The following is a 121497-nucleotide window of genomic DNA, read 5'->3' on the forward strand; positions in this document are numbered from 1 at the left end:
GAGCTGCGTCAGCGCCCTCTGCCCAGCCCCTGCCCAGCCTGACAGGCCACCCCCGTTTCCAGGCCCCCTCAGGGCCAGGAAGGTTTGGTTCTGATAGCTCCAGTCCAAGAGTGACAGCCACCCACAGCACAGGACACTGGACCCTCCTCTCCTGCCCTTCCAGCTTCCCTCCGGGCCAGGCTGGACTGGAGCCCAAGCTGGGCAGGGCTCCAGCAGACCTAGACCCCTGCTAGCGGTTCTCAGGGCTGAGGCCTCCTAGCAGCAATGGGCGAAGCAGGAGCTCCTGGGACAGGATGAGGGACAGAAGCGTGACTGAAGGCCACCCCACAGCAGGTGAGGGCTCTGAGGTCGGGCTCCAGTCGCTGGAGCAGACTTATGCTTTCTAACCACCAAGGCCCTCTGGATCAAGCACAACTTACAGAGAAAGCTCCGTCAAGAGCTGAATGAAGATCAGGGCTCAGCCTGTGTCTGGGGTGAGGGCCCAGGGTTGCCCAGGATTGCGGCTCAGTCTGGGGCAGGGTTGGTACTGGAATTGGCATCTGAGCTGGGCTACACCTGGGCTCTCTCACTGCTCTTCCCCTGCACGGGCCTCCCATTGGAGGCCCTCGCAACACTTGAAATAGCCCATCCTAATACCTGAAATAAATCGAGTGGGAATTCTAGCCTCAGATCAACAAGGTTTCAATAAAAGAACATTTCGAAGCTCCATAACCTCCAGGACAGGATGGGGATCCAGCACGGAGGGTTGGGTAATACTCCTCTTGTCATGGACCCACCCCAACCCCTCAGCCAGGGCCATCCCTGGCATGCCAGCCCGGGCGGTGCCTCCCTCCTCCCCTGACAGGACCACCATCTAGCTCTTCTATGTTGAGTTCTGCCCCCCTCCGTGACCCCTCCGTAACACCGCTGAGTGCAGATAGGAGCCCTCGCTCACTCTGTGATAACTGAGGGCTTTCCACAGGGCTTCATTCTGCTTGACTCTTGAGGACAGGAAGCGGGGGCTGCACTGGGGGTCATCCTGTGTCCCTAGTCCAGCACCAGAAGAGAGGGTGTGTGGAGACCCAAAGGGTCCTGGAGAGCTGGACAGCAGTGGGCAAGGTGGAACCCCAAGGGGAGGACCGGACAGACCAGTCATCTCAGGACTGACCAGGCAGAGCTTTGCCTAGACACACCGGTAGTGGGGCCAGTGGGAGCTCAGCTTTGCCTGTGTACCCAGCAGAGGTAAGGCCTCTCCAGCCGCAGAGATGGGTACAAATCTGGGCCTGCCCTTCCTGGCACTCTCCTTGGCTCCCAAATCCCCTGTGGAGAAGGGGTGGGACCATTGTCCCTTGACAAATGCCTGCCAGATCCAACCTTTAATCCCTGTTACCTTCCTTCTCAGAAAGGGGTTGCTGTGATGGTCTCAGGGCTCCAACCCCTTGGCCAGGACAGAACAGGGGCTTGCAGGAGAGACAGGAGAAGAGCGTGGGAGCCGAGGACTCTCCCATCCTCTGCCAAGTTCTGAGTCTCCACGGCTCCAGCCTGCCCTACTGACCTCGTCCTGGCCCCTCCCCACACTAACTCCTGCAGGAGCCCCTCGGTTCTCCCGCGCCTGCCACTCTAGCCCAGGTGGCCACATGCTGACTCTGAGGGACAGCAGAGGCAGTATGAGAAAGGAAACAGCGTCTTCCAGACTCACTGCGCTTCCAGGGAGGGTGTTGCCGGCAGACAGAACAGCATTAGCAAAAATGTCCAGGTGAGTCAGCTGAGAGGAGGAGGGAGGGCACATTCCCCCCTCCAGCCACATTCCAGAGCCTCCAGCTTCCAGTATCAGGGACTCAGCCAAGGCTCCCTCAGGGTCTGGGAAGGGTTCCTGCCTACTTCCTCATCACCCAGGTATCCAGGATGTCACCTCACATCTTGCAAGCAGGTTGACAGGGTCAGAATCATTCTGTGAGCCCTTGCCTGGGCCAAGGACAGGTAGATAGATGCCCCTGCTGAACGAGACTTTCTGTCTCCCTTCTGAACCTTAGCACTGCCTCCCCTCTGCCCACCTTCGCCCCATCTGTGGCCTATCTCTCTCTCTCCTGGAAATAATGGTGCCCCAAGAAGGAAACCTGGCCCCAGACTCCCCGGTCAGAGGCCCGACATCCAATGCCACTCCTTCCTGAGCCTTCCGCCCAGGCTGGTACCTCTCCTGCTGGAACCTCTGGCTGGATTCCCCCCTTACCAAGTCAGCTGGTGTGTGGAGTTGAAAAATAATTTTAAAAAAGGAAATGATGTCTCTCATAGAAAGACGAGCACATGTTACAGGTTGTGCTTAGTTCACTATTAGTCAGGGAACCGAGCAGATATTACAACCAGTTCAAAGGAGAAGTCAAAGAAGCATAAATTAAATGGAGTAAAGGAATGTTAAAAAAATTATAAATGTAAAACTGGGTTTTCCATTGGTAGGTAGTCAACTGAATCTCCAGAGGGCAATTTGTTTGCATGATTATCGACAAGAATTATTTTGCATTGCCATCTGTCATCTACAATGTCTAGAGTGGTTAAAAAGTGGTAAATTCTGTTCCACTTCATAGTGATAAAGTTAATTTATATATCAGGACCCACAAAATGGAGGCCATCGCCGTGGCCCAGCCCATGTCACAAATCTAAATCTGCCTAAGTCGCCTACACTTATGGAAAACACCTCTGTCAAGGAATCCTAACAGACACCGATCACAATCCTCCAATTCAGCTTTAGGTAACTTACTTTATCCTAGAAAATAGCACCTGCTAGCCTTATAAGGAGACCCCCACTCTCCCAGCCAATCGTGACTTATTTCCAGGTTGCCTCTTCTAATGAGGTATAAAACTCAGCCCTGCCCAAAATCTCTGGGAAAGAGCTCTCCACTACTTGTGTGGTCTTGTACTCCCCCAATCCATAGATTGTTTTTCCTTAAATAAAAGACATCAAAAAAAAAAAAAAAAAGGTTACAATGGTAAATGTTATGTTATGTGTATTTTTGCACAATAACAAAGAATTTTCCTTCATCGTAACCCTAAAGTATAGTTTGTATCAGAACTGCAGAAAAAAGTACTCAATTCTTTCCCTTTACTAACCAGCTTTTAAAATACAAGTTGGTTCTCTAGCATCTTCCAAAGGTGATTAACTTATTTTCTTCTAAATAAATAGAATGACAGACAGGCTTGACTCAGCCAACTATCAACTCAGAGCACTCCTGGATTGTTAACATATTTGGTGTGTTTCATTTCTTTGCAATTCTTTTTGATGCTTGAAATATCCTGTTTGGTCAGCAACAACAGGCTCTTCAAAGCCAAAGACAGGACTTAAAGAAACTCTCTTCTCCTGTTCCTAAAATCAGACACAGAATCAAATCATAAGGTTGGCAGAATTGCAAAGGAGACTGAATGTAATGGGCCTCTTACCCTCAATGCAGAGCTCCTGATAGAAAAGCAACAGGATCTCCGTACCCATATGGGAAATGTGAGTGGGTCCACCTGAGAACCTTGGACCTCCAGTTCCCCTGGATGCTGTGGCGTAGGACCCGTGAACCACCCACCCTCTGCCTCCTCACTGGGGGCCTACCTCTGCCTGGAGACGAGGCACAGAACTTCTCAGAGGCAGACACCTTACGGAGGGATTACGTGTGTCCTCCTTATTGCCACCAGACCAATAACTAGGGTCAGTCCCGCTCTGGGTGAAATGATTTAGTCACCAAAAGTTTGCAAGAGCTTTCTGATGTGTACTGGAAGACTCTGTGAGAGGGGGTGTAGGAGAAAATGAGGGTGGTGGACCAAGGGTAGAATACAAGTTTGTATACATGAGAACGTATGGACCTGGGAGCCCTCAGCTGTGGCTAAGGATTTAATGTCCTGGCAAGGACATCTGGAGCTCTAACACACCACTGGCATGGTTCCTTGAAGCATAGGCATGGTGGCTGCTTAGGTGGAAATTGTGTAACTGCTTTCCCAAAGCATCCCAAGGTTCAGGGAGGTAAGAGTGTTAGAATGATTTCATTACGTGCAAGCAGAGAGTCCACCATTCGGCTCAGAGAAATGCGCCTAAGTTAACAAGGAGGGCTCCAGTGAAGGGGCACCTGACTCTCTGTAGGCCAGGCTTGCCAGCAGGTTATGCTGCCATGAAACCACCTTCTCAGTGTCAGTGGGGATGATGGGATGCCAGCACGGCACAGGGAAGGCGGCTGCCATAATTGAGTCTCCACTATTCTTTTGTCACATCCTGGCAATTGGAGACCTAGCCCCACCCAACTTTTGGGCACACCCAGGCTGCTTCCGTGCAGACCACCTGCCTTGGCTCAACTGCAGACTTTCCTAGGGTTGCTGAAAGGTTCACGGAACCCAGTAAAGCAGCATCCGGCTTGAGCGTGTCCTGTACCTCTGGCTGAGCAGCGCTAAGTGCAGCACTAGTGGCAGCTGGCCTGGGTTTGCAGCTTGGCTTCTCAAGGTGATTCCAAGCACAGCACAGTTAGCAGCCATCTGTGGATTTCTTTGTGGCTCCCGCTGGGTGGGGCACAGGCTGTGGCTGAAGTAGACCTACAGCGGATCCTCCAAGGTGGTCCTGGGGCTGGCGCCCCCATTGGCCAGCTTCAAAACGAGCTAGAGTATTACCCAGCTGCCTCAAAGTACAACACACCCAAGGGGCAGATTGGGCAGGCACCAGAGTCCTGCTGAGGCAGATCCTGCTCTGTAGGATCAGCCCCTGCACAAAAACTCTTCCACTGTAGTCAAGGCCAGTCCTCACAACAAGTGAGGACACAACAAGTCCCTCCCACTGATGTGCAATTATCAACCAAGGCTCAACTACAAGAGGAGGGCACACACATCCCACACAAGGAGCACACCTGGAGCGCGTGGCTCAGGTGACCAGGGAGACTGTGCCACTGAGCCCCACAGCACACCTACTACATTAGGCCATTCTACTAAGACCAGAAGACATAGTAGCTCTACCGTGTCGTGTCCCATGCTACGAGAGTTGTGGGGAGCGAGGAGGGTGGCACAGGGTTAAGAAAAGACAGTCGTCAATAATAGATTATAAACAGGACCAAGGGACCCCCAGTCTCAAGGACTGGACTCCCTGAATTGGGCCTATGCATTAGTTTTTATTAGTTAGGTGGGGAAGTAAAGGAGATAAAGCTTGTCAATCGCAAGATCTGTGAATCCCATACATCATAATAGGAAACTGATTCAAGCCAGTCACCCTTGCCTGCAGACAGCTGAACCATGAGTCTCACGATGTACGTACTTCCCCAAGGGACAAAACCTTTATGCATATGAATAGATGGAGAGCACATCATTGAATCTCTTCCCTTGCAGGTTGTGGGAAGGAATGCAGCCACAGAAGCAGAGGCTTTCCTTAGCTGGGGGAAGGTGGGGGACTGTGCCCACCTCTATGAACCCCGTGGGTTCCCCTGTTGGTCCCCACTCAACTGCACCTGGCTTGAGTTGTCCCCCCCTTGGGGAATCTTACTCATCATTGGCTGACCAACCATCGTTTTGGAGCCAAACAGGGAGACATAAGGTGCAAGCACAAAGGTGAAGCAATGTCCCTGAAAGGATCCTTCTCACAGGCTCTCCTTTCTTTAGGGGCAGGTACAAGAAGACAGATGGGTAGGCTGCTGTGTGGCCACACTACCTCATACATAGAAACAAACAGGGAGGCAGCCAAAATGGGGAGACAAAGAAACATGTCCCAAATAAAAAAACAGAACAAAGCTCCAGAAAAAGAACTAAGTGAAATGGAGATAAGCAATCTCTGAGACGCAGAGTTCCCAACACTGGTTATAAGGATGTTCATTGATCTCAGGGAGAACTTCAACAGAGAGACAGGAAGCATCAAAATGGAGATGGAAACCATGAAAAAGTCAGAAATAAAGGATACAATAATGGAAATGGAGAATATATTACAGGGAATCAACAGCAGATTAGATGAAGCAGAGGATCCAACCAGCGATGTAGAAGACAAGGTAGTAGAAAACACCCAACCAGAACAGCAAAAAGAAAAAAGAATCCAAAAAATTGAGGAGAGTTTTAGGGGCCTCAGGACAATATCAAGCGTACCAACATTCACATCATAGGGGAACCAGAAAGAGAAGAGAGAGAGAGCAAGGAATTGAAAACCTATTTGAAGAAATAATGACAGAAAACTTCCCTAACCTGGTAAAGGAAATAGACATACAAGCCCAGGAAGGGCAGAGAGTCCCAAACAAGATGAACCCAGAGAGGCCCACACCAGACACATCATAATTAAAATGTCAAAGGTTAAATACAAAGAGAGAATCTTAAAAGCAGCAAGAGAAAAGCAGTTAGTTACCTACAAGGGAGCCCCCATAAGACTGTCAGCTGATTTCTCAACAGAAACTTTGCAGGCCAGAAGGGAGTGGCAGGAAATATTCCAAGTGATGAAAAGCAATAACATACAACCAAGATTACTCTACCCGGCAAAGCTACCATTTAGAATTGAAGGACAGATAAAGAGCTTCCCAGACAAGAAAAAGCTGAAGGAATTCATCACCACCAAACCAGTATTACAAGACACATAATCTTAGAGGGACTTCTTTTAGATGGGAGGGGGGTTAAGGATGGGTGAAAGGGGAAGGGATTAAGAAGTACAAACTGGGGGGTGGCCAGATGGCTCAGTTGGTTAGAGCATGAGCTCTGAACAACAGGGTTGCCGGTTTGATTCCCTCATGGGCCAGTGAGCTGCACCTTCCACAACTAGATTAAAGACAACGAGCTGCTGCTGAGCTACCGGAGGGGCGCCTGACTCCCGCATGGGATGGTGCTCTGTGCCTCCTGCAATTAAAAATTGAAAACAACAACTGGACTTGGAGCTGAGCTATGCCCTCCACAACTAGATTGAAGGACAATGACTTGGAGCTGATGGGCCCTGGAGAAACACACTGTTCCCCAATATTTTCGCAATAAAATAAAATAAAAATAGTACAGATTGGCTATTATACAGTAGTCATGGTGATGTAGCGTATAGCATAAGGAATATCGTCAATAATATTGTAATAACTAGGTATGGTGCCAGATAGGTACTAGATCTATCAGGGTGATAGATGGGAATGGAATTGGGGGCAGGGTGAAAAAGGTGAAGGTATTAAGAAATACAAATTGACAGTTAATACAGCATGGGGAATATAATCAACAATGCTGTAAAGATCATGTAAGGTGCCCGATGGGCACTGGACTTATCAGGGGGATCACGTCATAGACTGTGTCCAATGCACTGTACACCTGAAGCTGAAGTAGAATAATATTGAATGTCAACTATAACTAAATATAGAGGTATATATAATCACAGGATGTGAAATATAACATAGGGAAGATAGTCGATGGTATTGCAATAGCTATATAAGATGTCAGAGGGGTAGTAGCTTGGGGGGTGGGTTATCACTTTATGAGGGGTTCAAACGTCTAACTATTATGTTGCTTTGTACACCTGAAACTAATAAAAATAAATTTTAAAAATGCAACCAATTTCTGAATATTAATTTTGTATCCTGCTACTTTACTTAATTCACTTATCAGTTCTAATAAATTTTTGGTGGACTTTTTGGGGTTCTCTATATATAGTATCATGTTATCTGCAAATAATGACAATTTTACTTCCTACTTTCCAATTTAGATGCCTTTTATTTCTTTATCTTGTCTGATTGCTATGGCTAGGACTTCCAATACTATGTGGTGAAAGCAGACATCCTTGTCTTGTTCTTGATCTTAAGGGGAATGCTTTCAGCTTTTCCCCCATTGAACATGATGTTAGCTATGAGTTTGTCATGTAAGACCTTTATTATGTTGAGATATGTTTTCTCTATTCCCATTTTGTTGAGAGTTTTTTTTATCATAAATGGATGCTGAATTTTTTCAGTTGCTTTTTCTGCATCCATTGATATAACCATATGATTTTTATTTTTTATTTTATTGATGTATCACAATCATTGATTTGTGGCTATTGAGCCAACTTTGCATACCAGGAATGAATCCCACTTGATCATGGTGTATTATCTTTTTAGTATATTGCTGAATTCAATTTGCTAATATATTTTTTTTTGGGGAGGGGGGTGGAACAGTGTGTACTTCCAGGATTTTTTCCAAGTCAAGTTGTTGTCCTTTCAATCTTAGTTGTGGAGGGTGCCGTTCAGCTTCAAGTTGTTGTCCTTTCAGTCTTAGTTGTGGAAGGCGCAGCTCAGCTCCAGGTCCAGTTGCCGTTGCCAGTTGCAGGGGGCGCTGCCCACCATCCCTTGCGGGACTCAAGGAGTTGAACCGGCAACCTTATGGTTGAGAGCCCACTGGCCCATGTGGGAATCTAACCAGCAGCCTTCAGAATTAGGAGCACAGAGCTCCAACCGTCTGAGCCACCGGGCCGACCCCTCAATTTGCTAATATTTTGTTGAGGATTTTTGCATCTATGTTCATTAGGGATATCAGCCTATAATTTTCTTTTTTTTGTTATGTCTTTGTCTGGTTTGGGGATCAGGGTAATTGTGGCCTCGCAAAATCAGCGTGGGAGACTTCCCTCCTGGATTTTTTGGAATAGTTTGAGGAGAATAGGTGTTATGTGTCAAAAAGTCTTTATTTTGCCTTCATTTATAAAAGTTTTTGTCTGAATATAGAATTCTAGAAGGATAACTTTTTTTTTCTTTCAGCACATAACAATCAGCAGATAACAATCAATTATTTTTTAGTTGCATTTTTCAATGTATTGTTGCTAAGGAGAGTGGCCATCTTTATTCCTCTATGAATAATGGGCCTTTATTCTCTACCTTCTTTGAAGAGATAGTTTTCTTTATCACCTTTTTTCCTACAAATGTTATTGGCGAATATTGGGGAACAGTGTGTTTCTCCAGGGCCCATCAGCTCCAAGTCGTTGTCCTTCAATTTAGTTGTGGAGGGTGCAGTTCAGCTCCAAGTCCAGTTGCCGTTTTCAATCTTTAGTTGCAGGGGGCCCAGCCCACCATCCCACGTGGGAATTGAACCAGCAACCTTGTTGTTAAGAGCTCGCACTCTAACCAACTGAGCCATCCGGCCGCCCCTCTGGCAGCTCAGCAGCAGCTCGTTGTCTTCAATCTAGTTGGGGAGGGCGCAGCTCACTGGCCCATGTGGGAATCGAACCAGCAACCCTGTTGTTCAGAGCTTGCGCTCTAACCAACTGAGCCATCCGGCCGCCCTTCTTTATCACTTTTTTAAATGCAATTTTTTATGATACGTCTTGGTGTGGTTTTCTTCTCCTTGGAGTTAATTGAGGATCTTGGTTCTCTGGGATTACAGTTTTCATCAAATTTGGAAATTTTTTGGCCATGGTTTCTTCAAATATTTTTGTCTCCTCTCTCTTCTCTCTTTCTGGGATTTCAATTACATGTATGTTACACAACTTGATATTGTCTCACAAATCACTGATGTTCTCTTCATTTTTTTTCAGTCTTTTTTTCTGTTTATCTTTCATTTTTGATGGCTTCTATTCAAGTCCATTGCCTTCAAGGTCACTTTGGTTTTTTCCTGTGGTGACTAATCTGTTGTTAATCTCATGCACTGCTGACATTTTTATCTCTAGAGATTCCATATTGTATTATATCTTCCATTTATCTTTTCTCCTCATGTTCAGGTTTTTCCCTACCTTCTTGAACTTCTGGAGCATATTTATAACAATTGTTTTTAAATATCCCTATATGCTAATTACATCATGGGGGATACGTTCTAAGATCCCCGCCCGCCGCAGTGGATGCCTGAAACCCGGATAATACTCAATCCTATATATATGATATAATAGGAAACTATTACATATCAATAATAAAGTTTAATTTATAAATCAGGCACAGTAAGAGATTACAACAATAACTAATAATAAAATAACATACTAAGAATATACTGTAATAAGATATGTCAATGTGGTCTTTCTGTCTTTCTAAATCTTATTATACTATACTCACCTTTTCACTTAAAGGCAGCACTTTATGCCTTCTCTCTGGCATCTCTGAATTGCCAGCATCACTACTCTTGCACTTTGGAGCTCTTATTAAGTAAATAAGGGTGACTTGAACACAAACACTGGGGTACTAGGGCAATCAATCTGATAGGCAAGGCCAGCTATAAGTGATTAATGGGCGGGAGCGTACACAATGTGGATACACTGGACAAAGGGATGATGCACGACCACGCATAACTGAAACCACCAAAAGTGAAACTATAGTGAAGGGGGACTATATATCATCTGTCATTCAGGGTCTATTTCCATTGATTGATTTTTCTCCTGGTTATAGATCCTATTTTCTTCCTTCTTTATATTCCTGAGTGAATGTAAAGAATGCTGGAGAGACATTGGAGTTCTGAGCCAGCCAGAGTGGAGAGCCCTTGGTGAACATCTCAGACATTCACATGAGAGCCTAGAAGGCTATGCTTTGGGAGTAAGGAGGATTCCCTAGGAAAAAGGGCAAAATGGAAAAGACATGCACTAACAAAACCTAAAATCAATCCTTGATGTATATGACCAAGTTAATCCATCAGTAATTTAATTGTCTGCCAAAATAAAACTCAACACAATTTAGAGTAAAATAACATAATCCAAATCTCTACAATGTGTGTTCACAATGTTCAACCTATCAAAAAATATTTACTTGGTGGCCGGTTTTCTCAGTGGTTAGAGCGCAGTGCTCATAACATTCAGGTCGCCGGTTCAATTCCTACATGGGCCAGTGGGCTGCGCCCTCCACAACTAGATTGAAAACAACAACAACAATGACTTGACTTGGAGCTGATGGATCCTGGAAAAACACACTGTTCCTTAATATTCCCCAATTATATTGTGTGTGTGTATATATATATATATATATATATATATATATATATATATATATATATATTAGATATTCTAAAATTAAGAAAAAAACCAGTTGATACAAGCAGAGCCATAAATGGCTCAGATATTAGAATTAGCAGACAAGAACTTAAAAAATGACTACATTAAATACATTAAAAGATTTAGAGACCTAATTTTTTTTTTTTTTTTTAGTATACGCATTCCCAAATAATGCATGGGACATACTTATACTAAAAAAAATTATTCCTGTTTATCAGAAACCTCCATTTTACTGGGCATCTTGTATTTTATCTGGAAACCCTGCCCCAATGCCAAGGAGGAAAAAGAGTACAAAGCCCCAGCCTCCTGCAGGTGGCCTGGCCTAGAGCAGGGCCTGGCGGGGGCGACTGCGCATTGAACACATTACAGACGTTCAGTTATTTACTATGTCAAAATTTTTGCCAGATTTGCATACTATTAAGTATTATTTTTCACTTAATACTTTTATTTAAATCAATTATTTTTCATTTTTTATTTAACTTTTAATTTGAAATCATTATAGATTCCGAGATTTCAAAGATAATGCAGAGAGGTTCAATGTGCCCTTCACTCCATATCCTCGAATGGTTGACATCTGACATAAGTACAGTACAATATCAAAACAATGACAAATGTATAGTTCTGCATCATTATATTACATATGCAGATTCGTATAACCACCTATAATCAAAATACAGAACTAGGGCCAGCCCGGTGGCTCAGGAGGTTAGAGCTCCATGCTCCTAACTCCAAAGGCTACCGGTTCGATTCCCACATGGGCTACTAAGATTGAACACGGCACCTTGAGCTGAGCTGCCTCCTGGATGGCTCAGTTGGTTGGAGTGCATCTCCTCAACCACAAGGTTGCCGGTTTCACTCCCGCAAGGGATGGTGGGTTGTGGCCCCTGCAACTAGCAACGGCAACTGGACCTGGAGCTGAGCTGCACCCTCCACAACTAAGACTGAAAGGACAACAACTTGACTTGGAAAAAAGGCCTGGAAGTACACACTGTTCCCCATTAAAGTCCTGTTCCCCTTAAAAAAAAGAAAAGAAAAAGGAAAAGGACAGCTTTAAGAAAGTAAAAAAATAAAAGATTAAAAAAAAAATAGAACTATTCCATCAACACAAAGAGTTCCTTCTGCTACTCCTTTGTAGTCACACCTACCTCCTCCCTTCCACCGTCCCTGTCCCCTGGCAACCACTGATCTGCTTTGCATTTCTATAATTTTGTCATTTCATGACTGTTATATATAATGGAGTCATATACTATGATCTTTTGAGATTGGCTTTTTGTTTTCCACTCAGGATAAAACCCTTGAGACCTATCCAAGTTGTTGCATGTATCAATAGCTTGTTCCTCTTTATTGCTAAGTAGTATTTTATAGCATGGTTATAAAAAAACTTTGCTTAACCATTTGAAGAACATTTGATTGTTTCCAGATTGAGGCTATGACAAATAAGTATGCCATGAATAATCACGTACAGGTTTTTGTGCAAACATAAGTTTTCATTTTTCTTGGACAAATGCCCAGGAGTGCAACTAGGTCATATAGAAGACATATGTTTAGTTTTTAAAGAAACTTCCAAACTATTTTCCAGAATGTCTGTATCATTTTATATTCCTATCAGCAATGTATGACAGATCCAGTTTACCTACGTCTTTGCCAGGAATTGATATTGTCACTTCTTTTGGGTTCAGCTGTCCTAGTAAGTCTGTACTGATTGATCTCTTACCATGGTCTTTATTTGCATTTCCCTAGTGGTTAGTGATGTTGAATATCTATTCACATGTTTTAAATCAACTCATGTTAAAACCTAAACAAATATATTTTAAAAGGCTACTTGATTAGTGGATCTCAAATTGTGGTCCCTAAACCAGAAGCATTAGCACCACCTGGGAACTTGTTAGGAATGCAAATTCTCAGCCTCCACTCCAGACCTACTGAATCAGACACTGGGGAGTGGGGCTCAGCAATCTGTGGTTTAACAAGTGCTTCAGGGGATTCTGATATACCAAAGGTGGAAAATCAGGATCATGTAGTATAAATAGAAAGGACAGTAACCATAAAAATAAATGTGTCTGCATACCACCTAACACCACCTTGTGTACCGCCAGGCTCACACACCACCTTCTGGGCAGGGCCCATTTGCTGCCCAGCTTTGTTCTCACAGATTATGACAAGAGAACCCCTCCGCTTGGGGTTGTGCAGTGCACAAGCTACACAGCTTTAGGTGGTGTTTCTGACTTTGGAAAACTTTGATCTAGTCCTAGCTACACCCCTGCCTGACCTTAATTTGACTAAGAACACGGAGGCTCTGAGGAGGGTAGAGACTTGCCCAAGGTCACCCAGCATCATGGGTAGACTCCTCTTCCAGTGCTCTCATCCCTGCTGGGACCCAGGGCAGGCTGCACACAATTTTTAGTCTGTTCAAAGCCTGCCCCTAGTCACTGTTGAGTGAAAAACTAGGTTCTGATACAGAATATAGACTAGGGTAGCATTTTATGAAATTCGTATTTATGCTGGCCAAAGGAAAAACTCTACTCCTCTACACAATGAATACTCTGACATCAAATGTGTGGGATTTCCCCCCACACCAACCAGCTCTCTGACACCAGCTGACCACACAGGTGAAGGGCTCAGTCTCACATGATAGCCCCCATTTCAACGACAGTTGCAAGTAGTGGGCCCACTGGTTACTCACACGTCTGCCTGACATGGCTTGAAATCAGGGCCTCACAATCCCTCCTCACATTTGAAAATTTGCAAGAACGGCTCACAGAACTCAGGGAAACACTTACACTCACTGGTTTACTATACGGGTATGATAAAGGACATGATAAAGGATACAGATGAGCAGCCCGATGAAGAGACACATAGGGTGAGATGTGGGAGGGTCCTGAGAGCAGAAGCTTCTGTCTCTGTACAGGTGGAGTGCATCACCCTCCCAACATGGGGGTGTGTTCAACAACCTGGAATCTTTGTGGCTCAGGGATTCTATAGAGGCTTCATCACATAGGCATGACCGACTGCTAACTCATGTCCAGCCCCTCTGCGAGCTTCTCATCAAGGCTTGGTATTCCTGGTACCAGCTGCGTCCTGAAGCTATCCAAGAGCCCACCAAGAGTTGCCTCATCAGGCCACAAAATACTCAATCACTCAGGAAATTCTGAGGGATTTAGGAGCTCTCTGTCAGGAACCAAGGGCAGAGACCAAATATATATTTCTTAGTATACCATGGTTGTATACACATGGGAAAAAAAGTACTGTTAGAGCAGTTATTGGAAAGAGAGAGGGTTACCGATTTGGAGACAGGGTTTGTTAACTTTTTCTGATTTTTATACAACAATCTTTTTTGTTTTATATAATTAAATGTATTAAATATCATTTTAAAAATTAACATGAAGCCTTTATCTATGACCCAGACCGGGCCTACCACTGGTGGGGTCTGAAAGCCTTCCAGATAGAATGCGCCCTGCCTCTACCCCAGTTTCGCAGGCGGGGCCCTCTGCCTGGACACCCCCTCCTCCCTCCACATTCACACTCACCATCACCCCTCCCTCCAGGCCTGGGCACACACCTGACCAGAGGACATCATGGTCTGAGGGTCTGTCTGTCTGTCTCTAAAAAGAAAGGGGGGCTCCTTGGATTGGGCACTCAATTTCACCTATCACCCCGGGGCCTGGCATAGAGAAGCGGACAATGGGTATTTGGTGAGTAAGTGAATGAATGAATGAATGAATGAATGAAGAACTAATCCTGAAAAGACGATTTCCTAAGACCTTTTTCCAGCAGGTAGGACCAGCTCCCCTTTAACAACCCCCTGAGCAGGGAACCAAGTGTGAAGAGAGGGGTGGGTATGGAGCCCAGTGTTCTGCAGCCTGAGGAGGCAGAGGGGATGGACATGGGGCTTGCGGCGAGTCTGGAGGTGTGAGTGATGCCGTGGGGGCTGCAAGGACGTGGCCAGTCTCAGGGAGGGCTCATCCCTGGATTCCCCCTCCGTACCCCTTAGCGCCCCACAGCTCCCTTGCCCCATGCCACGGCTGCACAGTGCAGGAAGGCCCAGCTGATGGTGAAGTTGTACAGGGCCCCCTGCTCCAGCCTGAGGCCTGTGCCCCCAGCCCTTCAAACCCCTTCAGGGAGACACTCATCTTTAATGTGGGACTGCACGAATGTGGCAGCAAGCTGCAGGTGAGAGGAAGTAAGGCCCTTGGCGTTAGAAGCCAAAAACTCACATGCTGACCAGAGGCTGGACTGAACTCCCACTTGGATCTGTAGAACGAAAGGATGGGTCTTCAGGCCCCAGGGTTTCTGAATTGTGGTTAGGGCCCTTCCGTTATGGGCTCAGTGACCTGGGCTGACCCTACCTCTCCCTGGGTCTCACCTCCATAGGTGCACGTAGGGCTGGGCCAGGGCTTTCAAGACTCCCAGCTCTGAACGCTGGCTTTCTCTCAGGCTGGCAGGAGGTAAGACAGATGTGGCCGGGGCTCCCCTGCTTGCCTCCAAGTCCTTGTGAAGCTCTTCTCTTCACCTGTGAGGCGGCTGAGGCTGGAGCGAACGGGGTCTCTGAGTCCTTCCCCAGGTGCGCCTGGGGAGCCTGCTTTACACACCATGCTCCACTACACCCCACAGGCCACCTGGCATTCTGTGACTTCTAATTGTTCTTAGTTTTCTTAGATAGACTTTCATCTGCAAATACTAGTGTGATGGACGGAAAAGGGGCCACAGGTTAAACCTGATAAGCTCAGGAAACTGAAAAATAGTCCCATAGGATGGTGTGAATGTTAAAAATTCCTAACTAAGATGGGCCATGGCAGGAAGTCACATCCTTAACCTGTGGTTTCCTTGACAAAGATCAATCTTTACCTTAAGTGAGCCTGTCTATTGTCTTTTTACATCTAGGATAACATACCCTTTGAAAGCCAGTAATCCCCTTTTCTGGACCAGAACAGGAAACTATAGAATCCCTCATTATTACTCTTGTCACCTGACTACCATCTCTATGTGCTGTAAAAAGTAAACTATTAACTATCCTGTACTCACTGATAAAAGTGAACTGGCATCTTAAAATGCTTAACCATAGAGCTGGGAGGACTATGGGTGGAGTTGGGCCCCTTATTGGCTCTCTGGTGCTGTCTTCCTGTTGGACTTTGTGGTAACTATCTGGGGAGGGATGCGGATAGATAGAATAACCATCTTGGAACTGGGGTTATTCTTCTTCACGTGGGCAGCTGGTTGGAGTCCCTAGTCGGAGGTGTGTGTTCCCGCACTGCAGTGGTGGTTTTTGTTTCTTTTTTATTTTCCCGAATAAACTGCTCTTTTGGTGGATTTTCTGGACAGTTACTTTTGGCAGTCGACACCACCAATGTAAAATAAGTACCTGTCTCTCCAATTTAGTTTTATCCAATCCCAGAGATTTCCCCTCTTGGCTCTCCCACCCCCTTAATCTACCAGCACTGGATTTCATGTAACCCTCCTCCTTTGATTCTACATATAAAACAAGCTGCTGAGGATGGAAAACGGGCTACAGGTAAAACCTAACAAGCTCAGGAAACTGAAAATGACCACATAAGATGGCGTGAACATAAAAAATAAAAATTCATAACTAAGGTGGGCCATGGCGGGAAATCACATCTATAGCCTGATGCTTCCTTTATAAAGTCAATCTTCACCCTAAGTGAGCCTGTCTATTGTCTCCTTGCACCTAAGACGACATCCGTGGAATGTCAGTAATCGTTTTTTTCCGGGCCAGAGCAGGAAAGTCCAGAATCCCTCATTATTATTCATGTCCCTTGATTAACATCTCTGTGAACTATTAACTATCCTGTACCCACCTTGTGAAAGAAGTACCTGTCTCTCCAATTTACTTTTATCCAATCCCAGAGACATCCCTGCTTTGCTTTCTGCCACGCTCTTAAACCCAATGGGTTTCCTGTAACCCTCCTCTGATTCTATGTATAAAATAAGCTGCAAAACCACCATTTTACGGAGCATTTTCTCAATCCGTTGAGATTTTGCTTCCCAGCAATTGTCAGTTTGGCTCAAATAAACTCTTCCAAGCTTTCTCTTAGACTGGATATTTTTTCGTAACACTTTTGCAACATTTATGCTAACGATGCTTATCTGTTTAGAATAGAGTTCTGTTTAGAACTGAGTTTCTCAATAGTAGCACTATTGACATTTTTGGCTGGATAATTCGTTGTTATGGAAACCGTCCTGTGCACTTTCGGAGGTTTAGCAGCATCCCTGGCCTCTGCCCTCGATTCCAGCAGTACTCCCAAGTTGTGACAACCAAAGATACTGCCCAATATCCCCTGGGAGGCAGTATCACCCCCAGTTGAGAATTCCTGGCCTAAGAACAGCGCTGGATCATAGCAATGGCAGTACATTACTGCTGTTGACCTTAATGGGAATAGCCCTAGTGATAAAACATACTAGTGTCTGTACACTGCTGTCCAGGGCTACTACACTCGTGTAAAAAACAATAAACGGAGCCACTTTAAAATGGAACCAGAGCTGTCATCTCAGAGGAACTGCCTTGCACGTCTTATACCTCAAAACTTTGGAAAGTTAAAACAAGGTGAAGGGAACCAAAAATTTTCCACCCTGAAGCTGCATTTTTGGGATATTGATTTTAAGCTGTTTATTAAGAAACAAGGCTCAGAAAGAACCTTTGATCCTCCCCCCTTTCCTGCCCAAGAGATTCAGACAGAAAAGCCTGCTGTAAGAAAGGAACCTTGGCTTAATCACTTTAAGAATCTTTACCCTAGCACTCGTCAGGAAGACTCCAAGCCTGTTAGCTAGATACCTCTGGGTCCCACTCTTTCTGAGGTGCAGCAAGAATTTTCCTGCAGTGTGTGTTCCCCTTTTCCTCAACTACCTGTAAATCGCCCATTCTCACTTCTGAAATCTAATTCCCATCCCCTTCCTTCTCCTTTATCCAAAAATGTCGTGTTTGCCCAGTGTTGCCTCACTGTCTTTGGAATTTTCATGCTTATGTGAATTCCCTGTGCACATGTATTAACACTTTGATTTTCTCCTGTTAATTTGCCTCTGTTAATTTGATCGTTAGCCCAGGTAAAAGAACTTAGAAAGTGGGAGGACAAGTAATAATTTTTTTTAGCCCCCACAAGGGCAAAGTAGTAACCTTTGGAATGGGCCTAAAGCAACATGATATCTCAAAGAACTGTTTACAGGGATTACAAGGGAGCAAATGTGACTACCAGACTGATGATTATGGGAATGAAAATTAAAAACATTGTTTAGATTATCATCCCTATGTCAGCTTCTCTGCACCAATAGAAATGCCTTCCTTCTATTCATGTCACTGTTCCCCTTCTCTTTCTCATAAATACCCCTTGCCTTTGTCTCCTAATCGCAACACTACATGGAATTCTGCCTGAATCAGTGATTCCGGAATAGCTATCATTTTTTTTTTAATCTCATATAAATGTTGCCTCTCACTTTGGCTTCTTGTTTTTAGGTTAACATAGTACACCATGTCAAAGTTTAATTTGCAAAAAGGGAAAAACATGACTTTCACACAAAATATGAAGGAATGTGTGTCAAATAATTAATGAGGGAACAATAAGGTGGTAAAGCTGGTTCAAGGAACTTTTTGAGAAAAAGTATTTGTATTATACTTGGCAAGGCATTTGAAATGTGTGCTGAGTTACAGACAAAACTCGTTCAAGTCCTATAGGGCAACAGAACATGATTTTTGGAGTTATCTTTTCTACTGAACAGAAATCTGTAAGTTAACATTTCCTTACATTACTGGTTTTCAAAGTATCGTCCCCAAACTGGAAGCATCAGCATCAGCATCACTGGGGAACATGGTGGAAATGCAAATTTTCAGGTCCTCCCCCCTCTTCCGCCGCACCGACCTATTTAAGAGAAACTGTGGGGGTGGGGCCCAGTGCTCTGTTTTAACAAGCCTACCAGTGACTCTGATGCACTATAATGTTTGAGAACCACTGCTCTAAATAGTCAAGTAATCTTTATTTGCAAAACAAATATAAGACAACACTCCAATATGACACTAAAAGAATAAGCCATCCATCTTTTTGTCTTATTTCCAAATTTAAATCATTGGACTATCAGATGTTAAAGTTTTCTGTTTTGTTTTTCAAATATTCTATCAACTTAAGGAAGTTTTCATTTATTCCTAATTTTTCTTTTTGCTCTTTTTCAATAAAAAATGGTTTTCCAATTATATCACCTGTTTTCTTCTTTAACCTACTGATATGATAAAATAGAAGTTGAACCGTTCTTTTTTTTTTTAACTTTTATTTATTTAAGTATGTTTTTCCAGGACCCATCATCTCCAAGTCAAGTAGTTGTTTCAGTCTAGTTGTGGAGGGCGCAGCTCACTGACCCAGGTAGGGATCCAAACGGCAACCTTGTTGTTAAGAGCACTGCGCTCTAACCAACTGAGCTAACGGCAGTGCCTGAACTATTCTTATATTCTTAAAATAAAATTTTCTTTGACGGTGTAGTATTTTAACACATTGTTGACTTCAGCATGATAATGTTTATGAGTTTTAAAAAGCTCTTTATAAATGAGATCAATTTTAGCATGAATTGGGAATGTCATGGGCTTTATCTGTCTTTTGTAACTTTGTAAGGCTCCAACAATAAAACCAGCTGGGCCTGGTGTACGGAGGGGTGGGACATGGCATTAAAGAGAGATCTCAAACTGTTGGATTTCTTGTTTGATTATTAATCCATTCTCTCCGTGTACTTGTGTTGTTGCTTTGTTGTTGTTTTTTCCTCTTCAAGTGAGTATTGGAAATAGTTTTCCTAAACCACCTATTTCCTCAAGGTCACCAGTAAGCAAACTAAAAAATTTATAACGTATGTTTCTCCCATTAGATTGGGAAAAATTAAGATAAAACATCTAATGTTGGTGAGGCAGTAGTGAAAGAATGCTCCTGAGCAGGAGCATCCTGAGAATGCTCCTTAACGTCCTGTTTGCTAGGCAACCAAGCGGGGTCATCAAAACGAAAAAAAAATACCCGGGCACTTTGAAGATGTTTCCTTTCATGGGTGCCGGTGACATGGGGTGTACAGTTCATGAAAATTCACTAAAGTTTGTACTTACAATATGTACAATTTTCTGTACGTGCATCGTATTTCAATAACGTTTTAAAAATATGGCTTTTATCAGAGCCCTATACGTGGGTTTCGCTTAGCGGTGGAGACCGTGGAAATGACCCGAGTGACCCTCCTAAGGGCATTACTCTTAAGCGCCAGGCCCGGCTCGGGGCTCCTGCTCCCTTAACTAGAACAGATTAAATGGCTGCCGCTCCCCGTTTCCTACTGCTTTGGGTCCCTCAGTTAAATGGGTTGTCGTCGGCCATTTCCGGGGAGGGTTTCTGGGGAGACCGAGAAGGGCCTCTGGCGCGGTGCCCCGTGGCAGCTCCGGGAACCACGAGCAGAGCCCGCCCGCCGAGGAGGCCACGCCTCGGCGTCACGTGCCCGCCGTCTCAGCTGACCCCGAGCGACAGGAAGGAGAAAGTCCCGGGCCGGGCTTTCTGGCGCGATGGTGAGGGCTGAGGAAGGGGGTGCGAGGCCGGGGGTGCTGGGCGGGCAGGCCAGGAGCCCCCAGAGCTCGTCGCTGCCCCTGCGGCAGGTGGGGCGCGGGTGCGAGCAGAGGGGGGGCCTCCCTGGCCGCTCGGCAAACAGCGCTGGTGCAGTCGCGCGGGCCCAGGGGCTGGGACAGAAAAGGCCCCGCCACCCACCTCGCAGCCGGGTAGGCAGGGCAGGCGGCGGCCTGGGAGTCCGGGAGCTTCCTTGGCAGGAAGGAGGGGTCCCCTGCCCCGCCGGAGCGGCAGTCCTTTCAGGTCTTGCCTGGCCCCAAGAGGACCCCGCAAAGGTGCCCACTTCCCAGCCCTCCTGTGGGACTTGGACAAGAACTTGCTTAGAACTAGGCGTAGTCTAACTTTTCACTGTTAAGAAGCCCCTTCTGTCTGTCTCCCAGAACCAGAGGAGTAGGTTTTGGGTGGGAACCTCCCGACTCATCCAGCCATTCATTCCCTCAGCAGATTTTGAGTCCCCACTGTACACCGTGCACTGTTCCAGCACTGGGACTTCAGCTGCAGGAGGGAAGGGCAAAGTGGGAGGCTTGGTTTGGCATTCCTAGTTAAGACTTGAGGGGAAGGGATCTAAGTGCCTCTGCGCTAGTGTTTAGGAAGGCTTCCTGAGGGCCAGGGCAGGGAAGACAGCTGGCGCTGCAGTGCGCTTTGTGTGGCAGGGCTTAGGAGGGATGGAGGGTGGGGGCTATAGCTTCAGACGGAATAGCTTGTTCAAAGATTTCAGGGGAGAGAGAGCATGGCCCCTAGAAATGGATGCATTTCCCCTAGCTGGAAGAATATAGCTGGAGGTTAGTGAAATACGAGGCTGGACAGGTAAGCAAAGACCAAAGCTTGCTGGGTCTTGAGAGCCACGTAAGGGAGTTTGGACTGTAAGAAGAGGGCACTGGGAAGCTGATCCTTTTGGCCGACTTGTGGCGGGAACAAGAGGGGAGCAGAGAGCCCAGGCTGGGGCAGCAGACTCCCAGAAGATGGTGGTGACCTGAGTTAGGGTGGAGAGAGTGCAGGAGGAATTGGGGAGAGTCAGCAGGGTTCAGGAACTAAATGCATGAAGGAGAAGGAGGTGTCTGGGTTTGGTTCCCAGATGGTGGTGGTCGGTGGGGTGGGAAACCCAGCAGGAGGAGCAGGTTTCAGTGGGAAGGGCATCAGTCACTTTGATGCACGTGGAGTGAGGTGTCTGTGGGCCACCAGATGCACCTGGCTAGGTCTAGATTCAAGGCTCTGGAGCTCAGGAGAGAATCTACAATGTCAATTATAAGTTTGGGAGTCGTCAGCACAAAGATGATCGTCAGATCCTAAAAATGTGTAACCTGTCTCAACGAAAATGTGAATTGGGAAGAGAGGCCCTAGGACAGAGCCCAGAGAAATGCCAGCATTTTAGGAAATTACACAAGGAACACATTCTTGTGATAAAGAATGTAAATAATGCAGAGGTAGCAGAAGTCAGGGGACCATGAACTTAGGAAAAATTATATATTTTAATTTTCATTAAATTTCAAACTGAAGTGTAGTGTTTCTTTTAATTATGAATGCCAGCAACAAACCCCAGGATTATTAGCAGCACCTCTGGCTTTGCCACGAATAGACATCAGATACTGTCACCTCATATCACAGCTGTTGGCATTGTTACGTAGTGCGTGGGTTCGTCATTTCTAAATTTCTATGGCTATTAGACTTCAAACATAGCATATCACCAATTGGTTTAGAAGATTTTGATAACTTAATTTCCTTTGCAATCCTATCTATTTTGTGCATGTAAAATCATTGAGAAAGGCCTATAGACTCCACCAGATGCATCCATGGCACAAAAAGGTTAAAAACCCTTGAAATAGAGAAAGAAGTACAAGGCCGTCCTGAACACTCTGTCACCTTCCCAGCAGTCCCAGTCCACTGTCCCAAAGTAGTGACAGCAGGCTGTCTGCAGAGGTCATCCCTGGGGCCTGGGAAAGGCAGGTGAGCCAGCCAATGAGACCAAGGCCAGGCCAGGGGGAGCAGTCCGGAAGAGTATGCTACTTCAGGAAGGATGGGTGTGTGTCAGATGCCACCGAGTTAAGGAAGGGGACCCTGGATTTAGTGATGAGTCATTTGTGACCGTGGCTAGAGGACTTCACGGGAGGCCCATGTAGAAGCCCCAGCAGTGGGATCAGGTGTGGTCGGGGGGTAGAAAGGAGCAGGAGGGTTGGAGGTGGAAGGGTCGTGGGGCAGGTCTAGTGGCGGATAAGGTGAATGGTGAGGCCAGGTAGAGAACATGGAGTTGCCAGGCTCCACTGAAGGCCCAGCTGATTCAGGAGGACATGGATTTGCCATACCCTCTGTTTGCAGCGTTTGTGCCCAGCAACTGGAAGCAGCCCAGGTGGAGGTGTAGAAAGCTGGACATGTGCATTACTGTGGGTTCGTCTTGCCAGGCGAACAGGACAAGGACAGTTGATCAGGGCAATGCAGGATATTGGCAAGAAGTGGTTGACAAGGTGGGTCTGCGTTCTGATAGAGAAGACAGAACTCACATAAATAACAAACTGACATATGTGGTGATAACTGCTGTGGAGATCAAGAAGGGACTAGAGCATGATGGTAAAGAGTGATTTCATTTTTTTAACCGCTTTATTGAGAACCACACATATGTAAAGTGCAATAATTTTGACATGTATGTGCTCATGAAAACATTACCAGGATCAAGACAAGGAACATATGCACAGGCCCCGAAAGTTCCGTGTGCAAGGGGCAGAGAAGGCCCCTCGGAAGAGGTGTTTGAGCAGAGATCTGAGTGAGCTGAGAGAGAGCAAGCAAGCCACAGGGATGTGGTGGAGTGTGCCTGGTGTCACTGAGGAAAAGCAGGGAGGCCATGGTGGCTGGAGCCGGCCGGGAAAGGAGGAGGGGCGAGAGGTCCCTGACGGCAAGGCCGCGGCCTTTGTTTTGTTCTGTGCTGTACCCCAGCACTTCCAGTGGGGTCTGTCATAGAGAGGCAGACAGTCGATGTTTGCTGAGCAGATGATTGCCTGGGGCAGGTGTCAGACAGAACAAGGCTGGGTGAGGGAGAGAGGGTTCTCTACACAGCTTGGTGGTCAGGGAGAACAAGTGGCTAGAGGGCATCCATCCTGTACAGAGCAGGGTCCTTGAGGAGCGGTAATGTGGGGGACCCCTGGCGCACCTCAGCCCCTCTCGCCTGACTGCCTGCCTCACTCCTGCAGAGGTTCCGGTTCTGTGGAGATCTGGACTGTCCCGACTGGGTCCTGGCGGAGATCAGCACACTTGCCAAGATTGTTGAGTGCACAGGGTCCTCTTGGGGGCAGGGGGTGGAGGCTCTGGGAATGGAGGGTGGAGAGGTCACTGGAGGGTGAGAGGTCAGCCTCTCAGCCCATCCTCGCATGCTGTGTGATGCTCCGTGGCTGGCCCTCTCTGAGCGAGCCCCCCAGCATGGAGGGGTGTGGTGGGCCAGTCGGGCTGATGTAAGGCCTTCCCCTCCAGTCCTCTGTGAAGCTGAGGCTGCTGTGCAGCCAGGTGCTGAAGGAGCTTCTGGGACAGGGGATTGATGTGAGTGCCTGGCCCAGCACCCCACTGTCCCCCGACTCTACGAACCTCCCCCCCTGCCCTGAAAGTGCACCAGCCCCAGGGAGGTGGGTGATGAGCCTCCAGCCCTGCCTGGGTGTCTTCCATCCCAACCACGGGGTCCAGGCTGAGGGGGTGGGGGCAGCTGGCGAGTGGGGTCTAGTACCCCCTGAGGGCCGCCTTTCCCCACAGTACGAGAAGATCCTGAAGCTCACAGCTGACGCCAGGTTTGGTGAGTACCCCACCGAGTCTGCCGACCTTTGGAGAACTCTGGGTCCTCGGCCTGGGGCTGGCACAGAGGCGCCTCCTCCCAGCAGCCCGCCCTGATCCACCTGCCTCGGCAGAGAAACCTGAGGAGGAGAAAGGTGTTGGCAGCCCTGTCCCCAGGGTCCTGCCGGCAGTAGCAGCGCTCGCGGCTCAGGGAGGCCTGGGGACTGTGAACTGAGGATAGTAGGGCAACAAGGACACAGCTCGGGCCACTGACACCCCCTGCTCCGCCATGGGTCCCCCCAGAGTCAGGCGACGTGAAGGCCACGGTGGCAGTGCTGAGCTTCATCCTGTCCAGTGCGGCCAAGCACAGCGTGGACGGCGAGTCCTTGTCCAGTGAACTACAGCAGCTGGGGCTGCCTAAAGGTAGGGACGCGGGCAGGCCGGTGGGTGAGCTCGCCCGGGGCCAGGAGCCTGAGGCCTGCCCTCTGAGCGGCCCAGGCCCCACCTTCACTCTGCCCCAGAGCACGCGGCCAGCCTGTGTCGCTGTTACGAAGAGAAGCAAAGCCCTCTGCAGGAGCATCTGCGAGCCGGCAGCCTGCGCGGTGAGGGTGGCGCGCGCCTGCGCGGTGAGGGTGGCATGCGCCAGGGGGAATCTGGGCTCCGTTCTTCAAGGGCATGTAGATGGGAGGCACTTGTCCTCACTTGTCCTCAGAAGTTACCCATGATCACACATCACAGAGCCGGGCCTGCGGACTCCAGCTAGGCTTCTCTCCTCTGGGGTCCGCTGTGGATCATTTGAGCTCCCAGTTAATGAGCACCTGCCCTGGGTCAGAGGTGAAAGGGAGAAGAGCTTCCAAAGGTCGCACAGCCTGGAAGGCTTGTGGGCTGTCTGGCCTGCCTCCTTGGTCCTGAGAGCCCCACCCCATGTCGCAGTGAACAGGCTGGCCAGCGTGGGCTGGCGGGTAGACTACACCCTGAGCTCCAGCCTGCTGCGCTCCGTGGAAGAGCCCTTAGTACACCTGCGGCTGGAGGTGGCAGCTGCCCCGGGTGCCCCAGCCCAGCCGGTTGCCATGTCCCTCTCAGCAGACAAGTTCCAGGTCCTCCTGACAGGTAAGGCTCATATACCTGGAGGGGTCCAGGGCCTTCCCAGGTCCCACCTGACTGCTGCCCACCTGCCTACCTCTTCCCCTGCAGAACTCAAGCAGGCCCAGACCCTGATGAGCTCCCTGGGCTGAAGAGAAGAATGTCTGGGGCCGCGTGGAGCTGCCCTACCCATGTAGAGTTGCTGCCCTTTGAATCTCTCTTCAGGACCCTGGCGGCCTGGCTCCTGTAGCTCCAGGTTCCCACCTGAGAATTCAGCATAGGGGCCTTCAGGACTTTCCCAGTATTGCCTTCCCTCCCCCATGAAAGACACTTGTCAGTGGTTTTCTCGCGCAAGAAGAATAAACAGAAGTGTAAAGGAGTGTGTGCTAGGTTTCTTTTAGGTTCAGATCAAAGGGTTTTGTGAGAGACATCAAGTAACATACGGACCTTCCTGGCCATCACTCGTTTTCTCTTTTCAGCTGCTGACTGAGGCAGGTCAGGGGTGAGGCAGGTGGAGGACCACAATGGAACAGCCTGTCTGTAAGTGGGAAAGTCAGGGTTCTCGCTCCCAGTCCTGTGATGCTCTTGGCTCTGCCCTGAGTGGCCTTGTCCTTACAGCAAGCGGTGGCCCCAAAGCCAGATGCCCCAAGTGGAGAAAGAAGAGAGCCCTTGTCTTCCTGCCATCTTTAGGAAGAGAGAAGGGCCCATGCCAGAACCACTCGTTGGCAAGAGAAATGGGGCTATGGAAGGAATATGCCCCCCCCACTCCAAATTTCATATGTTGAAGCCCTAACTCCCAATGAGATGGTTTTAGGAGGTGGGGCCTTTGGGAGGTGATTGGGGGACCCTCGTGATGGGATTGGTACCCGTAAAAGAAGAGGAAGAGAGACTTTCTACAAGCGTGTACACATGAGAACACAGCAAGAAAACAGCTGTCTACAGGGCAGGAGAGGACTAGATTTGCCAGCTGCTTGATCTTGGACTTCCAGGAATCATGGAACCATGACAAACAGATGTCTGTTGCTGAAGCCCCCAGTCTAGGGTATTTTGTTGCAGCAGCCTGAGCTGACAAAGGCAGATGGCCTCCTACTACTGGCTTAGACCAACCAGGGCTCCTTGTCGAGGAGATGGAGCCCAGGGCCGGGGTGGGAAGAGTACAAGGTGAGCTAGGACACCTTGGGGGTGCAGAGAAGCAATCAGAGAATAGTGAGTTATGTCAGAGGGAGACATCTTGTTCCCCTGGCCAAAGACTGGACAATTTAAACAGCAAAAAACATAACTACTGACTCTATTTGTGACTTCTGCTTCTGGAAAAATGGAGCAGATGTGCTTTTCCATATTCCTCCACTAAGCACAGCTAAAATCCTTGGACATTGCATTGAAGAAGGAGAAGACTGAAAGGAAGAAGAGAAGAAGACAGACCAGGATCCTCAGGACGTGAAGAACAACACAGCAAAGTATTCCTTAGATTTTCTGCTTGCTGTATGTGTCCTGGGCTGGAGAAGCCAGCCCCTTGGAAACACTGACACAGACAAAGCCCCAAGGCCCAGGAAAGGGGCAGTCCGGCAAGACAGAGCATATGTACACCGTGACGGCTGTGCTTTAGCCACGCACATCGAGTGCAGCCCCTCTTCCAGCTGCCCCAGAGGCCTGGCTCTCATTGGGCAGTAAGGAGGTGGTACCCCCCCCCACTGGCACTGTGCCAGAGGAGACCTACCAAAAGAGACGGTTAAGACCCAAAGCCTCATAATACCCAAAATGTCCAGGATTCAACAACAAAAAAATTAGACCAAGAACCAAGAAAAACTCAACTTGAATGAGAGATAACCGACACCAACACCAAAATGACTCAGATGTTAGAATTCAATGCCAAGGATTTTAAAGCAGCCATCATAAAAATCCTTCAAGTCTCAGCAAAGAAATAGAAGATATAAAGAACCAGATAGAAATTTTAGAACTAAAGCTACAATAACCAAAGTGAAAATCTCAGTGGATGGATTTAACAGCAGAAGAAATTACCCAATCTGATCAACAGAGAAAATAGCTTGGAAAACAAACAAACAAGACAAATACACAATGAAACAGAACCTTGGGGACCTGTAGGACTATAACAAAAGATTAATATTTGTGTAACCACAGAGTCCAAAAGATAAAGAAAAGAAGGTGGGACAGAAAAAGTATTGAAAGAAATAATGGCTAAAAAACTCCCAAATATGGCAAAAGGCATAAACTTATAGAGTCAAGAAGCAGAATGGACCCCACACAGGTTAAACCCAAAGAAATCCATGCCAAGATATAATCAAACTTTTGAAAACTAAAGAAAAAGTCTTGAGAACAGCAGGCTAGAAACGACACCTTGCTGAGAGGGGGAAACAATTCAAATAACAGTGGCTTTCTCATCAGAAACTGCAGAGGCCAGAAGAAAGAGGCATGGCATTTTTCAGGACCTGAAAGAAAAGTGTCAACCCAGAATTCTGTGGCTAGGGAAAATGACCCCAGGAATAAATGGGGACATTAAGACATTCTCAGATGAAAGAGAGAAAGTACTTTGTACATAACTAATATGTACAAAAAATATGTATTAGTGCATAACTAGTATACTTTGTTACCAGCGGACCTAACCCCAAAATACAAAGGCTAAAGGAGGATCTCTGAACAGAAAGGAAATGATAAAAGAAGGACTCTTGTAAAGAGTAAAAATATGGATACAGTGGACTTTGCTTCTCTCCTATATTTTAAAGTATGTTCAACAGTTGAAGCAAAACTTATAACACTGTTGAATGTGGTTCTCAAGATATATAGAGAAAATATTTAAGGTTATTATAAACAGGAGAGGGTTAAAGGGGGGTAAGGTTTATACACTTCTCTCAAGTTGACAAAGTGTCGACACCAGTGAACTGTGCATACATGTATAATGTAATATAGTAAGTCCTCAGTGTTGATAGGTTGTGTGACTTGAACTGAAATGACATATAATTAATCCAATTTTACTATAGGCTAATTGATACAAACAAGAATTAAGTTCCTATAGCATCTCATCAGTGTTATAACGACATTGTACAAAATGTTTATTTGAGGACCCTGCTGTAGGTAGAGTGACCACTTCAAAGGCTATATACAATGTAACACACTCAAAATAATTTAGATAGTCAAACTGGAATGCTGGAAAGTGTTCAGGTAGCCCAAAGGAGGGCAAGAAAAAGAAAACAAAAGTGACAAACAAAATAAAACAAGTGGCAGATAAGAGTCACGAGGAAAGCTCTAGGTCTCATCAAACGTGTAAGGTGAGCGTTGCCTCCTGTGGCATTGGCAGGGCGCATTGAGTGCCTCTTCTGAGTTAGCACAGAATCCCCTGGACACTTCTCTCATTGCTATTGTAAGATTGCATTGTAACTTTGTGTTTACTCATTTGCCTTTTTTATCAGCCTGAGTTTAAGGATGAAGATTGTGTTTCCATGTGTGTATTAATATATCCTCAATGCCCAGTAAATGAAGCGGGTGGGGTGGAGAGATAAGAGCTGCAACAGATTTAAAGATGTGGAATGTAAAGAAATCCATGAATCCATGAAAAAGTCTCTGCCCCCCCCATAACCCCAAGTCAATCCTAATTTGTCACCATTGGATGTTGTTATTGAACCAAATTCTTAGTCTGAAAATTGATCATTAAAAGGAAGGAATTTAGAATTTATCCTGTCCTTTTAGTATTTCAGGATAATCAAATAGCCCTAGTCAATGAGGTAAAATTATTCTTCACAGAAAAATTCCAACTAATGTATTAATAGAAGGAATGACAGAATTAGAAAATAACCATTTTGTGACTCCCAGTGAAACTGGGTATTTATGTGATGCTAAATAATCACTTCACATACAGAACCAAGGCCCCTCAGCCCGTAAGAGGGTAAGCACACTTGTGCGTCTACATAGTGGAACACTACTCATCGGTAAGAAGGAACGAACTGATAAGCGTAACAGCCTGGACGGATCTCAAATGCATTATGCTAAGAGAAAAAAACCAGACTCAAAAGGCTACATACTAAGGATTCCATTTATATATTATGGAAAAGGCAAAACTGGAGGGACAGAAACCTAGTAACCAGTGGTTAACCAGAGGTAGGGTGGAAGTGTTGATTACGAAGGTGCATGGGTAAATTTGGGGGGGGGGTTATGGAAATGTTATCATTTGATTGTGGTGATGTATATGTGTAAAAACTCATACTCCAGGGCCTGCCTGGTGGCTCAGGTGGTTGGAGTGCCGTGCTCCTAACGCTGAGGTCTCTGGTTTGATTCCCACATGGGCCAGCGAGCTGCACCCTCTACAGCTAAGATTGTGAACAATGGCTCTCCCTGGAGCTGGGCTGCCGTGAACCGACGACCGACTGCCTCAGCCCAGGGGAGCGCAAGGCTCATAATACCGCATGGGCCAGGGAGCTGTGCCCTACACAACTAGACTGAGACACAAGGGCTGGAACCAGAGTGTGTGTGGTGGGGGGAAGGCAGAAGAAGGGGGAAAAACAAAACAAACAAAAAACCTCATACTCTAAAAAGGGTGAATTTACTGTATGTAAATTTTACCTTAATTTAAACAAAAACGAGTAACAAAACAAATCACCCCACAGAGTAGTTAAGGGTCAGCAGGTGTGAAACATTCCTTTACACACAGAAGTCTCGCTGGTCGCAACCTCACCTGTGAGGTTCAGCGGCACTGATGTGGGACAACCAGATGTTGGGGGCCTCCTATTGTGATGCAATTTGCAGTGCAGGGCAGCATCTCGGAGGTATCTTGAATCTATGTAGCCAGTCCTTTAGATCTGACTCCCAGTGTGCATGAAAAATTAGACAGGAACAAGCTAACGACATATGAGAAAACATTCAGCCAAATTCAGAATGTGACGGGGCATCTCAGAGCACAGCTGGCCTGGACTCTTCAGAAAGGTCAGTATGGTGGAAACCAAAAACGGAGATGAGGTGGGTGGGCGGTGGGGAGGGTGATTCCATCTACGTTAAAAAGGATTATAAAGACACATACGATCCTTGATTGGACTCTGCCTTGAAAAAACAGCTATAAATGACATTTTGGGGACAATTAGGGAAATTTGAATGTGGACTATGTGTTAGACGATATTAAGAAGTTACTGTTGGGGTGGCAGGTTGGCTCAGTTGGTTAGAGCGCGGTGCTCATAACACCAAGGTCACTGGTTCGATCCCCAGATGGGCCCCTGTGAGCTGCGCCCTCCACAACTAGATTGAAACAACTACTTGACTTGGAGCTGATGGGTCCTGGAAAAACAGTGTTTTTTAAAAAAGTTACTGTTTACACCTGAAACTAATATAAAATAATTTGAATGTCAGCTGTAATTAAATAGTCACAGGGATATAAAGTACAGGAATGTAGTCAATAATATTGTAATAACTGCAGTGTCAGATGGGTGACAGACTCACTGGAGTCATGACTGAGAGATACATAAATGTCTAATCACTATGTTGTTTTGTACACCTGAAACTAATAAAAAAAGTTATTGTTTACTAGGTATGATAAAGGTATTGTGGCTTTGTAGGAAGTTGCTTTTTAGAGATGCATGCCGAAGTATTAGGAATGAAATCGTCGTTTGTCTACCTGAAATACATCAAACCAAAGGAATTAATAGATGAGGGGGGAGGAAGCACAAGTGCTAGTATGAAGGGGGCAAATGACGGCTACGCGTCAGACTCAGGTAGGATAAGACGCAAACTCCTCCCAGAGGCCCCGTGAGACGAGACCTGCCTGCCTGCCTGTCATCGCCTCCCAGCACTCTCCCAGCTACAGGCCTTTTACTGGCCAATTGCTTTCCTTCCTCCTTTGCACTGGTCATCCCTCCCACCGGGCACGTTATCTTATCCCCTCTGCCGGCTCCTTCTCAGGTCTCAGCCTACGTACAACCGCAGACGGACCCTCCCCCACAAAACCATCTGATGGGTTCTACCTCTGGGCCCGTTTTTTGTTGCTTGGCTGCGCTTCCCACCCGCAGGTGGTGATGATGTTTCTGTTTATATGCCATGTCTGACTGTGCGTTGATACTTAGGGCCACCACCAGGTCCCCAGGGCCTGCATCTGTCGCCCACCTGCCGCTCCCTGCGCACATCTGCAGGCGCCTCTGCAGTGACAGTTGCTTCTGTTTCTGCTGGGAGTGCCGACCGTATCACTAGCCTGGTGACTTCCGCAGCCATAGAGATCCGCGACGCGGGACCTCGGACCTGACCCCAGATCCGGCCGGCGCCACCTCCTAGCCAAAGGCTTTCTCACACCCGAAACCCCCAGCTCGGGGCCTCTGCCACCCCGAAGGCCTCTGCCCCACTGCCGGAGGAACTACACTTCCCAGCAGACGCTGGAGCAGCGACCGCAGCTCCCGGCGTGCTCTTTGGCGCGGCTCCGCCGGCGACATTAACCCTTTAGTGGCTGCAGGTTGGCGGGGAGCGGCGTGGGGAGTAGGTGCCCCGGGGGCGGGGGACGTACCGGGGGTGTGTGCGGCAGTGCTGAGGAGGATGGGATCTGGGCGCCTTGGGGAAGAAGGGAGCCAGGGTGCGCCGAGGACAGGCAGCAGGGCGCGTTACGAGGGCTGGGGGAGCCGGCCACAGAGCGCTCGCCCCTCGCGGACTTAGGAATCTGGACCGCCCTTTTCCCTCCGAGCGAATCCTTTCGGGTGCCTGGTCCCGGGCGGCGCGGAAGTGGGATACAGGAAAAGAGTCTGTATCGGCCAAACTCCCCCTCTGCCCGACCGTCGATTCCGCCGCGTCGGGGAGGAGGGGAAAGGGAAGCGGGTGGGCAGGGGCAGGGAGAGGAGGTGGAGTCGGTTTTTTTCCGACCCTTGCGCCGACCGGGGCGTTCCGGTTCCACCCTGGACCTCGGCCTGGGGCTCCTAAAGACCTTCCCGGCTCCCCTGCCCTCCTCGCAGCCGCGGGTACCTTGCTCCCGCGCAGATGCACCTGGAGACACCTGCATCCCCTCCTCCTGACCTCGCTTGGGTTTTAACTCGGCCTCACTGCCAACTGAGACTCTGAGCGCTAGTTTTCCCGGCTCCCACCTCCCAGGCGGGGCCCGGCTCTTTCCCTCAGTGGTGTGGCAACAGCTGAGGTCGGTTCGGAGCCGTGGGGTGATGAGCAAGCTGAGCTTCCACTGGGATGGGAGTCGAGGTGGAGGCAGACGACAATAAGACAATTTGGGATTTGGGAGTGAAAGATTTGGGCCAGGAGGGAAAGAACGTGTGTCTGGGGGAGTGCGGATGCCACCTCAGAAGGGGGTTCAGGGAGGGCAGCTCAAGTGTTCCTAGACTGAGGGGATAGCAGGGGCACAGGCGTGAGGACAGCAGGGGCAGTGTGCTAGGAGCAAGTGAGGGGGAGCCTGGGACGAAGTGAGACTACAGCGTGGGCCCGGGAAGGATCTGGACTTGATTCTAAAGGCAGCAACGTTCCTGGAAGGCTGAGGAAGGTGTTAACGAGCAAGGCAGTCACCTTTCCCAGCCTGCTCTCCCGCAGTGGCCTGGGCTGTCCCAGCATTTTCAGGTGGGGGCCGAGAGCTGTGGCCAGGCCAGCAAACTTTCCTGCCTGCCCCAGCTGTCCTGATCCCCTCTGATCCTCAGGCTGCTTCTCTGTAAATTCCTACCTCACAAGGTGCACACCTGGCCCAATTTGCTGTCCTCCTCCCGCACAGAATGCCCGAGGGCCCCGAGCTGCACCTGGCCAGCCGCTTTGTGAACGAGGCATGCAGAGGGCTGGTGTTCGGCGGGTGTGTGGAGAAGTCACCCATCAGCCGCAACCCTGAGGTGCCCTTTGAGAGCAGTGCCTACCACATCTCAGCGTCAGCCCGAGGCAAGGAGCTGCGCCTGACACTGAGCCCCCTGCCGGGGGCCCAGCCCTCACGGGAGCCACTGGCCCTCGTCTTCCGCTTCGGCATGTCGGGCTCCTTCCAGCTGGCGCCGGGCGACGCGCTGCCCGCCCACGCTCACCTGCGCTTTTACACAGCCCCACCCCGGCCCCGGCTGGCCCTCTGCTTCGTGGACATCCGCCGCTTCGGCCGCTGGGACGTCGGGGGCGAGTGGCAGCCAGGCCGCGGGCCCTGTGTCTTGCTGGAGTACGAGCAGTTCAGGTGGGACCAGCAGTTGGTGTGATGCCCAGCGCTGGGCTCTGGGCCTGGCTCTGTCAGTGCCTCGTAGGCCCACGAGGGGCAAGTCCCAGCCCCTTCTGAGCCTCAGTCCCCTCCTCTGAGAGCAAGGCAGTGTCCTTTCCTGGGGACAGCTCCCTGAGCTAATGGGTGTGAAACCCCAAAACTGACGTGGTAGGAGGTGGGGGCAAGAGGTGGGTCGGTAGGCATGCCAAGGCCCCTCACACTGCTTCCTGGGCCCTCAGGGGCTGCGAAGAAAGGTGGAGGGCTCTCACCTGGCCGAGGGACGCTGAGCAGGGAGGAAGGGTTTCAAGGTGGTGGGGAGGGGACTGCCTAATGACATGGTTTCTGAGTCAGCTTTTGTGGTCTCCCACATTCTGCCTGCCCACTGATCTGTCTCTCACCGTCTCTGTGACCGTCTCCTGCCTGCGGGAGGGGTTAACGGCCCTACCTGGGATGTGATACAGTCACATAAGATGGCAGTGTCAGCCACTTCCCTTCCTCTGAAGAGGAAACGTGTGTGAGTCTCTGCTTCATGCCAGGCACTGTTCTAGGTGATGGGGCACAGCAGTGATGAACACAGATGTGTTCCTTGCTCTCCCAGAGCCCACGTTCACGCAGGGCAGGGGAAACAAGGAAACAAACTGGATAAATTCAAATAGACACATGCCTGAAGGAAAAATCGAAGAGGGAAAGAATGACTTTTGGCCCAGGAGGTGGGGGCATTAGGAAAGGCCACTCTAGGAGGTGATATTTGAGCTGAGGCCTGGCTGAGAGCCAGCCCTGCAATGCTCTAGAGGAAAAGTATTCAAACTGGAGGTCTGGCAGGTCCTCCTTTCCTCGGAGCAGCTCACTTTCATGGGCCCCGAGGAGTGGCTCAGGGTGTCTCTGGTGCCACAGAAGCCACCTGGCCTTCCCAGGCATGACCCCAAGTGCAACCCCAGGGAGACATCTGTGGTCCTGGATTCTCCTCCTGTCAGGCCACAACGTAACTCTTGGCCAGCTGGCTCTGAAGTTGCTAGTGCATGGTGAGCATTTCAGTTGTTCCCTTGGTCCTATAGCTGGGAGCCTGTAGCGATCTACTCCCCTCAGGGAGCTGGCCACCCAGGCTAACCTTCCACTCTTCCTTTCCCCCCCAATCCTCTGTCTTTGGGCCCCCTATTTCAGATGCTCTTCAGGTCCATCACTGAGTCAATCTTGCCATGACACAGTGAAGAGAGACCCATGACCCTTGGAGGTGGGGTGGGGACTGCTGGGGCCCTCGCTAGCCAGGATTGCCCCCCCACACACACACAACCTGCTGCACAGAGCTAGTACCAGCCTCCTTGGAATCTGCAGGTCTTGAGAAGAATTGACTCCACCAATGTTCATTCCCCATCTCTAACTAACCAGAAGTTCTAGAAAGGGACCTCCAGACCACAGGCATGCCTGAGGTCCTGTGATTACCTTGCTCTCAAAAATATCTGGAGCCTGAGGCACTCTGGTGATATACACACAACAGATACAGACTCAAGTGTGTTCTCTTGAACTTGTAGCTTTTGATTGGTATGTTTTACCTTTCATAATGAATTAAAAATCCCATGTTGTTCCCATTTAACAGATAGGAAAACTGAGGTTCCCACTGTCAAAACAGCACAGAGTCTGGGGGAAGGGGAACTGGGACTCCCAATTTCCTTCCTGTGGCACTTAGGAACAGGTTCCCCCAGCTCCTCTTACCATCCCCTGGCGAGGTGGGGGATGGGAGCAGAATGAGTCTTACGTGCCCAGGCTATGTCCCACCAGGGAGAATGTGTTACGAAACCTAGCGGACAAGGCCTTTGACCGGCCCATCTGCGAGGCTCTCTTGGACCAGAGGTTCTTCAATGGCATTGGCAACTACCTGCGGGCAGAGATTCTGTACCGGTCAGCAGGCAGGCCACTGGCACGAGGGAGGTCTGGGGTGGGCTGGTGTGCCCTGCATTCCCCAATGCTTAGCATGGCCCCCCTCCACCCACTGCAGGCTGAGGATACCCCCCTTCGAGAAGGCCCGCACGGTTCTGGTGGCCCTGCAGCAGCACAAGCTGGTGAGCACGTAGCGAGGCCGGCACACACCTGTCAGTGAGGGCTGCAGGTGGGCTGGGCCAGGTGTCTCCAGTGTGGCTCATGCAGGTCCTTTCTGGGCTTCAAGCCTCAGTTTCCCCTTCTCTACAATGTGTGTGTTGGGGTTGGGGCTGAGGATAAGTCCTACCAAGCTCAGAGACGGTCTGCTCCCTGGGGGTGGCCAGCTGCCTCACGCTGACAGCCAGGCCCCGCCCCTGCCGCTTCTCCAGAGCCCCGAGCTGACCCTGAGCCAGAAGATCAGGGCCAAGCTGCAGAACCCGGACCTGCTGGAGCTGTGTCACTCAGTGCCCAAGGAAGTGGTCCAGCTGGGTGAGTCCCGGGAGGCAGAGACGCCCAACTACCTCTGCTTTGGAATACTGTAACCCCGGGACAGCTGCTACGCCCCTCTGGGCCCGGTTTCCTGCCTGGGAAATGGAAGTTTGTAGACCCAGTCGTTGCTAAGTGGACTAGGCCTCCTCCTCCTCAGGTGTCTATGCCCTCCAAGCTGCTCAGGAGGCAAGTGGGGCAGGATTCTTAACCCTCCTCTAGGATGGGTAAGCCATGGCCCAGAGTGGGGAAGACACCAGCCTGAGGCCACACAGCTGGGGAAGGGAGAGCCTTGGCCCCTGATTCAGTCTGTCAGGCTCCCCCTCCTGCGTCTGCCTGAGTCTGACCTCTGACCTCTGCCTGGCTCCTCTGTCCACAGGGGGCAAGGGCTATGGTCAGGAGAGTGGGGAGGAGGACTTCGCAGCCTTTCGAGCCTGGCTGCAGTGCTATGGCATGGCGGGCATGAGCTCCCTTCGGGACCGGCACGGCCGTACCATCTGGTTCCAGGTTTGGGCCCTAATGCTCACATAGGTAGACAGAGACCCCCAAGGAGGCGGGTATGGTGGAGAGACCTGGAGTCACAGCAGGGCAGGAGCTCGGGTCTCTGTCTAGGTCCCCACGGGTCACTGTCCCTGGGAGGCTAAGCCTTCCCTGTGGTATCCCCCTCCCATCCTCTGAGTCCCAGGGTCCCAGCTAGTGGAGCAGCCGAAGGCAGGGTGGCTTTGATGCTGGTTCAAACCCTGCAGGGAGTAGGGGGGAATCAGAGGCTTCCAAGGGGAGGAGCTACACGGATATGGAAGGATCAGTGAGTCCTGCCTCTCCAAGGAACAACAGCCCCCACGACAATCAGGCTGATCCCTGAATTCTCCCCGTCCCACTTTAGGGGGATCCTGGACCTCTGGCACCCAAAGGTGAGATACTCCTACTCTAGGGAGCTAAGAGAGCAGAAAGGACGAGTTGCCTGCAAGGGCTGCAGCAGTCCCTGGTCTCCACGCCACCCCTGGGAGTTACCCTGGAGTGGGAGGGTGGGAATCTGGAGAAAGGGCCCAAGGCGACAGGACGTGCAACCCCAGCGTCAGTATTGTGCAGGGGGCAAGTCCCGCAAGAAGAAATCCAAGGGAGCACCGCGGAGTCCTGAGGACAGAATGGAGGTAGCTCCCACTCCCAATGCCTCCCTGCACTCTCCCCTGCTCTGGCCAACCTCCCACACCAGCCTTTTGGGCAGCTGGCTTCTGTTGACAATGGGGGTCAGTGGGGGGGGTCCTAACCCACCTCTGAACTGCTCTTTCTGAGCCCCTCAGGAATCTGTGTCTCTCCCACCCAGGACCCTCCACCTCCAAGCAAGACCCCTTCCAGCAGACGAAGCGCACAGCGAGGCCATCCTGAGCAAACTACAGCCCAGCAGCCCGAGGGGACTAGCCTCCAGCAGGACCCAGAAGCCCCCCCAGTTGCTGAGAAAGGGAAGAGGAGGGGGCGACGGGCAACCTCAGGTGGGCCTTCCTCAGCACCCTCCTTTGGGGACGGAGAGGCACCATCAACAGGGGTTCTCCAGGGAATTCGGTGTGGACAAAGGAGGGAGGGGGGCTGTCAAGGCCTGGGGGCTGAGCTGCCACCTCACCTGTCCTCCCCCCAGCCTGCCACAAACCCCAAAGCATCAAGGCTGACACCGTGTCTCTGGAGCCCGAGGGCACCGTGGCGCCTTAGCAGGAGGCTCTCCCAGCTTGCGCCCTCCTTCCCGCTGCCTGGCCTTGGGTCTCCGCCTGTGCCTCCCTAGGAGCAGGCGGGGGCTGAAGGGGGCTGGGTGCCCATGGCCCTGTGGCTGTTCCCTACACAACTGCGATGTTTTCAACTGTATCCCACCTCCTCCATTTTTAAGCCCATGTGAAAAGTGCTGTATTTTTAAAAAAATAAGTTAATAAACTTGGGAACTTCTTGGGTTGGCTACAGAAGTCTGGGATGGCAAGTTAGGAGGGCCTATTGCCTGGCCCTGAGGACGGGGGCCACCTCCTCAGCAAGACAAACTAAGCCCCCTCCTGGTCCATAAGGCCCTGGCTCTCAGAGGACAGTCTGTCTCTGCAGGGACAACCCCTCAGGGTGCAGAGACCCTGGCCCCAGGCAGCCCGGGGCTCCTGGGCCTGCAGCTGCCCCGGACTCGGCAGAGCTCCCCTGCTGGTAGGGGTCACGGGCCCTCTGCCTGCTCAAGGGCTTCTTACCTCATGCTTAGTCAATTTGGGGTCACTGATATCCCCACTCTCTCATGGGGCTGCAACCCAGCCCCTGCACACAGATCACCTCAGACTTTGCCCCTGTCCCCCAACGCCTGGGGAAAAGCCTGAGGATGGGCCCTAAGAGGAGACAGCAAGGGCCACCAGCAGGGTTCCTAAGGCAAGGATTTATTGTTCTAGAGGCAACTCGTCCTTGCTTCAGACTGGGGAGGCAAAAAGGAGAGCCTTCCACAAACAAACCCCACCCTCAGGGACTCAGTTCAGTGGGGGCTGCAGTGTGAGCAATAGGGATCGCACTTGGAAGGGAGAAAAGGTGAGCTTCAGGCTGGCCTCCCTAAGGGGCAAGTGGCCAGCAGGGTCGCGCTGTTCCAGGAGGTCGCAGCTGGAGAACAAGAGGGACCATGAGGGCCCTGCGAGGGCAGGACACCCACTCCCACCCTGCACCCCACTCACAGGACGGCCTCCTGAACCGGCAGCGATGTGTGCAGCCAGCAGTCCACGTGGCTACCATGGGCCTCGTACAGCCTGAGGACCAGCGTGCGACCCTGGGGACTAGTCTCAGCCTGCGGAGGGAGGTGGGCGGAGGGAGGTGGGAGGTGGGAGGTGGGAGGTGGGCGGTAGGTGGGGCCAGGGCGCACCCAGCTCAGGCCCGGCCCCTCCCCACCCCGCCCCTTGCCTGCTTGACGGTCTCCAGCACGACCGCTGGCGAGGACACCGAGAAGGCACTCCAGGCCGTGGCGGGCGCCGGGCCCGGGGCGGGCAGCGCCAACAGTGGGAAATTGAGGCTGTAGGCCGCGCGGATAACGCCAGCGTCCTGGAAGGAGCCTAGGCGCGGGCCGGAGAGGGATACATGGTGGAAATGGGGGTCAGGGCGAGGGGCCGTTTTCCCCACCGACAACTGGACAAAGCGAGGCTCAGAGAAGGGGCGCGGTGGCACTCACCCTCGTGCGGCATCAGCGCGTAGGTGAACTCGTGGCGCCCCATGTCGGCAGTGGCGTCGGGGGCCTTGGACGCCCGCAAGCTGGGGGGAGGGGGACGGGCTGGGCTGCAATTCTGGCCCGGGGAAGACCCGCGGTCCCACCCGGCCCCCAGGCCTGGCGGGGGCGCCGCACTCACAGCGACAGGCTGAGGACGCTGCCGCGCACCGAGGCGCCGTACTTGCAGTCGTTGAGCAGGGCCAGCCCGAAGCCGTGCTCTGACAGATCCATCCAGCGGTGCGCCCACACCTGCAGGGCAGACGCCAGGCGCACTCAGGGGCCCCGCCTCCTCCCGTCATTCGTCATTCGACTGAGCGCAAGGTCTGGGAGCCGAGGACTGATTCCAGCTCTCAGCCACCGGAGGCCTAGTGTCCAACTACACAGCAGGCACGAGCAGCCAGCTACACAGGAGGTACTCGGCACACGTCAGGCAGCGGCGCGTGCATCCTCCTCACCCACACAGCGAGGCTCTCCCCAGCCCGTCACACCTCGTATCGTGCCCAGTCCCAAGACGTGTTGTAGTGGGTGGGCCGCTGCAGGTGTCCGAACTGGACCTCATAGGTGGCCTGGGGGCTCCGCACACGAGCAGGGAACTCCACCTTCAGGAACTTGTGGGCCTCGTGCCAGTGCACCTGGAGTGGGGGGGAAGGGGTGAGGGAGGGGCAGACACAGCTGGGGAGGACAGCCACCACCCGCGCCTGCTACCTCCGTGCGGAAGCGGACATAGGGGCAGCCCACGTCCAGGACGACCTCCTGGCTGAGCCGACTGTTGGGGCTGATCTGCAGCAGGAAGCAGGCGCTGCCCCGCACACCGCCCTCAGTGCCCACTGCCAGGGTCCCTGCCTGGCCCAGCACTGGCTTCCTGTGGGGTAGGGGTAGGAGGCACTGAGCCCGGGCCTGCTGATGGGTAGGCAGGCGGAGCCATAGGCCTGTACACCCCTCCCCGACCCCTCCCCCCTGCCAGCAGCACCGTGTCTCCAGGTGGTAGTCCATGACGTCCCACGCGTCCCAGTAGAGGGGGACATCATCAAACAGCACAAACTGGTTCCCCAAGGCACCCTCAGCAATGGCCTCCCTGGAAGGAGATGATGTTTGGTTCTTTACATCTGTATGCTTGTGGTCTCTCCAGCTGCTTGACGTAGAGAGGGGACAGGGTGACTAGGCCCAGGGATACGGGTCTCCCAGCCCCGTCTGCCCTGCTCCATGAGTGGGTCCCAGCCCAGAGCCACTGGTGAGCTGCTGTGGGCAGTGCTGGGGCAAGGAACGGAACAGGGTCTAGGATCCACCTGCCAGACACGGAGAGAGGGCAGTGAGGGGTTGGTACCTGCCAGAGGCCACCAGCAGCAGGGATGTCAGGCGGCCGGTGGGCTCCAACCTCACTCGGATGATGCCATTGTCCAGAGTCACAGAACCATCAGTCTTGGCAGGAGGGAGCCTTGAAGTTGAGTCGGCAGGGGCTTCCCACAAACAATAGCCCCCCACCCCAGCCCCAGCCCTGCCTCACCACGTGCTCCAGACTAGGGGGCTCAGAAGCCCATGTTGAGGAGGGCCCAGGACAGCCCCCGCCCCACCCAGATGTGCCAGCACTCACCTCTTGCAGGACAAACACAGGCTGCTGGGGCAGGAGGGGCTGCAGTGAGTTGGGGGCAGGCGCAGGAGCATAGCCCATGCTGGGCACTGTCACCAGGGCTGGGGACGAAGCCTGGGCATCAGCACAGCCTCGTGCGGGGGTGAAGGGCTGGGGGGAGATGCCCCTCCCATCGTGCTACTCTCCAGCCTGGGGCACCCAGGCAGGGAGCCCTAGGAGAATGTGGCCAGCCTCCATCCCTCCTGCTGCGTAGCAGCTTCTCCCCAGCTCATACCTAGGCTGTGGGCCCCGCCAGGCCTGGGCAGGGCCAGCACTTCAGTGCGTTTCCAGGGCAGTGTGTTGACAATGAGGAGACCCTCAGGACCTGGCTCCCCAGCACATAGGGCTGCGGCTGCCGTGCTGAGCAGTGTGTTGCCATGAGAACGGATGTCTGAGGAAAGACTGGTTGGTCACGGGTAGGCAGTGGGTCTGGGGTGACGCGAGTGTCCCACAGGGGACACTGGGCTCAGTCCTGGGTGTGGAGAGGGCAGCCTAACCTTGGTAGTGTGACATGGCCTCCTCTGCTACCAGCTGAATGCAACTTCCCGTCACCACGTCATGGAACTGGTTCAGCAGCAGGAGCCTGGAGGAGCCAAGGGCAGAGGTGGGGAAGACTGGGGGGGGGGGCGGCAGAAGGAAGGAGGGCTGGGAGGGGCAGCCACACAGGTGTCTGGGGTGAGGGCAGGCGGGGGGCAGGGGGCAGAGCAGGGCTGACCTCCAGAGGTCCTGCAGCTGGGCTGCCGGGTACAGGAAGTGGACACTGCGGGCTAGGGCTAGGCTGCTGAGCAGTTCCACGTCGTGCAGGACGCGCTCACACTCCCGGTTCCCTTTCTTGATCTGAGCCAGGACAGCGGGGGTGGGGGGATGAGTGGCAGTGTTGTCGGCTCAAGCATCCCAGGAACCTGCCCAAGCCCTCCCTGGCTCAGACCGCGATGGCTCTGCAAGGCCTGCTGGATAAAGACCCCTGTGGGTGGTGCAGCCTCCCTCCCTCAGCTCAAGCCTCCTCCAGGCTCCTGACCCAGCAGGCTTTCCACTTCTCTCCTCAGCTCCCCCTTGGAACACAAGCCTCCTCCCCAGGTCTGGGCCAGCTCTGTCTCCCGCTTCCTCACTGACCCTCTACAGATCAAGAGTACACTCTCCCTGCTCAGCCGAGCTGCCAGCTTCTGACCTGAGCGTGGGTGGTGTAGGTGCCGTTATGCAGCTCCAGGAAGAGCTCCCCGACCCACGTGCACAGCTGCCCCGAGTCACTCTCCAGCGCCGAGAAGAGTCGCCCAGGAGAAGACAGCTGCACCCTGAGGGAGACCACAAGCCTGGCTCACCGTTCTTCCACACCACAACGGACAAGAGGTGCAGCCCCCAAAGAAAGGAGCCGCCCCCAGAACGCTCCCAGTCCACACAGAGCCGGCTCTAGACACTCCACGAGAGTTCTCTCTCTGGTGAGTTTAAGCCCCTTCCTACTCTCAGCTTTCCCCCCATTGCCACCCCCAAGGTGGAAGGTGGGAGGAGCCCAAGGTCCAGGACTGGGACAGGACAGGCCCAGTGGAGGGTAGAGCCACATGTTTGAGCAGAAAGAAGGGCTCAAGCCAAGGGCTCTGGACAGGGCTGTGAGCAGCTCAGTGAGGGCTGCAGGTGGGCCAGGCCTGACCTGGGCAGCCCATCTGTATTGCACAGTCGTTTCAAGCGGTCCACCATGGTCTGGGTGGGTCCACCGCCCCCATCCCCAAAGCCAAAGAGGAAGGCACTGTGGTTGGTCCGCCCTTTGTCCCGGTTTTTGGCCACTGTCTTCAGCACCTGAACAGGCAGGGGCAGGTCAGGTCAGCATGGGTCAGCCTAGGACAAGACACCCAGCCCTCTTCAGTCTTCCCCACCCCCCCAGCCCCCTACCTCAGCCACTAGGTACCCTCTCACCTCCTCCACACTGCCCTCCATTCCGTATGAGTCACCGGGTGGGAAGTGGGTCAGCACACGGGAGCCATCCAGCCCCTCCCAGAAAAAGGTATGGTGCTTCAGGTAGGGAGACAGAGGCAGAGGAGAGCGGCCAGCGTCAGGGCCGAGGCGGGCTTGGGCCTTCCGGACCTGCCCTGCCCGTGTGACTATGCAGGAGGCATGCCCTCTCTGCGTGGGGGTGGGTGGTCTGTCCAGGACCCCTGAATAAGCCTGGGAAGAGATGAATGGGCCAGGTGGGGCTCAGGTCCACTCTAACGTGACCTCCTGGGGTCTGCTCACCGGGAAGGAGTTCACCAAGTTCCAGCTCAGTTTCTGGGTCAGGAAGTGCCTGATGCCACAGCCGCGCATGATCTGGGGGAGCTGAGCTGAGTAGCCAAATGTGTCCGGCAGCCAGAACTGTGCGGGAGAAGGGGCTCTGGGGCGTGGGAACCATGGCTGTTGGTGCAGCAGCCCCCGCCTCAGCCCTCACTCAAGGCCCAGGTCCAGCCCCCTGCGCCTGTAGGCACAGCAGCTCCAGCCTACCTCGGAACATATCTTCCCAAACTCCTGCAGGAAGAATCTCTGGCCCTGGAGGAACTGCCTCACCATGGCCTCTCCACTGGGCAGGTTCCCATCCTAGCAGAGGGAAGAGTGAGGCAGCTGGGGTCACGCCAGATGGGGACAGGCAGGAGCGCAGGCCACACACCCTGTCAGGTCGAGCCAGGGCTCTGACCCAGGGCTAGAGCCAGCACCCAGCTGTCCACCTGTCTGTGTGCCGGGAGAGCTTCCGGGCTGGGTCGTGCAGGCAATGCTTGAGGCCCTCCTCCGCCTTGGAATAGTCCCTCTGCCAGGGACTAATAAGCGCTGCACAGAAGCGTGTGAAGGGCCTGCAGGAAGCCACAAAGCCGAGGCAGGAAGCCCATGACCGTGGCCCGAGGCTGAGGGTGTGCAGACCACTTACCATCTCCACCCAGGTGCCCCCCACAGGCACGAACTGCCCGCGGCAGGCGAACTCCTGGAGCCGGGCGTGTAGGCCAGGGTAGTGCGTCTTCACCCACTCCAGCTGCTGCGCCTGTGAGGCAGATGGGGAGGGAGCTGCACAGGGAGTGACAAGGACCCCACCCAGGGCCCAGTATCTGGGGCCCAGTGCGCAGCTGAGGGTGGGAAGAGCCCTGCCCCTCAGGCCAGAGAAGCCCCGGAAGCTCTGTTTTGGACCTACTGGGCTCCTGGTGCCCCACATGGCTGTCCCTCTGACCTGAGAGCAGGCAAAGATGAACTCAGGGTTCCGCTCCATGAGCCGCACGGCTGTCACCCAACTCCGGGCACATTTCCGCACAGTCTCCTTGAAGGGCCACAGCCAGGCTAGATGGGAAGGGGGCGGAGGGTGGAGGGGAGCAGCAAGGCCCAGCTGCACACAGGCCTGCAGCCTCACGCGTCCGCCCTACCCTGACCAGGCCCAGCCTGGACCTCGAGGGCTGTCCTTGCTTTCCTCCCACCCAGGTCCTTCCTTTTGCAGCCTGTGGCACCCCTCCTGAGCTGTCACTTCAATCACCTCTGCAAGGTGGGAGGAGGGGTTGGGGAAGGGAGGCCACCAGGGCTATCAGGTCAATTTTACAGGTCAGGAAATGGAGGCCCTGCACCCTGGAATAGCCTCTCTGAGGTTTAGACACCCCCAGAAAGGATCCTGTGAGAAGCGGGTTAACCCTCGGCCAATTCTTTCTCTAACACACACTGATGGGTATCTCAGAACACAGGGCACAGATCCCCAAGACGGACTGTACCAGGCAGCCACCCTGCGTGAAGCTCTCCAGCCTCTCTTGAGCACTAGGCCTCAGTTCCTTACAAGCCAGAGCCCCACCCCCCGCCCCCCACCTTGGCATATCAGAGAAAGCCCTTGTTCTGGTCCTGAAACTTGAGTTGTGTCAGATCCAATACTTTGGGGAGCTTGTTAAAAATGTGGACTTCCCATAAAGCCTCACAAATACTGCCAACTCATCAGGTTAGAAACTGAACCCCTGATCCTCCCTAGGAAACCTCCCCGGGCACTTGAACCCCCACCTCAGTTACTTCCACATCACTCCTCTCTGATGACATGGGCACCTTGTCAAATTCTTATTCATTCTCACTCAGTTCAGTCACTTCCTCCTGAAAGTCTCTCTTGAATCCCCCCAACCCAGCTGGGTGAACTGCCTCTTCTGGGCTCCCCAGCCCCCCCATACTTTCCTCCATCATGGCACCAACTGTGTCTGCCCATTTTGTGATCAGTCTATAATTCTACCCAGCACCTAGCCTGGGGTCACATGGGGCATCAGATTTTGTTGAAATGAATAAATGAAGTCATACCCAGCAAAGCCCACAGTCCAAACCCCTTGCTCCATTTTACAGATGGAGAAAATCGAGGCCCAAGAGAGGCAAGAACTAGCTAAGAATCACATAGAGCTCCCAGGGCATTCCTGTCCCCCCCAGCCAACCCAGCCAGCTGCCACCTACCTGTATCAATGTGGCAGTGCCCTGTGGCATGGATGGTATGTTGGCTTTCACCTCCACGCTGGCCAAAGAACCTGGAGGCCAGGTCCTGGGCCATCGGGAAGGTCTGGGGCTGGGTAGGATCGCACACGTTCACGATCTGGTTGGCTGTGTACAGCGCCTGGAAGCTGCGCTGGCTGTCCTCCCCGAGGCCCTGCAGCAGGGTTCTCTCCTTAATCCCATCTCCAAGGGTTCTCAGCAGAGCTCTGCCCTACCTCCAGCCCTCTGCCCTGCTCGTCTCCCTCCTCCCCCCTTTAGAGAAATCCTTAGCACCGGGTTAGGCAGAAATACTCTCCCTGTTTGGGATTCCCGGAGTCCCAACTATCCAACCCAAGAAACTGCCTGCCTCGAGTTCTCTAGAGTGGCCAAGTGGGTGGGGCGTCAAGTACCTTGGCTATGCCCAGCAGCAGCTCCAGGTCCACCAGGAGCTTATGGACATCCCGGTGGAAGACGGCCAGCTCGGCCCGGCTCACCTGGAACATCTTCCCTGGGTCAGGGGCTGCGATCATGGTGCCCTTGCCAGCCCCCAGGAGCCCATTGCAGGCTACTTCCACATAGAGGGTCAGGCTACAAACGTGGGGAGGCAGCCTCAGGCCAAGGGTCTGGCAGAGGCCTCTGGGGGCTTGGGGAGGGAGGTCTGAGGAGGCATCCAGACGACTCCTCCCCACTCACCTCCAGGACCCACCACCCAGAGGACCCCCCAGTACGTCAGGTGCGTGTGCGCGAGGGCCAGAGTACAAGCACCAACCTGCACGCACACTGTGATGGTGAGAGCCTGGCCACGGTCGGCAAGAGCAAGCAGCCCAGCCTGGAACTGTGTGACTCATGCTGCTGCTCTTTAGACTTTTGTTCCCCAAGCTGTCTTTACAGAGTACTGCCTTGGTCTCAGAACCCTCTCTGCGTATTAAAAACATGTTTGGATCTCCAAGAGCAAACACCCATCAGCCAACACAGGGCGGGCTGTTCTTTGGAGCAGCACAGTGAGCTGCGGTGCTGTTCTGCTCGGTCTTCAGAGAGCAAACACGACTTCCTTAGGGCAGCCCTCCCCGACCTTCCTCCCACCCCTCTCCTAAGTCTGGAACCGAGTTCTCACACTGAGCTCCCAGCATTGTCTCTTGAGTCCTCAGAGGTCTGTAATTGCGTAAGTGTGTGAGGCCCCTGGCTGTGGAGGACCACACCACTCACCATCAGTCCCAGCATCCAGAAGCACCAGACACACCGTGTTCAACAAATATTATAACATACAATCGTAATGTCTAAGAAAGAGTTTTTAATGGTCTCATAAAATGCTTGTGTTGTAAAACGGGATGAAAAAAATCAGGATGCAAAATATCAAAGAAATACAACCTCAACTAGTACAAACTATGCGTGGGAGGATTCTGAGATGAATGCCTAGATATGAGGAACGGTCATCTCCAGGTGGTGGGACAATGGGACGTATTTACTTCTTTGTGTTTTTCTGTGTTTACGGTAACAAAGCAAGCATTACTTTTATAGCCAGAAAAAAACAACCTGCTTTTAAAAAACACAATGAGATTTGAGGATGGTTGTGTTGGAGGCAGGTGTGTTTCCAAGATCATTCTGGGCCTCAGCTCCTCCTCCCCCACTGTTGTCCCCAACCCCATAGCCCTGGTCAACCAGGGCACAGGGACTCACTCACCTCCGGGGGTCTCCTGCCCCCAGCCTGTCAGTCAGGACATAGCTGGTCTTCTCTCCCTCTTTGGTCAAACCCTGGTGGAAGTGGAGTGACAGAGACCGGCCTGAAGTTTTTGGACAGTTCAGGTGAAGTATAAGCTGAGGGAGGCCAGGCCTAGAGAGGGCATTCAGGAGACACCTGGTCCCCAGCTCTGCCTTCTCTCTCCCAGCAAGGCCAAGATTGATAAATCAGGGACCCCTGGTAGCAGGTGCCCCAATTCCCATGACAGCCAGTGTCATGACCACCAAATGGCACCAGCAGAAAAGACCCTGGTCTTATGGGAAGGGTCTTGGGCAGGCACCAGGAGACCTGGGTGTGGCTTCTGGTGGCCTCTGTATTCCTGAGGAAGTATCTGAAAGGAAACTCTTGAAATCAGGGCCAGGTCTGCCTCATTCCCTGCTTTATCCCCAGTGCTTAGCCTAGGGCCCTGCCTAGAGAGGGCATTCAGGAGACACCTGCTGAGCCAATGGAGGGAGAGGGCAGGTCTTTGCCATCCTTCCATACAGGAAGGACAACAGTCCTACCCTGAGACTGAGAGTCCAGCTGGAATGGAAACTCTGTATGTAGAGTACCTCTATAGAAACTCTATGTGTAAGAGTGAACTAACCTCCATCTACCTCAGTTTGTTAATCTGGGAATGGGCATAAAGACCCACCACATAGGATTATAACGATTAGATGTGATGTGGTTGGATGCATAAACAAGACACTTCATCAGTCGTTATATCTGGGGAACTGGGACGGGATGGTAGGGAGAGATCCATTACGTCAGAGGAAGAGGAGTTAATTTTTACTTTATACTGTCCAGAACTGTTTGACAGTTTCCCCCCATATGTATACATTACAGATAATAAAAACAAGTTCATTAAAAACTAAACAGTGATGTGGTCTGCAAAACCACTGGTCTGGTGCCTGGCATCTAGTAGAGGGTTAATAAGTGATTCTGCTGTACTTATTATTGTATTATACTTGATTAGGAACTACTTTCAGCCCAGAATGAGAAGGGGGCCAGGGAGTGGTAGTGTTGGTTTAGCACTAATTATGTTGCAACCCATAAGCCATCCATTTAACTTCCCAGTATAAGAGGGGCCAATAAAACAGGGGCGCAAGCAGCAACCTCCCCAGTCCTGAAATCCTGGTATCACCCTGTAGGGACAACCACTCAGCTGTGGCTTCTCCAGAGGCCAGAACTGAAATGTGGCCACGCTTGTCCTTAGGGCAAGGCTCCTTACCTGTACAGGTTCCCCATCATGCCACACCAGGCTTTCTCCATCACTTTCCCAGCAAAGGTGAACTTCCTGACCCACCCATGCCTCCGGGATGGTCAGCTCCACCCGGAACCAACAGGTCCACCATCTGCAAGAGAGCCACTGAGATGGACCTCAGGGTTGATTGCGTCCTTTTGAAATGGTACTTCCTTGAATTAAGGGTCAGTAGGGGCTTGAGACTTTCCCTAAGTATCTGTAGCATCACAAGATGCATAATTTTGATCGACAAGAAAGAAGCCACGGGGTGTGCAGCATGGTGAAGAATAGAGGCAGAAGAGACAGAGGTCTGTGATCCATCCTTGAGTGTCTTTCTTAAGGGATGTCCAGCAACTGGGTAAAAGGGGGAAATGAGCTCTTTCACCGTCTGAGGGACCAGGGAGCTGTTCCCAGCAGAGGGTGCTGCTCTGTCCCAAGTAGCTGTCTAGGACAGAGGGTCGGCAATGTAGGTGTGGGTGGCCCCTCCAGATGGTGAGCTAGCCAGGAAGGGGGGACTTCCCTTTGGCCCGCTGGCCCCACGCTCCCTCTGGGAGTTACCCACGTGGGTCCGAAGCTGTCGCCGACCTGCGCGGGGCGGAAGTCCTGCTGGACTGCCTCCTGGTAGGGAAGCCTCTCCGGGGTCAGGAAGCTGGAGAGCGCGGACACCGGGCAGCTGTTCCCGAAGAGCCTAGCCGGGAGGGACCAGTGGGCGCGCGCTCGAGACCCGCTTTCCGCCCGTGGGCCGACCAGCCGGCGGGAGGGACGCGTTCCCTCGATCCGCCGCCGAGAAGGCTGCCCAACGGCACTGCGTCCCCGTCCCCTCCTCCTGGCTCCTGCCTGTCTGCGGCGGGCGGGCACTGTCCCTCAGCTCGGGTGGCCGCAGTTTGGATATCCCGGGAAGGGAAGGCTGAGGCGCACGGACGCGCCGGCCAGCGCCCTGGACGAAGGGGCCACACCTGCCGCGGAGATTACAGTCGGTAAAATAGAGCGGCGACACGAACTTCTCCACCCGCTCCAGCGTAGTGCGCCAGTGCTTCAGAGCCGGGGACACCACCGCCGCCATCGCCACGCGCCCAGTCCTCTCGGGAAAGCCCCGGGCGCTGCCAGCGCGGGCTGGAACCAAAGGTTCCGGCGTCCCGAGGCGCCTTCCAGCGCGGGCCGTTGTTCTTGCAACACCGCAGCTCTGAACTTTGAGCCGGGCGCTAAAAACTGAAAGCAGTGCTTCCGGGTTCTCTTCCATCCCGCCCGGGCTAGTGGGCAAATCCCTAAATGGGAAGTTTGACGCTTCGCTTCTCCGAAAGTTCCCGGACAGAGATTGCGGACCGTCTCTGTCCGGGAACCTAATGAGGCCCGACAGACGCAGATCACGCAGCCTCAGCAGTAGCGAGTAGCAACCCTCTGGCCCTCCAGTCCCAGCCCAACCTCTGGCTCTGGCTGTCCCGAAAACCCTCGTCTGCTTAACGTGGAAAGAACTGGGGCTCCAGGGATGGACAGGGTGTTAAATAGGGAGGGATTTGCACCCCAGTAACCGGTGCTTCCTCTACTGTTTTATATAAATGACTGTCAGTCATCACCAGAAACTCTAGCAAGATTGTAACTTGCGAGGCATACTAGTCATAGCACTGAAGACCCTAATAGAATACTGTATTTCACCACAGGACTGACGAATTCAGAGAAACCGTAATGCCAGAAACACCTCAATTTTCACGTTACTCTAGTAGTCCACTGGCAGCTTTTTCCCCCCTCCTAGGATTACCAGGGAGTTATCTATAAAAACCATTAGTAAGAAAAATATATACACAGCATTAGCCCTGATATTTTAATGAAAATACTGACCAAGTCAAATTTACATCATTTCAAATGCAAATTACACGGAAAGGTGACTGAGTACAGAATATCAAACATGATTTAAAATAAAGATAACTTGCTATAATACAGGCTGGGTTCAGAGCTTGGAGCTCAGACATCAGAAGGCAGGAGGGTTAAAAATGCTGCTTGTGAAAACCCTGGTTGTAGGTTAAGCCCCCCTTCTTTTAGTTGCACTGGTAGACTGGGATTTTCTCCTGAACTGGCCCTGAAACCCCATCCTGACCTGCAAGCAGGTGCTCTGGATGTAACTGTGCAGAGACAGCAACAGCTGGGGCCCCATCGGTTTCCCCTGTAATTCCAAGTCAAGATGATCTTTTTGTTTTTAAAGGAGGGCGCAGCTCACAGTAGCCCATGCAGGGATCACACCGGCAACCTTGGTGTTCTGTATTAGCACCATGCGCTAAACCAACTGAGCTAATCAGCCACCCCACATGATCTTTTTCTTGAGTGAGCAGAAGGGAATAGGTGAGTTATTGCTGAGAAAACCTGAAGATCTCCCCCTTCCCAATCAGTCTGTATCACTCTATCCCAAAGTTAAGACATTGCCCCAGCTTCACCCTAGAATCTCCTCCCACAAGGCTCTTGTGCCACTCTACATTTCTGGGTTCAGTGTCTCTTGTGTCATCTTCCCCCCACCCCACCTCCCAATACAAACAAACAAACAAAACATCTAAAATCATTAGTTTACCATGTATTTTGAAAGTCCAGAAGCCAAAACTTTGTGGGGTTTTAGTGGTGGTGGTGGTGATTTTTAATTAAAAAGCAAAAACCACACAACACTTGGTTACTTACAACTATGACTAGGGTCATGGTTGCTAAAGGAAAATCCAGAAGTCCAGGCTGACCACACGTAAAAATCCTAATCACTCATGTCTGCCAGTTTAAATTTATGTAATTAAAAAAATATATATTCCATTTTCCCTTGCTAATGAAATGTACCAAATCGGCTCCCTCCCAACCCCATTTATACCACACGCCTTATACACACTTCTTTGAAATACTGATTTGGTATTTAAGTTGTTCACCCCCATTTCCAGTAAGGGTAAGAAAAAATATAGAGAAATACAAACTATATAGCTGGACAACTTACACAAATATAAAGTATTTCCAAACAGTTGAAATAAGGGTGGGGGGCGGGGAACCATGTACTAAAAGAATGAAAATTTGGGATAGTTTGACTTGAGACAAATACAAGTGACTGCTAACTATTTAAAGCAAAATCCTATTGGTACCGTGGATAGGGAACTAAGAACAAATCCCTGCTTCACAATAGTTCTCCTCTGAGGACAAGGGACTTGGGTTGCAAGTTTATTCCTTAAGTAAGAACCAAGCTTTATTTATTTACAAAAAAAAAGAAAAAAAAAGTTGGGGCAAGGGGGAAGACAAGTTTTACACAAAAGTACTACAACGGTAACTCCCTTTGGTAAAAAGTGTAATAAATGTCTTGTACATCTGTTCATAGGTACTAAATCTGAAGCCACATAGAACTATGGTACACAAGAAGCTAGAGCAGTTATGCTAGCACATCAAAGCATATTTCTTTTAATAAAAAATTGACAGTATGTACATTATTTACAAAAAAAAAAGAAAAAAAACAAGTTAAAATTGTGTGTGTGTGTGTGTGTGTGAGAGAGAGAGAGAGAGAGAGAGAAGCTGGTGGATGGCACTAAGGTAGACTAGTAAAGAAGCAGGTACAAAACAGTTCCACGGGAGCTAAAAAGGATGACTGATTTGAACTTGTTGAGGTTGAGAACCAGAGGAGAGAGTAAAGGGAAGGTGGCAAGGGATTTGCCAGGAATCAGATCCACGAGATGATCAATTCTAAAGCCAAACCGCAGGTCCTGTATCAAATCTAGATGTGCTCGAGTGAGTGACCAGGAAATGAATCAAATCCAGTTTTTCCCCCCTTTTGGGGGGAGAGGAGTAGTGACCATCAGATATCACCCATCTAGGTGTTGAGTCCTCCCCCAGTCTGTTTGTCGATGCACGCCCATCAGTCAAGGTGTGAACAGCACCTGGTTCCCTCAGCAAAGGTCAGGCCCCAGGAAACTCCAGTCTTAGCTCTGCTGGTGTGTGCACGCAAGCTGAGTGTCTCTGTGCTTGCATGGATTTCCTTCCCCTTCAGGCAGGATACTACCCAAAACCCCGTGAGGAAAGTTCCAGCTCCAGCCGTGTAAGGTACCCATGTTTCTTACACATAGCCCACTTGGTGCCAGGATGCACCAGCCACATACAGGTCAGGTGGCCATGTCCCAGAGAGGCCCAGTGAGGCTTGAAAGGCATCTTCCTCATTTCTTCAGTGCATGTGAGGGCCCGTGAACCCACCCCCACCCCACACACACCTCCCTCCAGTTCTGTGCTCTGGCTCTGCAGTTACGGGGCTTTGAACACGGTGCCGTACTTGACACGGTACTTGTTAATGCTGACAAAATGCAGGGTCTCTGTGTCACAGGTGGTGGTACAGGGCACCAGGCCCTCCAGCCCCTCACCCATGAGCCACTTGCTGGTCTCTGCTGCCATTTCACGGGGCACATGCTCCTTGGTCCATTTATCTACCCAGGCCTGGAACCTCTGATGGAGCCTCTTGCTTACACGCTCATGAGACTGCAAAATAGAACAAGGGAAAAACAATGAACTAGGGCCGAAAACTCCCTTCAAATACAAAGCCCAATTTTCTCCTGAAGTAGCAAATATGTGGGCTCAAGTCTCTGATACCACTGGTTAAAAACGAACGAACATACGATTGAATGAAAGAAAGAGAGACAGGAAGAAAGCAAGCAAGCAGGCAGGCAATAGGGTCTGTTCAAGAAGAGAACTGAACAGGTTAAGAACGGAGCATGTAAGCAGTTGGAACCCATTAAGCCCCAAAGAAATGCCAACTCAGGGTCCGGGCAGAAGTAGCTCAGCACTTCTCAGTTTTAGCATTCATTAGCATCACCTGGGCAACCTGATAAACTACAGACTGCCTTCCATCTACCTACATTTTAAAATCAGCAGCCCAGCTGATTCTAATGTACCCCAAGTCCGACCTAAGTTGCGGTACATTAGGTCGCACGTGGAGTACTGTTGGTCATTTCTATCAGCATGGCATGCACGCTAAGGAAGGCAGCACACCACAGAAGACTTCACACCCACTCTCCCTTCAGAGCACCCCGACCCCACCTGGCACAGCACATCTCCAATGCAGGTTCACGTTCCTACCTATGCAACCATAAGTATGTACTGGTGCCCACATGCAAGGCAGAGTAGGGGATAAGGATGGATGAGGGGCTGCTCAGTTCCCCAATTTGAATGAGAAACATACAAACAACGCACCACCAGGAGAGAAGTACCTTCAAGCGCCCACCCAACACCTCCCAATGTTCTGTCGTCCTGGCACACAAATCCAATTCAAAGCAGTGCTTGATCGGCCCCTCAAACCTGGCAACCCCTTTCTATTCACAGCTGTGCCCCCAAACTTCCCATTGACTCAAGCAAAACAAACAAAACCAAACAGTGAAGCCCGCCAGGCATCATCCTCGACTCTCCCCTTCCTCTTCCCTCGGGTGCTGACCTAATCATTACCACATCCTGACAACTGCACCTCCGAATTACATCTCCAGTCTGTCTGATTCTCACAACTCTACTGCCACCCTTCTGCTAGCCCGTCAGCAGCACGTCTCATTTGGACAAAAGCAGTCCAACTCTGTGCTCACACTCAGTCCCATTCTCCTCAGAGTCCAAACCATGCCCCCCATGTACCTCAAACAAAATCCAAACCATGGCCTGTGAGACTAAGTATGTGGCCTCTGCCCACCCTTCCAACGTCACGCCTCCCACATTCCTATGGCTCCAGCCACACTGATGGTTTCAGTTCCTCACACGTGCCAAGTCCTTTCCTCCCTCCCTTGCCTTGCACTTGCTTGTTTTCTCTGCCTAGAAAATACCAATCACCAACTCTTTACCAGGCTGGATTCTTGTCACTGTTCAGGCCTTAAATGTCACCTCCTTAAAGAGGTCTTCCCCAATAAACGCTGGGCCTGCGTACCGGTTCCCCTTGGTCACTTCACCTAGTTTCTCTGTTGGTAGTGAGGATCACACTACCTTACCCGCTCTATTTCATTACTGTCGTCCAGGGCCTGGAAGACTATCTGGTACCTAAGTGCGTCAGGAAGCCCTCACAACTGAGATAACGTGTGAGAGCAGGGAGGCCTCATGCAAGCAATGCCACCTTCAAGTAAATGCTGGATGGTGCCACCAGCTGTTACGGGTTCAACTGTGCTCCCCGCCCTCCAATTCACATAGTGACATCCTAACCCCCAGCACCTCAGAATGGGACCTTATTTGGAAGTAAGGCTGTTGAAGATATAATTAGTTTTGAGGAGGTCATAGGTTGTAAGGTGAACCCATAATGCAGTATGACTGGCATCCTTTAAAAGGGGGAAACTGTGGACAGACATGCACACAGGGAGAGCACTATGTGAGAGGAAGGCAGATATTCACAAGCTGCAGAATTCCAAAGGCCAGCACAGCGCCCGAGCCCAGGAGAGGAGGAAGATTCTCCCGGACAGCTCTTGGCAGGTCTGAACCCCTCTGCAACACCCCGATCTTGGACTTCTGGTTTCCAGAACTCTGAGACAATACACTTCTGATTGTGTAGGTCATGCACCTGTGGTACTCTGTTGCGGCATCAACAGACTAATACTCCTGCTTACTCTACAGTTCTCAAATGAAGAGGAGGTTTTCATAAAGGAAGAGCAAAGCCCCGAAGCCTTGGGGCTGGCTGAGCCTCACCTGATGGGCCCGGAGCAGGGCGGTCCTCCGATACATGTAGTCCTCAGACTTGATCACATACACCATCTTGTAGGAGTTCAGCTTGAACCTACACTCCAGCTTATCCAGGCTATCCACATTCTCCATGCTCTTCTTGCTGTTGCCTTCCTTCCCTTCCTTTTCCTGCTGTTCTCGACCACGCTGGCACTTCCGGATCCTCCGAAGGTTCCTGAAAAGCAGAAAGCCCCGCAGGATGACAGCTCATCCAGACAGACTCGCACGACTCCTCCAGAAGAGTTTTCCTTATTGTGCGTTCACAGCACTCATCACAAATTTATTTACATACATATAAAAAGTGCCCAGTGGTATCATTGTAAAAAAATATTCAACTGCAGAGATACACAGAATAAAAAGTAGAAATCTTCAACCATGCCCTACCCCAATTTTTCAAACCCCACTTGCCTTGGCAGAGGTAGCAATTGTTAGCAGTTTTGATTTAAAACCTTCTAGGCCTTCCAAAATTAAATAAGCAGTCACCTGCTGTAGTTCTGCTTTTGGGATTTAAGAGACAAAATCAGATCACACTATAAATATTACCCTACTCTTTTCAACTTTTCACTGACTCTCATGCAGATGTTTTCATTTCACCGCACATAGATTTGTCTCCCTCTCTTTAATGGCTGCAGAGGAATGTGACTTAATTTAACCATTCCTTAACAGGAATCAATCAGGGCTCCTCCTCTGAACCACAGAGGACAGAAAACTATTTTAATGCCTATTTTTTTCAATTCTTCCACAGATGGTTCATTAACTAATGTTATTCTACATACACAGGAAAGCAGATAATTCACAGCAATGGATGCTTTGGTGCGTCTTTAGAGCTTAATTCTCTCCAACAATGACCAGAGAAAGCTTAGCTAGACAATTACATTGTTTCCAATACTTTGCTCTTAGAAACACTGCTTTGGTGAATATCTTTCTATACATGTGTTTCTGTAGGACAGCAGTTCTTTGGTCCAAGGACCCCTGACAGTCCCAAGACCCTTTTCAGGAGGTTTATGAAATCAGAATTACTTTTATCATACTACTAAAACATTATTTGCCTTCCCTTTTTACTTCATTAACATACACATTCGCAGTGCGAAAGTAGTGGAGAATAAAAATGCTGGTGGCAGCACCAAGCTGTCCTCAGAAACCATGGTATCCTTCTTTCCAGGTACTGGCAATGAAAAAGAAAGCTGGTTTCGCAGAAGAAATGTCATGGATGAAACTAAATTTTAAATGGGACCCCGATCCTTTAGTTCGCATAGTTTTAGTACGCTATGTGGTGAAGTGGGAACCACACTGAAGTACAGGACCCCTGAATAAAGGCACTGAGTGTGCCTGAGCTGCAGAAGGAACAGCAATTTTACCTGAAAGACAACTGACTAGACAGCTTGGGGTATCTGGTACACATTTGCCCAAAACTGAACAAGGGAGACTGGCACTTCAAAGAAAACAACTGCACACATTGTTGCCCATAGTAAGATTTAAGTTTTCAGGTAAAACTTTGGATTTTGGTACATCGGTACTTGCCACAGTAAGCTAACAGCTTCCTACTATTTAAACATGTGTCTGATGAGTCAACGGCAATATTAATAAATGTGATTTTTTTTGACATTGTAAAATGAAAATGTGTAAGCATCTGGTAGGTCTGCATAACTTAGTGAGTTACCATTTTCCAAAAAAACAATTGAATGAAGTTATACAGTCACGCGTGGAAAAAATTCATTCCAAGTACAGGATAAACAAATGGATTTTGATATTAACTGTATGAAAAGCTCATTGATGTTTCACTGATACTGCAACTAACCTTTAAGAAACTACCACTCGAAGAGTTTTATTGTCCTATCAAAGAATATCCCCAATTATTTGAAAGAATATGAAAATAATTATTTTTCTAGCTACATATTTGAGTAAGGCCAGATTTTCTTCACCTATTTCAACCAAATAACATAGTGGTAAATACTACCAGACATAATTCATATAAACAAAAGCTCAATCTCTAAGAGTGAAGGAATCTCAAGGCCAAAAAGACTGAGAACCACCTCTCTAAGGCAATTAGAAACCAAAGTTCTGGGGTAAAGGTCGCACACATCAACACCGACTCCAGAATGACTGCATCAATTCCTCTATTTCCCTAGGGCACATCAAAGTGCCACCCTTCTCTGTACTCTCTGAACACGGATTACAAATCTTTTAAAACCTTGTGTCAACCTAGTGAGAAACACATGTATTTTTATTGTACTGTTTCATAAACACGGAGACTAATTCTGTTCTGTTTTGGGGCCTGGCAGAGCAGCTGCCCGAAGTCTGCACCAGGCATCAGTGACTGCAGGAGCCTAGCAGAGCCCTTCCACTCACACCCCTTTCCAAGTTCCCACTGGGGCGGAGTCTAATGATCCTGGGATAATAACCGTGTTTCCCTGAAAATAAGACCTAGCTGGACAATCACCTCTAATGCGTCTTTTGGAGCAAAAATTAATGTAAGACCTAGTCTTACACTATATTGTATTATATTTATATTATATTATATATTATAGAAGACCTGGTCTTGTATTATAGTAAAATAATACCAGGTCTTGTATTAATTTTTGCTCCAAAAGATGCATTAGAGGTGACTGTCCGGCTAGGTCTTATTTTTTTGGGGAAACACGGTACCTTTCTGGAAATGTAAGGCATGCGATTCAATTCCAAACTTTTGGGAGGGAAGAAAGCCACTCTACTACAGCAAGACCTGTTTCCTACTTCTGAAACTCTTCTTCAACCTCAGAGAACCAGCACTACAATCTGCCCTTATGTGGGAGTGGTGGGGAATTGAAAAATGATCCCTAAAGAGTTAAGAGAGTGGAGGGTTGGTTGGCTCAGTGGTTGGAGCGCAGTGCTCTTAACACCAAGGTCACCGATTCGATTCCCACATGGGCCAGTGAGCTGCGCCCTCCACAACTAGATTGAAAACGACGACTTGACATGGAGCTGATGGGTCCTGGAAAAACACACTGTTCCCCAATATTTCCCAAAAATAAAAAATAAAAATAATTAAAAAATAAAAAATAAAAAGTTAACAGAGCAGGCCTACGACTGCTATCCTTTGAAAGGCCTGCTTATAAGGTGTGTCCTTTGGCTGGGTGTTTGGATCATGGATTTGGGGAGAGTCTCCATGTTCCTTAAATGGTAAGAGTTAGCTCACTGTATGTAACGGTTTGTACAAAATAATATGGTTCATGCTGAAAATGTGCTTTCCTTCTGGAAGTCTGGAATTTGGGTACATGTTGGGCAGGGGTGCCCACATGACCAGCACCCCATAAAAAACCTTGGCAGATAGCATTTGAGACGTGTAGTAGTAGTTTGCTGCTGGGGGAACGCTGAGTACTCTGCGTGACTCCACGGGAAGAGGGCTCTGGAACCGTGCGCCTGTTCCCGACTGGCTTGGCTTTGTGTCCTGTCATACATCTCTAGCCAACACACAGACAGTCACTGCGGGTTCTCTAAAACGCTCACTTCCCTGATGCTCTGGCGTGGGCTCCAGGTAAGCTCCTGGTATAACAGCAACACAAGCCTTGACTAGTGTCCTAAGCAGACAAAACAATGAATGGAGTACGTGACAAGGAAAAATCTGAAAGTGGTTTAACGCTCTCGCAGCCTGCTCAGGTATACACGGATACGTGACTTGGGCCACTCACCGTGGGAGAAATACTGGTTTCCGAGTGAGATGCTCACGAAGCTCAGGAGAGGTAGTATCGGAATTCATGTATCGCTCCACGTAGTCTGACCAGCGCTAGGAGAAGTGGGGAGAGCACAAACACTGAACTCCATCCTCATCAGGCAGCCTAGCAAATGCTATGACTAAAATGTCTGAAACCCCTAAAATTTCAAGATCAAAAAAATTTCTCTCCATAATGACATGCTTGTTACTTGGTATTGAAACACAGCTTAAAAATTCTGTTAGACAGCAAAACCCAAAGTTTCTCTGAGATATTTAAATGTTACCAGAAGTCATAAATGTGTAGAAGCTGGCTCACTGACAAGTTTTAATTCCCCACAGAATGTTTTGTTAAAGAATACAATGATAGTGGCAAATGTATGAAAACCAGTGCCTTTCACATTAAAATCTGGATTCTGGCATCTCTTTAAAAAATTGTAAAGATCTGGCAACCATGAGCCAGTATTCCCACAAAAACAGTCTCCCCTCCGTATACCCCAACACCACACATGGGGCTTGCCTCTCTCACTGACATTACCAGCCAGACCCAGCTGTGATAACCAACTCACTCTGTCTGCTCTGTGGGGTTGTGAGCTCCTGGCTTCATCTATCCCAATAAAAAGTAAACAAGACACAAAGAGTCCAGATGATACCAGGCAGACGGCACCTCATTTGTTGTTTCTTATATTTCAGGATAAAAACAAGAAACGTGCCAGTCACGACACTGCCTCAGAGGAGATAGCTTTACTGAGAGCTAGATGAGGCTGCCATCAACTGAGTATTTACCAGCAGGCAGCCCTTCTATTCAGCTTAAGACATGGCAGGAATGACCCGTACTTTAAGCATCAGGCCCTGACACTTAAACAGGCCTAAGGCTGTCTTGGCCTTCTAGAAGACTGTCAAGTGGGCAGACTCTCAGGACGTGACAGCTCTCGGGAGCAATTTCTGCAATATACTTGTCCATACCTCTGCTTCTACTGGGTCATCCGAGTTCTCCTCTTCTGTGTCCAAAAGCTCAATGGTCAGCTGAACCTGGCCTTGGCTCTGAATGAACATAAGCTGCAAAAAGAAACTTGAGTGTAAACAAAAGACCATCTCCAAAGCTGTACCCTACCTAGCTTCTCAAGGGGTGGGAGGTGGGGAGGCAATAAAGTTGTAAAGCTCTGCTCCAAAGGAAGAGGTAATAAAGGCACTCCGAAGCTCAGGAGGCCGCTGATTACAAGAGCAAAAGTTTAATGTTGCTACCAGCAAAATGAGGTGTTAGAGCAAAAAGCACCATGTTATGTTTCATATGTCTTGAATTAGCTAAAACAATAATCAATGTCAGTAAGAGTGCTTTAAAAGCAGTTTGTTCATTAGGAAGAAATATGGCAAAGAAGAACTATAAAATGACAATGCCATTTCACTTGATAATTCCATTTCTAGGACTTAATGCAAAGATCCAAACAAGTCTACAGTGGTTTAAAAAAAAAGAGAAAGAAAAAAAGGAATAAGAAAGAAAAAAGAAACCCTTACACCAAGGTGAAGTGGAAAACATCAACATGACAGAGCAGCAACTGCACTTCCATTGCAAAGGAGTCACTGGCCTGGGGTAAGGAACACAAACACTGCCATAGGAAGTGATGGATATGCTGTAGTGGTATCTATCAGTCACTGGAAGTTCTGGAAATTCTCAGTCCTGCTAATGCTATTTGTGCGAATTTTTAAAAAGTCCACATTTAAAAGCAATACCGTGCTAGAGGTAAAAAGCAAGTCATGTTTTGCACACAAAACCTATCAAGTGGGGACAGCACATGGAAGCTCCCTTTCAGAGCCCCTGGATTCCCAAAGCCCTCATCCTCAGGGCTTGCTGCGGACAAGAGCACTACTCAAATCACGCGGGAACATACTAGAAGGAAGCTTGAGAATCGTTTATTTCTACTTCTTAGGTTTACACAGGGAAAAACCTAAAATTCAGAGTTCTGATTTCTCAAGGGCACGCATCCAGTCAGTAAGCAAACAGGACCAGAAGCCAGTTATGGTTCCTAGTGCTCTTCTGGAGAAGCTTTAAAAATTCCTATCTGCTAGTAAAATTTAAAACATGGCAAGAACAACTCTCTCTGTCTCTCTCTCTCCCAAAATCGATTTGGAAAAAACTGCCCCTAGGAGTTTGCTAACTGCCCTGCACCTAGGACGACCTAGAGTACACACTGGTCCTACTGCTCTAAGGAAATCACCCTTCAAAGTGACATTAAGCAGATATGCTTAAAACCGAACTCAATTTCACCGCAGCGGGCTCCTTCTCCAGCTGCTGTCTCGTCAGGCCCGCCCATGTGTGCGCCCAGCACTGTCACCTCTGGAACCACTCTCCAAGTCTCGACTAGCCGCATTATTCCACTGCCCACACCCGTCACCCAAATTTGGTAACGGCCTCCAGTGGTGCACGCCCCTCTGGTCCCTCCACTACTCCTTCCTCCGTGCTACCAAACTGATCTTCCTGAAAGCTCAAATCCAGTGGGACAGTTAGCCCTTACGAATGCCTCACTGCTCACCTACCACAAGAAACCCAAAGCATGTCCTCAGTGTGGCTATAAAGCTCCTCCACCATTTGGAGTCCCCTTCTACACAGCCCGTCGGCCAGCACCTGTACTTCATTCACTCAACACAGTCACTGGATGTCTACTATTTATCAGGCGGGGGCACACTCAGAAAAGAACATGGTTTCTGGTTTGGAGCGGCTCAATTCAGTACCGGAAACAGGAATATAAACAGCTGTACTTACATTAGAACCAAGTAACTACAGAGGTACTGTATTTTAGAGACATGAGCAACATGCTGTGAGAACAAACATTTCCGCCTCAGTGAGCTGAAAAAGATTTCACTTCACTGAAGTGACACTCAGCTGGACACCGAAGGTCTAGGGGAAGACCAATCAGTTTTAGACAAATTATGACAGACAGAAACATTTTAGTAAGCACATAAAAAGAACCCCACCCCCACCCCAAGAGGTGAAAGACATGAATAAGCAATACACAGAAGAGGGTGAAAAAAAGGGCGACAGTAGGAATGGGGAAATGTGAATTTAAGTAACATAATTTTCTAACCATCTAACTGGCAAAAACAAAGAAGTGTGATAATACCGAGTGACGAAGGAGGATGCAATAAATGCTCCTGTGAAAGTGTTCACTGGTACAGCCTAACATTTTGAAGAGTGAAATGGGAATATCCATTAAATTAAAATTTTAAAATATGCGCACCCTTTTCACCAGTTCATTTCACTTGTTTATCTCTACCCTAGACAAATACTAACAAGCCACACAAAAACATAAGTATAAGAAAATGCATTCAATGTAGCGCTATTTGAGACAGTAGGAAAATGGAAATAGTTTAAATGTTACACATAAGGGAATGATTTTTTAAAATATATGGTACATTCATACTATTATGACACAGCAGTTGAAAAAAATAAACTGGATCTACATAAACCAAAATAGAGCAATTCTAAGACATATTAGGTGAAAAAAGCAGGATGTAGAATATACATGGTCTAATATCATTTATTTCTAAATATACACACATACGTCTGTATATATAATAAATGCACAGAAAAGGGTCTGAATGGACAGAGAGAACTAAACATGCCTGATTTTTTAAAAGCAGTATAGAATGTGCATAGGAGAAATAAAGGGAGAGGAGGCTGGAGTTTGGGGCGGAGGAGGCAGGGACTCTGAAGGGCTGCTCACTCAGCTCAGTGGTCATGCTGTTAGCATTTGCTCTGAGGAAGCACTTTCAAGACGAGGATCACTTGGTGACACAGTTTTCCTGCTCACTAAATTAGCCTCTGCTCCTGCTGTTCCCTCTGCCATCTGACAACTATTCTTACCTACCACAGGGTCTGTCCATTTCTTCACAGGCCCTCACAACAGTTTCATACACTGTTAGCGCACTGTGCGTAGGGATGGTAATTCTGTTCACCATTGAAAGTAAACACGCAGTAAACTCAAAATAAACACTTACATTAAATCTTTCTACTAGGCCAACTACAAACCTGAACCTGCCCTCCTAAATACATACAGGCTTTGTTTACCTATACACATTTATCACATAGCTGCAATCATAGTATTTCATTTGTGTGTCAGTATTCTTATAATTTATAATTAACTTTAAAGGGCTGCAAAATATGCCATCCAGTATTCATACAATACCACCCCCAGAGTGGGAAGAACATCTAGATTGTTTCCACACATGCTTTTCAAATTAGCGATTACAATGGTGGAAAACTGGAAACCTAGATGTCAAACCAGAGAGGTATAATTCTCTACAAAATGAAATATCAAAGAGTCACAAAAAGATGCTGAAGACTCTGAGGTGTTGTTAATTGAGCAAAATATGTTACACAACACTGTCTAGTATAACCTCTTTCAAAATATTTACAAGCATAGAAAAGTCTAGTAATGTCATCAGTGATTATTTCTGAGAAGAACTGTAGGTAACTTCTTTTCTGCATTTCCTATTTTTTCTACTGTGATAAAGGATTACATTTATAAACATTTTAAGAAAATATACTTACAAAGTTCTATCCTATGAAAAAATGTTCAAAGAAATAAAGCAGAACACAAAATTGTAAAAATCATATATAACTAATTTTTTTCAAAGGAAAAGTAACAGACTGTGCTTGGGAGACTTTACTTCTACTTTTCTGTATTCGTGTATTTCCTCAGTGAGCTCACAGGAACTCAGAGGTGTTCTGGGAGTGGCATCACTGGGCAAAGCACCCATATTGGTATGGCTTTGACTGCTGGTGGAGACGGTCCCAACTACGCACCCTGTCACCACCAGTCCTCACTGCACAAGTGACTCTCACCTTAAAGCAGTTCTCATCCGACATGAGCTGCTCTGCCTTCCGCTGATACGCTGACTCCAGGAGATTCCTCGAGGTCTGCGTGTTCAGCTGGCCTCCAGTGGCCCCGTTGTTATTTTCTGCCAGGTATAGGTCAGTCACCTGTACACAGATCTCATCACTCACGATGTGCTGCAGCTGGAATCAAGCAAAGGCAAGGTGCCAGTGAACCAAGAAGACGCTTGTCCCTGTCACACAGTTAACCTTTCTCTAACAGGTCCTGTCACTCAGCTCAAAAAGGTTTTTTGGGTTGGTCATTTAAAAAAATCAATCACACAAGACCACTATTTTATTTTCTTGGAGAATAACCAAGCCAGAATCTTCAACCGTATCACTGGTCCATGAGTAAAACTTTCATACCTATTTAAGGGCAAAACCACAGGCAAGTCAGGTTAACGTGCTGCTTATTTAAAGTTCTAAAGAACTTTAAAAAGATTTTTATGTGACATGGCTTCCTATTTTATGGCACTTATTTACCATTTACAATTTGCTTTCATACATACTCTCTCTCGATTCAGACAAAGGTACTGAGAAGAGGTTGTAGAGGGCAGACTCTGTTACACACGAGATCAATTTACACGTTAGATGAGAAAACGCGGTTTGTGTCAGGGAGCCTTAGAGACCAGTCAGTATTTTCAGCCCTTGTACAAAGTCTGAAACTCAAGAGGTATTTAAGAAGCTGTTGCTGAATTAACTGCCCCGGGGCACTCAGCTGAAGGAGCAGAGTTAGGACTAATATTCGAGCTCCCTGTCACCAGGCCAATATTCTTTCTAACACCCCATCTATTTTCCTACATCTGATATGTAGGAAACTATCAGATTAGATAGATTTACAACTGTCTCATCAAACTATCTGGTAACTAGAAAGTTGAATCAGAGTTTCTTTCCATGGTCATGGATATTTCTATTGTGAAATAAAAATTCCCTCAAATGAAATTATCCATCAAAATGCCAGAGAACGCAAAAAACACGATACAAGATGCAAGCAAAAATTTCAATGCAATATCAATTTGTCTATTTTCTTTTAAAATTCTCATAACCATTAAGCCATTCTATTTTTAGGAAGTTACATTCTTTTTGAAGTACTATTAACTATGAAAATTATTTTTAACATTTAAAAAAGTCTTAAATGACAAATATTTGTAGATAAATGGACACAGTGAGAGGTCATAAGGTGAGTGATTTGATGGTGGTAGGAAAGCCAGCAACTGGAGATGGCTGAATAAATTACACTCAGTCCAGACAACGGATACTAATGGACAATTAAAATCATGCTTATAACGTGGTAAGGGAAAAGCTTAAGATACGGTGTTTCAGAGAGAGAAAAAGTAGTGCTAACAAAGTATATCCAAAGCCTGGTATGCACCACGCAGACCAGGTCACTGACTCGCCACCCACGCCCTCTTTCTTGGACATGTGGGCCCTTGTAGTCTTTGGAAAGGGCAGCACTGTAACTATCCCAGCGACAACTAGACAACTGCACCCCGAAGCTGGCAGATTCTTGCTACTGCCAATGTGAAATGACACAACGAGTGTGCCTAGCAGACAGAGGAGCGTCTGGACGGGAGGTCAGGGAGCGCTGGGACCAGAGGTACTGCCGTGCTAAGCCGAGGCCTCAGGGGCAGAGGAAAGCATGAGAACGAGCAGCTCCAGAAGGCAGGCATGCAGGCAAGGAAAATATGTCCCAGTGCAATCCCTACGTGGTTGGGCATATTTTGAGTTCTATACTAGATGTGAGACCACCTACAGTAATCTTAAGACAAATCCCTCTTAACTCGTTTGGAAATGAATAAATAAATGAATGGCTTGACCTTGAATTGTATGTTCTATCTCTAGTCAGCGATGAACTCTGGGACAACACCAAATGAAGTGAGAGAAGGTATGTCACCAACTGAGGGGTTAAGATGAGAACCATGAACATATGTTTTAAAAACACTGAATTTGGGTTTCTGGATAAAACCTGTTTCCATAAAAAGACTGGACATTATGTATTATTGACTCAAAATCATAACCACGTGCTTCTAGTAAACGGACTAATTATGTCTATTGTTTCAAAAACCAACCTCAGCTTATAAAAAGTTCCTTTTAGGGCGCCGGATGGCTCAGCTGGTTAGAGCGCGAGCTCTGAATAACAGGGTGGCCGGTTCAATTCCCGCATGGGAATGGTGGGCTGCGCCCCCTGCAACTAAGATTGAAAACAGCGACTGGACTTGGAGCTGAGCAGCCCTGGAGAAACACACTGTCCCCCAATAGTCACCAATGGAAAAAAAAAGTTCCTTTTATTGAATTCATAGTAGTTGTGCTGGAAGTATGAAAGACAACTTCTAGCTGTGGTAGCAGCACACTTGTCAGCAGAAACATCAGCACACGGCACCTTTCAGGGGATGTTAACTGGGACTAGTCTCTCAAAAGTCATGGCCGGAACTAACTGCATCCGTCCAGTGATTTCTGTCAGTCACCATACAGACCACTTAAGGGAAGGCCTAAAAATTCTTCAACTTTCAAGAACAAAACTGCCTGACAACTTCAGTGAAGATGCCAAAATTCAGTCACGTGAAGTGCTCTTACTTGACTCAGCAGATCCTGTGAGAGAGATGCAGAGCCGTGCGTCCTTTCAGATTCGAGTCAAAAGCATGGGCACTTTGCTTTTGTTTTTACAAAAAAAGCATGTGTTTTTACACCACATTTTACACCAAGGAAGCACTGAGCAACAACAAGCTTTCTTTCTACAATGGCAGTGTAGACTCTAGAAGTATAACTTTTTTTTTTAGGTTTTCACTTTAAAGAAAGTAATGCACAGGTGTGGCCTCTTTGGGGGCCGATTGGGAGAAAGACAAATCAATCATGCAAGTGTCATTGACAGGTGACCTTTTCCAAATAAAGAAGCAGTCCCTCAAAAATCAATCCATCAATCAAAATTTAAAAACATTTTTAAAAAGCAGTGCATCAACAACAGCCTGCCTTCAGGAGTTCAGAACTCAAGGCAACGGAGCAGAGGAGCGGAAACCTGACTGACTATTCATGCTCTCTGCTATGAAGTTATCGCTGTTGCGGAGTACATGTTTACAAGCTCCCAGGGTGCCCCAGGAAAACACCACAAACCTAACTCAGAGGGAACCTCAGATAGTTAGGTGGGCAATGCACTGTAAAAGACGGTATGTGAAACCTTCCTGTAAGAAGAACTTCAAATATTAAACCAGGAAAGTATGAGAATTACCAGCATCTCCAGAAGCTGAAAGCTCTCCCCGCACCCAGAAGACAAGGGAAGGGGCAGCCAGTGCGGGCTCACAGGTGGGGGGCACACTGAGCAAAGCAGGGCACAGCGCTGTGGCAGAAGTACTGCCCCACGGTTGCCAGTGGAAACAACAGCCCATCACCCCCACCCAACCCCAACCACTCGCCACCCACAGGGCTGTGAGCCTGCCACCTGGCCTGCTCCCTCGGGGAGGAAGGCGTCCGCCTGCCGGCGCTCACCTGCCGGACGATGCTCTGGATGAGCTTGTCCATGGTGAAGGCGATGTAGGCATGGATGGTGAACATCTCCCGCAGCGAGTCCTCGTACTGGGACGAGTCGATGTTGCCGTCCAGCAGGCTACGCACCATGTCCAGGAAAGCCGGGTAATAGTCCTCCACATCCACGTCCACTGCAGGAGAGGGCAAAGGTGAGGCTCGGCTGCTGGGAGGCTTGGGGAGCAGGCAGGGCGGCTGCACCGCGCTCAGCAGCACCGGGAGGACCAGCCCTCGGGGATCGCACATCCCCACTCAACCTGTTGCGCAGACAAAATCCGACTGGTGGCTGCAGCCCCTAGCGCCGCCCACCAGAGTGACTGCGCCGTGACCAGCGGCTTCTCCCTGACGAGCCACTTACTGCCAGCTTGGCTGGCTCTGCGTAGGAGCACAAACTATCCTGGGGAAGAGGTCTCCTCTGAAGGCTGGTGGCCCCTCTGCTAAGAGCATTCCTGACACGGGTCACAGACCACAAAGCTCCTCCACTGACGCACAGAGTACAGACAGGGTGACTGTTGCACTGGGCCACCTGTCGGGAACTGAACAACCAGTGCTAGAATAATGACGCCATCTCCATCTGTCCAAGTCCTGCGTAACGACCGATTGCGACACTCACTCCACAACTACATGGAACGGTCCATACTCAGTGCCCAGGAACCACTCTGCCACCAGCGAGAACCTTACCGGCTGTTCCAGAGACACTGGCAACTAGCAGGGGCACGGGAACGGTGAAAGGACTGCCTTTGGCGCACTAAAGGAAAAGCGACTACATGAGGCTCAAAGCTGGGCGCATCTGGTCTCGGGCTGGGCTGGCAATCAAGGCAGTGGCAGGAGGGGCTGCTGGGGTTGGTTATGCTGCTTCTTCATCTAGGTACTGGGACCACTATAGAGGTGTGTTTACTTTGTAAAAGTTCACTGAGCCATACAATTTGGAGCTGTGTACGTTCCGATACACGTATCAGTTTCAATAAAAAATTCACTAAAATTAAAAAAGTTACAAAAGGGACTCTATCACTGACATTTGGTTCCCCGCTTGTAAAGTCTGTACAGGGGCCAAGGCTGAGGGTAACAGCCTGCTTAGCTGTAGTGGGACGGACTCCGGGAAGGCGGGCTACACAGGACGGCCACTGTTCCGAAGCGGCAGCTGCTTGTGTTGCATCACAGACCGTTGCCTCGTTCAGAGCTACACACAGCACCAGCTGGGCAGGTGCCGCGAAAAGGTGTGGTCAGGCCAGAATAAAACTCCGAGTGCACAGCACGGACTCCGGCACACGAGCCGAGACCAGCGTGAAGTGGCATTACCACTCAAGACCACACTGTGTAAGCTCACACCAAGGGAGGTCGGTGGTCACGCCAGGGTGAGGCCATTTCTCTCATTTCTACCCACGCAGGCGGAATCACCACATTAAGGTCCAAAAGCCATCTCTCTCAAGCTCAAGTTAATATAGATAAAGGCTTTTAGAATTAATTCCCAGTGTCATTAGCTCTTCAACAGATAGAAGGCTGGGGCTACACATGGGCTTCTTACAATAGCAACAGTTAAAAAAAATAATAATAACGATTTGCTCCACAGCTTGGCTGTTTCCTCAAGAGCACAGAAAAAAGGCTTCATGGGAAAGTTTTTGGCTCACAACTCAAATACTGAACAGTTACTTAGAAGTAGGTGGCCCATAATTACTTAGAGCACAAGGTGGCTTCCTTAACCCTTATTCATCTTCCTTTTCCCAAGTTCTCTATCTTCATCACTGTTTTGCCTGTTCTGCTGTCTCATACCACCTCGAGTTCCAATCTCCTCCTCTCCATAACCTATCTCTGTTTATTAGGAACTAGTCACAAACCCCTCTGGTTAAAGAGAAGTTCTACCTAAACACATCAGAAAATTCACACCCGTCTTAGGCATGAACCACCAGAAATTTACGTCCTGTCATGGAGTGGAAACGTTGCCGTTCAGTCCCTTTCTCCTTTAAAACTCTCTGCAATAACCCAGGGACCCGCCTCTGGGAAACTGAGGGCGCTGACCCCCCCCCCCCCACTTCCCTGATGTCCAAAGGATCAGCCACTGAGTGTCCAGGATTCAAGCACCGCACAAGGCGCTGTGTGTCTTTTCTCCCGTCCTCCCAACCACCCCACAGGGTAGCAGGCAGCACCCCCACTCAGTCCATAGGTTCAGAGCATTTAAGTAAGACCACATGACTGGTAAGCCCCAGAGCTAGGATGTGACCCCCTGAGGCCTGTCTGTGCCCCACGTATAAAGGAAGCAGTCGCGAGTCTAACTAGGCCCTGAGGTCCCCAACCCCTCACTCCCTCTGTAAACCAACAGTCCAGGCACTCACTAGGTTCTTTGAGACGAAGCTGGATGGCAGGGCTGTCGCTTTTGTCTCGCTTTATGCCCAGCACTTCCCGTTCCCACTCTCGCTCTCGGTTTTCCTCTTCGATCTGCCGTTCCGCTTGGGAACAAATCCGCAGGAGCCTGAGGCAGAGAATCTGGTGCAGCCGCATAAAGATATACCAGTTGTTGTTCACATAGAAGAGGTTGTACACCTCATCCATCCCTCTGAGCTTCTGCGCTGCTGTGTTACTAAACAGCAGCTTGGACTTCGGGGGGCTGCCTCCAACACCGTTGTGCTTCTTAGCTGCTCCTGTGGCTTCGTCCACATCCATTTCCTCTTCTTCCTCTTCTTCCACATCTGAGAGATCACCCCTCTGAGCAAAGAGCAGGTCTGGAATGAAATGGTGCATGATTTGCTTGATTTTGTACTTGTCCTCCTTCTGAATGCCTGTCTGCCTCTTCACGTGGTGGATGATCAGAGCCGCGGCATCCTCCAGGATCTGTTTGTCTTCATAGGCCAGCGAGAGGTGCGGGCCAACGGGCACACCAGCATTCTCCTCCGTGGCCTGCTCTTGCCGCTACCAGGAGACAGACACAAAGGGTTAAGTGCCATATCGACAGCAACAATAAACAGCGTGAGACCACACCAACAGTCCAGTCCGCTAGTAACCACAGCAGCTAGGATTCCAATCCCAAACCTCCAGAAACAATAAGGTAATATGGAAGATGTGGTTTGGTACCAAAACGGTACCTTCTAGACTTTAAAGACTTATAGGGGACAACGCGACAGAATTGGGACCATATTTTAAAACTGTGGATTAGCACTATGAGATCTGGGATTTACTTTAAAGTATTTCTGGGTGGGAGTGCAGAGGTGTAAGATGTAATAGCAGTGACAAACAGGAGTCAATGTTTAAGTTTATGTAAGAACTAATTTTACTATTCTCTCCCCTTGTCTATATTTGACATTTTCACAATAAAGTTTTTTTAGAATTGAAGATCAAACTATTTCTAGGAACTTTCCTTTTTTTCTTTTTTTTAAAGATTTTATTGGGGAAAGGGAACAGGACTTTATTGGGGAACAGTGTGCACTTCCAGGACTTTTCCAAGTCAAGTTGTTGACCTTTCAATCAGTGGTGGAGGGCGCAGCTCAGTTCAGTTGCCTTTGTTAGTTGCAGGGGGCGCAGCCCACCATCCCTTGCGGGAGTCGAACCGGCAACCTTGTGGTTGAGAGGACGCGCTCCAACCAACCGAGCCATCTGGCCACCCGGGAGCTGAGCGGCAGCTCACTGACTTCATTCTAGTGGCAGAGGGCACAGCTCGCTGGCCCATGTGGGAATCGAACCGGCAGCCCCATTGCCCAGAGCTCACGCTCTAACCAACTGAGCCACCCGTCTGCTCCCGGAACTTTTCAATCACAGTGCATTTATGTTTTTATCCATCACCTAATTCTATGAACTCAAAGAAAGCAGGATTAATTTCTTATTCATCTCTGTATCCTAGCTCCCGTACTACATATATAAACCTCGTAAGTGTGCTGAATAAACAAGGATTAGAAAGAGTTTAGGGATCAGTGATAAGGGTTTAAGCTGTGGGAACTTGAGATGGGTTATACAAATGAATACAAGGTATTGTGTCAGGGAAACAGATGGGAAGAGGAGTTGGAGAGGGAGGCGGTGGAGTAAACTAACACCATGGTGTTAAATTGGGAAACCAGTAAAACAGCTTAGGGATAAAGGAGAGGTTTAGATTTAAAATGGTAGAATCAGGAACAGAAGTCTACGCCAGTCATGAAGCAAACATCGAAAGTCTTAGAGGGTCTCACTTTCGCTTAGCAGGTCATTTCCAGGAATCAGAGCTATGCTGAACCCAAAGACGGGAGTCTCTCCCAGCCGTAGAAACCTCCTGCTCACCTCGTCATAGATGCTCTCAATCTCGTTGAGTAAGCTCTTAGACCTCAGCACCTTGGTGTCGTTCTGTTTAAAGTTGATGCCCTGGTGGTCCAGAGACTTCAAATAGTATTTCTCATTTTGCTCTCTCCACACCTTATTAAAGCCCCTCTGAGCTTCTCGCCATTCTTCCTCTTTCATCTTCAACCTAGAGGGGCGAGGGTGGAAACAAGATGTGGGAATTCAGATGTGGGGCGTCACACTCCCTGGGTGGGATCCTGACTCTGCCATGACAGCCACACAGAAGTGCTTCCTGACCAGTGAAGTGGGGTAACAGCACCTCCTCTTAATCATTAAGCATTCAGAAATGAGAAACATGTTATACTTACTTGATTTCAAAAGTCAAAAGATATAAAAAGGCCTGTCAAAATTATTGGCAACTTGGGATAAATGTTATTCAAACCAGGCGTGAACTCTGTTATATGAGGGATTATTCATTCATGACTGATTTTAGGGAAGTAACTTGTCCCAAAGTCAGAGATCCTACTCAGAATAGTCATTTCTCAAACAGCATCCCTGGAATACCCCTGAAAAGGGGGTTCTCTTCCTTGGCCAGCTAATGCAAAGTTAAACAAGTGTCTTTGCTACAGCACTGCTAAGAATGTTTACTCTGCTAATGTAAATGCAGAAGTCCAAGGGCAGAGAACCTGCACAATAATGTTCCTTTGGACACAGTTTGGAAACTTCTGATGAGAACAACTGATCCTAACCCTCCAGGAGAAGAGAGGAGAGTAAAATCAAAACCAGCATGGAGACTGCAGAATACCCTGTATCTCAAAGCCAAGTGAAATGCTACCGGCAAAAAGAGGAACGACCTGTGCCAGCATCTGAGGGAAGAACAATAAAATAGGGGCATCTATGAACTGTGCAGCGTGCAGGAATTCTTCCACCAGGTGACCCTGACTGAGGACCCAGGTCCCAGCTGACAGTCAGTGTATTCCAGCGTGCCCTGGCTCTGGCCCGCTTCCTGATGGCTGGCCATAGGTGGGCATGAAATCCCTCTACGCCACAGACTGAAAAAGGAAACATTCTTGGTAGAAATGGCAATCCAAGTCTCTTTAAATAATACATATCAATTTGACACAGACAAGGAGTGATTCTTATTAAAAACCAAAGATGTACAACAGTTAATACTGAGCGGCAGGAACGTGGGTGGTGGTTTTCTTCTTTGTTCTTTTCTGGATTTTAAAACATGGCCTGAAACACAGAGCATTCCACTATGGACTTTCAAGGCGTGTCCTCTCCCGGTGGTTATACACACCCCATCAAGAAGCCCCACTATTCTGCTCATGTGAGCAGCACACACTGGGGGTGCCAAAAACATGTATATACCTGACCTGTACTCATCTTTTGTAATCAGTATATATTGAGTATTACAATTTTAATAGTTTTTTCCTTTCATAAAATATGTATACATTTTTTTTGGCACCCTCTCTATATAAAATTGGAATGAAACAAAGAGAATCAGCACGCCTCCTGTGCAAGGATGACATGCAAATTTGTGAAGCATTCCATTTGTTTTTTAAATTCATGAAGCATTCCATTTTTTATTTTTTTTAAAAGGAAGCTCCACTATCCCATGCTGCACCTGATTTTCAACCCAGATGGGGAGAACTGGCAGTCTCCTGGGATAACCAGGAAAACAAGAGCTTCACGTAATGGACACTGAACCTGTCATGAAGCAGATGAGAGCATGAAGGGCATTTGTGCGGGTACCTTTTAAGGACAATGGGGACGGCAATGGAGGGGTTCTTCCTCAGCCCGTCAATAATGTCAGCTGCTTTGTCAGCGTAGATCCTCTGCAGTGCTTTCCGATGGATGACTTCCGATGTGCCCCCAAGGCTGTTGTCCAAGCGGAATTTGGCTTGTTCCTCAGCAGACAAGCGGGAAAGCTTCTTCTGTATTGCTTCCAGAACCCGGATTGTTGCCAGATTGGTCTCTAAAACTACATCAAGCTAAAGAAGAAGACAAAGTGTGTTTAGGACCCAACCAGAACAGAATAGAGATCAGACGTAGAAGGTGGGGCATCACATTCCCTGGAGAGGATCCTGGCTCTGCCGTCCCAGGCGTAAGACTGCTTCCTTACCAGTGAAGTAGGACTAGTAGATCTCCTCTCATAAAGTTGTTTTCTGGGTTTAACGATACAATCCACATAAAGTAAAGGTCTAGCACAGGGGTGTCCAAACTGCGGCCCGCGATCCATTTTTTATTGGCCCGCAGCAAATTCCAAAAATATATTCAGTTTACTTAAATAAACCAGGTGAGGCAATACGTACTTCACCTCGAGTGAGTGGCCCGGCTCTTTGTGTATTTTACCGCATATGGCCCTTGGTGAAAAACGGTGAAAACAGTTTGGACACCCCTGATCTAGCACAATGCCTGGCACACAACAAACATCAACAAATGATGGACAAGCGGGAGGATGTGAAAGTTGTGTATGCAGGGACCCATTTCAATTCTTACTGAATTCCTGGCAAGGGCCTGCCTGGCCTGACGTGGTCAAGGATATGACTGGCAGCCTTTGAGGTAACTTTTTTCCCGAGGCTTAACACAAAATCCTCTAGAGAAACAGAAAATGAAGTAAACAAGCCTACGACCAAATGTCTGTAGAAGCTTCCCTAAGTTTTCTAGTTTGGGGACTGTGATAGTCATTTTATCAAATATTTCTGGTCTCCTCCCCAGTTTTGGAACAAGATGGACTGAACTTCCTGGCTCCCTTGTGATTGGATGGGACAATGTAACTACTACTAGCAAGTGAGTTGTAAATAGGTGAGTCGAAGTAATGTTTGTTACTTCTAGGCTAGAGCTTTTAACAGTGCAAGACCCTTCTTCTGTAGGGTAGATGTTGAGGAAAATTTGCCTTCATTGGTTGATGTGAGTTTTTGTCTATTAGCTTTTATCTGTTCCCGCATGTGAGGTGATTTCTGTGCTGTGATCAGGGGTTGAGTAAATCCCCACTTTGGTCTCATTCTCCCAAGCAGGGGAGACGTGAGATGAGGTTTTCTGTTTGGTCTCATTTTCCCAAGCAAGGGAGATATGAGATGACGTTTGCTGTTCTATCCGTGTTGTGAGGTGATGGCTAGCTTAGGATTAAAGAAATTCTTGATCAGGGGTTGAGAGAATTCCCTCTTTGTTCTGTCTGTTTCGCTCACATCAGTAGATGAAGAGAAGAAGTAGCTAAGTTATATCAGGACGACGTGACAGTCTTGTTGCCAGGCTTTGGAAGACCTTGGGCGGAAGGTCCCAGCAAGAACAGTAGATATTGCTTGTCCGGATGAACTAGCCCTTCGGCCAGATAAGTAACATATTTTCTTTTTTTTTATCATTGACAGCCGGACCCTGCCAGAACTGGCCATGCCCGGAGGGGGAGGCAAGAACAAGAAACTTGGCTCGAAGGTACATCTGAGAAAATATATGACAGACCTCAGTTGGCAGTTTAATTATTATTTCGTCATTTGGTCATTTGTCATTGGTGATTTTTCATCATTCTAACACTTTGAAGACTTCCAGCAACATGCAGCAACAAGGGGATGTCCTTGACTTCCAGCCGCGAACCTGGTGAGGTCTGGCTAGTTCCCGGCCTCCCCAGTGCTGTTCCCCATGGTTAACCTTGAGAACTTGTTAGCATCTAGAAAACTTGTATGCAGCTTGCAGCTTACAGCATCAGAAGACGTCCTAACTTCTAACAACGACGACGACAACAGCAGCAGCAGCAGCCGCAGCATTCTTGGGAACTAACAAGCAGCGATGTGGGAGATGCCTGAGTTTCTCTCAGCTACAGATCTGGCAAGGTTTTGATTTATGACTTTTCAGTGTTGTTCTCCCCGTTTGGTGAGTTTTTGGCATCTACTGTAATAGTTACTATCCTATAGAGCTTATTACTGCTTTTGGATACTGCTTACTGATGTTAGTTGTGTCTTCAGCCAAGTGATTTTTGATCAATAGTAAACCTATGTTGGGATCTCTTACACACATATGTATGTGTACTCCTTTGACATGACATTGTTATCAATGTATGTAGTTTAGTCTGAACCACCTTTACTTTCTAACATTAGCATATTCTATTAATTGTCTTTGTCTTTTGCTATTGCATATTGCTAAATTACATATTAAATAATTAAATTAATTAGCCCCATACTAGCGTGTGTCCCTCCTCCTTCTTTTCCCCCGTTCGTCATTATACCTTCTAAGCTCTCTTTTTCCTTCCAGTAACTGGCAATGTTCAAGATGGTGGCAACCTATCAGACTGGGTCCCCAAGTAATTCTGATGAGCAGAATCCCCTAATAACATCAATGCACATGCAGCAAGATTAAGAAATAAATCTGTTTCTTCAGGCCACTGAGATTAGGGGGTTGTCTATATTGTAGGATCACTCAACTATCCTGATGTATAAAGGAACGCTCCTTCAAACTAGTCCACCTCACCCAATCCTAAGCGCACACACGCACTGCGCACACACCACACTTCCATTATCTTCACTCCTATAATCACCAATGGGAAATGAAGATGCTGCTTCTCATTTGCAGACATACCAGTTGCGAACAGAAACTTCTTACCAAAAATAGATGCCAATCTCCTCTTTCTAACTCAGATGACCTTACTAAACATAGGTAACAAAGAAATGTTTTCTTTAGCCTGATAAAACTTTCCATGGAAGTTAACATCTGTCATGATTTAGTTTTCTGCAAATGGTTGAAACTCCTAACAGACCCTGCCAGTGGCCAAGCAACACGTGGCTCTTCATTTAAAACATGCCGATTATCCAATGGACACTTGTCCCATTAGGGAGACCACCTCAGGGAAGATGTAGATGCCTGATCACTGCACTGTACACCTGATGCTGAAGCTGAACAATAATGAATGTCAATTACAACTTTATATATATACTTTTTTATATATATATATACATATATATATATAAAAACAAGTTTATATATAAACTTGTAAACTATATATATATCGTTACAAGAAGCGGAGTACAGCACTAGGAACAGAGACAGTGGAAATGTAATGGCTGTGTGCGATGTCAGAGGGATAGTGGATGGGGGCAGGGGGTTGACAGTGTGAGGGATATAAATGGTAAATGTCTAACTATTACATTGTTTTGTCCTGAAACTAAAAAAAACAAGAAAAAAAAAAAAAAACACAGAAAGAGTCTGGGTTCCACATGATAATGGAGCCTCCATGCCAGCCCTGGACTGGTGACCTGAAACTTCTTTAACATGAGAGTGTAATAAAATTCCATCTTAGTTTAAAAAAAACATTAAAAAAAAACCATGCCGGAAGCAGCCGGAGCGGGTCTGAGGGGTAACTGCCAGAGCACTAAATCAGTATGGATTTAAAAAAGAGCAAGACAGCACCACCCAGAGAATAAGCAGGGCCATTTTTCTATAATATGTTAAATAGGATACATGTATACAATATAACATTCTTTAGATACAATAATAACATTCCCTTTTTTGTTGATGGTATCAGTGAGCTGAACATTTAAGCACACCGGGGATTCTGAACCCATTTTTAATACTCCCATTTCCTGATATAGGGCTCTACCAGCTCATCCCTTCTCACCTACTTTATTAAAATAAAGTCCCTAATTTAACTGTTTCAAAAGGAGCCAAATCAACATCAGAAATATGAGAGAATTCCAGTTCTCACAGGAGAGCTGGTTTGCTAACCACCTAAGAGTCACAATACACACTTTAAATAATTTCAAACAGCTTCAAGATAGCCTTGTGATGCTAAGTTTATATACCATGTAAAATACAGTAACCTTTACAATGCTGTTAAAAATTCAAAGTATTATTATTCAGCCATCAACGGATAATTTCAGTTAGGAGGAGATAAATCACATTTGCCATAAAAATATTACAAGCTCATAAAGCATGATAAGCACATTTACCACAAAAGAATGTGAGCCTCTGGATCTTCAGTCTTAAAAGCCAACCCTCACAGATACGTACTTAAAATATCTTATCATTTAGCATCTTTCATTTCCCCAAAGTTCAAATGATAAAGGAGCTTGTACCTCAAAGCGTTCGTCTTCACAACGATAGATATGTTCTTCATACTGAGTTTTTTTGGAACTAACAAAGGTGGAGTCCTCAGACCAGGAAGGGAAGGAAACCCAGGTATCATTTAAAACCTTTGGGTAAAAGAAGAGAAACAGAAGTCTGACAAAGCTTCCTGGTGATTAAGCATCCTCAATAAAAAGATAAAAACCCTAAGGGAAGGAAAAAACATTTACTATTACAAGTTTACAAAATATTAGTACGGAAAAGGTTCTGAATAAGTGTAAAACATTTTTTTTTAAAGACAGAGAAGAGTCTTGATTTCCTCACTCATACAAATTCTCAATCCCTAGGACCACAGCCTTCTAGAGAAAGTGGAGGATTCAGGGTTGATGCTCTGGGGAAGGACTTACCTCTTTACAGAGAGGAGTCCGTCCTGTACACTTGGGCTGCTGGTAACTCTTTGGGAGGGCTCGGTAGCTGGAACCCAACCGTTTACAAGAGGCATAATCTATCTCCATGGCAATGCCCTCTGTGGCTCGTTCCTTTGGAAAGGTTTCCAGATGTACAGACTCCTTATAGCCCAGAAAGTTTTTAAACCAGTTAAACAGTTCAGGGAATTTCCTGAAGAATCAAACCAAACACTGATGAGCAATCAGAAGCACGATGCAGTTATCCTGAAGTACGGCTACTACTATTTGATGCTGGGTCAGAATGCTGCTACGAGGGACCAATTCCAAGGACAACGATTATTTCCTGCCTCAGAAGCACTGCTTCTGAGCATCTGTCTTCTCCTGGTCTTACAGAGTGCTCTAAGATGAGTTAAGGTGGTGAAGGAAGAGCTGCTCTGAAACGAGACAATGACCAGCCACTCTTCTGATCAAGAATATTGCATCAATATTCAGATAATTCTTAGGTGGTCAAATACAGTCAAGATTCTAGAACCCTGAATGAGACTGGTCTCCATAAACATCCAACACCGGGCAGGGGACCAGGAGACCCCTAATCTTGGCCGATGCCCTCTCTATTTTTTCGTCTCTAGAGGTGAATTACAAGACTTCTCGGAAGACTCTTTGGACAGAAGTTTTATAAACCAACCGACTCAGCACAATCAAATGAATTTTGCCTATCACATACTCTCACAAACTAAGTTTTATTGCACTCCCAATGTCATGTATCAGGGCTAAGCCCCTCAACTCCACTTACCCCAGGAAAGGAGAGACTAACTGCACAAGCTCAGCCCGAGAGATCACCTCTTGGTTAAAGATGACAAGACAACGCAGGAAGTTCTCGTAGGCCTCCGTGCTCCGCAGCGCCTTGCGGACCTTAGGGGACAATCGAGGAGAGACCGTTCAGTGGGGAATCCAGAGATCCAGATCGCTTTTAAATGGGGAAATCTGAAGTTATGTGATGAGACTAAGGAATCAATACTAGTTTTCTAGATGTGATACTGGACTGTGTGAAAAATAGTATTATTTTAAAGGGAAATTTAGTAAAACGCTTATGAATAAAATAATATCTGGGATCTGTCTCCAAAAAAATCTGGGGTGGGTGAGTGCATATGAAAGAAGTATACTGGCTAGCAGTTGGGAACTGCTGAAGCTGGATAATGGGCACGAGGCGTCATTTTACTATTCTCTTTTAATTCCACATATGTTTAAAATTTTTCATCATAAAAAATTTTTCAAAATGAGATCCTGGAGTAAAGAAGATACTTACCTTCCCATATGCTTGACTTTCCAGACCAAAATCAGAATTACCCAAGCTTCTGTTTCCTCTAACATGTTTCACAGCAAGAATCTTTGTCAACACTGTTTTCAAATTCTGGTAAATCTTTAATAATGGTATTTTCTCTTTCTTTCTTTTTTTTTTAAAGGAGGGCACAGCTCACCGTGGCCCATGCGGGGATCGAACTGGCAACCTTGGTGCTACCAGCACCATGCTTTAACCAACTGGGTTGACCGGCCACCCCGAATAATGGTAAGATACTTCTGTCCTCGGACCTGATCCTTTTCCTTCTTCCGTTTATAATACTGAGCATTTGAATATCCAAAAATCTTAAAATGTTGATTAGCATAGACAAAGTAAAACCAGCCTGGCTAGATGAGCCACCTGGAGTTTCAGTATCAAAAGTAACTATTTAGCACTGTGGTCCTTTAGTGGGGACTGCAGACCCTCACCAAACCAACTGCTTTATCAGCCCCTTCTCTAGGCTCCCATATACTTCCTGTAACTGTCAATCAGTAGACAGTATATGGATTATGTACTTTCAAAGCCAAAAGTGAAAGAGCACTGCCCTTTTTGTACTACCGTGTTTCCCTGAAAATAAGACCTAGCTGGACAATCAGCTCTAATGGCTCTTTTGGAGCAAAAATATAAGACCCGGTATTATTATATTGTGTTATAATTATAATTATATAAGACCCGGTCTTACAGTAAACTAAGACTGAGTTTTATATTAATTTTTGCTCCAAACGACGCATTAGGCTAGGTCTTAGAAAACACAGTAGATACATATATATATACACATATGGACCGTCATTCTTTAAAAAATGAACTGGTTCAGTCGCCCCACTCTTTCCTTGCCATTTGTTGGTTGTGACCTGGACTTCTACATTTGCCCTAAAAGCATCCAAATGACCGAGCAGCCCTCAGAAATGACTCAAGTCAGAGCCAGAGACTCTTGACTGTTGGGCCGAACAGCTCACGTAAGCACAGCCAGCTAGAGAGCGATGAGGAGGCACCAACCATGGAGATGCTAAATCATTCACCCTTCTGCAGGAACCCAGAGGTGCGAGACAAGGGCAAACCAGCAGATCAAGCCAAGCTGGCTCCTGCCAGTGAGAAGCCTGATGGTTACCAGCTGCTAAGCACCCACTTGCCTCCAAGGAGGAAGTCAGACACAGGAGAAGTCAAACGTCCCCACCACTCCCACCACTGACACCAGCGAGCGCACCGCAGGCTGCTCATTAGAACCCCTAGGGAGCTGTGACAACAGACAATTAAATCAGAATCCCCAGAAACCCTTGAGGCAACACTGCGAACAAGGGTCACAAGCAATTACAAGATGACAAGTCATCTTACATCCTCAACAACTGATACACTGACACTCCCCACTAGACAGACCTGGACACCTGCAACTGGCCACCCCAAACATCTCTGGAGAGTATTTATAGCATGCTTGTTGTTAAAGCTGTCTTTTACGAGGGAAAATGTTGTATTTCCTGCAAACGATTTCACAAAACCAAAGCAGACAAAATACCATTTCTCTGGTTGTGCTAATAGTTCTAGTAGACTGAAAGGACCTACAACCTGGAAACTGTGTTAAGTAGCGGAACGTCCTAATCAACTTGACGCTACTGAAGCAAAATCTTCTTGGGGATGGGGTAATTTTCTCTTGGCATTAACAGTCGATATTAAATCTAACTCATTCACTCACCTTATCAAAAAATAATGATTCAGTTCCTACACCATGCTTGCTGGCATCTGCCATAGAAGAATCCTTCAGGTTAAGCAGTTTGGGTTTCTTCTGCAAAAAAAAAAAAAACGAACAAAAAACCACAAATGTGTAAGATTCAAATGGTGGGCTCCTCTGAATTGTATTTTCAGCTGTGTTCACTGCGTTCTTCATTGATCATTGCTGATTAACAATTTGCAACAAATGAGAGAATTCAAGTCCCTACCTAACTCGCTTTGCGCCCTACGAGACTTCCACATGTCTTCTCTATTGCAGTTTGCTTATCTGTTTTTCCCCAGAGTCACAAATGTCCACTCCCCAAAGATTCTCTCTGCAAACGGTCCCAGCATTACAATGATATCACACGCAACATCCTTATTTATTCCATGGGCCCAAAGTCACTTTATTTAGATCCTAATGCCACTGCCGTGTCTTCCTAGCTGAGGAGGCAAAAGAGGCTGTTTGTAAAAACAGCTGGAGTACACAGCCTAGAGTGGATAGAAATCAATCTTTAACCTTTATCTTTCAATTTCAAAATTCATGGGGGAAAAAAAAGCATAGTTAATTTTTCTAACAGAAGAAATACCTGTCTTGTCAGCAATATCCACTCAGACCAATTTAAGACTGCTCTTTCAAAGGAAAAGGACAGGCTATGACATACTGTCAGGCGATAATTTACTCTAAAATGCCACCTCTCAAGAAGCCGTGAAGAAATGTACAGACTTTGGGAGAAGCAACATTCACCTTTGCACCCAGAGTTCCCGGCGGAGAAGCCCCTGCTTCCACTGCCCAAGGAAAAAGCAGACAGGGAATTCTAACCCCCAGGATAGTGTTTCCACCTGTGGGGATCAAGTGCGAGAGGAGACCAACTCATGAAGGGAGAAGATCTACTGACCTGATTCTTGCTACTCACATAAATAATATTCTTTACCGAAGTGAAGAAATAGAAACTACTTTCAACTTGCTTTGAAAGGAGAAACCATTACAAGCACTAAAAAAGAGTCCTTCAAAAATGTCAGCAACACCTAACACGTCAGTCTATGAGTTATCTGCCTGTTCACCTGTCACCTCTCACTATTAGTAATTCCACTGGCTTTTGTTCTTTAATTAACTTCTGCAGACATGCCTCTCCCCTCTTCCGTGTTGTATACCGCTTCAGAATGAACTGAAGCACGTTCAGTACCAACATCAACCCTTTCCCTAGGCCAGCTGCACCACAAACGAGGATGGGACCGGCCTGGCTTTCTGCAGGCAGATCAGCAGTGTTTGCTGTAACAAGGGGCATCATATGACAGGTCCCTAACAGGAGTTTAAGACCTCCTTCTGTTATAGCCCTAAGGTCCGACCTTGGAGATTAAGATGATACAGATAAGGTCTGGCAAACCAACAACAGGACAGGACCATGGGCAGGGCAGGCCTCTAACCTATTTCACAAGAGCACTCACATGTTCCTCACAGGAGGACTTCAAAGACCATTGACTTATTTCTGAAACAATTATCAGACATAATAATCTTATTTCTTAGAACAAGGCAGGTTTATGGCATCAAATCAGAAGGGAAAAAATAAGTAAGTCTCAGAAACCATTGGCAGAAAACAAAACAAAAATAGATGATGGCTAACAACAGAGAGAAAAAGTATAGAGAAAACAATAACAACTCAAAAAAGCACAGTGATCTAAGTGATTACTAGTATTCCACCATTCTAACACTCTTGCAGAGCCACGTAAGCAGCTTTGTGCTGAGTTTCTGTGACCTAGGCCAACCCACTGTGCACATCCAGGATCCAACCGTCAGCAGGCTCAGTGCAGAACACAGGGCCAACCCCAGAGGATCTGTGCACTAGAACTGCTCCTGGGAGTCAAGGCCAGCCGTGGCTGCCCGTTCTCACCTTCACCGGGGGGGTGGTCCCTGTGCCAGAGTGCCTACGGATCTGGCAGCCGTTCTGGCTGGGCCTCTGTGGCTTGTTGTTCAGTTGGGGCTTCTTCACAGTGCCTCCGTGATCATTCCTCACAGAATCAACCTTCTCAGCAGTTGTTTTGCTTAAAAGCTAATTAAGACACATGAAAGAGATTAATGCGCTCATCAAAGCCAGTAAGTATCATTTAGCAAAAGTCCCCCCCACCCCGATTCCAGCTTCCTAACTTAATAATTCTAAATAGTGTCTAGTTCTTATCAATACAACTTACCACTGAGCTGTTGGCATCTGGTAAGAACTGTCCAAACTCTGACAACAGATCTTCCTGATTTTTAAACAGACGAGCCACCTGGGCATAAACCTCCTGCTCAGTCAGTGCTGGAGTGTAGTTTCCTCCAGCTTCCTTGGCATTCCGCTGCTCTTTCTGATAAATTGCAAATGGGAAGAGGTCATACTGGAGGAGCACTGTTTGGAATGACTCACTTCTGCTCTCTGAGATGTCTGACAGGGGCTCTGTATGTTGGAGTGCACTTACGAAGAAAGTCTGTGTTCTCAGGAACTGTTTTGACTGCAAGCTTGTAAGTTGAAGGAGTGGAAGATGGACCTGGCAATTCCTTTTAAAACTAGGGAAGTTAATGTGTGAATGCTCAGGGGACTACTACCAATTAACGAAACAAAGAACAGAGAATTTCTCCTCCTTCTACTGAAAATTAACTATATACCACACAAGTCATCCTCTGAACTTGCCACATAAATAAGCATTCGTTTCCCAGGGCATAACTTTAAAAATCCTGACTGCCTGCTACAAGGCAATTAAAGCCGAGCAATCACACGTATTATAAACAAGTATCATGGTTTCTAACTTATTTTCAGTAAGAATTAGTGAGCACAAAAACAGTTATTCAAGTTCTTCTCGGACTAGATACCCTCAGAAGTTGACCTGGTAACAACAGGTTGAAAAGGCAACTCTCTTACCTGATACGTGTGCAAAATCTCCAGGAATGCTTTGTAGATGTCTGGTTGGCCCTGGAACCTGTTCTTGATCTTATTAACATAGTTGATGGCATGATTAAACTCCACAGGCTGATTGTTCTGCAAGGATGGGGCCGTTGCCAATGAGACCGTCACTGGTGTGTGAGGTTGGACAGGTGGAGAACGTGGGGACGCGTATGGTGGGAGTGGGGGAGTCTGCTGACTGGCTGCAGTATGTGCTTGTAGTTGGGAAGGCTAAAAAGAAAAAAGTCTTTATTCTCCTCCGGATCACAGATGGTCAGACATAGGAAAGAAATTCAAACTAAAGAGAAACAAGGTATCTCTTCAACTTATATCCTTTATTTCCTCTGGCCAGGCCACTTTAGCCCAACTCAAATCACACTGGGCAGGGGTGGGAGGTGAGGAGGGATCACACATTCTAATACAAATATTTCAGCCTCCAAGTTTCTAAATACAACCTTAAAGTAGATACAAGGAAGAATTTTTCATATGCAATTTTAAGCTCACTAGCTCAACAGGTACAAATAGAATAGAAAAAGACCTCATTCTACATTGATCTTTAACGTCAAAACAATTCAATTATTGCAGTAACCACATAAAAATCTTCTAAAAACCAGCTCTGCCCAACAGAATTCTGAGATGACAGAAAAAAGTTCTTTATTTACTGTCCTGTGTGGTACACACCAGACACACGAGGCTACTGAGCACTTGAAATACTAGTGCGACTGAAAAACGGAATTTATTTTAAATAAGTTAAATTTAAATATAGCCCCACATGGCTGGTGGCTGCTGCACGCCAGTGCAGTGCTAGGCCAAGAACACCCCATGCTCATCATCAGAACCTCGTCATCAGCAGGACCTTTCGCTTAGCTTGGTGTGAGCTACTCTGTCAATGGAGTGACTTCTGTAAAACGATGACCGTGCAGGCAGCAGCAGCAGCTGACCATTCCTGCCTTTGTTGTCAAGTGCTACTACACAAAGCCGCCGCCAGTGGGATGCTCGTGGGCTCAATAAGCAGAAGTTGGGGGCAAGACAGTCCTTGAAGGCTGCTGATGTCTTGATTTAAACAGATCTCTAAGTATGTGGTATGTAAATGTGAACCACTGTATAGGGATGTGACTGCTGCATCCTCTCTAATGAAACCACTGTAACATGTGTATCTAAGTCTTGTATAAAGGGGAAATGCGAAAGGAGGGTGTTTTCTAGGGATGCATTTCATGTGACAGTTTTCCAAGTGCTCACCTTGCTGACTTTGGCAGGTGGGGGCTGAGGAGCTGGCTGGACAGGAGCTGGGGCTGACTGGGCTGAAGGCTGGGAAGGATGCTGGGGTGTTGGCTGAGGCGGGGGCTGGAGGCCGTGGGTGGGGATCTGGTGCACCTGGCCTGGGGTCGTGACGTTCACCATGTCATTGGTCTGCACCTCGATCTTGTAGCCGGGGGGCAGGAAGGTATTGAAGCCCATGATGAGGTCAGGGTGGCCTTTGAACAGCTGGGACACACGACTTATCACTCCTGGAGTGTCAATGCTGATGAGAAAACGAAAATTAAAGTGGCAAGCTCAACAAACACCTAATAAGAAGGAAAATTCATATCCCACTAGGTTCTCTAAACAGGAGAACAGATAAAAATCAAGCTGCATATTATACATAAAGAATACAAAGAACTCTGAAATTCCAAAGATATTTAGCTTCACAAAGAGATTTGGTCACAATTCTGAACAGTCCTACTAAAGAGATACTCAGTAACTCTAAAGCTGCAATTCCCATGCCAAGGTCCAGCCCGCGGCCCACCAAATAAATTGTCATGGATCTACATGCTCAGAGAAGTGCGTGACTCTCCTGTAACGGTGAGCCATGACAGAACTGCAGCATGTCTTTATTCAAACAGCAACTAGCCTAATCATCAGCAGTCCACTCCCTTACGTTCTAAGAAAAATTTTAGTTAAGAAAAATTTACTAGTAGGGAGAAAACAAAGATTGAGGGCTTATAATTTTCATCAATAAAGCAACACATAAAATAAAAAGACCCTGAAAATTAACCCCCCAAATGGGGGCATCCTTTGTGTTTCAGGAGATGAGAATAAACTATATCCTCCCCCCAAAATCAACATTCCAAGCACAAAGCTTGAGTATAACCACATACATCTTTTACCTCTGAGATTTAAATTCCTTCATGATGTCAAGGAAATCATTGTAGACCTGAGGCTGACTACCAAATTGCAGCTTCACCTGGTCAAGATAGGACAACGCATCCTCCACCTGAGGCAGGTTATAAAAAAATAAGCCAAGAATTATTAAAAAAATGATTTATGCCCAAATAAAATTAACATAGTAAGTGAAATAGAAATATACAATAAATATACATGAAAGTATTAAAAATCAGTATGAACCAGGCGCGGTGGCCAAGGAAGTAGTAAGGCGTCAGTGTCGTAAACCAAAAAATTAGTATGGATGCCAATAATAAAACTCAAACTTCAAATAAAAATCAACTCAAAATCTATATAGCCTTGCCTTGGATAATCTTGGAGAAAATGATTAGTGAAGAATAATCACATTAATATATCACTCATTCGTTCATTTATTCATTTCGCAAAATCCCTTAAAGCCACAACATGCTCCACCAGGGCCAACGTGAGAACTAAGGATCAGTGACAAACAAGCCACAGTCCCTGCTCTATGTTAGTTCATTCACATCTAGCTGGGAATCCTCACACAGTGGGTAAGTGGATAATCACTCAACACCCAGAGAGCACATGAGAAGGGCACAAATGCTTTCTTTCCCAGGAAGCGATGTCTCAACTGAGTACTAAGCATGAGTACAAATTAGCAGAAGTGAAGACCTATGAAGAAAATCAGAGGAAGCAGCATAGGCAAAATCCTAGGCAGGACACCACCTTCTGGTACATGGGGAAACTGAGAACAGTTTAGTTTGGCTGGAGGATTTGGGATGGAGAGGAGGAATGGTGGACGAAGAGCAACGAGAAATGCACGAGAGGAAGCAGGCCTTGTAAATCTTACTAGAAAGCAATTGAGATTTTTATCATCTGCATCTCAGTGCACTCGGCTGGGCTACAGTGCTGAGAACCAATTGGTGCAAAGGGAGGAGACTGAAGGTGCCAGGAAAACCAGTTATGCTCTACGGCTAACTCACATGTGAACAACAGTGGCCCAAATTCTAGTACTAACTAAAGCAGGGGTGTCCATACTTTTTTCACCGTTTTTCACCAAGGGCCATATACGGTAAAATACACAAACAGCCGGGCCACTCTCTCAAGGTGAAGTACGTATTGCCTCACCTGGTTTATTTAAGTAAACTAAATATATTTTTGGAATTTGCTGTGGGCCAATTAACAATGAATCATGGGCCGCAGTTGGCCCGCGGGCCGCAGTTTGGATACCCCAGGACTCAAGGAACAGGGAGAACTGGACAGATTGAAAAGCTTTTTAGGAGGTAGAAGTGACAGTTTGGGGACTGACTAATATGGGAGATAAGGGAAGTGCATTCACTAAATTATAAATTATTTGGGCATTCACAAAAATGAACAGTTTGAAAAATAAACAAACGCCAAAAAAATTAAACAAGAGCACACATGGTATGTTATTACTACAGAGAAAGAAAAAGTGCAGAAACCTGGAAAGAAATATATGATGTGTGTATGTTTAAAAATTAGTTATAAAACAGCACTATGCTTTAAAAACACCAGCTTGACATCCATATTACAAATGAAACACCTGCATGTAAGAACAGTGAGAAAATTCTCTCACTACCTAAAATATAGTTCAAAGGCATGTATACAGTTCTAGGAACCGCAGCTACCATGTTTCCCTGAAAATAAGACCTAGCCAGACCATCAGCTCTAATGTGTCTTTTGGAGCAAAAATTAATATAAGACCTGGTATTATATTATATTGTATAAGACCCAGTATTATATATTATACCCAGTATTGTATTGTACTGTATTATATTATGTTACGTTACATTATATTATATTACATAAGACCGGGTCTTATATTAATTTTTGCTCCAAAAGACGCATTAGAGCTGATTGTCTAGGTAGGTCTTATCTTCGGGGAAACATGGTAGAAGAAAACCCCTTGGAACTACACATTTAAGGAGGTACTAGGGTAGACCCCTCAATTCTGCTGATACATTTTCCTGGCTGACTTCAACAGGCATTTATTACATTAAAGTCCCTAAACTCCTGAAACTCATAATCTTGTTGGGGAGACAAACACAAACAACTGTTGAAGAGAACTTGCTAAATACGTGCCAGATATTTATGCTGCTGGCATTCAACAAATAACTAAATCACACCAAATAAGCCTCATTATTCAAATTTTCCTTGTCATCAGTCTGCCAAAGACAAAAAAGTATAGACAATATTGATGCTTGAAATGACCTACACGTTCTCACTGGACACTTCCTTACTATAGAATTAAACGGTTTATGGAAGTTGATTCAAATGCTTGTAAAGCATTTTAAGACTGATCCAAACATGGCAGGCAATGTGGGAATACTGAATGAAATTGCATGGAGGCACAGGAAAGCATTTTACCTCTCCTCATGAGAAATGAAATGCAACAAGTTACCGTGTTCAGGAGTACAGAGCTTGTAACTACAAGAACAGAGCAAGAAGTCCTAACTCCACCCATGACTCATTCTATAACACCAACTCCAAAGCCCTTTCTCGCTTCCTTGACAGTTTCTCTAACACAAACAAAGCACAATCTACCTACTTATAACAGAGTGAGGAAGGTGAGTAAAACAGGAGCTGTGCTTTGATGGAGCTGGCTGACAAAAGCTATAAACACATTTTTGTTAATTAATAGCAAGTTTTAAGCTCTTTTGCAACATTAAGGTATTAAATGCTGAATACTATATTAATATGAAATGAAATCACAACAAACCAAGTTTTAAACAATATTTTTCAGAGCTTGGTGAAGTGCTAAGTCTATAGCAACACTACACTTTAGTACACAGACATCAGTCACTCCACAAGCAGAGAATAAAAATGTCATGAGGAAAACATCAATATAGCTTATACACCTTTTCCCCAGAACGGAGCCCAGAGTGAAATTTCAGGCTCAAAAAATCTGTACTCTAAAGACTATGCTTAAATACAGTCAACTTTTAATTACTTAAGCTAATATAGACAAAGTAAATTTTACAAAATCCCTCTATATCACTTAGCTTTGGTATGCTTTATATTTATGTAGCATTTAACTTTCCTTAGACCAAAATTAAACAAGTTCCTGAGAACCCAAACTAAGGAGGACAGGGTGAGGGAGAACTAGACTGACTAAGTACCAAGGAGAACAGAAGGCCGAGATATTTGTTCACTCCTACCTGCAAGCTGCTTGATATAATTAGGCTGACAGGACCAAATAAAGATTCAACATCTTATCTCTATAGTTCTTTAATTTTGTATTTCCTGCCCTTGAGTTTAAATTTTACATAAATGTAAAATTAGAAAAACTGAAATCTGAAACGCTTGCTGCATCACACATTTAAAAAAATAGCACTCAAGTAAGCACAGAAAAAAGGTTAGCTGGGAAAACAAGCTTCACTTCTCCACAGATGCCTCATGAATTTCAAAGCACTCAAAACCTACAGCACATACTCAGCAGAACAGATTAAAACACTAACGCTTCATTCACAATTATAATCTTCCTCTAACTTTATAAAGGTTCCCCAAAAAGGAGTGTGTGTTTTACTAAAGATGGACTCGAAGATGCTAGCCAATTCCACTATTCATATACAGGAATTTAAGAGAATTAACCCAAAAGATAATAAATACTGGGCCCATTTACTGGTCTGGATGGACTGTAGCCAACCATGTGTATGCTTCATAAAACCTTATACCACCCTGAGAATTAAGAACTACAAGTTCAAAAGAAGGCATCCAGAAAATGGACTTTGCTAATTTCGTACGAAAATAGCTCCTCAATCCTGATACATCTGAGTGCCATGCATTCATCCATTCCCAATAACGTTTCTTGGAGTTATTCTCTCAATCAGGTACTGGTGCTATGATGGGGAATCTAAGTGGGTTTCAAAACAAAAACAAAGTAAAACTTCCTGTGACTCAGCAGCCCCTACTGGTGTTAAAAGCTGTACTATTGGGTGGCCAGATGTCTCAGTTGGTTAGAGCTTGGTTAAAGCACGAGCTCTGAACAGGGTTGCTGGTTCGATGCCCACATGGGCCAGTGAGCTGCGTCCTCCACAACTAGATTGAAGACAATGAGCTGCCACTGAGCTGCCGGAGGGGCAGCTAGATGGCTCAGTTGGTTAGAGCCCGAGCTCTCACCAATATGGTTACTGGTTCAATTCCTGCATGGGATGGTGGGCTGTGCCCCCTGTAACTGAGATTGAAAACGGCAACTGGACTTGGAGCTGAGCTGCGCCCTCCACAGCTAGATTGAAGGACAACAACTTGGAGCTGATGGGCCCTGGAGAAACACACTGTTTCCCAATATAATTTATATTTATACACATTAAAAAAAAGTTAAAAAGAAAGCGGTACCACCACTGTTAACAAACTGAAGCCCATGCTGCTGCTAGAAGACAAACTTCATGACAGAAGAAAAGGACATGAATACCACCTTGAGCCTCTGAAACTGCTGCTGTCCCTGCACTGGTGCGACAGGTGGGGCTGGGTGAGCGTGACTCTGGACCACCTGGCCTCCGTGAGGCTGCACGGCTGCTGGGTGATGATGGCTGCTGTGCACCGCTGCTATGGTGGGCCCATGGCTGCCACTGGAGCCCTGCGGCACAGCTGAAACCTGCAGTGGACAAAGTACACACAGGAAGTTCAAGCTTGTGCATTCAAGATCGCGCATGCGTACCTTTGCATACACAAAGATAATTAATTAGAAATCCAAATTTCCCACAAGATGGAATTGGTGAAATAAATCAGAGCCCACCAAAATTATAACAGCATTCTCTGCATTGTTATATATTATATAGCTCCATACTTCTTAAACTATCTGTGGTTAAGTACCAGTTTTTATTTTTCCTTAAATTCCAATCCATTTTATTGTGTAAAATACAATAAAAATGAATTACTAAAAAAGTGAAATAAAAAATACCTAAGCCCGTAATTTTCATTATTGGAGTTTACAGATATAAAATTACAATGTCCAGTCACTATGAAAGTTTCTAAACACTCAATTTCTACACTCATTACAGGATAGCAAGAAACTATGCACATCAGCCATCTGTGGACCATCTTTTGAATAGCACTAATATAGATGCATGCATTTTAACATTAAAAAATGTTCACAATCCATAAGTTGAATGTATTCATTCATGTGTTGCATATGAATGTAAACTTTTAAATAATTTTTAAAAGCACACACAAACTTTTAAATAATTTTTAAAAGCACGTATATGTAATACAATAAAAAGATTTTAAACTCTAGACAATAAATATACAATATATCAAAACGTTAGCATTTTATCTTCTGGTGGTGGGGTTAGAGAAGATTTTTACCTTTATTTTGCTTATCCTAATTTGCTATTTCTAAAGTAAAATAAAAATTTCTTCCAAATTGTTGGTGGTTTGACCTCAAACACTTCTTTTCTATTTTCGCATTCATAATCATTGTTCTCTCTCTCTCTCTCTCTCACATCCTCTTATAAGTTTAGGGGTGGCATAAAAGTACAAATCCCTTTCCTCCCATTTCTATTGCAAAAAATGCTATATACGAGGTGATCAAACAATACAGTGAACATTTAAATTTTAAAAATTTATTACAGTAAAAGACACATTGCCATTAATTCCCCTCAAAATACTCCCCCTCGCTTCGAACACATTCATTCCATCGTTCTTGCCACTTTCTAAAGCAGTTCTGGAAGTCCTCTTTTGTGAGTCTTTAGTTGCGCTGTCATGGCTGCCTCAATGTCCTGAGTCAATTTAATATGTTTACCTTTCATGGTCATTTTGACTTTGGGGAAGAGCCAGAAGTCGCACAGTGCCAGATCCAGCGAATAACGACACAATGTAATGTTTTTATTGGACAGAACTTGCCGTATACTAGAAGTGATGTGTGACACAGAGCACTGTCATGATGGAGGATGATTTACGGCACACTTTGAAACACACCTTCTCTCACCGTAGCTCACAGGTGACTGACTACACCGAACAAGTTGAAACTTGTCACACACTTTTACTAATGTTTGACACACCGCTTCCCGTATTTAAGATCCCTGCCTTTCTGTTGGATGGCACTCGGCAGCAGCATTCACCGTATTTTGTGATCACAACGGAAAGGCTCCGTGTCACACATCGCTTGTGGTTCAGCAATTTCTGTCAAATAAAAACACTATGGTGTATCTCATCCACCTTGTTCACCACATTTGGCACCGTGCGGCTTCTGGCTCTTCCCCAAAGTCAAAATGATTCAGGACATCGAGGCAGCCACAACAGTGCAGCTAAAGACACTCAGGAAAGAGGACTTCCAGAACTGCTTCAGAAAGCGGCAAGGATGATGGGATAAGTGTGTTTGAAGAGAGGGGGAGTATTCTGATGGGGATTAATGGCAATGGGTCTTCTACTGTAATAATTTTTTTAATTTAAACAATCACTGTATTGTTTGATCACACATCGTAAAACTTCCAGAGCTTTTTTTTAAATTTTCCTATTTCAGAACTGTTAATCACTACAGAAGACAACTAAGGAGAAGTACACTTGATCTCCAAAACACGGAGAATAAATAACATGAACTTTCTCCAAACAATGTAAGTTGTGTACTACAACGTAAGAGAAAATAAGTTTTTTTCAAGTCCCCACAAATTTGTAAGGATTACCCTGGATAGACCTCTGGGTAGGGGGGGAAATAAAATGACTACTTACAAATCCACAGAAATAATACAATACACATTAAGGGTAAAAAGAAATTTAGACAATTCCAAAAGCTCTAATGTATCTCTCACAAGAAGCACTATTATTCTGAGCTTCTAATTCTAACATGCATATACTGGACAGGTTTTTTTACAAGACTTAGTTGGAGTTTTAATTATTTGCGATGGCTGGTTTGTTCGAACCAGTTTCTAGTATAGGAACAGATATAACTTACCCTCAGTGTAGGAAATAATCATGAACCTGTTCAGATAAAAGTAATAACCAAGGAGAACAAGCAAGTTTTCCTTCTTCCAAGCCCTGCCTTAAAGATGTGACCTGGAGCAGTCCTGACTGCTGCCCCAGCCCACATGAAGGCATTACCCTGCTTCAAAAGTGACAATTCCTGAGGAAGAGGGACACCTAAGGAATCACTTTATGCTACTTCTTTGATTGTTTTCTCTTATAATAACTAAAGAACCAGACACAAACTGTAAAGCTGCTCTCAATAAAAATTATGCCAATTTATATTCCCGGTACCAGTCATACCTTTTTAAAAGTCATTAACAAGTTAGGTTGCCGCGCGTTTTAAAAAATTACTTGTCTCTCTCTCTCTCTCTCTCTCTCTCTCTCTCTCTCTCTCTCTCTCTCTATATATATATATATATATATATATATATATAAGTGGAAAGCTGTCTATTATATATTAAGTGAAAAGAGCAAATAACAGTATATACTGTATGACCCAAATTGTGTAAAAAGAGAAGTGTACCTAGTTAGGCAGGTAAATACAGATATACTGTATATGCATAAAAATTTTGGATACCCAGGAAATGCACCAGTGGGATAAAGTCTGAGGGGTCAAAAGAAAAAGTAATCATATCATTTTTTTTAAATGGTGATATTTAGTTTCGTAATTAAAAAGGACAAAAAATTTAAATTTCTTCCATTTTTAAAAACAGAGTGAACAGACAAAAGATCAGTGACCAGCGTTGGTCAGGATGTGGAACGATAGGAACATACAATGCTGGTGGAAATGTAAGCTGGCCCAACTTTGAAAAGCATCTGACATCACCTGTAAGGTGAAGATACGCATAGCCTACAAACCAGCAATCCCTCTAGGACTCGAGCTACTGTTCCTCGTGCCCTCAAACCTGCCAAGGGGTCTGCAAGAAGATAAGGAGTTTGCACCAGAATGGACCCCAACCACTTTCCTAATAAGCTACTATTTAATTCAGCTGCCATTTCCCCCATAGTCAAGCTTCTCTTGATAAAAGCAGTGCGCTCATTTAGATTCTGGTGCAAGCTTATTTTGTTATGGATTGTCACTGCCAGTGCCACTGCACTAGAAGAACCACCTGAAATCGTTCAAAGCAGACCTTTGTAACATCGTAAGCCCGGACTATTCACCAACAGAAGAATAAATAAATCTGATATACTCATATAATTCATAACAGAGTGAAAATGACTCAGTTACACACAAAAATATGGCTAAGTCTTGGGAACCACACTGAGTGGGGGAAAAAGTGAGTAAAGAAAAAAATATACATGTTTTAATTTATATAGTAACGTTCAAAAGTACCCAAACTAATCAATTCTATTGTCGAGAGGTATAAACAAAATGAATTAAAAAAATAAAGTCAGTCAGGGAAATGATAAACACAAAATTCAAATTAGCAGCTACCTCTGAAGTGAGGGAAAAGGAAATGGGACCAGGAAGGAGGAATCCAGTGAATGCCAAAGGTCGTGACAACATTCTCCTTTTAAAAAAACTTAAGATGCTGAGTACACAAGCACACACAGTTTTCCTTATTTTTCACACCTTACACATATCCTCTAGATATGTTTTATATCTCACCAAATGCTTAATAAAACATGTTCTCGTGGGAGGAAACCACCAGTCACGAGGAGCGGCCGCCCTCACGCGAGTGCCCCGGTGGCTCCAGCGTACCTGATAGCTGGGAGTGACAGAGTACTGGATGCCAGCGGCTGATTGCATGGTGTCGGACACGGCCTCATACACGGGCGGGGCGGGGGCCAGCACCCGGTGCTGGTGAGGAAAGGGCTCTGTGCTGCCAGGGAGCCGGCGCTGCTGGGCTGCGTACACTGGTGACTCCTGGTCATCCAAACGGCGCTTCATTCTGCGCTCATGCTCAGGGATGCACTGCACAACCTGCAGAAACCACAAGCAACAACATGCAAACCCAGTCGTGCTCCAGTACGACGTGTGCAACTTAGGACCCGTCACCCAAATTTAGTATGAGCTCAACTCCTGGAACCGACGGGCTGCTTCCCCCTGGAGGCGATCGCGGGGTAGTGTAAGTGCTTGTGTGCACACCCCGACCCCAATGGGCAGCTTCTCATCATTGAAAGACATTTAAATAATACATTTAATGAATCTGTACTTCAGCAGAGCTGAAACATAACCCCCTGTTAAAAAACACACAAATAACACCTGTCTTTATTCTCTACTTTTCTCCTCAAATGCCATCATTCCTACCATTCATTAGATATTCACACGTTACAAAAACATTTAAGTGCTTCTTCCTGACTCCTCTCAAAACCTGTACTCTAATTGTGGTCTAATTTTTAAAATATCAACTGCTTCAACAATTAAATGGCATCATTGAAAGAGCACGGGGCCAGGAGCAGGACAATGATTCTAGACTTGCCAATTTAAGAAGCCATATACATTTCCAAAAGCTCCTCAAGCCATGTGAGTTTGTTCCTCCAACTATAAAATAAAAAGGTTGCAGTAGATAACTTTTTAAAAATAGTTTTTAATTTTTAACTACAGCTGACATACAATTATTACATCAGCTTCAGGTGTACAACACAGTGATTAGACATTTATATAACCTAGGATGGAACAGATCGCTTCTAAGGTTTCTTCTGACTGTAACATTCTTGAACACTAAGGCGACTCCAGAATTCCTTAGTTTGGTAATCGCTCTGTGAGGACACATTCTTTCCTGTAGGACACAAAAAGTGTCCCGGCTACACACTGGCTGGGAAGCTGGCTGGGTCTCTTCAGAGCTATTGCAACACCAGCATCAGCACTAACGCAAGCGTATCAATAACAAAGCTCCAACCATCCAAAGACAAAATGAGGCCAAACCCTACCACTTTTTCAGTTACAAAAAATATCTTAAAAAGACACCACTCCTGTGGTAAGAAGATAAAAAACACAGTAATAGTAGGAGATCTCACAAGTCATTACCCCGCCTTCTGAAGCAAAGCTCTTTCTGTAAATGGAAAACAAAAATGCCTTTACCTAATTTCTAAGTTACCCATCCCTCTTTTCTTCCTTCCCTGAAGGTGAAGCAGTTCTCACAAGACCCCCCAAGGCCGCTGCACCTCTTCTGTCCTCACCACCACCATCCCTGCCCTGCTTGTCGCGCGCTAATCCTCAGCCTTGAAGTAGGGTCTTGGATTTTTCTCACACCTCACAAACCTCCGTTAACCCTGACTCGGCAGCACAAATGCTTCCTGTGCAAGCTGGTCATCTTTAATACTTTTTGTACATCTCAAACCACAAATAGCCTCTTGCTGTTAGCCCTAACTTTGTATCAAAAGACTACGTCTCCCAAATTCATGTGTGATATATAATATGTTGAACTCAGCTAACTGGAGTTGAAAACAGTGCTGACAACTGCTGAGGGGAAATACCGTGTTTCCCCGAAAATAAGACCTAACCAGATCATCAGACCGGGTCTTATATGAGATCAGGTCTTATATTAATTTTTGCCCCAAAAGACGCATTAGAGTTGATGGTCTGGTTAGGTCTTATTTTCAGGGAAACATGGTAATTTAAATGTCTTAACTTGTTTTCCTAGACTTCCGCAGTAAGAAGTAGTATGTTTAGCTCGATATTTAAAACTTAAGACAGTAGCAAGAGGTTGAAAACTCCGACATAGCAAGAGGTTGGAAATACAGATTTACCCATGCTATTGGATAGTGAAGAGCCACCAGTAAGCTGACTATGAACAGTCAACCTCAACCCACTTTGCAAAGAGGAACTAGGTCTAAAAAATGGACAGAGTGAAAAGTCGTAAAAACCTTTTGGCTGCCACTTCTCCGTCCACTGATGATCCAGACCATAGTTTGGTCTTGGGCTGGGTTCGTTTGAAACCTAGATCCTCTTCAACTCACCTGCGATTAATCTCTGTAACCAAAAGCCAAGTCAATACTTCATAAATGAAAAACCAAATTTAGGTCAAGAAAGCCCAGCGTAGGACTATGGAAAAAAAGACCCGAGTACCTGACAAGACCTGGATTCTAGCCCAAACTCTCGACTCGAAGACTTTGGTCCTGTTTCCTGACCTCTAAAAGGAGGTGATTAGATTACATTAGTGATTCCCAAATGCTGGTTTATGGACCAGTCTATAAGAAAATGGAAAAGAAAGAGGTGGAGAGGACTGTGGTTAAGTTTTTCGTGGGTTAAGTAGTAAAGTACTATAGGTCTGAGATAATATCCTACTGTTTTGCTGTTGAAATTTCTTTATAAAATGATTGTGATTTTATAAAGTATTTAATTTCATTTGCCTCTAAAGAGTTTGCCTTCCAGACCATCTCTAAGACACCGAGGAGGCAGCCCAGGGTCTGTACTTTCTCTGAGCCACGCTTTACTCCTTTAACAATCATCACTCTTAATTCTATTTCCTAAATGGTTCTCGAATCAACTGCTGCTTCTCCCGCCATACATTCACTGCCTTATTGCAGGTCCTCATCACCCCTTACCCCAACTGCTGACAATACCCTTCAGCCTCTCTCCAGTCTAGTCTACCTTCCAGGCTGCTTTCCAAATGGGCAGCCCCAAATGCAAATACACTCCAGTTGTAAATTCATCAGTGGCTTCCTTCCAATTACTTCAAACAGCAATTCAAATTCCTTAGTTTTGCCTACAAAATTTTCCCTTACTGACTGGGGGATAATTTAACTTACCAATTATCCCCTTCTAGTCTCCACCCTACTGTCCAGTCCTGTCAAATGTCTTCCCACTTCCCTAATAAGCCTCAGGTCTGTAAGTACCTTCAAGGTACGGTCCTTTCCAAATCTGTCTGCATCTCCACCGTCCTAAAACGTCACAGACACTCAAGTACTGTGTACACAGAAGGGAAAGAACACATAATAGTTAGCCTGACAATATAGTTAGCAATATTGAGGGCTAAGTACCATTCTACACAATCTACAAATCTTAATTTAATCCCCACAACAATGTGCTGTTCTTCTCTATTTTATAAATGAGGAAACTGAAACACAAACATTAAGTGAACTGCCCAAGGTTGTACAGCTAACAGGCAAAGCTGGGATACGAATCCAGGAAATCTACCTCCGGAACCTGGATTCTTAACCTCCTCACTATCCTACCTGTCACGGAAGAAATGAAGGCAGAAGGAAGAGTTCCTTCCCTTTTTGAAGGCATACACGCTCAACCAATTGCAGCTTTAGCCTCTCACACTTAGCTCATTCATCCTTCTGCAGCCTCAATCCAATGAAGCAGGAATACTTTGGCTGCATTCATTCACTCAACAAATGTTCAGTGAGCAGATATGAGGGTGGGAGATGACCTTGCCTTGCCCAATAAAAGCTTAGAAACTAGTTGGGAAGACCCCATACAGCCTTACTACTAATCAAAGAAATACAAAGTAAAATGATACCCCAAAGCAACTGGCTAACAGAGAATGATGACATTCAGTGTGGGTGGGTGTAGGGTCTCCAGGAGGGAATTCCCGCCCGTTCTTAGGAATTTTTTTCACTTTCCCATTCCCAAACCCCAAGATATAAACTGTTTTCTGTTCTCGATGAATCGTTTCCACAAAGTGACGGCCGATACTACAAAACACCTGGGTTCAAGGAGCAGACTTTCCTGATTTCCCGACCAACTTTTCTCAGGATTCAGGAATGGGGAAAGCGGGGGCGGGGAGTTCCTGAGAATGGGCGGGAATTCTCACCAGGAAACCCTACCAATAAATAGGAAAAATGTCTAGGAGATACATTGTGTGTAGTATGTTTATTTCCCAATGTGGGTATTACTGGGTTCAAGGAGCTGATTTTCCCGATTTCCTGACCAACTTTTCTCGGGATTCGAGAACGAGAAAGCGTAAAACATCCTTGAGAACGGGCGGGAATTCCCGCCTGGAAACCCTAGGTGAGTGTGTAGGGAAACACTGTCGGTGGAAGTTTTAATTGGTATAGACTATTTGGTTGGCAACTTGCAGGCATGTATTAAAATTTTTAATTAAATTCAAAATGTGCATGCCCTTTAACCCAGCAATGCCACTTCTAGGTCTCTATCCTACATATCTGCCAAATATGTTTATTGCAGAAAAGTACGAAAATCTAAATTTCTATGGATAGCTAAATAAACTCAATACAGCCACATCAGAAAAACTATGTAGCAATTAGGAGGACTAGGGTTCACCTACAAGGAGAGTGCTCCTTAGTGAAAAGAACAAGATACAATGTGATGAACACACACACAATGGACTCTCAAGATTTGTGCATTTCATTTTATGTAAATTTTGCATCAACAGGAAAAAGCTATAAACAAGTAACGAACTCTAGATAAGGATATGCATGCTTAAATACTCAGGTAAAAGTGTACTAATGACTGAAATTCACTTTGAAATACATCAAGAAATTAGTTTGGATTAATAGATGGAGGAATAGGTAAATGCATAAGTGATAAAGTACTGTAAAAATGGTAATGGAAAAATCTAGGTGGTGTGTATGGGTGCCCACTATAAAATTCTATCAACTCTTCTGTATATTTGAAGATTTTCTTAAAATCTTAGGAGGAAAAGCTAACAATATAAATCAGCTCACGAGTGGTACAAGTATTACAAATTTGGAAAGGAGTAGAAATGTGTATGTTGGGAAAATCTCTAGAGAAGGTAAATGTTTAGCTGTATCTTGAAAAATTAGGGATGAGTTGGGGAATGGGAGTATACAGGATGAAATTAAACTATTACAGTAAGTGCAGATTTTCAGGTGGTAGCTATTTACAATCTTTGCCCATTCATCTGTCCCACATACTAATTCCCCAGTGTCTCCACGTGCCAGGCTCTGTGCGTGGAGTAAGGGCTCTACCACTGAACAGGACCCATATCCTGCTCCACAACAAGCACATCTTCCAAACAGGGCTGCTAGCAGCGGGTGTGCCCCTCACAACAGTCCTGTCAGATGGGCCCACCCAGAACCTTCCTATTTAGAGGGCAACTGATACGCAAAGATGTTAAGTGACTTGTTTAAGGTCACATAGCTAGCTAAAGGATCAAGAGACTAGATTCTTTCTCCCTGGAGGACATGACCAATTTGGAGTAGAAATATTGGACTATAGCATCCTGCTTGCAGAGGTACAGTGCAAATTCCTGACCATATTCCAATACCAGATGATGGAGCCGCAAGTCAAACACTACTTTCAAGCTCTGCTTCAGCTGAAATGATTTTCAGATGCCCCTATGGTCTCCAACTGTTTCAGATTTGGAGCTTACACTGTTATCAGAAGTCTTGTCTGTGAAGACAGAATTAAAAAAAAAAAAACCACTTTGAGGGATTTGGAGGGATGGAAACTAGTGAAAAAGACTAATGTGAACAAGGTCAGCAGAATACTAAAGAAGTCCCCTGGCCACGTGTGATAACAAAAAGGTGGGAACAGCTATCAACCATCATGCAAAGGCATCGAAATGCCCAAGTAAAGCAAGCCGAGCAAGGTACTGCTGATACTGCGGGGGGTCTTCCGGGGCAGAACTGGGCAGTGAATGTGAAAGCTTTCAGACAAATGTCAGAAAGGGTAAAAGATAACCCCTTCAGAATAAAAAAAATAAAAACCAATTTGCTAGTTCTACAACCTAAAATGTCTTTAATAAAAAGTTTCCCTCCTGGAAATCCAGACATTTTTCCATGATTATTAAAATCCAAACAGAAAATCCAACTTTAAAGAATCTTATCTTTTCATTTAAATTGCACAAATTGGCTTAAATGGAGACAACAGAATTATTTTAGTCAAGAAAAGCTCAGAGTAACAGAGTGTACGAAACAAACTACCCTATTCTGGATGCTTTTAAGTATGCAATACTGCACTTTCTTTTTTTTTATTGGGGAATATTGGGGAACTTTTTTCCCAGGGCCCACCAGCTCCAAGTCAAGTCGTTGTCCTTCAATCTAGTTGCAGGGGGCGCAGCCCACCATCCCATGCAGGAAATGAACTAACAACCTTGTTGCTGAGAGCTGTGCTCTAACCAACTGAGCCATCGGTCAGTCGCCCCTCTGGAAGCTCAGCCCCTCTGGAAGCTCAGCGGCAGCTTGTTGTTTTCAATCCAGTAGTGGAGGGCGCAGGTCACTGGCACATGTGGGAACCGGCGACCCTGATGTTAAGAGCTCACCACTGGCCCATGTGGGAATCGAACCAGCAACCCTGTTGTTAAGAGCTTGCGCTCTAATCAACTGAGCCATCCAGCAGCCCCCTGCACTCTTTTTGAAATGTATTTAATTTATGGTTGACCCTTTAGTGCCTCTTAATTATGTATCGAGATCATCCTGACTTAGACACATTTTTAAATTCCTTTACATAATAAAAAAGTCCTCTGAAATTATTCTCTTACTGGTGGTGGTCAGCATCACCTAAGATGTGTCCTGCTCAGTTTACTTCAATGAATACTGTCAAAAAAATGGAAAGTTTCTCTTCAGAAGCTAAGAAAATTTGTCAAAGCAAGAAGTGAATGTAATTACTTCTACCCAGTACAACTGCCCACCATAATCTACTTCAAAACCTGTCCCAACTCCACTTCTGGATTTAACTCTGCTAGAAAATGAAAACTATTCGAAAATAAATTAAAAAGTCAATTTATTTACATTTCCCATATTACTTAGAATAATAGATCAACAAAATTAACAACACTTTCTTCTCAATACACCACAAGATCCAATACCCAAGCCTCCCCTGAACTCAGTTTTGCATCCCTCCAATGAGATAGTCCTTTACCGGGGAGATTTTGCCCCACTGAGGCACATGTGGCAATGTCAGAAGACATTTTTGGTTGTCACAATTGGGGGGAGGGGTGCTACTGGCAGTTTATGAGTAGAGAACTTCCTACAATACACAGGACAGCCCTCTACAACAAACAATTATTCAGCCCAAAATACTGAATAGTGCCAAGGATGAGGAACCTCCATCCAACATAATGACAACCCCATTAGGAATATACCTTTTGTGAGCTTTGGCGGTTATTGCATAGTGTGTGACAATTTTTTACCAAGGTGACTCAGGAGAATCACCTTGGTTGTGCAAAAGACATCACCGCTTTATCACATGATTCACCTTTAACCCTCAGCATACCAAAAAAACTTATTATCATTTACCACTTGGGTGAAAAACAACTTTATTAAAAATGTGAGTAACGGGGCGGCTGGTTAGCTCAGTTGGTTAGAGCAGGTGCTCTTAACAACAAGGTTGCAGGTTCAATCCCCACATGGGCCCCTGTGAGCTGCGCCCTCCACAACTAGACCGAAACAACTACTTGACTTGGAGCTGATGGGTCCTGGAAAAACTCAAATAAAGTTTAAAAAAAATGTTAGTAACAATTTAAATTTCCCAATTATTATTCCATGTTTTCCTGGTTTTGAAAATGTAAATACCCAATATAGGCAATATCCATTAAAATGCGACTGGCTAGTCACCAACTGTGATGCATGAACTTGGAACACAGCCACTTTGTAAATTCGGATTCCTGATTTCAGGTACATTTCTATAGAAGTTCCAGTTTATCATCACTGTGGGGTCTTTTTTTCCCCCCCTTGCATCATAAAACACAATACTTTAAAAACGCAGTTCTTAATTTGGTAAAAGAGAGGATAATCGTTTTCCTTGCTCTGTAACTGCAAGCGTTCTCAGTTTCAGACTAATAAATACCAACTGGAACAATCAATCCAATGACTGTTTTCATTTCTACACCATGTTTCCTTCCAATAACCTTGGTACACACAGCAGTGTCCATTTAAAACCACACCTAGTAAGTTTTGGTACACAAACATCTTAAAAGACAAAAAATACTACTTTACATCCTTTTAGCAAATTGGAATGTCTTTGATTCTCAGTGGAAGTATTACATTCTGAAGTCCTTCCCATTAAATGACTACCTGGATGAGTCATTCATGAAGAAACTTGAGAACACCATTTTTCATTTTTCCCTCAAATACATTGTGCACTCCTAAGTTCTCCAGTTTGAGAAAATTCATCTAAGATATTGTCATCTGAAGACTCAAAATCTGCAACTTGGCTTACGCAATCACTTGTACTGTCATTATTACAGTCTAGAGTACAGCTGTTTGCGGCACTGCATTCATCTACTACTAGTTCCTCTAATAATCGTGAAGTGTATTCCTCTGTTAGTTTTCTTCTCTTTGCTATTATAGGAGGAAAATAAAAACTATGGATTACCAAATATGCTCAATGTAAAGCTTTAAAAGTTATGATAGTATATAAAGAACTGCCATGTAATCTTCATCCAGATGTTAAATGCTAACATCTTACATAACGTTTAACATGGTTATCTCCCAACTTTTTTTATACTTTCTTGAAAGATGCTATAATGCTTTGGGCAAGGCAGTAAGAAAACCGAAGTGTAATAACGATGATTTATTTTACTACTGCACCATACTCATAGGCAATTCCATCATTCTTCCATTTTATTATTATTTTAGTTGTTTTTAGCATGGTTGGGAATAATTGATGAACAATGATGAAATAATTCCTAGGATGATGAAATACCAAAATGTTTCAAGACACTGGAAAACTAAGATCATTAAGATCCCATAATATAGCTCAGATGTACAAATAATAACTAAAATGTCTATTCCATTAAAAATGAAATTTTCTGTTCTTTCGAAGACCTACAATAAAGAATAAGAATCACGAAATATAAATCTTTACAAGTAGTACTGCTCAAAAAGAAACAAAAACTAAAATTGGTCCAATTGACACTGATGTTACAAGTAGAAAATGAACAGGAAACTGTTTGGTTCAATTCAAAGGGTATTAATTGTATTAATGTTAACGTTATGATTTAGATCACTGTATTATATAGTTTTTTAAAATGCATTTGGGAAATCTTTTTTGAAGTCTAAAATAATTTCAAAATGAAAAGTTAAAAAATATTTAAGAATCACAGGGGAATATAAAACAAGGAAATCATTGTGTATCCCTATTTTGAAGGACACTTAACATTTAGTTTGTGTGATGTCTATAAATTAACTGAAAATGGTATAAAACAACAGACTAAGTATAACAGGAGATATGCTAGCTAAAGCTACAAAGAAAGTATTATAAAGAATAGGACTCGAGAAGGTTCTTAGGAGGATAGGGAGATGTGTCACTCACCTCATACTGCCTTTGTCCTATTAGCTGTATTTCTGCCCCTACACAGACACGGGCACACACACCTTTAACCATCTTTGTATCCTCCACTGTGTTTAGCACACTGCCTTGTCTGTGGTGGAAACCAAATCATTCATTCCCGCATGCATGCATCCTCTAATATTTACTGAGCACATACAGTGTTTCCCCGAAAATAAGACCTGGCCGGACCGTCAGCTCTAATGGCGTCTTTTGGAGCAAAAATTAATATGAGACCTGGTATTATATGGCTGACGGTCCGGCCAGGTCTTATTTTCGGGGAAACACAGTACACTAGGTGCCAGGCATTGTTTCAGGAACTGGGGCTACAGTAGTAAAGAAAACTGAAACCTCCTCCCTCATGAAGTTTACATTTTAGTGGGAGAAACAGACAATAAATAAGATGATAAAGCATTCAGACAAGTGTTAAGGAAAAAGGCAGAGAACGTTTTTGAAATTTGAGGTAAGAGTGACCAAAGAATAGCTCCTTGACAAGGTAATTTCTGAGTAAAGGAAGTAAAGAGCTGGCCACACAGAAAGCAGCGGTGGAAGCATTACAGGCAGAGGGGCGGCAAACGCAGTGAGCGGGTGCACACGAGCTTCGTATTCCCCAAGGACAGCAGGAAGCTGGGTAGCTATAGCAGAATGGAGGAAAGAGGGGCGACTAGGAAATGAAGTCAGAGAGGTAAGGGGGTTGGGGATAGTGGCTTGTTCTCATCAGTCATAATAAGGACTCTGCCTTAATACTCAGACTGAAATGGCAAGCCACCGGGAAGAGACGTGGTCTTTGAATACAGAGTAAATAGGATTTGCCAACAGACCACATATGGAAAAGACAGAAAGTGAGATGTCCAAGATGCCTAGCAGGTATCTGAGAGGAAATAAGAAGTGGGCCCCCTGCTATGTTAGTCTCCAGTACAGGGGAGACAGGTCTGAGAGACAGAAATTTGAGTCATCAGCAGTTTGGATTTTAGGAAAAGTAATACAGTGGCTAGGGTGCCTCTCCAAAATCAAATGCATTCACATTTTTGCACAAAGAAGGGCAGGCCTAGACCAGGTTGTGCCCCTAAATTAGCTGTGAAACCAAACTTACCAACCAACCAACAAAAATTCTTGCATTTCAGAGTTGCAGAAAAGGGGCTGTGGACCTGTATATGCTTCAACAGCCTGCGAGGTGGCCAGCCTAGCCTGGGAGCATACCAGCAGGACCGAGAAGTGTCTGCTGCCAAGATGCTGGTAAATACGAATGACATGCAGGCGTACACGCCAGACGGGGATGGGGAGTAGAAAAGCAAAAAAAGGGAGGGGCAAAAAAAGAGATGGGTAAGTTAGAAATCGCTCCCAATAAATGCCTAACTAACTTTGAAGCCAATTGCAACTAAACAGAGGTAGGCTCTAGTTAGCAAACTTTATAATGTCATTAGAATTCCCGTTGTAAAGGTATTTAGTACCTACTATGTCCCAGCACCGTCACTATCAAGACACGTTAAGTCTTGGTCCACACAGACTGTGCGCCACAGGTGAGCGCTCCTAGAGAAAAACCAGCATCAGGCAGCTGCCCTGCCAATGTATGTGCACAAAACCTCCATGCGTTTGGTTGTAACTGACAACAATTCTCACTGGGCATGTCTTTTAAATAGAGACCCAAAAAGAAAGTTACATAATTAAAAAAGGCAAGGTTTTGCTTTTTTTTAATGTGTTGTTAAAAGACTGTTAGATAACTGTCTAAAGACAATTAGAATTCACACTTTAAAAAAACTGTCAGTCAGGAAAACAAAATTCCTTGAAATATTTGGAAAGAACGTAATTTAATAATGGCAGAACCCTGATTCACAGACTACCCAAGTATGAGGGGTTTCATTATGTGACCTTAACCTCAACAAAAAACAAACATCCAGAATTATTTACTTAAACTGTAACAAGAAAAAGATTAAAATCCTAAGATATTACTTCCCCTATTCCTTGTTAAAGCAGCAGAAACATGAATCCACGTGAAGGAAAAGAGGTACCAGGAAGCAGTTGACCATATTAATAATACATCTTGAGCTTGACAGGGTAACAGTAACTATACAGTGGTACCTCGGTTTTCGAACTTAGAAGACCGTTCAAGTTCTGAAACGTTCAAAAACAGCCTGAAAAGTTCGAAAACAGCCGACAGCTTGGCCTCAGGATCCTGTACTCAGCGGAAGCCGCGGGACATGTTTGACTTCCGAGGTGTGTTTGAAAACCAAAGCATTTACTTCCGGTTTACAGTGTTTGTAAACTGAAATGTTTTCGTCAATGGAGACGTTAAAAAACCAAGGTACTATTGTATATGCTAATTCCATAATTTCTTCATTGTGATTCTAACTTCCAAAGCAGAAGCAGGATTCACATTCTCTGGAAGAGAGACTACAATCCACTTGCCAATTTCAACATGATGCCATCCCTTTTCACATTTTAAAGCATGGAGGGTACCCCTTGAATGAGATGTCCAAAGTCATTTAACAACTCGCTTCAACTGGATTTGTGATTTCAGACTTCGCATTGCTCACTCCATGTCCCCTCCTCCTCCACCCAAAGCTGGGCTCTCCCTTCTCTGAATTCCTTACAGCTATTTGTACTTGACTCTTAATGGCATTCAACCAACACTGTGTAGTAAAACCATCAATGTGTATACTGCCTTTCCTTCTAACAATGTAAACTTCTTGAGGACAAAGATTCTTCCTGTGTCAGCCCAGAGCTATATAAGTGGTCAATAAATGGGTGTTGATTTAATTCACCTTAAGAATCCGAGTCCCAATCGTTTCCCTCAAAGCTGCTTTCAAAAATCATACTGCTGGTTCCTCAAAAAAAAAAAAAAAAAATTAAAGAATTGCCATATGATCCAGTAATTCCACTTCTGGGTATATACCCAGAAGAAAGCAGGTACTTGAAGAGATATTTATACACCCACGTTCATTATTATATTCACAAAAAAAGCATTATTCACAATAGCCAAGAGGTGGAAACAACCCAAATGTCCACCAACATATGACTAAATAATCAAAATGTGCTATATACATACAATGGAACATTACTGACCGTTTAAAAGGTAATTCTGACACATACTACAACATGGATAAACCTGAAGACATTGTTCTAAGTGAAATAAGCCAGACACAACTGACAAACATTATATGATTCCACTTACATGATGTAATCACACTCACAGAGACAGAAAGTAGAAGAGTGGTTGCCAAGGGTTGGGGGCGGATTTATGTTATTGTTTAGTTGGTATAGTTTGGGAGGATGAAAAAGTTCTGGAGATGGATGGCAGTGCACAGCTATGTGAATGTCCATAAGGCCACTGAACTGTACATTTAAAAGTGGTATATCGGCCAGCCCGGTGGCTCAGGCGGTTAGAGCTCCATGCTCCTAACTCCGAAGGCTGCCGGTTCGATTCCCACACAGGCCAGTGGGCTCTCAACCACAAAGCTGTCCGTTCAATTCCTCAAGTCCCGCAAGGGATGGTGGGCTCTGCCCCCTGCAACTAAGATTGAACACGGCACCTTGAGCTGAGCTGCCCCAGATGGCTCAGTTGGTTGGAGCGCGTCCACAAGGTTGACAGTTCAACTCCCGCAAGGGATGGTGGGCAGCGCCCCTCTGCAACTAGCAACGGCAACTGGACCTGGAGCTGAACAGCACCCTCCACTAAGATTGAAAGGACAACAACTTGATTTGGAAAAAAGTCCTGGAAGTACACACTGTTCCCCAATAAAGTCCTGTTCCCCTTCCCCAATAAAATCTTTAAAAAAAAAAAAAAAGTGGTATAGATGGTAAATTTTATGGTGTGTGTGTGTATCTTTTTACCACAATTTTTAAAAAGCACACAGTTCCTTCTGTTTAGCATCCTTAGACCAGAGGCAGCTGAAGTGTAGAGTTAATATAGACTCTGGGAGTAGAATGCCTGGTTTCAGATCCTGGCTTGGCCACTTACCGTTATGTCTAACCTCTCTGTGCCATTCATCTTTGAAACATGGATTTCATAGTTCCCACTATATAGGATTGTCATTAAAATTAAATGGGTTAACAAATATACAGTGCCTACCTCAGTGCTTGGGACATAGTAAAGGCTCAATAAATCTTGAGTTATTATTATTCAAGGAGACAGACGGTGTACTTTGAAAAAGCATGTAGCTATCGTTTTTTATAAGAACTACAGAAAGTAATGCTTAACAAACTCTTCGTTGGTGGAGTTACCCAGAAGAATGAGAAAGCCTTTTAAAGCCCTGCACTAAATTACTGAATGTCATGAACGTAATCTTTTCAGCCCAACTAAAACTGACAACCATTAACATACATCTGCCTTACACAGCTCTCCAGTATCCTGTCTGTTTGCACTGACGATGTAAACGGGACTATGCTCTGCCAGGAATCTTATCAAATCACCACGCACCTCCTTCCTTAAAAAAGAAAAAAAATCTTACTCTTCAGGTGAAACCTTAATTTAAAATGCCTTTAATTCTGACAAAACTATATAGTACATAATACTAATATTTGGACAGATAAGAAGCATTTATGAAAACTTTCCTAAGACAGTATATCCAGGTTCTTGCTTGAATTCTTAACGCCTGTGTGGGACTTGTGATGCTGCCTCACCACTAGGCAATATTCTTTACGGACAAGAATTCCATTTCCCAGTATACAGCACTGCAAATGGTGGGAACAATTATGTGTCGACAAAACTTTCCTCAGTGGTAAATTCTCCACTATCTTTGTCAGTTTATAACCTCAGGAAAAATACCCAGGTTTTCAGTCTCCACACCAATTCTATTACAGCTACCATTAATCAAACTAAAAAGCTACTGTTGCCACTCCTACTTCCCTAGCTGAGAAGGTGGGACTTACTCTCTTCACAAGTGTCTTGCTTGCACAGGGCACCAAGCTCAGTCCCAACTGAGCAAAGTACAAATCTAGAATTTACTTCAGTTCAGACAAGTAGCCAGAGGACTTGCTCAGATGTTACTGAATATACTCATTCAATGTTTATTTTCTCATGAAAACTATCAAAAACACTTAATTTCTCTTAAGAGAATGTATCAAGTCTGAGCAAAATTTTCAATTAAAACGGTTCATTAAACCTGAAATGCCCTAAGGCAACTCCCCACTACACACTCGTTGGAGAACACTCCGTAAGTCACATACACAGGCTACACTAGTGCTCGACTTCAGCATACTTTCTGTAATAAAACAGGGCCAGAACACTAAATTTTATCGAATCGAAAGTGGGCTAGATGTTCTAACAATTAGAGAAAACCAGAAAACTTTTCAAGAACACCTATAGTTACCTAAATTGCAACTTATTTCTCTGCGAAATTAAGCTCATACAGCAGAACCACCTGTATAATGAAAGCATTCAGAAAGGCAAAGGTAAAAGGAATCAGAGCATTTTGTACAATTATTTTTGTCACCATCTTTTAAAAACAAATCATTTTTAATTTACATTTTACATTTAAAATGTAAACCCGATCCTCCCTTTTCTAAATCTGAGCCTTGTGAAGAACAGGAGCTTCCACAGCCTTTTTCATGGCTAACTGGATTTGAAGTTCTAAGGCACCGAAACACTGGCCAAGTGTTAACTACCCACCACCCTATTGGCTCAAAGGAAGCCCCGCCCCGTACAGCCACGGTAATTGCACATCCAGAGAACTCCAGGAAGGACAGTCCCCGGCCACATTTCCAGTCTCGGATCACTCTCCGTCCCTCCCCCCACCATCATCGCTGCAGAAGCATGGTCACAGCACAAGCTGCGTTCGACCAGACTTCAACGAAAGACCTTGGGCAGTTCGCCCCAATAATTACAACGAAGAGAGGAATGCTGGTGACGATACTCCCACTGTCCAAGCTGCACGATGCCATCCCCACTGCAAACACCAAGGAAGAGACAACAGCTCCAGCACCGTGCCCGAGCCCCAGGCAAAAGACAATGCCGGAGCCACAACTGTTAAGTCCTGACACCTCCACAGCTCAGGTCGGCAAAGGCCCCTCCCACCCCTGGAGACATAGGGCGGGGCAAATCTAGGCGCCGAGACTCTCAAGCCAGATCCAACAGCGGGCTTTCCCGAGCCCCGCCTCACTTGCCAAGGAGGCGGAAACCAGGGGGAGGGGAGGACGGCCCGGGGGCGTGGCACCGCCGCTCCGTACGGCCCCTGCGGCCAACCGGATCCCGAGGAGGAGGAGGAAGCCAGACTTCACGCCCCCTCCCTGCCTCGCCCCGCAGCCACACGCGGAAGACCCCCTACCCGTCCCCCAACCCAGCAGGCCGGTGCGCGGAAGGCCAGCCGCGGCCCCGCCCACCCCGGGAGGACAGGAGGGGGTCGACCGCAGAAAGCACTCAGCGCAGGGCCGGTCCCGCCCCTTTCTCCACAATCGCACGCGCGCGCCGACCCCGCCCCTGAGCGGCGGCGCGAGAGCCCGCCCCCTCCGCGCGCACCGGGACTACGCTCTCCTCCCCCTCCCGCACGGAGCTACCCTGCTCCGCCCCCCCCCGCACATATCCACACACCTCCCGCCCGGCTGCTCTACGGGAAGCCGAGGAGGTCAGCCCCCCCCCCCGTAAAAATACACACCCTCGAGTCCCGCGTTACTCGCCACCAGGCTCCCCGCCCCGACCCCGGTCCGGCGTGTTCTCACCGCAAAGCTGCTTCGACCGCTCCTTACTGCGTGTCCCTCTCGGCGTGAGCCTCGGGCTCAGCAGGGAGGCCCGAGAACGGCGCGGAGCATAGGCCCGCCGAAGGGGACTGGCAGTCTCCTCTCCGCTAAAGAAGCGGTCACAGGCTCCGGTGCCCAGACTGGGAAGGAGGGAGGGAGGGAGGGAAACTCCGAGGGGGGAAGGGGAGGGGGGGAAGATGGAGAAACCGTCTCCGCCGCCTCTACCGCCGCGGCCGCTTCTCTGTTACCCGGGAAATCCCGCCCACTCCGCCGGCCCGCCCCGCAGAGGAAAGACTCAACTTCGCTCCGCCACAGGCTATATTATCCGCCTGTCAAAGGCTTAGCCAATCGCTGTGCCTTGTCCACCGACTGCCCGCCCTTTCCCCCTTGCTGATGGGGAGGGGGAGCCGCTCACCTCCTCCACGCCCCTATTGGCGGGGAGCGTCCCTAACTCAACCCCGCCTATTGGAGACGAATTGCTGAATCCCACCCCCAAGCCGCAACACTATTGGATGAAGGAGGGCAGCTCTTCACGTCTCATTGGAGGACTCCACATATCCCGCCCTGTGCCGTCTCAGCTACAGGCCCAACAAGTCAGCTCCCGCCCTCGCCGGTCATCGCATTGGAAGGCTACCCCGGCTCTCCCGCTGCCCTAGGAAGGTAAGTAACCGATGTGGGGTAAAATGTCGGTAAGTGAGACAAGGCTCCTCCTACCACACTGCCGGGCCAGGCCCCGCCCCCAACCATGGATTGGAGATCTCGTGCCCGGTAGAAGCCTCCATTGGCTAGGACGCCCGTCTAGAAGGGGCTGACTCCGCCCTGCGCGAGGAGGCTGAACCTTAGCAGTCCTTTTGTGGAATGTTTACACTAGAGACTGAGCGCAGAGTTCCAGGGCCCGAAACAGGAGGTGCTGCGAAGCTCAGCAGCCAAGATCCGGTCCCTGGGATTTTAAGGGGAAAGGTAGCAGCATTACCACCCTTACAGAAAAAGAAAAGGAGAACCTCATCCTTCCTATCAGTTCTCTTTACAATTTACATTTGCACCCGCTGCCTCCTCGTAAACACAAATATCCGGAGCAGCCGACAACTCCTATCGGTAAGTAGAGTGCAGAATTAAGGACTGGAAACCAAAACTGAGAGTAGCCCCAGGGGTTGCCAACCTGCTGCACACTTCCAACACCGACATTCCCTAAACCTGAATGAGCAGTCTTAAAAGGGCGGAGACAACCAAAATGAAGGAAGGTCCCTAACAGCCACCGCCCTGGCAAGCCTCCGGAAGGCGGAGCGTGAAGCGTAAGGCACTTGCGATTTCCAGGGAGGCATCTTCAGACTCGAAGAACTGAGGAAGGGGGTCAAACAGGCCATGGCATACATAAACCTTCACCCCACACTTCAGAGAAAGGATAAAAATTCGAGTTGGGGACAAAAAATAGTAAGAACGGCTGTTCACCTTCTCCTCGGCCGAATATTAATGGCAGAACATAGACCCTCTTTGTATAGGTTTTAGTGCCTCGAACACACAAAGTGGTTGCAGTGCCTAGGTTGCTTTTATTTATTCACCAGATAGAGCGAACTGACCCTGTCCTTGCTTTGGAGGGCGCTCACGGAGCGCCAGGAGAGGAGGGGGCGGGACTAGAGTTTTCCCGCTCTCCAGCAAAAAGGCCCAGTCCACAAGTGGCAGGCCCCAGGGAATCTCGGTCCTCCTATCTTGTCCTCCCTACGCAAAGCGGAGACGCAGAAGCCAGCGCTGGCAACAGGTGGGCCTGACTGCAAGGGTGGCTTCCAGCCGCAAGGACAAGGCAGCTAACTGTGAACCCCACGAGCAGCCGACAAATGGGAGCAGCCTTGCCGGGAGCCAAGCCCTGCCCCAGGACAGAACTCTAAAAATAAGTAATACCAACTAAAGCGAACCCCGGGCCAAATCCCCCGGAGGTTTCGAAGGACTGGCGCTTCTGCAGAACAGACCAGGGGCTACCTTTAACTCTGGGTCGTCTCCACTCCCTGGACTGGGTGCACCACGGCGCTCCCACCTCATATCAAGAACCACTGCGAACCCAAGCAGGATTCGGCCACCGCGCCTCCTCCCCCTCTCCCCCCCCCTTGGCCTCCTGACTTCTCTGTCAACAAGGGATGAGTTGCCCTGGATCCAGCCTAAGGCATCCAGGCCAATCCTAGATTGCTTAGTTTTAGATAAAGCCAGCTAAGGACAGCGGTTGCCTTGCTCTGGTAAGAAAACACACTGTCAGCGTCCGTAGCGTTCTCAAGCTTGAGCTCAGGGCGATCTTTGGGAAGTCAAGGGGCGCGGGAATAGCCAGGCCGCAGTCAGAACTTTAGTACTCGGCCCGGCAGGACAGATACCACCCCCTGCAGAACACAAAGCTCTAAGCCCCTAAAATACACTCCACACCCTCAACCCCTAACTTCATCGCAAAGGCTACTAGATCTCGAGCCTTGGAGGATCATTGTTATCTCGGCTCTCCCCGCCCCGCCTCGCCAAAGGCTCCAAGTCCGGTACTTCCGGGCGGGAGGACAGTTCGAAGAAGCAAGGCGGGTCTCACACGTGTGCCTACAGCTCATACAACCCGGGAAGGGGGCGGGAGGCAGGGGTGGACTTCCCCCTCCAAGCTCGCTACGCCGGAGGCGGGACGACATCCCACCAATCAGAAGTAGGGGCGGAACCTTGCGTGTCTCGTAAGCCGCAGGAATCCTCCCTCCGCCCTTCACGGAAAAAAATCCTAGCAACTTAAACTCCAGCCCGGCCTCCGATAGGCGGAACTCGGGAGAATGTCATCCAATAGATAACCGAGAAGAATAAAAGGGAGCCGCGCCCAACCAGTGGAAGACAAGAGAAGGCGGGCCCTCTAGAAGAGTCCAAGGTGGGTGGAAGACAGGAAAAGCTCCGCCCCCCAGTTCTCCGCGCCAGTTGCACAAGCCGTCGTCGGAGTAGATACGTAGTAAACAGGATAGGCCAAGCAGTGGATGACGGAGCGGCCGGGCGCTCTGGGGGCTCGGGCCCCTACTCCTCGCCCGGAGGCGTTCCGACTGACGGCAGCGGTTCGCGCCGGAGCCCCACCTCCCAGCCCGCGGCCGCCATCCCGGCTGACAGGCGCGCCCCTCCCCTCCCGCTGATGCATTTCCTTTTCCCGAGTCCGAGCGTGGAGACTGTTTTCCCAGTTTCCGACCTTCACTGCCCCTTTCAGGCCACCCCCTCGTGGGCGCGCTCGCACGCCCGCGCCCCCGCCCCCGCCGCCTTGGAGTGGGCGGGGAGGGAAGCAGCTCCTTGTTTGTGGGATCAGCTGTAGCAAGGGTCGAAGCCGCCGAGTTGCTGGAGCTTTTCCACACCGCCGGGCCGAGTTCCGCGCGGGCTCGCGGCCTGACTGGTTCATGGGCCGAAGGCCGGCTCTACCACCACGGCCCACGAATTCGGAACGCCTAGACCTACGCGAGGGGCTCTTTCCGGTGGCCTCCCCGCCCCCGGCCGCCCCTCCTGCCAGGCCTGCGTTTCCCCGCCCCCAGAGTCCATAACAACCGCGGGCCCGCGGCGCCCGCGCCTCCCCGGAGCGCGCCCACCGCCCCTTCCGACAAGTTTGCGGATAGAAACGAAACCCTCGGGGCGGCTGCCGCACTCGCCCGGCGTGGTTAGCGGAGAAAGCTGCGGGCCTCAGCTCGCTCGCGAACTCCAGCTCTCGACCCACTCAGCTTCGGAGGGCTCAGGCCGCTGCCCCCTGCCGAGCCCGCGCGCCGCAGCTCCGGTCCGGTTCCAGTCGGTGTGCGGAGTCCTTTTTTTTTCCCCCTTCACAATAATTTTTTTTAAGGCGTTTCAGAAGCATAGGGAGATCCTCTCCTGCCCGCCCCCTTACCCAGTCCGCCACAGCAACCTACCGAAACTGACTGCTCGGTGAAATAAACTAGGCAGCACGGTCAGCGTACTGGCTACCCCGGGCCGGGCCGACCCCCTCCCCACGGAGCCCCCTCGGCTGGGAAACACTGGCGAGCGGGCGGCGCCAAGAGCTCTCCTTCCTGGCCTGCCCCTTGCCTTCCTCGGACTCCGAGCCTGCCCAAGCTCCGTCTCGGGGCCCGCGGCGCCCGCACTGTGTCGGACCGGCCAAAGCGACCGCCCGGCGAACTAGCCCCCCAAACGGCGGAGATTGGGGAGACCAAATTAAAAGCAGCTGTTTAACATACCTTGCGAGCCAGGCGAGGAGTCCTGAATGGGGGGAACGCCCCCCACGGACCATTGGCTCCCAAGCGCTCGCGTCAGTCACCATCGGCCCGCCTCCTCCCCTCGCCCCACCTCTTTCCTTCATTGAACTCCCCCTCCCTCCAACAAATATATATATAGATAAATTAACCGTGCGTGGGAGGCGCATCTGTGGGAGAGGACCCTATCTCTCCAGCACCGCTGCCTCGAGATTCTTGAGGCTCTTGGACTGGAGGGAGACCTTCTAGGACTTGATCCACAGGGTGGGCTGGGAGGAGGAGCCAGTGAGGGTACCCCGCCCCCACTTCCTACACACACACACACACACACACACACACACACACACACACACACACACACACACACACACACAGGCACGCACGCACGCACGCACGCGCGGTACGTGGGGGGGTAGAAGGAGGCTATAGAGACACCCTAGCGACTGGCTGGAATGTCTCAACTCCCCTGGCGGTGTAACCTAACCGTGTATGGCCCATTCTGTTAGGCGCCTGCCTTAAAAATGAACTGTGTAAGCGGTAAGTCCTGTGTTAAGGGCAACAGGCACTTGTCTGAGCACTTACCGTGGGTGAGGCGGACACATTCATGTCGCACCCGCTGCTGGGTGCGATTACAGAGAATAGGCTGCTCACGGTGTACCTTACCAGGGCTCCAGACCCGGCTGAGGAGATGCTACAGAAGAGCTAAAGCAAGGCAGAAATGTATGTATAGATATCTTAGATATCTTAGATATCTTATCATAGGAGCTCAGAGCAGGGAGATTTTTTTCCTAGCTGGAGAAAACTGGGAAAGTCTTATGGAAGAGGTGGCATTCAAGTTGGGTCTTAATGATTTCATCAGGCAGAAATGGAGGGGCGAGTCATTTTCAACAACAGGCACCAAAGAGTAAATGCAAGACACTGTTAAAGGCCTCCCAGTGTGGTTGTAGTCATGAAAGTCAGGGTTGGAAAGATGGAACCAAATGGCAGAAAACTTTAATACCTGGTTAAAATTCTTGGACTTGCACAGTACAATGTGCAAGCAGCATGGTCACATGACTACAGGCTCAGAACTGTGGTGTAAGATGCTCAGCATCCCAGCAGCTGAGGGTGGGTTGAGTGAGGGGTGCCTACAGGCAGCAAGGTAAGGCACAAAGGCTGTTGTAATACTGGGTTTGGAGATTGCAGAGGTACATCTTCTGGTGGGAGAGGTAAATGGGGGGAGTCAAGAGGTTTCTTTTGTCTCTCCCAGCCACCCAATCCTGAAAGCCTTCAGTAGACCTCAAGTCATAGCTCTGATTCAGATTCTTCCTTGAATCATTTGCAGTGTTTGTCTTAACTTCCAAAAGGAGTTTCTGGGGGGCAAGGCTCAACAGAGCTGAGCCTGAGGCCAGGACACGCAATGAGTGAAGACCTATTAAAGAAAGGAAGTGTAGATGAGATGGTGTGTGCAGCATGTGAGAGCCTTAGAGTCCTGTGGTCAAAATGGGGGCTGCTGTCCGTTAGGCTGTCCCAACATTTCAGGTGAGCTGTAATATGGACTTGACCAGGACAGTGGCAATCGGTAAGCAAGGCTGTTTCAGTGTGGGTAGTGGAGGGAAAGGGGTCAGCGTCCTGCTGTGTGAAGAGGGAGAAGAGCTTGAGGCTACTGGTTAGGTAATCTGGGTTCTAGATTTAGCGTGGTCAGTAACTGGTGATACATCCTTTGGCAAGTCCCTTCCTCCCTCTGGGCCTGTTTCCCCAACTCGGAAAATGGGGATGGAAAATGGAGTTGAAAGACAGGCTCAAAGAACCCTTCCCCACTGAAAGTTCATGGGGCTGGGGGTCGGATGGGGAGGGAAGTTTGACACTGAGAGGGGGAAGGTGGGAAGAATTACTGATTAGGGAAGGGCAGTGTGTCCTAAAGTGGGGACTAAAATTTGGGTGGTAGCTTGGTGGAATCATTGAGGGAAAAGGTATGGAAGGGGAAAGGCCAGGAGCTGAGGACTGTGTATTCAGTGGGAGGCCCAGCACCTGGCAGGGCCACGGAGGTTGAAGTCCATTCTCAGACTGGGGGCTCCCTAGGGTGAGAACCAATTTTGACTATATCAGAACAGAGATCCCCCTGATATCTGGGGCCCTGTCTCAGATTCCTGCTCTATTTCCCAAGAAGCTGTGACCTAGATGAAGGCCTAACAGATACCGTGTGAATGTGAGATGAGACAGAGTGGTAGAGCAGAAAGAACATTAGAAGTTGAGTCCCATGGTTCCCACTTAGTCTCTCATCTGTGGCTCACCCTCCTGTGCTGTACAAGAAGATAACATAGCAATCCTTGCTCCGTTATGAAGATCAAATGGAATGATATTTAATACACCTCGTGAGGTTCTGAGCTTCTGTGGAGGCCAAAGGCCCAAGCACTTGACTGTAAGCCTGGACAGCACATGGTGTACTGTGGATGAAGTTACTTAGGGAGTATTTACAACTAGAATAGTTAATCCCACTCAATATAACCAGATTTTGCTGACATTCCCTACCTTCTGTGTGCACCACCCTGGTGGAAATCCCCTCTAGAAACCCCCCTGGATTGTGTACCTGTAGGACAACCACTAATTCACCTCGGAGCCCCCAGTGCCCAGCAGTCAGGCAAAGGAGGCCCCTTGGAAAGGAGACAGCAATTGTTTCTGACTCAGTACACTGATGCCTGCATAGCAGTGAGGACCAGGCTCTGGGAAAGCATTTGATTTGGCGACATGAGCCCTCCAGCTGCACCTAAGTTTGCATCCACCCTACCTATGCCCTACACTGTCAGTGAGGACAAACCAGCGAGTGGATGTGGGTGAGGGCCTTCCTTGGAGAGGTCACACTGAGAAGCCAGGTTCTGAGTCCCAGGAGGCCTCCTTTGTGTGAGTTAGGGATTACTATCCTATTTGTAGTTGAGCAAACTGAGGGTCAGAGTAGTAGAGTGACTTGTTCAAGTCAAGTAGCCAAGACTGTCTGGGCCCAAAGCCTGAGCTTTATCCATTCCCCCATATGTTGTCTGTACACACTAGGCCCGTGACCAGGCTGAGGTGTCTGGAGGAAAACAGCCTCCCCTCTTGCTCTACCCTTCTGAACTCTAAAAGTAGTTTGTTCCCAGATCATTCCAAATGATTTCTGGCCCTTCCACAAATATTATCCTTGAAGAAGCAAGATCTGTCTTCCAAGCACATACAGTGTCTTCAGCTCACATATACTCAAAACTGTCACACCTTCAGTCACCATGCCTCACACGTCTCTCTCTCTCTCTCTCTCTCTCTCTCTCACACAGTCATTCACAGAAAGGATTCAGTTCTTTAGGGTGCTTATGGTAGGTGGCTGAGATGTTGAGGCCTGCACGTCAGTGATTGTAAAAAGGGTGTCACTGCCAGTGCCCTGCTGACAGAGCCTCTGCCAGCTATAGACCATTGCCAATTTGGGAATATCCAGATGAGGGGCATGAGGCTTGGTCCCCACCCCCAACCCAAAGCATCCTATAGGTACGTTCAAGGGGAAAAGCTCAAGCTATTGGTCAAAATCCATTTAGCCACTTCCTAGCTGGATGTCTTTGGCAAGTCATTTATCTTTTCAATCTTCTTGTCTGTAAACTAAGTATTCCTACAGCATTGGGCTGTTGGGAGATTAAAGTATGCCTGGCATTTAGTCAAGTTCTCAGACCTTTTCTTCTTAATCCTATGGCCGGGCCACTGAAATGCGACGCCTCTCCCTGGTGCTGCAGTCTGAGGAGCCAGGACAGGCAGAAGGACCCACTGTGTGAAGAAACTCCATTTTTCAGGCTTAGGGTGTACATATTCTATGCTTCTGCTTTCCGGATAGCTTTGGAGGCTTGGAATCTTGTAGTGGGTTTGGAGATTGCCATTCACTGCCTTGAAACGTCTTCCCCTCACTGAGCATTAACTTACCCCTCTGGGCCACTTCTAGCCCAAATCTAGAAAGTAGATAAAACACTATGTTCCCCAGTTTACCTGACTTTGTTTTCAAAGTGTTTCCTTTTGTGTATCAGCTAATTTTATTGTAAAGCACCAGGTTCCTTTGTTCCAATGAAACAGTAATCAGAGGCCTGGCACATGAGAGAAAAGGGGGGCCATATTCGGTTGGCGACAGCCCCAGCTGCCTGCTGCCTCTTCCTTCACCTCCCACGCATGCCCCTTCTGTCAGTCCCTGCCCCAAGGGCCACTCTTGAACCTAGTTCCCAATCCCATTCATTCATCCCAGCCACTCCCCTCTCACCAGACTATGAGAACACAGCCTGGCCTTGTCCTTGGTTACCTCTATCTATTAATCAATCTTTCACCGGCTTTTCTTCCTCCTTCCTCCCCTAAATGTTGGTGGCTCCCAAGAGTTTCTTCTCTTCTTGCCCTCCTCCTTCTCTGCTCTCACCCACTTCCAAGGATCCTAGCTTCTATCTAAATTAAGTCTCCAATTGACATCTTCCAACACAGAATCTGCCTTGAACATCAGACTCCATACATCCACTGGCTGCTGGCCACAGAATAGGTATTAAAGGTCAAGGAAGGAAAACAGAGACCCCACAGGATAAAGTGGCTGATCTGGGCTCAGCTGCACATCTGGCCAGTCATGAGGTTTGGACAACATTAGCTTAGGGAAGTTGCCAGGTTCTGGTGTTTGTGTGTGTGTGTGTGTGTGTGTGTGTGTGTGGGTGGGTGGGTGGGTGGGAGTGGGGGGAGGGGGAGACGGAAGTGAACCTGGAGTGGGGGAGGGGCACTGTGCCTTTTTTGACAGTTTTCTCTCTACATCTCACTGTCTTGATTTCCTACTTTCATTTCATCAGTCCTAACAACTATCAGGAACACATTACCCTAAATTGTTGAAAAAGAATCAGTGTTCCTAGTCTCCACCTAACACTCCTAGCCTAGCTAGGACTCTGGTGTAGTTAGCTATGGCCATGCTGGCCTTAGCCGGAAAAAAATTCGGGTGTTGCAGATTAGCTTAAACTGAAGGAAGGATTTTAGGAACACTATGGTGACAGGTGGAGAGATTAAACACTGCAATGGGTTTCTGAGCGCTAGATGTCTATTTGTGAAGACCACTCAGTCTCGTCTGTGGTTGAGAGCAGTGTAGCTGAAAACACTTACCACTCATGACTGTTGTGACTGTAAATGAGGCAGAAACCTCCCAAGAGAAAATCTGGTTCCACGCTGATAGGCGCTTCGCTCCTGCCCTCAGTGAGCTAACAGTGGTCTATGGTAGTGACCAAGACCTGACATAAATCTAAGAACTTGTTGGCTGGGAACTCTGGGTCCTTGGTTCATTCCTTGGCTCTGAGTCACTCTGCCTAACATGGAGCAGCATGAAAGCCTTAAAAGCCTATGGGTTGGTCCGTGGATTACAGGGACTTGACCTGCTTTTCAGCGGGGGCCAAGTGGGAAGGGAACTGAGGGAATATAGGGAAGTGACAGCAATTTGAAATAGACTTTGAAAACAAGCTAACTAACACTGGAGATTCCACTGGAAGCTGACACAACCAGAAAAGGGCCTAGTGGTCCCTCTGCAGGCGTTCACACTGCCCTTTAGTTGGAGGGCCTGTAATAGGATCATCTAATACAGCCCCTTAAAGCGGGCCTTTATTCTACAAAAGGAAGCTAGGACTTGGCTGGGGCTGAGTGGAGGTGAGACGTCAACACTCCCAGAGCTTAGTCACTCCAGGAAGGCTTTTCTACCTGGCCCACCGCCCTCCACACCTCTGGTCTGTGAGTTTCCCTGTGTAGAGCTGTAATGTGGACGGAGACGGGAAGCCCTTAAGCGCAGGAGTCCCAGCTTCCTCGAGTGACAGTGCTGAAGTGGTCCAGTGTCCCAGGAACCAGTCCCATTCTGTCATTTCCCTGCAAATAGCGACATGGAGACTGAGGACAGTGGGCCTCCTAGGCTGAGCACGGTGGGGCACCCTTCACCTCAGGAGTCCCACCCTAGCTGACGGGGATGGGCAGGAGGAAGGGGAACAATGAATGCTGAGGGAGCAAAGCGGTTGAAAAAATAGCCATCAAATTAGAAGCGGAAGCCCGAGGTCGCCCACCATGCTTTCTCCCAGTGTGGGCACAGGCAGACTCACACTGAGTGTTGATTATCTTCCCAATGGTGAAAGCTACAATAAACGATGGCCGTGGGGAAAGCTACTGACCACTTTCTCTCAGATTTGGAAGACACCAACTGGCTCCCCTTCCTGAGAGTCAGGGACACAGACACACATGGTTACCTCTGCCTAGCGATAAAACCTGGCTTGTGTGGTCACTCACTTAACCACCTACTGGGTAGGAGGATCCTGCAAGCTAAATCTTCGTGGAGCTCTTGCAAGTGACAACCTCCTCAGTCCTCAGACGTTCAATGAGGAACTCATGCGTAACTTCCGAATTTACAGAGCAGTGGGTCACAGCCTCTCCAAGTAAGTGACGGTTCAAGTCTACCTCTCCCAGATCTTTTTATCATTAATCCTGTTTCCTACACATTTCACCAAACCCCTAACCTTTTTGATTTCCCAGATTTCAAGTATCTCTGTTCACCTCTTATGGTAGCATGCCTCCAAGAGAGCAGAGGGAAAGAACTGGCTTAATCTTTTGCTCTTCTCCACTTCAGCTCTTGATTCAGTAAGACACTCAAGAAAACTGTGTTGGCAGATCAGGGGATGAATCCTTGGAGGGAGTCTAGTGTAAGAGCTGACAGCAACTGCTCTGGAGTCAGGTAGTGTAGGTTCTTGGCAGTGGCAAATTAATTTTCTTGGGCTTCGGTTTTTTCCTTTTGTCAGATGCTTTGAGGATGGATGAAACAATACCTACAAAGCACTTTAAAAGGTATCCAGAACACAGCCACCCAGTAAATGTTAGCTGCTATAACTTTTATTAAGAACACCCCAATATTTGCACACACTCCAGGCCCATACTGTCCCAAGTGGGCAGGCTGTCACTGGTCAGTAGGGCAGTGGCTCTACA

At 47.4% G+C, this 121497-nt stretch overlaps 4 protein-coding genes and 1 pseudogene across 22 annotated transcripts; 3 read left to right on the forward strand and 2 right to left on the reverse strand.

Moving 5' to 3' along the window:
• The first annotated feature begins 20296 nt into the window (after positions 1-20296).
• On the forward strand, positions 20297-25654 carry COMMD4 (COMM domain containing 4). Of its 2 annotated transcripts, XM_033107733.1 has the most exons (8): positions 20297-20390; positions 23625-23696; positions 23902-23967; positions 24175-24214; positions 24496-24615; positions 24714-24794; positions 25126-25302; positions 25387-25654. In XM_033107733.1, exons 1-8 carry the CDS (start codon positions 20388-20390, stop codon positions 25425-25427), a joined length of 600 nt encoding a protein of 199 aa, XP_032963624.1. In that variant the 5' UTR covers positions 20297-20387; the 3' UTR covers positions 25428-25654. The 2 variants fall into 2 exon arrangements, with proteins under 2 accessions (XP_032963624.1, XP_032963625.1); XM_033107734.1 differs by lacking the exon at positions 25387-25654 and having other exon boundaries at positions 24691-25268.
• A 5355-nt stretch (positions 25655-31009) lies between these two features.
• NEIL1 (nei like DNA glycosylase 1) lies at positions 31010-37759 on the forward strand. Of its 12 annotated transcripts, none has more exons than XM_033109002.1 (9): positions 31010-31737; positions 32960-33394; positions 35192-35311; positions 35409-35472; positions 35719-35818; positions 36195-36322; positions 36699-36726; positions 36905-36966; positions 37140-37759. In XM_033109002.1, exons 2-9 carry the CDS (start codon positions 32961-32963, stop codon positions 37587-37589), a joined length of 1386 nt encoding a protein of 461 aa, XP_032964893.1. In that variant the 5' UTR covers positions 31010-31737; position 32960; the 3' UTR covers positions 37590-37759. The 12 variants fall into 12 exon arrangements, with proteins under 12 accessions (XP_032964893.1, XP_032964891.1, XP_032964892.1 ...); XM_033109000.1 differs by having other exon boundaries at positions 31011-31714; XM_033109001.1 differs by lacking the exon at positions 31010-31737 and adding an exon at positions 31759-31995.
• A 442-nt stretch (positions 37760-38201) lies between these two features.
• On the reverse strand, positions 38202-49183 carry MAN2C1 (mannosidase alpha class 2C member 1). 3 transcript variants are annotated; one of them, XM_033109173.1, is made up of 26 exons: positions 48992-49181; positions 48598-48723; positions 48024-48147; positions 46757-46827; positions 45486-45663; positions 45061-45250; positions 43826-43932; positions 43532-43642; positions 43114-43206; positions 42871-42987; positions 42553-42648; positions 42290-42435; positions 41813-41936; positions 41360-41481; positions 41142-41227; positions 40880-41035; positions 40609-40706; positions 40342-40436; positions 39988-40092; positions 39723-39879; positions 39506-39649; positions 39157-39266; positions 38982-39061; positions 38717-38865; positions 38494-38603; positions 38202-38422 (listed from the first exon to the last, which is right to left on the reverse strand). In XM_033109173.1, exons 1-26 carry the CDS (start codon positions 49096-49098, stop codon positions 38296-38298), a joined length of 3129 nt encoding a protein of 1042 aa, XP_032965064.1. In that variant the 5' UTR covers positions 49099-49181; the 3' UTR covers positions 38202-38295. The 3 variants fall into 3 exon arrangements, with proteins under 3 accessions (XP_032965064.1, XP_032965066.1, XP_032965065.1); XM_033109175.1 differs by having other exon boundaries at positions 38267-38422; positions 40342-40474; positions 40609-40719; positions 48992-49183; XM_033109174.1 differs by lacking the exon at positions 48992-49181 and having other exon boundaries at positions 38267-38422; positions 48621-48723.
• A 667-nt stretch (positions 49184-49850) lies between these two features.
• On the reverse strand, positions 49851-114615 carry SIN3A (SIN3 transcription regulator family member A). 5 transcript variants are annotated; one of them, XM_033107927.1, is made up of 21 exons: positions 114526-114615; positions 94226-94447; positions 90038-90217; positions 85587-85693; positions 84679-84961; positions 83419-83670; positions 82715-82867; positions 82417-82575; positions 80511-80600; positions 78278-78396; positions 77485-77695; positions 77089-77205; positions 72779-73017; positions 71027-71210; positions 69118-69691; positions 66752-66921; positions 63242-63415; positions 59365-59457; positions 58379-58473; positions 54678-54885; positions 49851-52508 (listed from the first exon to the last, which is right to left on the reverse strand). In XM_033107927.1, the coding sequence occupies exons 2-21, from the start codon at positions 94412-94414 to the stop codon at positions 52278-52280; spliced, it is 3828 nt and encodes a 1275-aa protein (XP_032963818.1). In that variant the 5' UTR covers positions 94415-94447; positions 114526-114615; the 3' UTR covers positions 49851-52277. The 5 variants fall into 5 exon arrangements, with proteins under 5 accessions (XP_032963818.1, XP_032963816.1, XP_032963821.1 ...); XM_033107925.1 differs by lacking the exon at positions 114526-114615 and adding an exon at positions 110324-110594; XM_033107930.1 differs by lacking the exon at positions 114526-114615 and adding an exon at positions 110260-110281.
• LOC117024381 (uncharacterized) lies at positions 72487-72583 on the forward strand (annotated as a pseudogene).
• Positions 114616-121497: the final 6882 nt, after the last annotated feature.

The sequence above is a fragment of the Rhinolophus ferrumequinum genome, chromosome 6, assembly GCF_004115265.2.
Source record: "Rhinolophus ferrumequinum isolate MPI-CBG mRhiFer1 chromosome 6, mRhiFer1_v1.p, whole genome shotgun sequence".
NCBI classification, from domain to species: domain Eukaryota; kingdom Metazoa; phylum Chordata; class Mammalia; order Chiroptera; family Rhinolophidae; genus Rhinolophus; species Rhinolophus ferrumequinum.

Coding starts and splice junctions, on each gene's coding strand:
- COMMD4 (XM_033107733.1), top strand. Junction 23,968..24,174: donor TTCTGGGACAGGGGATTGAT/GTGAGTGCCTGG, acceptor CTTTCCCCACAG/TACGAGAAGATCCTGAAGCT. Junction 25,303..25,386: donor GTTCCAGGTCCTCCTGACAG/GTAAGGCTCATA, acceptor CTTCCCCTGCAG/AACTCAAGCAGGCCCAGACC.
- NEIL1 (XM_033109002.1), top strand. CDS start 32,961: ATGCCCGAGGGCCCCGAGCTGCACCTGGCCAGCCGCTTTGTGAACGAG. Junction 35,473..35,718: donor CCCTGCAGCAGCACAAGCTG/GTGAGCACGTAG, acceptor CCGCTTCTCCAG/AGCCCCGAGCTGACCCTGAG. Junction 35,819..36,194: donor CAAGGAAGTGGTCCAGCTGG/GTGAGTCCCGGG, acceptor CTCTGTCCACAG/GGGGCAAGGGCTATGGTCAG.
- MAN2C1 (XM_033109175.1), bottom strand. CDS start 49,098: ATGGCGGCGGTGGTGTCCCCGGCTCTGAAGCACTGGCGCACTACGCTG. Junction 39,650..39,722: donor ATGTCCGCTTCCGCACGGAG/GTAGCAGGCGCG, acceptor CCCCCACTCCAG/GTGCACTGGCACGAGGCCCA. Junction 39,267..39,505: donor GGGACTGGGCACGATACGAG/GTGTGACGGGCT, acceptor TCTGCCCTGCAG/GTGTGGGCGCACCGCTGGAT.
- SIN3A (XM_033107927.1), bottom strand. CDS start 94,414: ATGAAGCGCCGTTTGGATGACCAGGAGTCACCAGTGTACGCAGCCCAG. Junction 85,694..90,037: donor AGCAGTTTCAGAGGCTCAAG/GTGGTATTCATG, acceptor AACCTGCCTCAG/GTGGAGGATGCGTTGTCCTA. Junction 52,509..54,677: donor CCCTGCTCCGGGCCCATCAG/GTGAGGCTCAGC, acceptor TCTATTTTGCAG/TCTCATGAGCGTGTAAGCAA.